Here is a 144,179-nt window from a genome sequence, read left to right as displayed (position 1 = left end):
TTTTCAAGAGGTCTCTCCACAACCGAGAGGAATTATGATGTGGGAGATCGCGAGCTCCTGGCCGTTAAACTGGCACTCGAGGAGTGGAGGCACTGGCTGGAGGGGGCTAAGCACCCATTCATTGTGTGGACGGATCATAAGAACCTTGAGTACCTACGATCTGCTAAGAGACTCAATCCCAGACAGGCTAGATGGTCCCTGTTCTTCAGCAGATTCAACTTCTCCCTATCCTACAGACCAGGAACTAAGAACACCAAGCCGGATTCTCTCTCAAGGCTTCATGAGGTTCCAGAGGAGGGACAGTCCGAGGGTCAGAATGACTACATCCTTCCCCATTCTGTCCGGCTGGGGGTCGTCAGACTCGGTTTGGAGAGAGAGATAAGGGAGGCCCAACAACAACACCAGATTCCTGAGAACTGTCCCCAGGGTCGCCTCTTTGTTCCAGTGCACCTTGTCCCAGAGGTACTGTCATGTTGTCACAGTTCTCGTTTATTTTGTCACCCAGGTGTGACCAAGACTCTGTCAGTAGTACAGTGTCGCTTCTGGTGGGAGACCTTGGTCCAGGACGTCAAGGAATTCATCGCTGCTTGCCGTGTCTGTTCCCAAGCTAAGTCTTCTCATCGACCGCCAGCTGGTTTTCTGCGTCCGCTCCCAATTCCACGTCGTCCTTGGTCTCATTTGTCAATGGATTTCATCACAGGTCTGCCCAACTCCAAGAATCATTCAGTACTACTTACCATAGTTGACCGTTTCTCCAAAATGACTCATTTGGTTCCTCTTGCCAAGTTGCCGTCCTCTAAGGAATTAGGGGAGATCCTTGCCAGGGAGGTATTTCGTTTACATGGACTTCCGGATGACATCGTCTCTGACAGAGGTCCCCAATTTGTTTCTCGATTTTGGAAAGAGTTTTGCAACCTTCTTGGGATCCAAGTGAGTCTCTCCTCTGGGTATCATCCACAGACAGATGGACAGACGGAGCGGGTCAACCAGGAGGTGGAGACTAAGCTACGTATGTTGTGTGAACGGGATCCCTCAATGTGGTCGCAGAACATTCCTTGGGTGGAATATTCCCTTAACTCGCTCCCCTCCAGCTCCACAGGGCTCTCTCCATTCTACACTGTGTATGGATACCAGCCGCCAGTCTTTGATCTACAGGAGATTGCCATCACAGTCCCCTCGGCTCACTCAGCAGCACTGAGATGTCAGTGTGTATGGCAGAGGGCTCGTTGTGCCCTGTTGGAGACGTCTGCAGTGTATTCTCGGGCTGCTAATCGTCGGCGGATTGCTGCACCGGAGTATCAAGTGGGGCAGGAGGTGTGGTTGTCAACCAAGGACCTTCCCCTTCGGGTTGAGAATCGCAAGTTGGCCCCTCGCTTCATTGGCCCTTTCCCTATAACCAGGGTGGTTAACCCCATGGCTGTACGTCTTCGACTGCCTAGGACCCTGCGGGTTTGCCCCACTTTCCATGTTTCCCGTATCAAACCTGTGTTCTCTTCCCGGTTTGCACCCCCCTCCAGGCCCCCTCCTCCTGCCCGGTTCATTGATGGGGGGCCTGCCTACACTGTTCGTCATCTACTCCGCTCCCGGCGGCGGGGCCGTGGGTTGCAGTACCTGGTTGACTGGGAGGGTTATGGGCGCTCCAACCTGGCAAGAGGAGCGCTCTTGGGTTCCTGCTCGTTTTGTTTTGGATGGGTCCCTTGTTCGGGATTTTCATCTCCGCCATCCTGACATGCCTGGTGGTCCGTCTGGTGCCGGACCTTGAGGGGGGGGGTACTGTCATGTTTTTGCCACCCTGATCTCCTGGCGCTCATCATTGATTACTCTATCCACCTGCTGGCTTCCTAATTGCCTCTGCTACCTCATTCAGTTCACCTGGTTTCCTTTTCTCTCACTGCCTACTTAAGCTCCCTCCAATCCCTCCTTTTCTGCCAGATAATAATCAGACCTATGTCTAGTTTTGTTCCAGCGTTCTACGGATTGTTCCTCAGTTGCCGACCCTCTGCTTCATGCCCCTGGATTACCCTCCTTGCCTTGCCCTCGACGGATACCGCTACCTTTCGGATCTTCTGGTTACCGACCCTGCCTGTCTTTGGATCTCTGAGCCTTGTCTTTGCCTGGATGAGTATTTTGCCATCCTGTTTACCTCCCAGCTGTTGCCTGGTTTCTTCTGCAGACCACTCCCCTGGACTGATCTTCGGTTCATACTCCTCCACCAATAAACTGGTCATTTGTCCAGAACTCCCTGTGTGTGGCTGAATTACGGATCCTCAGGGTAACTCATTACACCCTTTGCATGTCCCACAGGGAGGAGGCCTGTAGGAAAAACTTGTTTTGCCAGGTTGGAAGCGCAATCTTGGTCTTTCAGTCGCTAACTACATCTTAAGATCATATTTTCATTTTTCCACCAGCACCTACTAAGATCTGCCATGCTTAAGCCAACCTCCTAACTGGTTTCCATTGTTTCCAATAAAGTTGAGGTGCCCTCATTGTGCCTGGGGATGCAATAGCAAGGTGGCTCATAAGTATGGGGAAGTAATTTATTTGCAACACATGGGGCACAACAATGGAGGATGTGAAGACGATGCTTCACCTGCTGCTCTGTCCATGAACTGAAACAGAGAAGCCATTGTGCTGCTAATACAACCCAAAATTATCAGGAGTCACCCTCATGACATTCTGGGGCATTGAATTCGAACTAAAAACAGCCTGAAAACTGTACATATCACATTTTCAGCCTGACTCTGCACTGTAGGAACCCCAATGGAGGAGAGCTAGAAAGTGTCTACTTGGCTTGAAAGTTTCTGATGGAAATGCTAGCAAACCAGTTGGAGGGTCAGGCTGGCCTCAGTTGGTGCTGGAGGGAATGGGCCATCAGTGGGGTTGGGAACAATGAATTTAAGCTGCCATACTCTCTGAACCAGAAGTCCCTCAAAACAGATTTTTATGTGATTTTCTCAAGCGGCAACCTCCAGCGGTTAAGTGAAGCCTATGCAGAAGTGCCAAAACTTGCAGTTCCCACCTCATCCACTAGGGGCTTCAAAACAGACCAAATCCCCAAAGACTCCCATGTTAAAAAGACCAACTTCACAGCACAAATAAACATGTTTACAGCCTGGTACAGAAAAACATGTTTAAGTGCTTTAAAAGAACAATAAATGTATAAACTCTAATAGTGGATTTTTTTTTAATGCATTTCCTTGAAGATCAAGTGAAAAGAAATTGAAAAACCTGAATAAATGGATAGTATAGAATAGAATGAAAATATGTGTAGGAGCCATAAATGTAGTTTAGATGGGGAATTATCACTGGATGGATGTTTGGTGTTTTATGGTTGTCATGGTGATGTGGAGTTGGGTCACGTGGATGGAAATCAGTCTAAGTCTGACTAGTTAAAAAGGCATTGTCAGCCAGTCACTGGGGTATTGCTGGAGAGGAGGGCTGGGTAGCTGTAGTTTTTGTTGATCGCCCGAGTGCATGAATATCCTGATTCACATAAGGTTACATATTATACGATGTAAATTAAATCTCACCCGGAACGTCAGGTAGTGGATGTACCCCAGTTCATAAATAAATGAGCCTACCAAATATGTGGCCTATTTGCATCATTGGGAGAAGCCAACAGCACGTCAAGCAAATACACCGGACCCAACCGTTTTCCTCAGTAGCTACTGTGGAAGTCGCAACAATATGATTAACTTTTTTTTTTTTTTTTATGAGAAAACTTTTATTTTGGAGAACACAGGGTTAGACCTGGTTCATTTGTGTGAGTCTTCTTTTCCTGTCTGCACAATCACAAACAGATACAGCGTTGTTTGAGTGTACGTGTGAGTGAATGTACATCTTTCCCACTTAGGTGAAAAAGATGACGGGTCTCCATGACGGGTCAGGGGTCCACTGAACCCTTACTGATTGTTTTAGGGGTGGAGCAAGAGGTGTGTCCAATCCAGAAGAGTTAGTCATGTTACTTCTGCCAAAAGGGGGATTGGCAAAGGAGCACTTTGCCTTTCTTTTATCTTTATACACACACACACACACACAACTCCAACTAAAGATGATTTAACTTGCTTTGAGACAGTCCATGTTTTCTTCCAAATCCAGCACAATTTTGTGAGCCAGAAGAAACGGCACTTTGGATCCTAAAGAGACGTTTCTATGCTACACAGATGGCGAGTTGTAGGGTCTCACTAGCAGATAGATAGCTCACTCTGAAACTCATCTGCTTCCCACACGGGACATATTGGTTCACATCCACCCTTAGTCAATCTGAAAACTACCTTTAATGCTCTCCTGTCAGAGCTGTGGTTTTCACTTCTCTTTAGGTCCTAATGGGACGTTTCTACCCTACATAACCAGCTAGTTGTAGATAGATAGCTCACTCAGAAGCTCATCTGCTTCCCATATGGGACAAGTTGGTTCACACCCACCCTCAGTCAATATGAAAGCCATATTTAAAGCTCTCCCATTAGAGCAGTGGTTTTCCCTTGCCTCTTTGGGTCTTAAAGGGCTGTTTCTATGCTACATAGACGGCAAGTTGTAGAGCTTAACTAGCAGATAGATAGCTCACTCAGAAGCTCATCTGCTCCCCATATGAAACACATTGGTTCACATCCACCCTCAGCCAACATGAGAACTATCTTCAATGCTCTCCTGTCAGGGAGGCATTTTCACTTGTCTCTTTGTTCTCTAAAGGGATGTTTCTACAATACATAGAAAGTGAGTTGTAGAGCTTCCCTAGCAGATAGCTCACTTAGAAGCTCATCTGCTCCCCATATGGGACATGTTGGTTCACATCTACCCTCAGAGGGTAGATGTAAAATAGAGCAACTAGCAGGTCTACATAGAACAGTAGACCTAGATAGAAATAGGAGGCAGGTACAAGAAGCTTGACATAGAAGAGTGATCAGGGTACAGATAGAAATAAGAGGTAGGGTAGGTACAGATAGGTTTGTATAGAACAGGAAGCAGTGCACTGACAGAAATAGAAGGGCGGATAGAGAATGGAGCAGTAATAAGAGGATAGAAAGAAATAGGAAGGAGGTACAGATGGATAGAACTAGATGTAGAAGAGAGCTGCAATCAGGTAGAATAGAAATTGTAGACAGGGTAGGCTGTTCCTCTTTGTGTTCTCCACTTCTCCTGTCTGTCCCTTTCAGCTTCCCCCTTCACCTCTATTCCTGGCTCCATCCACTTCTCCTGGCTTGTCTCCCTCATCCTTCAGCTTCTATCACCCCCTTTATCCTGACTGCCTCAGTCTCCCATGTCCTGTCTCCCCCTCCACTGTTCCCTCCCTCTTCCCCAGTCTCCCTCAGCTTCTCCTCTCACCTTCTTGTCCAGCCCCACCTCAACTAACCCTGCCTTGTTTCCCTCTCTGTTTTCTATCCTGCCCTCCCTCTTACCCACATTCTCAGCTTCTCCTATCACCTTCTTGTCCTGCCACCCCCAGCTTACCCTCTTGTCTCCCACACTTTTTCTATTGTGCCCTCACTCTTCCCCACTCTCCCTCATCTTCCCCTGTAACCTTCTTTTCCTGGCCTCCTCAGCTTCCCCTGTCTTGTCTCCCCCTCTGCTATCTACTGCTCCCTCCACTTCTCCTATTTTGTTGTCCTGGCTTCCTATCTCCTCTCTGCTGTCTTCAAGCAAGCAGTTCTTCTCTACATCAAGCTGCTTTGCCTACTGTTGTACTCTATTGTAGAGCTAGCTGTACCCTAGTTAGAACCAAGTGTAGCTACTATGCTCTACAATGGAAGTGAACCCAGGTGAACCCATATGGGGGCAGACAAGCTTCTAAGTGAGCTATCTATCTACTGGGGGAACTCTACAATTCACTGGCTAAGTAGTGCAAAAAGACATCTCTCTGATGGTCCACCATAAAAGAAACTTATCAGGCCCTTGGACAGGAGTCAAACCACGAACCAGCAGGTACTTTCATTATAAGTTAAGTTATCTTAAAAACCTAAACAATTCTTTCTGACATGTAATACCTATACTGGCATAATATTGATTGGTTCCTTTCAGTTCGTTTCTCTGAAGAAGTAAGAAAATTAAATTATGGAACCAGGTAGAACCAGTAAGAACCAGGTAAAAAAACAGGTGGAATCAGGTGGAACTAGGTAGTACCAAATGGAACCAGGTGAAACTAGGTAGAATTCAGTGGAATCAGGGAGAACCAGGTTAAATTAGGTTTAATCAGGTGGAATCTGTTAGAACCATGTGTAACCAGGTAGAACCAGGTGGATTCAGGTAGAACCAGTTTAAATTAGGTTCAGTCACGTGGAATCTGTTAGAACCATGTGTAACCGGGTAGAACCAGGTAAAAACCAGGTGGAATCAAGTTGAACCAGATGGGACCATGTAGTACCAAGTAGATCCAGGTGGAATCTGGTAAAACCAGGTGGAACCAGGTGGAACCAAGTGAAATGAGGCAGAATTGAGTAAAATCAGGTATAACTAGGTTAAATTAGGTTGAATCAGGTGGAATCAGAACCACGTGTAACCAGGTATAACCAGATAAAAACCAGGTGGAATCAGGTAGAGCCAGGTTAAATTAGGTTCAATCTGGTAGAACCATGTGTAACCAGGTGGAATCAAGTGGAACCAGATAGTACCAAGTAGAACCAGGTAAACACATCAGTGTTCCTCTAACATGATACTGTTAAAGGTAAGCAGACTTTAAAGAATTCATTCATTATCTGTGCTGCTTTGTCCAGTTCAGGGTCTCGGGGAAACTGGAGTCATTCATTCATTATCCGAACTGCTTAGTCCAATGAAGGGTCGCGGGTAGCTGGAGTCAATCCCAACAATTGTCAGGTGAGAGGTAGGTACACTTGGACACCAGTAAATGGCAGGGCCAACAAACAACAAACTATTCATTCCTGGGGAGAATGCAACACAGGCTACTGTCCAAACTACCCTCTACCAAGGCTTGAACTAGCAACCTTTATGCTGTGAAGGGAGTGGGGCTAACAACTAAGCCCCTGTGCAACCTAACATGATGGCATGTTTGTATGAACTGGTAAATGGACTGTACTTATACAGCTCTTTTCTAGTCATAAGTTGACCACTTCTATATTTCATGTCACGCACACTCATACTATTGTTAATTTTAAAAAAAACAAAAAACATGTTTTACTCATCACATGTACTATACATGCTAGAGTATATGTCATAGTGTAGCATGTGGTTGAGGGACCAATGTGACTCCTGACTGAGTAGCTCAGTGGTTTGAAGACTAAGCATACACACCTGTAGTGTGTGTGGCTGTGAGATCAAATCTTCTAATGGTTATACTTTACAATGTTGGATGGCAAATGAAAGAGTAACAGATCCTTCATAGACTAACTGTGTTAGAGGATAGTTCAGGCTGATGAAGAGCTGGTTCAAGTTATACAAGCTGCAGGTTCAACTCCCTGTTAGGGTGTTGTCCATGTGCTTCTATCTTTATCACTTTGACCAGTGGACCTTAAAAGTGATGTGTTGAATTATAAGGTTTGAACCTAGACCATCCAAACCACAGAGCTTCCTCCTACTAGCCTGAGCTACTCCTCATGATACATCTAACCTTCACTATGAAGAGTTTCACTCTGTTTTTAATTTGCTTGTTTGAAAGATCAAGAAACTTAGAAATGCAAGGGTCGTTCACACAAGGAAGACACCCTTTCAGAGAGTTGAACCTGCAGCTTGTAGAACTTCAGCCAGTCCTTTATCACCCTGAGCTATCCTCTCACACAATGAAGGTGTCTTTTGAGCATCTCTTACTCTTTCATTTGCCATCTAAATTTCTAAAGTCTTACCTTTAGAAGAGTCGACCTTATGGGCACAAACACTGCAGGTGTACAGCCTCAGTCATTTAACTGCTGAGCTACTCAGTCAGACATAATGTCTGTCCATCTGGGATGTTTTCTTCTTTCAGGTTAGTCATGGTCTTATTTTTACTGGCAAGCAAACTCTTGCTATAAGTACCTACCCTACCAGATGGAGAAATGCTCAACCTCCATCACTGACTACTCATCACCTCTTCTCTTCCCTGCACTACCTGAAAAATGTTGATGGAGGTCCGCACAGACTCCTGCATCCTGAGTCCTTTTTGCCATAGCATCAATGGTATTCAGCTGAGTGTGAGGCTGCAGGATGACAATGGACATGAACCACAGAGTCCTACACAGGAAGCAGATGAGGTTCTGAGTGAGCTATCTATCTGCTGTTGCAGTGCTGCGAAACACTGGCAGTGTAGTGTAGAAATGTCCCTTTAGGACACACAAAGACAAGCGACGAACCACATAAAAGCAGCGTTTCTGGTCTGGAATTGAACCAGTGGGGATTCAGGTTTCAGCAACAGAAAGCATTTGAACTTGCCACTGCCCGAGTGATGACTGCTTTTCATGTTTTCTTTTTTGCCTGTTGACCGATAAACATAAACATGCAAGCTACTCATTAATGTATTATTGTTAAGTGTTATTAGGAGAAACATACAGACCATGCTAGTCTCACAGCTGCAATTCATAAAATAACATTTTACTGACAACAAAACCAAACTAGTCAAGTCAAATCAAACTTTATTTATAAAGCACTTTTCATACAATATATTGTAGCACAAAGTGCTTTACTGCGGTGGAAGACAGGTGTTAACGTGTTTCAAAAACAGGCTGCTTATAAGAAAACTGCAAGAAGAAAATGCTGCATTTTCACTATCACAAAAGAAATGCTCAGATGTTATCAAAGTTTCTACATGTTTGATTTCTTTATCAGATATATACTCTAGTGACTCTATATTTAAATCAGCAAGTTGTTTTTTAACATAAAAAGCCAAAAAATCTTTGTAAAAGACTACAGATGAAGCTCCTGTTTAGAACATGTAAGAAAATGAATAACGTTGCTCCATCGGCCACGAGGAAAAAGATTCCTGAAATCATAAAGGCTCCATTTCTGACATCAAATGTCACACATCCAAAAGCACAGAGCCTTCTTTGGTATTCTTAGTGGTCCACCATTGGTCCTATGGTCATGAACATGTTGCAGGTTGTATGACACATGACGATCCAACTTCTCCACTCAAGTCATGGTACAACAGGTGAAATTATCATGGAAAATGCTATTAACAACTCAAATTGACTGAGGACTGGTGCAAATTACTCTCCACCATAATGTGAACATCATAGTGTGTATAATCCCAAGAAAATGTTATCTCCAATAGTGGGTCAGTCATGTGCTTTCTCTGCTTTATGGCTTGTGTTTCTGTATGAAGGCCTGAATGCCATCTTGCCCATCTGTCAGAGCCAGGTTGTCCACTATCACCTTGGAGGTAGTAACATATGCTGCACCTCTACCTTGAGCCATTTGTCTTCAGAGGAAATGAAGCAAAGAAAAACACAGGAAGGAAAATTTACTGTTCATTCAAATTTCATGAACACTTTCACTAAAAGAACAATATCATTAGATTACCAATTTTCTAAATAATTTCTTAGAGCAGGGGTATTTGCCTATATCATAAAGGCGCATTAACATTCAAAAACAACTGAAACTACCATAAAATTAAAAACTTAGCACTTTTTAAACAGTGAGCTGTCCTCCACGATCCCACCTTAATGATTTCTTCCATAAATACAGAATACGAAATAACTTCTTTTGCTTTAATTTCCAACTTGGGTCCACCTTTTCCGCAACACTACCAACACAGGCAGTGAAGTCTTTGTTATGTTTTGCAGAATTGTGTTAATCTGTACATACGATTCAGATGTAAACCTTTATGTAAATTGATTAAATTTAGGGATGCTCACAATTATTTATTCATGGTGTTTAATACTGCGATTAGTTTTAAAGTCAAGTAATCATGACACCCCTAAACTAATCTGATGTGCCCTGGTTACGTTGACTGAAGCTGGAATGTTTTTCAGTAATATAAAAAAGTAGTGTACATTTTTGTTTCTAAAATCAATAATAATAAACTGTTGGAGAATAAATAAATTTCCTCTGAATTTTAACTGTCAAAAAAAATGGAACAAACAACAGTTTGAGAGTACAATTGCAAAAAGTTCTATTCAATTCCATTCCATTCTATTTTATTCATTTAGTCTCATTTTGTTTTTTCTACCCTCCCCACAATATTCCCTATGTTAAAATACAAAGAATGAATCCCACAATATTTGTTGCAAAGAACTGGGCCAAGTTCTCCAACTCATCTGAAAAATAGAGTTAAACTAAGTGTGAAATTGCTCCTCAAAGAACTGAGTCTTCAGTTTCCTCTAAAAAGTAGATAAGCACTCTGCAGATCGGACAAAGTTTGGCAGGTCGTTCCACCACCGTGGAATAACAGAGGAGAAGAGTCTTGCCAGTGATTTAATCCCATGTAGTGGTGGTAACGTGGTGTCTTTCACTGGTAGAGCGTAGCTGTTGAGAGGGTGTGTAACTGTGGAGCAAGGAGTGAAGGTAAACAGGAGCTGTCTGAGTTATTGTTTCATAAGCAAAGCTTTAAATTTGATGTGCTCTATGACCGGAAGCTGGTGAAGTGTGATTAGCAGCGGAGTAACGAGCTCTGCTTAGGGTTGGTCGAAGACCAGACGTTGCATTCTGAATCATCTGCAGAGGTTTAACTGAGCATTCAGGCAGACCTACCAGTAGGGCACTGCAGTAATTAAGGCATGAAATGACCAGAGCCTGAACCAAAAACTGTGTTCTATCAGATACAGTCTGATTCTCTTGATGTTGTAGAGAGCGAATTGGCAAGTACGGGCTACTGAGGCAACATGGTCCTTTATGGTCAACTGGTTGTCCACCATGACACCGAGATTCAGGGCAGCAGACATAGGCACAAGTGTGGTAGAATGGAGCTTCACATTTACAGTATTTGGGGAGAGGAAGAGTCGACTGAACAGACGATAAGCTCTGTTTTGGACAGATTTAGCTGAGGGTGGTGAGCTTTCATTCCTGCAGAGACATCAGCAAGACTTACTGATATTCTCACTGAGAATGTTGTGTTGTCTGGTGAGAAGGAGAGAAAAAGCTGAATGTCATTCATGCAACAGTAGTAGGAGAATCCATGAGACCCTATAACTGTGCCAAATAAGGGGGTGTACAGAGAAATGAGAAGAGAGCTAAGCACCGATCACTGAGACGCCTCTGTTTTCAACTCATGAGATCAGGACACTTCTTCTCAGGATACTCTAAAAGATCTTCCTGTGAGGTAGGATGCGAACCACTAGTAGGTAGATCCAGAAATGCCAAGCTCAGAGACTGTGGAGAGGAGAATCTGATGGTTGAATGTGCCAAAAGCTGCAGGCAGGTCTAGCAGTGTCAAGACTGAGGACTGACCAGTGGATCTGGCAAGTCGTACAAAATCAGTAAAAGTCAAGAGAGCAGTTTCAGTGGAATGGCCATTCCTGAAGTCAGACTGAAATGACTTTTGATATTGTCATATCAGACACAAATGCATTAATGGTCATCTCAAGCTCTTGTTTAGACGCCATGGATCTGAGTTTAGAAATATTACACAGCTGAAAAAAACATTTTTAACCCACCGCCTTGAATGAGATGAATCCTCTCATGACATGGCCTTTTCCCTAGATTTCTCAGCTTGGTTTTGGCTGAGATGCTCAGGTTGTTTAAGCATTGTTTAATGTTGGGAATTTCACTGTCTCAAGCAACAAGTAGCTTAGCCTTATCAGTATTATGTTGGCGATTGTTATCACTTAACCACTTTTACTTTTGATAAACAGTTGAGTAAGGAGCTCAATTTGTGAGTTTCAGATGTTTTAAATGAACCATACAACTGGAAATCATCAGCAAATAATTGATGCATACTTGACACTTTTTTTTAAATTAAAATATATTCTACTTATGTGAGTTATAGTTGTCTTTTTTGTTGTTAGTGTAGTTTTTTTTTTTTTTTTTTTTTTTTTTTTGCGTTTTTAGCTTCTTTTTTAAACTTTTGCCTGAATAAGTTCCATGGTAACTGGATTTCTGAATTTAAATGTATTGTTTAGTTGTCCTATGATGTAAATTAACCTTTAGGTGCACATTTTATATTGGTTGTAATCTCTTGTCCTGAATGGGCTTCCATAAAACTAGGGTGATGGAGGTAATTTCTTCAGGTGATTATCTTAATGAGCAGAATCTGGTTGAAGTGTTGAGTTAACCAGCAGTTCAACACCAGAATCATGAACTTTTACCGCCATTTTTCTACCATAACAATCCAACAGCAGCGAGCCTGTTATACCAACACAAACCCACCAGATGAGCTTCAGCAGGTGTTCAAACAGGTACATTTTTCAGGTGACTTTGTAGTCTGTGTCAATTTCTCCCAAATGGATCAGATTTAAGCTGCAAGATTCTGCATTGACCTTAATGGAAAATACTTATAAAATAAATTAAATAGTTTATTTTAAATGATTATTGGCCTCACCAGACATTCACTCTTATGAATGTTTGTACTAGTCTTATTTTGCCGTAAAAGCTTGTGGATTAAAAGACGGCATCATTCTTGCTTTTACGCCTGTTAATATTGACAATAAAGACACATCAAATCGATCTATCAGAAATCAGGCAAAGCACATATTCATTTGACAACACTGCTACCTTGTGTTTACAACATAGAACTGCCCTTTGAAATGGGTGCAGTCCTCAATTTTAATTGCAAATAATACACACTTCACAATCATTCATTCTTTCGCGGGGGGGGGGGGGGGGGGGGGGGGGGGGGGGGATTGGGTATCTTCTCACTCCCCTATTTCTGGGTCTTTGCCTGGGGAGTTCAGGCGGGGGAAAAGTACTATCCAATAGGCCTAGATCTGGCCTGGCTTGGCTGGGGGGAAGTGCTGCTGGCTTTGGGGGATGCTATGTTGGCTGCATCTGGGGGTGGCTGGATTTTGGGGCTCTCTGTTCCCACACCTGCTAGGTGCGTCTGCCCGGGGGACATAGGGAGAATGCACTGTGATGTCTGTTTTCGAGCATGAGTGGGAGTGAATGTGGGAGGTGTGGATGGAGAGCATGGGAGTGTGCGGGGGCTAGAGGGTGGGGATGTGCGTGGATGGAGTGGGTGGGGATATGCATGGTGGAGGTGGTGTGGGTATGAATGGGGGGTGTCCATGGGTGTTTTGTGGTTGACTAAGGCTCGCCGCAATGTGGCCTCCTTGGGCTGCTCTTTTGGGGGCGGGGGTGGGAAAAGGGGGGTTGGAGTGGGGGGTGGCTCAAGGTGGGTGTGGTGAGGGTGTGCTTTGGGAGGTGTGGGACGTTGGAGATTGGCGTGGGCTGAGGGGGGCCCGGGGGTAGGGCATTGTGGTCTCTGGTGTCCCTTCAATCTATCAAGTATAAAAGAAATCCAAAGAAAAACCTTTTTTGAAGTGATGAAAACTGTGCAGAGAGAAATAATTTCTTGAAGATTAAAAAGAAGACAGAGATGGTAAGTTGTATTGTGCGTATTAGGTAAAATGTCTGATGAGGGAGTGGAACCCCTGGCATTTAGAGCCAAAGTCCTGTCTCATCACCACTAGGTGGCCTGTCATGCACATACATGAGTGGAAAAACTAAAAGCTCTTCTATTGAGATGAGGATGCATTCCACAATGGTGCATGTGGGGATATAGTTGGAAAATAGTAAATGTCTGACTAAAACATTGTGAAGAGCTAAAGATGATAATAAAAAATGCTTTGCAGAAATAAATATTAAACTTAAACTAAAACACACCGCCACAGTATGATGAATGAACCACCCTATACATAAACATCTGTGGATACGAGTGTCCTTTTAACAAAGGAAACTGCAGCAGCATATTCAGCAGCTAGCATACGTGTAGCATTCTTTACAATCTCAGAAAGCATAAAGAAATATAACTTCAAACTTAAGTGCTGACTGCAGCACTCAACTGGAAGCAATGAGTGCAGTCATGCAACCTCACACAGTACTATTGGAAGAAACTTCGATAAAAAGTAAAGTAAGTTTCCTTCTTACAGTTGTTTTTGTTTATGCAGCGTTTCCCTTCTTACAGTTGTTTTTGTTTATGCAGCGTTTCCCTTCTTACAGTTGTTTTTGTTTATGCAGCGTTTCCCTTCTTACAGTTGTTTTTGTTTATGCAGCGTTTCCCTTCTTACAGTTGTTTTTGTTTATGCAGCGTTTCCTTCTTGCTCTTTTTATTTTTGCAACATTTTCTTCTTAAATTGGTTTCCTATATGTAGCGTGTTTTTATTTATGAAGCATGTTTGCACCTTTTTTGTTTAATTTCATCCAGTTTTATGTTGTTTGTGTGTAGCCATATGAGAAATAAGCTGTCAAACCTGCAAAAGTAAAACTGTAAGTCAACTTTTAACTTACTGTGAATGTAACAAGAAAACCATGGATGTAATAGAAAGCAAAAGTCAAAGCATCTCACTGAAACATATGGGGAACACTTGATATGTTTATTGTGACTCCACCTTTGCATGTGGATGAGGAAGTGAACTGAACAGATGGGAGACAAAAATATTTCCTGCTTAATACACCTTTAGGAAAATATTAGACATAAAACATGTGAAATTTACAATAAAGAAGAAAGACAGTTTGAACTTGGAGATCTACTGGGACAAAAGCTAACCAGGATGAACAAATATAGTTACTTTTTAGATGAAAATATCAATGAATGAATTAATAGGAAAAACATGTGTATGCTTCCTTTTAGCTTTTTATGACAATAATGTGGATCAATCAGATTAATTAACCCTTTAGGTGGCAAAGTTGTAAAATTGTACAACCACCTGGCCAAATCTTCAAAAGAGAGTTTAGTCCTATGACTTCTTTCCACCACTAAATTGCAGACACGATTTCTCATTGACCGTTAAATTTTTTTAAACGCTGGCACTTAAAGGGGTTAATTTAATTTAACATATATTGATAAAACTACAAAATTGTCAGTTGACAACACATTAAAGAGATTTGATCCTTAGTTGATTTGATTTAGTTTACACTTTCTGCATGCTTCTACTTGCTATTTTTATTCTGCTCTTGGAAGAAGTCGTTGCAGGCGACAGTCAGGGCAGCCACCAACACAACAAACTCGTTGAAATCCACCTCATTGTCCTTGTTTGAGTCAAGGTCGTTCATGATTTTCTCCACCAGCATCGGATCTTTCTGAGACTGTAAAACAACCAGTGAAGAGCAGGAATTAAAACACTGTAGATCAAGGTGGCTCACAACAGAAATGCAGAGCGGAGAGCTAGCTGCAGAATGACCCATGTAGAAGATAACGTACAACATTTTCTGCTTTCTGCTATTTGCTTCAAGACAGAACAAGACTGGCTTTCTTTTCCACCTTTTAAACCTCAGGGGCAGCATACTTGTTTGGCCAAAGATTAAAATTTAAATTCAAGGACTGTGGTCATTGTAGGAACAAATTGTGAAGCACTTCCAAAAAGAATTAGTGCTTCTAAGATGATTGGTGCTCAACAAGTTTTTTTTTCTACACAAACACTGTATTACTTTGTTTGCTGGAACGACACTTTTTAATTAAAAGCTGTCAAAGTGATTGAAACTCTTAATATTGGGCAAGGGTGGGGAATCAAATAAAAGAAAAAAAAATCAAATATCGGGATTCTTTGCTTCACAATTTTGAATTTTTTTTTTCAAATAAAAAATAATCCATTATAAAATTTTCATTCTTATTGTTTTTATTTGTTTTGTTTTTTTACTTGTCTTTTTGGACATTATAGCAGCAGAATGATGGTCTGGCTACTGTGTTGTTTTTTCCTAAGTGAAATCAAGATACATGACTATCAAACTAAGTTTTGTGCATTTCTTTTGCTTGTTTTTTTTTTTTACCTGCCTTGGGGCTGTACAGATATTGACACTTTGTATTACTGCATCATCTATCATCTATCCCGATTAAATAAATAAATCAATAAATAAATGAACAAGGTAAAATATCAAAGTTGGCAAAAAGTGATGGTTAATGTCATTCTGTAGCTGCATCTATTCTCAGATGTGACAATAGCTTGGGGGGATGTGATGACATCACAGGCATGTCTATATTTGGAAGTGATATGGGCCAGTGATGATGATGGTGTGTGAGCACCTGAGGCTTCCCATTAGCATGAGGAAGGTCAAGCAAAACAGAGAAAGACAACCGCATGGCATCGGAGGTTTAAGACCTCAGTTGCTTTGAGGATGTGTTGGTCTCAATCACTCCGGAGTCAGCCTTTCCACGCTGCTATCACACAGACTCAGAACCTGGACTTATCTCAAATGACCTTATTAATCTCCTCCTCCACATCCTTTATTTCTCAACATGCTATGATGTGAGAGCCATGAGCAGTTACTCTCTGACAGCAAGATAGCGATCAGTAAAAAAAATCTATTTCCTCTCACAAGGTCAGAATACTAAATCATCTGAAAACACCCTTTAATTTGACCTTTGAGTGAATAAAGCAAAAGCAAAGATGCAGAGAAACTTCTAACCAAATGTATCAGATTTAAGTGCATGACATGCATCCAGACATTGTAGCTGGAATATTAAAAATGTTTATGTTACCGTGAGGAAGTCAGTGAGCTCACTGTTCAAAAGCTGCTTCAGCTCGCCTTTGTTGAGCTTGTGTTTATCTCCATCGTTTCCAGAATAGTTGTAGAAAACTGTTATCAGTGCATCCATGGCACCTTCAAGCTGGCTTGGCATTCTGCGAGAGGGATGAAAACTGTTGCAGCTTTCTGAAAACCAAAGAAAAAAGAAACAAAAGTTTCTAAACTGTAAAACAGCACTTACACAAAGTAATTATCCTGAAATGAGACAAGTGTTCTCACCTGGTTGGAGTCCTGTACAAGTGTGATGGAAGATGCTGCAGCTCAGCTTGTTATTAGGAAATGAAAAGAAACTAAGTGGGCCATCCTCTATCTTTGTGGAGATAATTAATTCCACAGGTGAAAAGCCCATGGTAACGGTCTTCTTTTCCACATTTTAATCAGTGTTAAGTGAAAAACAAAACATGCTCTGATGCAGCCGTGGAGACCTCGAGGGTATTCATCAGGACCTGAGCCACAAACGGGCCTTCACAGGTGCGTCTGCCTCATTTACATCCCTGAAGTAACTGTAGGAGGATGGGTTAAGACCTGTCTTTGAGGAAGACAGTCGCTAAGGGTGGCACATTTTCTCATCTTCTATGTCTGGCTTTTAATCATTTTAAAAATTCAGTACAATGACTCATGTATATATATATATATATATATATATATATATATATATATATATACATATATATATATATATGTATATATATATATGCATTACATGGTTTTGATGCACAACACATACATTAAAACCGGACACATGCTGTCCTTGATGTACTTTTTTGCTAAAGCCAACAGATCTGAATCAGCTGATTAACATGTTGCTATGGCAACACCCTTAACAGAATAATATGACAGTGAATGTAACTTGCTGAGCTACGTGTGTATATATCTAAAGATAATTGCAAATTGTTGGCATTGGTATACATATATCTTATTTATTTTATGTTATTCGATCAAATAAGCAAAGAAAATCTACTTGTCTCACAGGATAAATGTTAATCACTTTTCTTGTTAACAAACAAGGGAAACATTTACACTCTCCCAGTTTAACTCAGACTGGACTCTGGGGAGAGGCTTTTTTTTTAACTCATGAGAAATAAAGCTGCTGATGACATATGGATGTCATCATGGTAATTTCTTATTTAAACTAGCTTGGGGCTGTGTATTTTTTTCTTGTACTTGTAATACACAGCAACTTTTGCTCTCATATCAAGCTAGTCTGAGCTCACTGTAAATATCAACATTTCTTGTATTAGAATATTTTAGTGGATGTAATTTGGTATTAATACTAAAAGTTACATGTAGTTTCAAGTGCAAAAGCTGTAAAAGTGAATGTAGTTAATTGGAATCAATGTAAGTAAGGAAAGTACCATAATCACCATAAGAAAAATGGTGATGGTGGTAGCGGGGGTGTTGCCCAGGGCTGTCGACCGCTATCTGTCCTCATTTTGACCCCAAATGAAATCTTTTGTTTTCATATAGATTTATTTACTAAATAATTTGTAAATGATGGAGTGTGTTCAGTACTGTGGTCTGTCTGAAAGATGTGACAAAGAACTGAAAGATACTCTAAAAAGGGATAAACTGGTAGTTATTTTCACCTCAGAGGTATGTGGTGTAACACTACTGGTACATTACCAGCTTTAACAATTATTGTTTGCTATGTATGTATTTATCTGTTTAGTAAAAGCAGCCAAGGCAACAACACACGTCTAAGACAAATGTCCCTTTGGGAACAATAAAGTGTATGGTATGGTCTGGCATGGTATCATACACCACACTGTATAATTTACTTCACACTGCTTTGTATCGATGCTACGTATCAAAAATGAAACATGTCTCAGAAGACAAATAAAACTGGTTGTGACTGGCTTTGCTGTTTTACTCCATGTCTTTGTTTCACCTTGTTTCACGCTCTCGTTGTTTGGTTTATTTTTAGCAGCTGCAGCTTTCGTCCTTTGTCATTTTGTGTCCGATGGTCCCTCTCAAACCCCCTCTTCTGTCACTGTGTCATAACTGACAGTGGAGAATAACACCATTTAGCCCGCAGCCCCCACAGACAACACCTGAGGGACCTTAGTTGTCAGGTGTACCTGCAACTTCTTTCCACTGCCATAAATAAAACAAATTTCCATTTGTTCAGGTGACGAAACTGTTTCCCCTCACAGCGGCAGATCCTCCATGTCGTTCAGGACATGGCCTGCGAAGCCTTAAATGCAAAATGGATATTAAATCCAAAGCAGTTGTTAGGTGCAGTTGTGTCATTTATCTTGACCAGTCACAACTTTCAGCTGCACTGAACATATCGCAGCAATTCTTTTTATTCTAAAGAATGACACAAACACAAAATACGAGGATTTTGATGCCCTTTAAATGGGACTGATGCACCCAGCCTATAAAAAGGTTTGTCTCTGCTCTATCTGACAGATTATTCATTTTACATTGACTTGTGTGTCCTCTGCAGTGTCCGCATACAAAGACAGAAAGATGTTTCCCTTCTGTTTGCACTCGAGACCACAATACAGAGATCTAGTGTGGATGTTAAAGAAGTTGGAGAAGATTAGAAAGAAATGGTTGCTTACATCCCTTTATGTCCTTTTTTATGATTGTCTCTTTTTTTTATAAAACAAAAGAACACAAAAAGCTGCACAAATCATATAAAAGTCTTACTTCTCTGCTGAGTTGAAAACGGTGGAGGTGTGTTTTAAGATTTATCAAAAATCTTGTGCAAAAATCAGCAACATAAATTAAGCTAAACGACATAAGAAGAGTGGAACACGTGCAACTGGGGTGAATTTAAAGCAAATCTTTTCATTATAATTGCAAGATGGAGCCTTGAGATGACTTCAAGCTCCCACTACTTCTCTCACATCTGATTTTTAATGTGCCAAAACAATGTTTAAAATCTATTTTATTTCACAAATCTTGTTTTATTGATTTTATAGATCATTATTTGACACAAAACTAATTCAGGGGATTGGTTTCTGATAGAGCATAAACTATAAGTTTGTTCATCATAAACCAGATTTGTTTCTTCCCGACACAAACCCATGTGCAGCAGAGCCTACTACAGTATCGCAGCCTGTCATTATGTTATCAGACACCTGCTGGTACGCCACAGTGGTCCAGTGTAACACCAAGTTCAGCTTTGTTTATTTTAACAACACCTCTGTCAAGTGGTAAAGCAGATCCAAAGATGTTTTCTTTTTCCCGATGACTTGAAAACTAATTATTGTGACAAGGTGCAAACAGCCATACTTTTGGTTTCAGGAGGGATGCTGCTTTTCGATGTGAGAGGTTAGTCAGTCAGATTCTCTTCTCTTTCTCTGACTGACTGAAAATGTTGAAAGAACAATGAAGTTATGCTACCAGTCGGCTGCTTTATAGTCCTGGAAACAGCTTATTATAGCAGCCCCCCCCCCCTCCCCCACACACACACATCCTTTTGTTAATATCTGCAGATATTTCTTCACTTCATGATTTGCTGTTTATTATGTGTGTGTGTGTGTGTGCTATAAAACACAAAGAGTAATATTTTCTGCTCATTTGAATGAATTCAGAAGATATTTAAATCTCTTTGGGTTTTCTGTGATGCTGTTTCTCCTCCTGTTTCTCCTGCACCACACACCTGAGCATGTGGGAGCTTGTAGAGTTGGTGTGACAGACAACAGCAATCCACTCGCCTTCACAACATGGATGTTCTAGTGTGGTGTGATTCCATGTGATTCCATGTGTTATGTTCCCTCCTACTGGGGTTATAAATGTTAGCTAATATGATCTGGAGCCTAATTGTAACTTTGAAGATGCAGTTACTTTTTAAACTAAATAAAATGCACAATGAACAAGTCAATGGCCTGAATCTGTTAGATTTTACTGCATAATTTTTTTTTTATCTTTCCTAAAGCTAAATATATGATAAGTATGACAGCAGAGATACTAATCACGATTATTTGAAGTTCCCTTTAGTTTCTCATTTATCACTGTCTGTCTGGATCTAGGTTGATATCTGCTGCCCTCTGCTGGCCAAAACAGAAAGTGCTGGCTGCGGTGGGCTGCAGAGTTTAATTATTCTCACATCTGATTAAATTTTACTTTAAAAAAAAAATAAATAAAAAAATAAAAAGATGGCATCAGCTGGAAAAAAAATATATAAATGCTCCACAAAAAGTGCAAAACAAAGAACAACTACAGAGTCAAGGTGGGAAAAAAAATAGTAAATAGATGCTGCTGCTGACTAACAGTTGTCTTTCATTAGTCAATGCTATTCTATTCTATTTTATTCTGTTGTTATTTAGCAGCAAACTTACAACGCAAGCACAAAATCAAGCAGTAGAAGACATCATAGGTGCTAGTACTGCTGGGAGTTGTTCATTTACAGTGCATGGTGGTGAATCTATAATGACCATATGACACTAACTGTCTTGGTTATTTCAGTAGAAAATAATGAAAGAAACAGAAACTTAAGTGAACAGAACATAACCAGAATGTACATTATGTCTGTTATTGTAGTAAAACTATTCTAACCTGAAAAATGTTTTTATTAATCTCATTCTGAATGCTCAAGATTTAACAGCAATGTCCACAGATGTCACAGCCGTTCTTCTTATTATATAATAAATTAAAAAATAAAATAAAATAAAATAAAAAACAAAACAAAAGAGAGGAAAAAGAAAAATGAAAGAAAACCGACAAACTAAACAACGAGCAGCTCAGGATTTAGGAAGTTCTGTAGAAATCTTTAAAACAGTAAATGTGTGAAATCGGATCTAAAAGATGATTCTAACTTATTCCAGGGATCCCATCCATCAAACGTGTCTCCATCCTGCCTCAAAGCGCGTGCCAGTTCTCCCATCATCCAGATGTCATGCAGAATGTTAATCCAGGCTTCATTTGTCACAAGTCCGATGTTTTTGGGTTGGTTTTTTTTTGTTTGTTTTTGTTTTTTTTTAATCAAGTGTTTTCTTACAAGTTATTACTGAATCAATAAAGAAATATCGATTGACAATCTATTTTACTGTTTGTAGCCTGACAGATGGGAATTGTTACCTTCAGTGTAACGATCAACACCCACAACACCCCATGCAACTGGTTGTCAATGGCTTGCTGAGTTTCATACCAGTAAGCCCACTTGTTCTTCCGACTCCTCTCTGTGTTGCCAGATCAAGTTTGTATTTATTCTCTCTGTTGTCCATATGTTTGTGTTTCAGAAAGCACAACAAAGTCTAGAAATGGTGTAAAAAAATTGGTCTGTTAAACGCACTTTCTGTCTCTCCCATTAAACAACACCTGTGGAGTTAAATCACGGCCGTTCAGCGTCACAAGACGTGATACCTCCCCCTAGTGGATGGGGGAGTTGTAAAAGAAAAGCTGCATTCAGGATGTTTCCTGCTATTGTCCAGATTTATGGAAATGTTTTAACTAAACAAATCTCTGATCAGATGCATTGCTTCACAACATCCACAGAGATAATGGTACGAGCACATGAAAGGTTTCTGAAATAACTGTCTCGCTCTGATTATCTCAACCTGGCAAGTAAACAAACATAAATAATCTCTTTTCTGATGTATAACTGAGTGCAGACTGTTCATCATTCAGATTTCCATGGCAGTGATGGGGTCATGTGGTTTATCAATGACACCTGGAGGGTGTTCACCGGTATCATCTTCTGTTCGCTAAGTGAGGTTCATGCAATCCCAGTGATATGTTGGTGTTCCTGCTCTGGATCTATGTTAGATAAAACACAACGCATCGTTCGCAGGGAAGCAAAGCCCCTTTCAGGCCAATATGATACAAAAAAATGTGAATAAAACCTGACAGGGCAGAACACGTGACTCTGCTGCATGTGTGACTTCATATGTGCCAATAAACTAGTTTTTCAAAAAATACAGACAACCCTAAAAGAAAAGATAAAAACACAGGTGATGCATAAACAAGAGCGCTTTGTGGCTTTTTAACTGTCCAAACCACAGACAGAACTTCCTTCTTTATGTGGAAGTTACAGCTGAAGGATCCAGTTTGCAGGTTAGTGTGACCATTTACCTGTCTGTGCACATTATAGGGGTGCCCAAAACTGGTCCTTGAGGGCCACCGTCCTGCAGGTTTACCACGTATCCCGGTTCCAACATACCTTGCTTGCATTAAATAGCTCCAAGAGCCAATAAAAGTTCTGCATAATGAGTGAATAGTTAGAGTCAGGTGTGTTGGAACAGGGATACATGGAAAACCTGCAGGATCGTGGCCCTCAAGCATACTTATTTATAGAAACTGTGTTTTTATTGACCATGCTCACCAGCTGGTGTATTTATCAGTAGATTTTTAAGGCAAGTCTTGTTTATAATGTATGCTGAACATTGTTAATAATAATCCCAAAAAGCTGCTTTTCTTGGTTCCATGGCTGAGTTATTTTTGTTTTTAAAGCATTTTTCATCTCCTGTTCTCTATACAACTTTTGCAAGGCTCATCGCTGTGTCTGCTACGCTTTGTATGTGAAAACAAAGGAAAAGTTTGTATCACTGCTCACAAACAACAAACCCAGTTGTCATTGTTTAATCAGGACATATTATCTGACTTCACTGGCCTAACTGGCCGAAAGCTGCGTCTTCCAGGATACATGTAGACTTTTCTGACAATTACAAAAACTAAATCTGAACAAACCCTGTACTTTAAAACTTTGAATTCAGATGGACAAGAATTGATGATTTGTGTGTGATTTGACTGAAAACAGATTTCTGTTATTCAGATTTCTTCATGTTCAAGTTTTTTTTTATAAAGAGAAAACTATTGAGACATTTTTGCTTATTTAGAGAAAGCAAATGATGACCATGCTAACATGAACACCTCCACCTGTCCACAACCAGATAACATTTAATCATTTTTTTATTGGACTGATTCGTCATATGCAAACTCGCTGTGTTCACCGCAACCCTTCGAGTAGTCAGATCATGTCGACTTCTCCTGCATGAGACTCTGTAGCGCACCGCAGACTCAAAGTGGACATCTCCAGGAATAGCAGTGATGCTGATTTATGTCTTATAACACAATAAAAAAAAGTATCAAATAGACATATTTATGAGGCTTGATTAGATTCAGAGAAGGATTTTTAAAAAAGACAGCAGCACACAAACTATTGGACAATTTTCCCATTAAATCTACTTGTAACATGTGTCTAAATCTTAATATATTGTGATGATTATTTCATTATTAGATTATAAGTGCAAGAAAAAAGAGAGGGGAAGGAGGAATGAAAGACAATGATATCTAAACAGTTTTTCTCAAATAGCTTTATCAGTCGTTTGTTCCATTAAAGGATATAAAATGTGTTTGTATCTTTTATACTTGGCAATTGCCAACCAATTGTCTAATATTAAACATATTTTCAGGGCTGTGAAGTAAAGCAAAGATAAAAGATGCTACAGCGACGGCACTAATGTAAAAGTATGTAAACTTATAAAAGAGTACTTGTGTATTCTGGATTTGTTTGTTCACCATCTGTGATGTGCATCAGCTGCACAAAACAAGCAGGAAAACAACCAAATCTATGACATGGTATGAAATGATATTTATTAAAATGTCCTCTCTCTGCAGAATTATTACATCAGAAACAAAAGCTGTGGTCAATCGTTGCTCTAATTCTGTCCAGTTCTTTTGAATGCATGTCTCATTTGACAACTTTTTATGATTAATGACTCTTTTGGGCTCATGTGGTGTGTGTGTGTGTGTGTGTGTGTGTGTGTGTGTGTGTGTGTGTGTGTGTGTGAATCTGTGCACTGTATGTGTCTGATGATCAGAGAGTTTGGGAGACAAAACATCACCAGGCGCTTTGTTGAAATGCTGGCCTGAAAAAATCACTTGTTGTGTTAAAGTTAATGTTTTCTGCTGTTCTTGTTCACAGCTGAGAGACAGCATCTTTAGATTTTTGTGACCAAGTCAAACTCACAAGAAAACGGAAGCTCTCTCTCCATGATTTGGGTCAAAAATGAGAGCTGTTGTGGCCCGGCTCCTGAGTCCTGGCTGCGGGCCTTGTGGCCATGAAAAAGGGCCTTTACAGAGCGACTTCTTTTAAAATGCAGAGGGTGGAGGGGTGGAGGTGGGGCTTGAACATACATAAGAGGCAAAGGCAGTCCACCAGGCCAATTTGGCACGACAACACCACATAATTTGCTGTTTTCTTAACCTATATGAAGCTGCTGATTGGGTCTCTCCAGTCATTTAGACCCTCTTTATCCTCTCTTGGGGCTTGTTAGAAAATAATCCGCTTGGATCAGCCCTCTTTGGGAGAGAAACGGCACATTAGGGATGAGCACAGGCGGGATACTCAGAACTGAGGCTTTGTCCTGGATGTCGGATATAGAAAACGTAACTGGGGGCCAGTCCCAGGAGTTGGTTCTGCAGCCTGTTTGGGACTATCTCCGCCAGAACCACCACGACCTTCTGAGGAGCCCTCTCTTCCCTGTGGTCCTGTCAGTCACTATGTACTTTATGCTGGTTGGTCTTTACACCGTGCTGGACCTGCTGGCTCCCACCTGGCCCTGCATCAACCGTCACCGGCTGCATCCCGACAGACCTGTCACCTGGCCTAGCATCTGGTCTACGCTGGGCGTCACCATCTACAATCACCTGTTTTTTGTTTTCCCTGCGGCTGTTGCGCAGTGGCTGTGGAGACCACCCACGCCTCTGCCGCGTGAAGCCCCCACTCTCTGGAGCTTCTACCTGGGCATTCTGGGCTGCATGGTTGTTTTTGATTTCCAGTATTACCTGTGGCACCTGCTGCACCATCGGGTGCCCTGGTTGTACCGCACTTTCCATGCCATACACCACCAGTACAACCAGCCTTTCAGCCTGGTGACCCAGTACCTGTCTGGCTGGGAGTTATTCAGCGTGGGATTTTGGGCAACGGTGGATCCTATCCTGCTGCAGTGCCACTGCCTCACCACTTGGGCTTTTATGGTCTTCAACGTCTACGTAGCCACTGAAGATCACTGTGGCTACGACTTCCCTTGGGCCACGCACAACCTGGTGCCCTTTGGCCTTTGGGGTGGTGCCCCCAAGCACGACGCTCACCACCAGCATCCTGGCACTAACTTCGCCCCATTCTTCTCGCACTGGGACTGGCTGGGGGGAACCCACACCGTGCCAGCTCCCTCGAGCCACACTGCCTCAGGAGAGCCAGACGAGATGAAAGGGAGAAAAGACTGAAGAGCCTGAATAAATCTCTTATTGACTCTGCCTCTCACTCACTCAAACTGCCTCTTTTGTACCTGCTCAAGTCCCAATGCACTCGTCTTGTTTTGCTTTTTTCTCCGCTCTCTTGCAGACCGATTTTTCTGTCTTCTGTGTCCCAGCATTTCACCTGACTTTGATATTATCATATTTACTCATTTGTTTGGCATTTTCCTCTGCTGATAATCAGCCTAACATTACTTGACTGCCTGGTAAGTCGATGAAAAAAACGAGTATCTTTTATATCTCTATGTGTGCATATTGACTATCCTGTACTGTTGTACATATAAATTTACCTCTTTATTAATAGAGATTTCTCATTTATGTTGACTTTGACGGTCTCAGGTCAGTTTCCGTGCATTTTTTTTTAGTTCATCTGAGAAATAAGAAAGAAAGAAAAAAATAATTTACTGGAAATATGCGTTGGTTAAACTTTACCAAGCAGAGTTTCTGCTGACGGTAGGTGGTGTGATCTGTCAGCTTGATCGCTCGCCCTCTCTCTCCCTCCTCAGGGCTGGCCGTCTCTCTTGCATGCATGAATGGCGTCTTTTAGCTCCATTCCAGAATGATGCGTGGGTGCAATACTAATCTATCATTCTGTCTTTGAGAGAAAATTCTCCTGCGGAAAGAGTTCTTAATTAAGCTCATTAAATGAGAACATGACATGTTAAACATACGACTGTGAAAACAGAGTTTAACTATTTACTACAAAAACTTTCCCATGTTTATAAGAGGGGAAGGACACCTAACTTGAGATGCTTCAGACTGTAATTTAAATGAAATAATTTACATAATTTTGCTTGGTTAGACTTGATGGGAAAGGAAAAAATTTCAGCTTTGAAAGCAAGTGAAAAATAAATGGTCAAACACTCCTGTTGATGTGTCTTTTACTGTTGTTTCTGTTATTTGTTGTTATTTTGGGGGACAAAAGATCATAAAAAAGAAGCAACTAAACAATAATTCTTCTGAATTCAAGATCTGCTTTTAATTGTTTTTTGGGGGAGAAAAAAGTGGAACAAACTGCCAGTGGAGATGAAACTTTCACCAAATCTTTAACACCTTTACATCTAGGTTAAAAACATTTCTTTTCTCGTGCATGAATCTGCACCAAGCTTATCTTGCTTTTAATAATTAATAATTTAATTCAGTTATTTTACATTTCTACTTAGTATTTTATGAGTTTTGCACAACCTTTTAATGATTTCATGTCATGATTTTGTTTCTCTTCATGTCCTTTTTGAGTTTTTTCAATGCTTCTTCTGCATCTAGCTGTAATTCTTTTAATGTTTTATGTGAAACATTTTGAAATGTTTTGTACATGAAATTTAATTTACAAATAAACAAGCTTTGCCTTTTTCTATTCTTTTAAATCAGACAATGCATTTTCAAATAAACTTAGTTATAGCTGATTAGATTTATCTAGTGCTCCACATTCCACCTATCAGTGATAGAAAGATGATAAAGTCACACCAGTGTGTGCCGATGACCTCCCAAACTACAACTAAACGTAAATAAACCAGAAAGGAGAGATGGTGGGGAAACAGCTTGGCCATCGACAGACTGACTGGGATGAAGTGGGAGTGGAACCATCAACCTCACAGTGATTGGGCAACTTGTTCTACTACTTTAACCGTTGTCATCCACAGATACAGCGTGAACTGCTGCTCCGGCGGTTCTGAGGAATCATATCGTTCAGATGGTTTTGCTTTAAGATCTTATCTTAAAGTGAGAAAGAAGCATCACTGAAAGAATAAACAGCTTGTTTTTTTTATTACCTAATAAAAAGACTTTGAATAAGTCCTTCACTATTTATTTAAAGACACACGTTTCTTACTTGACTAAAGCCTGCAGTTCTGTCAGATTGTTTCATTTGATTCTCGTCTGAATTTCTTCATGTTTTATTTTCCAAGTCATTTCTTAAAGTGTGTGGATTGGTGTCAGGTCTTAAAACAAGTTATTGCAGATAAATTTACTGTAAAAAAAAACAAAAAAACCCCAATGTGGTCTCAAATAGTGTCTCGGTAAATATTATTGAATGTAAAAAGTGTGTGAAATGATCCAATTGAGGATCTTGTCACTCTTGTCATGATTAACATTGTACACATTCTGCTCCTGTGGATTGTATCAATGTAAGATAATTAGACTTGATTAGAAGGATTATTTTTGCAATGATCACAATAAAAGTTAATATTTCAAATTCATTCTATCTGTTTCAGACTTTTTTTTCCTGTGTGCAACTCTTAGGTTGTCCTTGTGGCTATTTTAAATATCCCTTATACAGTGGAGTAGTATGCTATCTTTAAACAACAGGATGGATCAGTAGAAAGCAAGTCTCTTTAATTTTATTATGTTGTATGTATGAAACACATAAATATCTGGTTGTATTTTCTCCATAAAGAGGTTCCAGTCTTTACTGGAAAACTGTGTGGTTCAGTTCTAGTTTTACAGCAACCAGCAGATGTCATACTTCCTGCACACACAAGAGGATCAGCAAGACCTCATATAATGTGAAGATTAGACTCTATAACATAAAAATAATATAAATCTCATTTGCATCTTTTCATATCACGTAGGCTGACAGTGAATCATAAAGGTGTAGTGGAAATCGAAACCCCGCTGTTCCATGTGACTCCTCTCTGTTTACCTTTGTCATTTATCGTGCAACAGTCCTTTCAGTCAGAACCGGTTTGGCATGTTTCTGGTTTACATGGAAACTGTTACAACAAGTTTATTTTGGATACTAGATTCGGACATTTTGGACTTGTCTATGTGTCATTGTTAAAATCAGCCTTGCAAAATCCTCATATTGGGTGAGGACATAGATCTATTATTAACTATTTCCCCATTACGTACTGTGTTTTTCATCCTCTATTTAAATAATAGTTTTAAAAGCGGCAACAAACTGAGAAGTTTTGGGGCGTAATGAAAATTTTTCAGCAGAAGTCTATTTCTACGAAGAGAAGGACAAACTTGTAAAATAGTGCATCACAAAGTAGGACCTCTCTCATGAGAACAGACTCTGCAAACGCAGAATTGACCTTATCTGAACTTCACTACTGTCTAAAGGTTTTTAAATTTCATGTTACAAATATTTTAAATGTATTCTGAACATTTAGGGAACTATATGCAACTGTGTACTGATGGTGTGATAGGAGCTTTAAAATCAGGCATGTGTGTACTTTAGATGTGAGCTAACCGGTTAGCTTAGTTAGCTTAGCTTAGTGTCAAGACTTGAGACAGATAACAGAAGTATCTAAATGCAGAAGACTCTTACTTTCCCACCTTGAAATGGGGTTAATAAAAATGTCTGAACCAACAAATACCACTTTATTGCCTTAGGCATCCAGAGAGAAGCAGAAAACATCCATGTCACACTGCTTGGTTTGTAGTGATGTTGTTTTGGATATCCTTGTTTCTTCATTTTTGTCTCTTTGCTATCGTTTTGGTTTTAATAAAATCATTTTGGTCACTTTGTATCGTAGTTATGTTTGTTTGGTTTTAATTTATAGTCATTTTGCATCTTAAAATGACTGGCATCAAATCTGGAACATTTTGTGCCTGTATTTGGTCATTTAATTTCTCCTTATGGTTATTTCATGTCTGCATTAAATTGCTTTGCAGCTTTGTCTCATGTGTCTCTTTCTAACTTGTTTGAGTCTTTTTCTTGGTCAAATATTAACTCATGTACTGTTAATGCATACTTTTAGATTAGAGTTAAAGACAAAAGTACTATAAAGGTGTGTTGAGGAACACCCTCCACCTTTTCAGCTACACATGGTTGTTCCAGGAAAAGTGGTCAAATTAGAAATAAACATCTTAAGGATGCAGTTAGAAGGAAAACATGCAGAAAATGTATTTCATTTCTAGCAATAAATCAGAAAGCAGGTTCTACAAATTATAACCAGTTTAGTTTCTCATCATTCATTTTTATAAAAATTATCTGCTCAAAAACTAAAATATTCTCCCTGCTTTACAAACCTGCTAGTTTATTTCTCAGCTTTTATTTACTTTAACTTTATCTGCAGTGGAAAGTTGTTTAACAGCTGATTTAAAATACACACTCATAAATGATCAGTCATGAAATCCATTAATTTTCTGGGCATTTGCACAACATGTAACTATTAATGCTAGATGAAATGTGTTAGTGTAACTCGGTCAGGGTGTGGCTCTGCCCTTAGCAAACAGAAGGTATTCTACTCAGAGCAACAAAGGGTAAGGTGACACTAAAGAGCAATCATTTACCTCTTCAAACAGTCCACAACCCGTCATTACACAAGAAGTTATCAGCAATCATGGTACGTGTGTGTGTGTGGGGGGGGGGGGATGGTTGTGACCGGGTGGGGTCATTACCTGAAATAGCAGATCACAAACTCCTTGTCATGATTTAAAGACCACAATACCATAAACTTCTGGAAAGCTGGAGACAAATAAGCAGCATATTATATTTCAAAACATTTGGATTAAAGAGAAATTGAAGAAGCAGCAACAGGAAAAGCTGGGAAAGGAGACCAGCAGCCATGTACCCTTATGGAGATATGAATCTTCAATGTTTAGGTTACAGAAGGTGAAACACTGTCACACTGAAACCAGTGATGTCATCACATCATTAGATCATCAATCACACACGCGTGAACACGTTTGACTTTGACCCTCTCTCCCTCACTTCTTTCTTCAGAAATCTGAATGATTAACCGAAATGAGAAAATGTAGTCTCTCGTTTGTAAACACATCCGCGCACTTCACTGCACTGCATTTCAACACAACACATTCCAGGAATTCCAAACATTTCCACGAAACATAATGTACATCAGAGCCTGCCTGCATGACGACAATAAGGCTGCTGACTCATTCAGGACAATAAAACTTGAACAGTGCGAAAGGAGTTTCACAGAAACTTGATGCTGTTATTGCTTTTTATTTAAGAAAATATGTAACCATCTCACAATTTTCAAGCTCACTTTTAAAATACATAAAAACAAAGGTTTGGCATAAAAAGTCTTTAAACAATAAGACATTTGCTGGCAAATATGCAGCAGACATATAAGATATAAACATTTCATGTGGCAATGCTTTGTAAATTCTCCTCATTGTTGCGTGTCGGACGCTGCTTGCTTTCACACACCCTGAATGCAGAAATAGAGTCAGTCAATTCTTGGAAAGGACTTATTAATCAAACAATATATGCAGGCTTACCACACATTTATATTTAAATTGATACACAGCATTCACATTGTAACACATGGCAGCAGCTCAAAGTGAAGTCGCACGCGCCATGAACTGCAGTCATTTTCACATTTAAAGTTCATCCTAGGGTAATATGATGCTCTGAGTTCCCCTGGTTGAGGACTTTAGTTTTCAGCGTCACAAGCTGGAAGATTTTCCCTGTTTTTCCTCACTAGCAGGTGCTACTTTGTGTGTTCCCAGTGTCCGACACGAACGACTTGCTTTTCTTGGAGTATTTCATCGAACTGAAGGACACCCTCATCCTCTCCACCGTCCTGCTGCTCCTGCAGAGCAGAGTGTTCTTTACGTGATCTCTGAATTCATCAGACACGTAGTAGTAGATGAACGGGTCCAGGCAGCTGTTTAGGCTCGCCAGGCACAGCGTGGAGATGTAGAAGCTGTAACCGTTATTGATCACTGCATCTTTTAATAGTGAGTAATGCACCACCAGCATGATGTTGCTGGGGATGAAACACACGAGAAACGTCACCAGGACGATGACGATCAACACCACCGCTTTCCGACGGTTCTTGGCTGTTGTGCTTTCCTCCATGGCGTTCCCCAGAGCTCGCAGTAACAGGATGTATGCCACAATTATCACCACGCACGGCACAAGGAACACAACCAAAGCCATGAAGATGAAGTAGAAGTATGGCAGCTGGACAGAAGGGAATGGATTCATGGGGTCCTCTATGAGAGTTACATCATGGCAGGTGGTTATATTGGGGTCTTTGACCTTGACTGTGTGGTCATACAGGTATAGCGGAGTGGTGGTGAGCCAAATGAAAGCCCAGATGGCCACACAGACGCTCACAGCAACTTTGTTGTTCCTCCTTTGTGAAGACATGGGGTGGGCCACAACCCAGTACCTCTGCACGCTGAGACAGGCGATGAACAGGATGGAACAGTACATGTTCCCGTAGAAGAAGCTCACAAGGACTTTACATAACGGCTCCCCGTAGGTCCAGTTGTTTCCATTGAAGTGGTAAGCAATCTTGAGAGGCATCCAAATGACGAAAAGCAGGTCGGCCAGAGCCAAGTTGGCCATGTAGATGGATGATGGGTGCTTCTTCTTGGTCCGGAACAGGAAGACCCAGATGGCCATGCCATTTGCAGGAAGTCCCATCAGAAAAATGATGAGGTAGAGGATGGGAAAGAAGACAGTGGTGAGGCGGCTTTTTAGTGCATCTGATGCAGCTTGATCAATGATAACCTGTTTGCTGTCTGTTGGGTCCGTAACACCGAAAAAACCTCGGTTACCTGAAAGGAATAAACAAAATTAAAATCATTATCAGCTCAAAAAAAAAAAGAACTACTAAGCAACTGAACAGAATAGGTAATTACTAGACAATGGAAACTTTTTAGGCCTGGATTTCGAGTTGAGATCATAGCTAGACTTTTATTTCCTTGTTTTTGTTTTTCCAACCACTAACAGAGAATCACTGAAAGTCACAGATTTACACTTCATACTGGAAGTTATTCCTGCTGGCTTACATCACGTGCTTACATTTCCAGACCCCAAACTCTTTCCCTATAAATCAGCTTGTTTCTGAACTCATCGGTGTGTAAATACCCCCCGCGCGCGCACACACACACGCGCGCGCACTGCAGTGATTTTGCCAACTTACTTGGTGAGCAATCCAAAGCTGAGAAACCGCAGAAAACCACCAGGAGCGACAATATCCGAGTTAAATCCATGTTTGCGGAGTTGATCTTTTCTGCTCTGCTTCTCTGTCCGACGCTTCCTCCTAAATGCCAGGTAACGTCAGAAACCTGCAGAGACACTCCCCGAGACTACCTGCTCTCGTGCTGACGTCATTCCTGACCCGCCTACCTGGCTTGTTCCCATGACAACTTTCCACGGATCCTCGTCTGGGTTGACACACCCCACGTGACATTTTGTGGACAGTAAAATTAAACATTTGAATAAATCATTCCGATACAAGCAGTCAGAAATCCTGTCAGCACCTCTGCTTCATCAGGCAGATGCTTGACACCAAATGACCTCTGGACAGCATGAAAGAGCAAAACGGGGAAGGGCTTACACACCGTATCAGGTTACATGTTACACAATACTTTAAAACACATTGAACCATTAAAGCAATATTAAAGCAGAAAAAAATCACCAGATCAGAGTATTTCACACAGAAAAGCACCTGTGGACTCCCACATCTCTCATCAGCGTGTCTGAGACGATAAGTTTAAAGTCTGGGAGGAGTCAGAAGCAGAGGATATGAATACCTTTTAACAAAAAAAGTCACTCTAGGTAGAGAAACTCATCTGAGATTGCTGGTAGTGACAAAAGCAAAAAGGTATGAGGGAGCAGTCTACTAATGATGCTATTTATAACCAGTAATGGTGGCCAGTACCATTATGTATAACTGGGGGAACAGCATCAACTCCAGGAAATTCATCAGGATCAACAAATTGATCCATAATGTTGGCCAAATGAGTTGATACTGGAAACTATCAGACAGGAGGATCCCTGAACAAACTGGTTTCCATCATGGACAGCTCTTCATTTCCACTTCACCGTACGCTGAAGGGAGCTGAGCCCTTCTCCAAACAGACCGCTGCAGCTACAGTCTAAAGCAGGGGTGCCCAAACTTTTTGCCTCCAAGGGCCAAACTGAAAATGATCCAGCGAGCCACGGGCCAAATCCTGCAGCTTTAACAATGAAACAGAAGAAAATGCACAAAGTTATTTTAATTATTGTTCAACAGCAAATACAGTGTTTTGTTTTTTTTCCTATCTGGGCAAATAAAATGTTACATAAAACATCAATATAGCAATAGAACAATAAAGCCATAGTTAGAGGGGCAAGAAACAATAATTACAGCCACTAAACTTTAACCAAGTGCAACATGTCAACAACCAGAAACAGTGCATGTGGAACAAGGCAAGTTGTTGTTACTTAGTGGAAAACATGGAGTTGATCTTTGGACATTACCTGTCTCTCCATGTTGGGTCGCACCTGGCTCCCTGACGAGGTCACTGAGGTGGGAGTCAGTCAGGGTCCCCCTGAGTCTGGTCTTATTGGGGTTCATCAAGCTCTATAGGGCTTTCATATAAACCCTGGTCTAAAGAAAGGTTCAGGAAGTCATTCTTTCCTTTCACAATAACTCCTCCATGTGTGAGAGGCGATTTTCATCTCTGCATTGAAACCAGATGACTTTCCATAATCATAATCTATCTATCTATCCAGGAATGAAAGAGATGTTCAAAGTTCTGCCTTAATCACATTGTATCTGTCACTCTGTCTGCTGAACATCCTGTTTTAGGATGAGTAAAAAGAGAGAAAAATAAGATGATTACACAGAACCCATCATTTATATTTTGTTTGTAGCTTAAAAGGACGGAGTAAGAAGTTCAGCCAGCATCAGATTTGCTAACAGTTCAAACATTTGAAGAATCTTAGGACATACCTTCTTTTGTCTCACAATCACTCACAGAATATGCAGTTATACTTCATACTTATCATAGCAACATTTTATCTACCAAGTAATGTTTTTTTTTTAAATGGGAATTATTGAATTTTCTTCTGAATCTTTGGTGTGTTTTGCTTATACACCGTACTTCAGTGTAAAGCGGGGATGATGGAATAACTTGATTTTTTAAACAAACCTGAAGTTTAAAAGCTGTCTCTCTTTTCCAACATGATTGAAGTTAAAGGTTTGTCATGATTTTTTAATGTAGACAAAGATAAGGCACCTAAACACAGATGGATGTAGGGAAATAAGGGTTTTTAAGACAAACTAATGGCACTGCCATGTCAGAACAAACCCATTCAATCCAAACCACAAAACGCAGGACGAAGTACATGACTGACTAAGTAGTATGACAGCACTAGTGACACTAAAGAAACTAAAGAAAAGACGACCAAGCCAGCTTCTTTTTTTTTTTTCTTTTTTTTTTGTTGTTGCATCTTTATCCTTCCCCCTTTAGGTGAAGTTTTTTTCCCAACACCCACCCATCCTTACTCATGTCATCTTTCCTCATTTATAAGGCGACAACGGTAACACTGGCTGCAGGGCCGAAATGTCAGTTTGTTCTGTAAACTTGTCAAATGTAAATGTCTGCATGTCTAACCTTGAACAAGCTGGCTTGAACCTTGAATTTCTCCTCGGGGATAAATAAAGTATCTTTGATTTGATTTGTTTTGAAGAAACCAATGAGTAAAGGCCTTGTCCACAGTGGGCATCTCACAAAACAAAAATATTTTTCTCTAATTTGGCCGGTCATCCACACATAAATACAGATTTATGCAATCAAAAACGATTCTTTAAAAAATTTCCAACCAAAGCGAAGATTTGTTAATACCCCATTTGCATATCTACATGTGGACGTATATAACCCGATCTGCCGGTCACCGTCTGCGACAAAATATACCATGATGTCACATGTGCAACCTTTGTTTTCTACAACATGGAGGTCCTCAGAACTGTGTTGGCGTTATCCATTGTTCCAGTGCTTTGTGTTTGTTTGTGTTTACACAGCCATCAGTACCGCGCCACACAGACTAGATGAAGGACAGTTTTCCACCACTTATGCATATGACATTAGAGGCACGTTTTGTGTCTTGTGGAAGAGACGTCATGAGACCAATGGTTATTCTTATTGGGTAGGATTAGGGGCGCTAAAGCCACAAAAATTTGATATGGTTATGACTGTGCTTAACAACGTGGTTATGTGGATGGATTTGTTTTTGAAAGACGATGTTGTGTGAACTCATTTTTCTTTTACTGGCTGAAAGGGGGATGGTATTCTGTTTTACAGAAACCTGGCTACGTGTGGACATGGTTTCAGAGGGAGTTAAGTACAAGTAAACAACAGGTGTGGCAGCAGTGGAAAGCAGGCGTGACATAAACAGGAAGTAAAGGTAACTAAATGAACAAGGGAAGAAACTTCACAAAATACAGAAATAACCCAGGTAGCAAGATTATATAGAGAAGTCCAGCTCAGAAAGTCTAAAGAGAAAACTATAGAACAGAGCAACAGAAATAAAACCCAATAGACTGTAATAATGTAGAGTCCTGATTGGTGCTTTAGATTCTAGTTGTCTGTGCTGTTCCCTGTGAGGGAGAGAAAGTTTGCTTATATTTAAATAAGAAAAAAAAAAAAAAAAAAAAAAAAAAAAAAAATCTGGATTTTCAGCCAGACTAACCTTGACACATGCACACCAAGTCAACAAAACAGGTTTAAACTAAGAGTGGGTGGTTTAACAGAGTGTTGGGGACAGGGAAGCAACTGATTACAGAAAAAAAAGGACTTGTTGCATCGCTTATTTTGTTTAATTCAATTTAATGTTATTGATTGGATTTTGCCTTTATGTTTCAATGCAAACACTGAATTGATTTTGTGTTTGCTGTAAAAATAAGACTTCTTCCTGCTGACCTTGTGTATATATATGTGTATATACACACACACACACACACACACACACATATATGTGTATATACACACACACACACACACACACACACACACACATATATGTGTATATACACACACACACACACACACACACACATATATGTGTATATACACACACACACACACACACACATATGTGTATATACACACACACACACACACACATATATATATATATATGTGTATATACACACACACACATATATATATATATATATGTGTATATACACACACACACACACATATATATATGTGTATATACACACACACACACACATATATATATGTGTATATACACACACACACATATATATATATGTGTATATACACACACACACACACACATATATATGTGTATATACACACACACACACACACACATATATGTGTATATACACACACACACACACACACACATGTGTATATACACACACACACACACACACACACATGTGTATATACACACACACACACACACACACATGTGTATATACACACACACACACACACACACATGTGTATATACACACACACACACACACGTGTATATACACACACACACACACATGTGTATATACACACACACACACACACACATATGTGTATATACACACACACACACACATATGTGTATATACACACACACACACATATGTGTATATACACACACACACACACACATATGTGTATATACACACACACACACACATATGTGTATATACACACACACACACACATATGTGTATATACACACACACACATATATGTGTATATACACACACACACATATATGTGTATATACACACACACACACACACATGTGTATATACACACACACACACACATATATGTGTATATACACACACACACACACATATATGTGTATATACACACACACACACACACATATGTGTATATACACACACACACACACACATATGTGTATATACACACACACACACACACACACACATATATGTGTATATACACACACACACACACACACACACATATGTGTATATACACACACACACACACACACACACACATATGTGTATATACACACACACACACATATGTGTATATACACACACACACACACATATGTGTATATACACACACACACACACACACATATGTGTATATACACACACACACACACACATATATGTGTATATACACACACACACACACACATATGTGTATATACACACACACACACACACATATGTGTATATACACACACACACACACACATATGTGTATATACACACACACACACACATATATGTGTATACACACACACACACACACATATATATATGTGTATACACACACACACACACACATATATATATATGTGTATACACACACACACACACATATATATATATATATGTGTATATACACACACACACACACATATATATATATATATGTGTATATACACACACACACACATATATATATATATATGTGTATATACACACACACACACATATATATATATATGTGTATATACACACACACACACATATATATATATGTGTATATACACACACACACACATATATATATATGTGTATATACACACACACACACATATATATATATATATATATGTGTATATACACACACACACACATATATATATATATATATATGTGTATATACACACACACACACATATATATATATATATGTGTATATACACACACACACACATATATATATATATATGTGTATATACACACACACACACACATATATATATATATGTGTATATACACACACACACACACATATATATATATATGTGTATATACACACACACACACACATATATATATATATGTGTATATACACACACACACACATATATATATATATATATGTGTATATACACACACACACACATATATATATATATATATGTGTATATACACACACACACACATATATATATATATATATGTGTATATACACACACACACACATATATATATATATATATGTGTATATACACACACACACACATATATATATATATATGTGTATATACACACACACACACATATATATATATATATATGTGTATATACACACACACACACATATATATATATATATATGTGTATATACACACACACACACACATATATATATATATGTGTATATACACACACACACACATATATATATATATGTGTATATACACACACACACACACACACACACACACACATATATATATATATATGTGTGTATATACACACACACACACACACACATATATATATATATATATATATGTGTATATACACACACACACACATATATATATATATATATATATATATATATGTGTATATACACAGACAGACAGACAGATAGAGGCACCTCACTCAGATAATGGGGACAAGGTGAGACCCCTGGAGACAGGCCAGGAGCTGGAGGGTGTCACTGCTGAACCTGTTGTCTCTGTAATCCGACTTTGGATGTGCAGAAGAAGCTGGATAGATACATAAAGATTGACTGTATCTGTACAAGATGGTATTGAAATCATTGAGGTTAGAGCAAATTACACATAAATCTAAAGAAAAATTGTTTGAGTGTGAATCTTGTGAGAAAATAAGGTCTTACTGTTTAAAATGTTAAGGAAGGAGTTACCAGTTCTCATCCGAACACCATGTACTTGATATGCTTAGTTGAGGCCCAGCAGAGCAGACATGAATCTTGTGGTACTTTAACAAAAGTTAGTTTAACAATAGGAAGTGGATTTTGGTGGCCTACTAGGATAGTTTTACACAGGTAATGAAATCCTTGCTGGGTGCTGTCCTACTTTGAGAGCAAACCTTTGCTGCGTTTTGTTTTCAAAACAAGGAACATCCAGTTCGTCCTTTCCATTTCCAGCAGCATGCCACCCATTACACCCTGAGACACAATGGTCAGCTAGTCTAAACCCCTCTTAGTTCCACATGACGTGAATTTCTAAACCTGACTCGGTGTCAGTTCTGCTGAAGTCAAAGCGGAAGTCACACTAGCCTGATGGTTTTTCATATTGCATTTTAATGTAATGGTAAAAATGAGGTGCAGTGGCTTAAAAAAGCCACACCTCGACTCCTCAGATGTATGTGAGAATCCTGTTGGTGGACTTCAGCTCCACGTTTAACACGGTCATCCCTGAAATCCTACAGAGAAAGCTGCCCCCCCCCACCTGCTGGTGGATTCCTAGTTTTTTGACTTGACAGAATGCAGCAGGCGAGGCTGGGAAGCACCACATCTAGTTCTCTGACTATCAGTACCGCACCCTCAGGGCTGTGTCCTCTCCCCACTACTCTACTCCCTCGACACCAGTGACTGTGCCTCTGATGACCCTTCTGTAAAACTTAAATTATGTGGATGACAGGATGTGGAACAGTTGGTCCACTTGTGTAGTCAGAACTATCTGGAGCTGAACCCAGTCAAGACTGTGGAGACGATCGACTTTAGAAGAAATTCCCCCGACATCTGCCACCCTCACCATCCTCAACAGCACACAGCATCTACCGTCACATTCAGGTTTCTGTGAATCTCTCGGAGCAGACTCCTCACGTAGACTGTCAGGAAAAAGGTACTTTCTGCAACTCTGGAAGTTTAACCTGCCATGGGGGTTGCTGATCCCCTTGTCCACCACCATCGTCTAGTCTGTACTTTGCACTTTGCATGACTGTCTGGTTTGGATCAGTCACCAAAGTGGACATGCAGAGACTGCAAAGGACAATCAGGCTTGCAGAGGGGAGCTAATCTACGACCTATCCCTCATCCAGGACTTGTATATGTCCAGGGTTAGGAAATGGGCAGGTGACATCTCTGCAGACCCCTCAAACCCTGCATACAGACTTTTAAAAGTTCTCCCATCTGGCAGGTGCTACAGAGCGCTGCAGGGTAAAACAGACAGACACAAAGAGTTTCTTCCTCCAGACATTACTCTCCTGCACAATAACACAGTCATTCATGTTTGTACCTGCACCTCAACCTGTCAGATGCTTTGCAAATACTCTGCTAATGTTAGGTTTAGTTTTATAGTGCTTATACTTTTATATTTTTGTGTTTTTTTAAATAATTGTAATTATTCTTTTGTACTGAGAACCAGCACTGACCTGAGTTAATGAATATATATATATATATATATATATATATATATATATATATATATATATATATATGCTTTGATTTTAGATATGCTCTATATTTTTCTGAGCAACTTGATGATTTGATCTTAGGAACTGAAAGAAAACCCTGCAGTAATAAATGGAGTCCTTCAGCAACTTTCCTCAGTCTGCTTCGGTCACAGCAACATGGGAACCCATCTGTTGACTGCCTCCGCGGTCACAAACCAGATGGCTTCCAGACAGTTCCAAACTAAGCCTGCATACATTTTTTAAAAACTTTTCATTGTGTTAGCACAGACTTATAGGTGTGAACACCGTCACTTCCCAGCAAGAAGGTTGCTAGTTTGGATTAACAACTTTGTTGTGGAGTTTGGAAGTTTTTTCAAGATAGTGCTTTACATGAAACATTAAAAGCATTACAGAAAAAAGCATAAAAGAAAATACAAATAACAAAATCACAATAAAATCAATTATATTAAAATAATTAAAAGCAGAATTAATTAAAAGTTATTGTGCAGATATCATGCATAGGCAAATGAGAAAAGAAAGGTTTTTAACCTGGATTTAAAAGTTTCTACATTTGGTGAAAGTTTAATCTCCACTGGCAGATTGTTCCACTTGTTTGCAGCGTAACAGCTAAATGCCGCTTCTCCATGTTTAGTCTGGACTCTGGTCTGGACTCTGGTCTGGACTCGTTGACCCGAGTCTTTGGATCGAAGAGCTCTGCTTGGTTTATATTTTCTGAACATATCACAGATGTATTCTGGTCCTAAACCATTCTGGGATTTGTAAACAGCAGAGTTTTGAAATCTATCCTGTGATTGACTGGAAACCAGTGTAAAGATTTTAAAACTGGTGTGATGTGTTCAGACCTCTTAGTTCTAGTTAAAGTTCCAGCAGCAGCATCTGGATGAGCTGCAGATGTTTAATGCTTTTTTTTTTTTTAGGAAGTCCTGTTAAAAGACAGTTACAGTCTGCTGGATATGAATGCATGGAGGAGTTTCTCCTGATCTTTCTGGGAGACTGAACTATGCACGCTTGGTTCATTGGTGGCTCTGAAACTGACTCTTTGAGTTAGTATGTAAGGGGATTACTAACTGTCTCTGTGATGTTCTTAGAAATCCAAGACGGCAAATCAACCAGTTTTCAAATAAAACTCTGGAGAATGGTTGGTGTTTTCTAAGATTTGATGATAACTTCCAGACTTCTTCTGAACTATTTAGATGACTTTTTGTGACATCTGAGCTCATAATGACTGAACTATTTAGGCTAAAAGTGGCCTAAATTCAGTCAGTGATAAAGCTTATGAAGATGCAGCACTGAAACATGTCTAGTACTCACTGCGTAGTAAGGCTGAGGTTCAGACATGGAGGAGGCATCATAACTCCATCAGACCTATAGCCACTGATTTTTAGTCCAGTCATGCTGTTATCCGGCCACTTTCTCTGTATTTTCTTCAGAATGGTATCTTGGCAGCCAACGCGACTTGCCCATTTCTGGTGAGGCTTCAGCCAAAAGCAGATGGATTAAGTGGAGGTCCAGATGCATTTCTCAGGAGACGTGTGCTGGAATTGTTTTCAGATTATCTTCAGATAGTTAAAAACATGGATAAAATTGTTGCTAAATGACAGAAAAACTCACAATAGTCACAGAAAACACTTGAATCTGACAAAAGTAATTATAAGTAAAAATTCTATTACCGGTAAATGTAACCAATGAAAGCAGAATTATAAAAAATAAACTCATGAAACAGGCCTGGACAAATATGATGGTACTCCTAGAAAAGAGTGAAAATAATGTCACCAAAGGGACATGTTAGTCCAAGGTGTGTCCACTAATTAGCATCACAGATGTCTACAATCTTGTAATCAGTCAGTGGGCCTACATTTAGGGCTACAGTCACTGTGTTGTTTGGTGACATGGTGTGTAATTCATTCATCATGGACCAGAGGAAGCAAAGGAAAGAGTAGTCTCAGGAGATTAGACAGAAAACTGTAGACAAGCATGTTAAAGGTAAAGGCTATCAGACCATCTCCAAGCAGCTTGATGTTACTACAGTCGCTCATATCATTCAGAAATCTAAAATCCATGAGACTGTGGCCAACCTCCCTGGACGTGGCCACAGTTGGAAAATTGATGACAAATTAAAGAGAAGGATTATACGAATGGAAAGAATCCAGAAAGAGTCCAGAAAGAGATTAAAGGTGAACTTCAAGCTCAAGGAGCATCAGTGTCAGATCGCACCATCTTTTGTTGTTTGAGCCAAAGTGGACTTAATGGGAGACAACCAAGGAGGACACCAATGTTGAAAACAAATCAAAAAAGCCAGATTGGCATTTGCCAACTACACGTCGACAAGCCACAATGCATCTGGGAGAGTGTCCTATGGACAGATGAGACAGAAATGGAACTTTTTGCCACATTAGCTCTTTATTCACTGATGGGAAAAACGAAGCATATTAAGAAAAGAAGACAGTCCCTACTGTGAGACATGGAGGAGGATCTGTTATGTTCTGGGGCTGCTTTGCTGCATCTGGTACAGGGCGTCTTGAATCTATGCAGGTACAGTGAAATGTCAAGACTGTCAAGAGATTCTAGGGAGAAATGCGCTGGCCAGTGTTGGATCACTTGGTCTCAGTCGCAGGTCATTGGTTTTCAACAAGACAATGACCCAAAAACACACAGCTAAAAACACACAAGAACGGCTCAGAGGAAAACATTGGATGATTTTAAAGTGGCCTCGATGAGCCCTGACCGAAATCCTACTGGGCATCTTTGGAAGGAGCTGAAACATGCCGTCTGGAAAAGGCTCCCTTCAAACCTGAGACAACTGGAGCAGTTTGCTCATGAAGAGTGGGCCAAAATACCCGCTGAGAGGTGCCAAAGTCTGAGACAGTTACTGTAATCGTTAGATAGCAGTGATTGCCTCAAAGGGTTGTGCAACAAAATATTAAGTTATGGGTACCATCATTTTTGTCCAGGCCTGTTCCAAGAGGTATGTGTGTGTGTATGTATATATATATATATATATATATATATATATATATATATAATATAATTCTGTTGAAGCATGGTTTAAAAGCAATATCTGACTTTCAGTGGTTAAATTTAATAACATTTAATATTTTTGTCAGATTCAAATTATTTCTGTGATCATTTTGAGTATTTCTTTCATTGATTGACAGATACCAACAATTTTCTCCATGTCTATATATACCCTTCTTCCACCCTCCTCTCATCCAGTTTCCATAAAATCTTTAAGGGTCAACATTGCACATCACGCTGAGATGAGCCAAGTTTTCAGCCAACAGCTCTTTATGAATCACCTTATTTCTGCTAAAATCCAAATTTCTGTCTGTAAAACTTAATCTTTAGCATTTTTAGAGTCAACTAAGGACATGGGCAATAAAATCTAGAGAGCACTGACTCATTCCTTGAGTTACAAGGAATGAGTCTTTTTTAACTCTAAATTTCTGAAAGACCCTTAAAGCATGCAGAACTACTACTAAAGACCACTTTAAGAGTTTACAAGATTTCTTGGCTCTTTGGAAGCTAAATATTGTAAAAATTAGGGCTGGTTCAGCACATTGCACAACACTGCTGACAAAGACTTGAAAACAAAACTCAGTTTATAAACTAGGTTGGTATGTGAGCTTTAAAGCACAAAACTCTTGTCCTGAAGCAACCCTGGTCATGTTTTAAGTTTAATATTAATATTTAAATTTTAAACATCATAATATAAGTGTTTGGAATAATAGTTCAATAAATCTTGTACAGAAATCAAAATTTTTTAATTAAGGATCCATTTCACTGAACACACTGCTTTTAAGTAGTTTAAGGCCCAAAAGAGATAAATAAAGCAGTTGTACAAAAGCTTTCTGATAGTTATACCAGTTAAAAAAAACAAATCACTTTATTATGTCACATTTACATTTCAGTGGCCTTCTGACATTTAGCACAAGAAATCAAACTCCAAAATGATTACAACAAATTAAGCCAGATAGTTGTACTCATTCACATCCCAGTTAAACAATGGAGTACATCAAAAACATGAAATGGCATTTGTCCTAATATTATACTTTCAAAAACAACATTTTAAAATGTATTTACAAAAAAAACACCAGTAAATAACTCAAAAGTTTCCATGCGGTCAATGTTTACCTATTTCTCACATCAAACACACCTCATGCTAAACCTGAAAATCCACCTGAGTTCATTAATAAAAAATCAGCTCATGAAGCAGAGAGACGTTAGCAGCTGCTGTTCTGCGTGTTCGCCGTGTCGGACGTATACGTGCTGCTCTTTTTGGAGTATTTCAGAGCGCTGAAGGAGACCCTCATCCTCTCCACTGTCCTCTCACTCCTGCAGAGGAACGTGTTCTTCACATGCTCCCTAAAGTCTTCAGAGATGAAGTAATACACAAAAGGGTCCAAGCAGCTGTTAAGACTGGCCAAGCAGAGAGTGGTGATGTAAAACCCATACAGGTTGTTATCCGCCTCACCCAACAGGAGGGCGTAGTGCACCAGTAGCATGATGTTACTGGGAGTGAAGCAGACTAAGAACATAACCAGGACAGTGATGATCAGGACCACAGCCTTTCTGCGTTTCTTAGCAATGGTGGGATCGGCCATGCTGTTTCTGAGCGCTTTGAGCATGAGGATGTAAGATACAATGCACACGATGGTGGGGATGATGAATCCCACTGTTCCCATGGTGAGGAAGTAGCCTGCTGCCATCTTTTTCTGACTGAGCCGAGTGACATCATGGCAGGTCAGGATGTTGAGGTTTATTGCTTTGACTTCCTGGTCATACAGATAAAGGGGGGTGGTAATGAGCCACACCACCAGCCACACTGTGATAGAGATGGACACAGTTACACAGTTGTCCTTCCGCTGCGAGGACAGCGGGTGAACCACAGCCCAGTAACGCTGAACACTTATACAGGTGATGAAGGCAATGGAGCAGTACATGTTGCCATAGAAAAATCCCACCAGCACTTTGCACAATGCATCCCCATAGATCCAGTTGTTGCCGTTGAAGTGATACGCTATTTTCAAGGGGACCCAAATGACAAAGAGCAGATCGGCCAGAGCCAAGTTGGCCATGTAGATGGAAGACGGGTGCTTCTTCTTGGTCCTGAAGAGGAAAACCCAGATGGCCAAGGCGTTGGTGGGCAGCCCCACAACAAACACAATGATGTAGATGATTGGGAGGAAGACGGTTGTGAGACGGCTGGTCAGGATTTCTTTGGCTTGGCCAGTGACCAACACGCCATCTTTGGACTCTTGACCTGTAAAACCTCTGTCTGTGAAGCCAGGACATGAAAATATATTTAAATCACAAGAACAGAAAATGTGTGCGTCACCACCTGAAACTGAATGATCAAGCTCTCAATTGTGTGTTCCTTTTAGTCTTTTAAAACATCTTTTTTCTAGGTTTCCTTTTAACATTATCGATGTGAGAAATAGACCAACTAGACAAAATGAGCCTGACTTCCCGGTATAGTGTTAAATGAGAACTTTGTAGTTCCTAACTCATTCTGAACATTCATGTTAAGACAATGCAAACAAACAGTCTTTCCACAGCCTGGCGCATGTCCCATAACCCACATATGTTTTTTTTCTTTCAGAAAATCCATGGATAGTTCTTATATTTTAAATTCATTACTTGTTTATCTGTATTTGTTGGTCCAAGTGTCCTTACAAAGTGCTCTATAAATAAAGCCCATCATTACCAGCCTATTATAGTAGTCAGTGGCCATGCTAGATTGTTTTACGCCCTGGACAAACACCCCCCTTTGTGTGGACATTCCTCAAACCCTCATGAAAACGAGAGGCGATGGAGCTTTTACAGTTGTGGCTCCTACATTGTGGAACACGTTACCCCCGTCTGTACGGTCTGCAAATAGTATTTTAATTGTAAAACCCGGCTTAGGACCCAGTTGTTTATCCTGGCCTTTGGCTGAGCAGAGATCACTTTTTTGTGGTTTTTAATGTGCCATTTTATCATTATCTCATGGTTATTTTAGTATATCTCCTAGTTTTAGCTGATCATTTTTCTGTGTACATCCCCGTATAAAGCATTTTGTCTGGCCGTTGGTGTTTAAACGTGCTATATAAATAAAGCTGACATTGACGGTCAACAGTCAACCGTGGAAACACACCCGTGGATGATGAGGAAGAGGTAGATGGCTCTTCCTCCTGAGAGTCCAGGACTATTTCTGAAGAGTCCTGTGTGGCTGAGGAGGTAAAATGCTCCTCATTCTGACTAGTGGCAGAAGGTGCTCTGAAATATTTCACAGGTACCCCCTGAATTTATATCAAAATATCACAATGCAATATGTAGGTCTGATACCCTGAACATGCATGCATCAGCTACACAGTTAAAGTAAACACATTTTATTTACTTTCAGAATGCACAACACGATTTGCCTATAAAAACTACAAAACCCCCAAATTATTTAAAAACACTATGTTACAGTTTTAGTACTTTTATTTCATTGTTGCTTTAGCGGATTATGTAGAAAACTTTATTTCCATGATGGTTGTTTTGAAGGGCTTTGTAAATAAAGTTGAGTATAGCTTACAAAAATGTGAATGTACATTGGATATTAGCAAATACATCAAGATACTCTTTTATATCATTAAATGTTTTCATGTAAACAATAGTTCTTAGTGGAACTAATAAAACATTTTGGCCACATGCTGCCTTCATCAGGGCTTAATAATTAAGTTAATTTGAACAAAAAGTTGTGACAACAGAGCTAATATACTTTTAGCTATTATTAGCTGATAATCACATGAATTCACATCAGCTTGCAGCTGTTTCACTGCATGTGTTATACTCAGCATAGCAAACACCTTCATGTTTACTTCTCTTCCTGAACTGGGCTCATTGTGACTTCTTCTTCTTGTGTACTTTTTATTTTTCATCCTTTATTCAGTATTTCACTCAACCAACAACCTGGTGGCTCTGACGTAATACTCGAGCGTCTTCTTCTGCAATAATGATGCAGTCTATATTTTACATGTTGCAACATGAAATTAGAAAAGTAGAAGTAGCCCAATGATAGCTGTATAAAACCAAACTTAATGAAGATACTATTTATTAGGCAGCATTTTGTGTGTAGATATGAACTGCATTGTGGTCTGAGACCCCCACCCCCAAACACCACCACCCCTCCATCTCTCTTTTCCAGCTGCTGCTTACAGTGAAACAACTTTCTCAGCAGCTGGTAAAATATGTCCCACCACAGAAAAAGGGGCGCATATCCCCAGAATTTGACATAGAAATGGGCTGAAATTAAACATATTCTTTTTGCTCTCCTGAGCTTCACACCATGCCGCCCCTCGGCGATATCCGCCCTGCCCATTAAACCCACTACTGGTTATTCAGGAAAAGAAGGAAACATTACCTTGCGCCAGACACATCTGTGTAAAACACAAACCCAGGACCAGCTGAAGCCATCGCGACCTTAAAACCATGACTGCACGATGAGATAAAAGACAGAGGTTCTCTGTCAGCAGGGCGGTTCGGCTGCGCGCGCTCTGAACTCCCACCTACAAAGCGCTGCTTTTCTTACCTGCATGATGTCACGGGTTGCCAGGTCAGGTGACCTGACCGCAGCCGGGAAGAACACACCCAACACAGTGCTTCAGGTGAAGTAATGTGGCAAGGTGTTCTTTAGGAACAAACGTGTAAAAACATGTTGCTGCAGTCACTGAAGTGTTTGACAATAGGAATCAACTAAAATTTATTTATTTATAATTATGTTTCTATTCACAACAATCTAATGATGTCATTGCTTTTCTAATGCTTTATTTTAATAAAATATATTTATCCAATTTTACACGCAATGTAACTATTATTTAGTTTACTAAAATTACAAAGAATAAAGCACGTATGAACACAAGTGAGGAAACTGTTCTTACATCTATTTTACTGACATTTTTACTTTTATCTGTTGTTTAATGCGTTAAAGGCTTTCACTACGAGTCAAAGCCAGCTGTTTGGGTGTCATGAAACCAGATCTATTTTGGTCTTTTGGTACTTAGCAGGCTTGTCAGATGTTGCTCAATAAATAGGACACAGCGAGAGATTTTGTGTCCTATATTTATCTGAACATCGTTGGACTTTTGAGTGATTATTTCTATACATGTAGCAGAAATCAGATCAGAGAAAACTTTTGCCAACAACATCTTGTTTTGCAAGATTGTTCGGAATAAAATAATGCTTTTTGCAGGAAATAATCTGCGGAGAATGTTTCTCAACATTTCTAATGATGGTTTGTATACGATGAACGCTTCCGGTTACACTTTATTAACTGTGATTTAGCGCCACCTGCTGGTGAATCATAACAACAGGCGGATGCTGTTCTCTCATTTTTTTAGACGTTTGCACTTTTATTTGGATGTTTTCTTCAACAGATTTTCCATACATCTTAAATAATCAATAAAACATATTAGATGACATTAAAAATAAAAAATTATACTATGTACATAACATTATAATAAATTTATCTGGTGATTTTACATACAAATGCACATTTAGCCGTTTAGGATCATCTTCTCTAAACAGATTTTTTTTTAGGATTATGTTTTACAGTACTACTAATTAACAAATAAAAATATTTGCCATTATTTTCACTTTTTTTTTTTAAAAGTGATTGATATAAGAAAATTATAATGAAAGAAATTAACCTTTTTATTATATTAACTAGAGGTAAGAAGTGGTTTAAAAAGCTTTCCCAACTAGTTTCATTTATGTATTTATTTATTTTTACATTTGTCTACTTTTTCTTTTGTCATGAAGACATAATTCTCTGATCAGGTGGGTAAAATTCCTTCTGGACAACTTCTTGATGAGGGGCTCGCAGTGCATATCCCACTGGGAAAAAGATGGGCGTACGCGTGATTATGTTTCTCAGCTGGCCTGGAAACAACTTAGAATTCCTCCGGAACAGAACTTCTTCCCTGTGACCTGACCTTGAATAAGTGGTAGAAGATAGATGGATGTCTGAAAAGATGGATCTCTAAACATACATTTCATTATGTAATAATCTCCTGCCTCTCGCCCACTGACTGCTGGGATAGGCTCCAGCTGTGACCCTAAATTGTACTAAGCGGTTAAGAAAATAGATGGATGAATAATTTAGCTGTAGGAGGAACGTTTTGCTCTTTAAAAAAAAACAAAAAACCATTTTCTTAGGATCTTAACCAGTCAAAAGTAATCAACCTCAGTTGTCACACTGTAATTCTCATGTCCTACCAACAGGGGGCAGTATGACTCATAAGTAATCCATGAGGGAAAATGATTGTTGTCTCAAAGGGAAATTTGTTGTTTAGACTTAAAATAAAATAAAATATAAAAATAAAAAAAAATACGGCTGCACGGTGGCACTCCATTTTGTACTCCGTACTCCGGCTTCCTCCCACCATCCAAAGACATGCATGTTAGATTAATTGGTTACTCTAAATTGCCCATAGGAGTGAGTGTGAGCGTGAATGGTTGTTCGTCTCTCTGTGTGGCCCTGCGATGGACTAGTGAGCTGTCCAGGGTGTACCCTGCCTGTCGCCCAAAGCCAGCTGGGATAGGCTCCAGCTTCCCCGCGACCCTGAATTGGATTAAGCGGTTTAGAAAATGAAATGACTTAAAATAATTATGACAAGATTATTAAAAGTCTCACATCTTTATTTATATACAATATATATAAAAAATTAGAAGTGGTTTACATTAGAAAAAAGTAAGAAAAAACTTTAATGCAGGTGACACTGAAATTTCAGGGAACAAGTTTGCCTGCAAAAATGAACAAAAATACAACGATCCTTCCATTAAATGTAACAGCATCTCTACAGAATGAATGCAGAAGCTGTTACGTGGAAACATTACATGAACAGTGCAGTAACAGAAGTGTATCTTATCTTAACTTCCTTCCCTTCTTTGGCTTTACTTCACTCAAAAGTCACGTCTGTCATTTCACATTCTTCATTATGAAACCAAAAATTATATCTCTTTCTGTTGGTACCAACGGGTCAGCTTTCTTCCAATATTTCTAATCAGAGAAAAGAAATATTTTCAGAGGCTAAACTACAAGTGCTGTATATCATTCGGCAATGTTTGTGTACTGTTTCTGTACTTTACAGTCTCATGTGAGATTCAGTTAAAAACATCCTGATCAATACTGTTCAGTGTAACTTCTGAGTCAGACCAGTAGCTTCTTGTACTGGCTGTTGAGGTTTTCTTGGAAAGAGTCCATCTTGGTGTCAGAGTTCTCAATGTTTGAGCTCTCTGTTTGTCTGGGTTTCAAAATTTTTCTGGTGCTGGATCTGCATGAATCAGATGATGAATGAGTGATGCTGCCTGTACTGGTAATCTTCTGACACCTCAGCACACGGGACAGCTGCCTCTGGCACTGGGATGATCCAAAGTAGTAGACCAGGGGATCCAGGACGCAGTTCAGACTTCCCAAACACAAAAAGACAAGATAAAGTCCGTAGGATCCATCAGGGTTCTCCCGCCTCTCTATGTCTCTTTCATTGAACTGCAGGTAGTGAGCTAAAAGCAGGCAGTTGGTTGGCATGAAGCACAGCACAAAAATAACCAGCACTGTCAAAGCCATCATCACCGCTCTCGTTCGTCTGCGTGAGCTTCTTGGAACTGCATGTGACACTCTCCTCAGCGCCCAGATAATTTGAATATAAGACGCCACTGTGATGACCAGAGGAAGGAAGAAGACAACGCAGGAAAGGGTGATGAAGTAGTTCTTAATCCACATCACATCACTCGACTCCTGGACATCGTGGCAGGTGGTGATGTTCAGCTGATCAATGTGATGAGTCTGGTTGGCGATGACAAGAGGCAATGAGCCAGCACAGGAGAGTATCCACATGGTTACGCAGGCTATGACTGTGTTTCGCGGCGTTCTCCAAGCTAGCGATTTGATGGGGTAAACTACAGCAAGAAGCCGATCCATGCTGATGCAAGCAATGAGGAGAACAGAGCAATACATGTTCCAGTAGAAGGCGGCTGTGACGACACGGCACATGAGCGGGCCGAATTTCCAGTCGTTGCCTTCAAAATGGTAGGCGATCTTAAAGGGAAGCAACGCAGCGAAGAGCAGATCTGTGAAGGCCAAGTTCAGCATGTAGATGGCTGCTGGTTTCTTGGGCCGGATCCCACGAGCGAAGGCCAGTACTGCACCGATGTTGATTGGGATACTGATGCAGCACACCAGAGTGTAGAAGGAAGGTATGAGGATGGTGGAGACGGGGCCCGTTAGAAACAGTAAAGCCTCTTCTGTGGTCCTCTGTGGGGACGGTTTCATATTTTCTGTCTGATTTCTTGTCTGATTTCTTGTAGAAACGTTGAATTTGTCATTTTCATAATCTAAAATTGAATCCAGGTCTAATGGTTCATCTGTGGATGAAGGTTTATAAAGAACAAACGTCCGTCCCAAAAAGTCTGTAAAGAGAAAATGAATGTGTTAGAATGAGCCAAGATGAAGCAGAGATAGATATAACATTACCATACTGAATTGGTCCACCAAATAAACACAATCATCTGGCAGCTAATTTCAGATTCACACTTTTTTAAAATGACTTCTTTCTCTTCCAAGTCACTTCCATTAGATTTAACATGACCGATTACTTTTATGTTTCATTTGTCAAGCAAGAAGAATTCTCCTTTTCCAGCTTCTTTAATATGAGAATCTTTATCATTTAATATCATCATTTTATTTAAATGGGCTTTTAATGACAATTCAAAGACAAATAACAAATGAGGGGTTAAAAAGTGGTGGAAAACATCTCATCACGTCTTCATTACTAAGGCCTATAAATTATGTGATTTGTCCAAAAACCAAAGAGAAACCTCAAAACATTAAATAAACTGAATGTTTGAGGCTTGAATTTCCCCTCGGGGATAAATAAAGTATCTTTGATTGATTTATTGATTGATTGATTGATTGATTGAAACCTCACGGAACAATTGAATTAACACAATTTCTACGTAAAGAAGAGTCATAAAAGTTACATTCCTAACAAGAAACTGCATTACAGTTCGGTTTATAATTTGCAGGACTCATTGAGAGTTTTCTTACCGGATCTGTCAGGAGAAGACGCAACGCACTGGTACACCAGGACCAGCAGCGCGCACGTCGCGCACTTTGGAAACATTCTGTCGGTGGGAAATTGTTTCACCGCAACAAAAACTGCAATAATTATAAATAAGGATGTAATAAAAGTGATGAATCCAGATGCTCGCCGTTTCTTTTCCCGACGCTTCCTGATCTTCAGCCAGACTCTGAATGCGCGTGCTGCGGTTTCCGCCCCAAAGTCCTGCGGATCCAAACTGCCTCCTCCACCAATCACATGCAGGCTGCGCGAGGAGACAACATTCCTCTCCTCTGAGGTCACCATTCCCGTCACAGAGCAGCAGGATCTGATGAGAGCATCTCAAAAACATCAGATTAGTCTAAAAAAAAAAAAACCCAAAATCTGTGTTTTAATTCGTTCAGAGTGGAGTCATAAAACAAATAACGGCGTGTGAAACTTTAAAAAGCAAAAAAGTAGGTTTGTTTATTCCAGGGGCAAGTCTAGGAATTTCTTTGATGGGGGCCGGATAGGGGGCCCTGGCCAGGAGAGGGGTGGCAGTATAAATAAGACATTTAAACAAACAAACAGATTTTGGGAAATTATAAACTGATCATTAAGTTACAAATGGCCATGAAAACAGCTACCTAAACTGTTTACTTAGGATTATTAAATAAGTTTAATCACCTCAGTACAAACATTCAATAAAACTTGCCTTAAACTAAACTAAACTGTTTGCAACATTAGTACCTGTTTAACTTCACCCAGTCACCTTGTCTGGTGTTTTTCTAAACAAAATACATGAACAGTCCCAGGGATCACCAATCCTGGTCCTCGAGGACCGGTGTCCAGCCGGTTTTCCGAGTGTCCCAGCTGCAACACACCTGATTCAAACCAATATTTAGCAGACATGAGCAGAGTTTGTCTGAGTCTGAGACAGGAATTTTCCTGCAGGGTCACTTGGAAAACCTGCAGGACACCGATCCTCGAGGACCAGGACTGGTGATCCTGGTCCTCAAGGGCCAGAGGGGAGTTTTTGTGTTTACTTCCATGAAGACTTTATCAGGGAATATAAAAGTGTCTTTGTACATGTGTGTATGAGGGTTACACAGCTTTATTTATCTGATGCAGCTCATGGCATTACTTCAGTTCCTCTTCTGTTTGCTCAAGTCAGATAAAAACATCAAACACGATGGTTAGTGAGATTCTCCGTCAAGCTTTTCGTTTGATGAAAGTCACATTTTGTGGATCTTTCTGTACGAATCTCTCAGTTTCAGTAAAACTGACAGGCGATGTAAAATAAGCATGTGCTGCAGTTTGGTGGAATTTAGGTTTTTGATAATTACTCTGTTATTTTGACTTCATGCACTCGTCATATCTGCTTAAAGAATACAAACGACGACAACGTCTGGCTCCACGCTGTCTGGATCAGGTCCTTGAGATGGCTCAGCTTGCAGTGGTGATGATGCTTGAGGACGAAGGCCAGATAGAGCTGAGCTACATATCCGTCTTCTGCTGTGTTTATAATGTGTCATAAAAAACACAGCCTGCCGTTTTCACTTGAAGATTACTCCCTGTAGACCGCTGTGTTCTTTCTAATGACTGTTTCTCTCTGATCAGAGTTAAAGACAGAGTTAAAAACTTTTATTTCACCTCTCATTGGACTTTTATCAAAGAGAAAGTCCACATAGCTTCTCTGCTATGAACGCATGCTATAACACACTGAGTTCACAGCAGCAGCTGGAAGTCCAGACGGTTTTTTCCATTTCTGTACATGTTCTTAAATTGTTTGTTTACTGCTTGTATAAACAAACTTCCCAGATTGAAATCGCCTCTGTTTGCAGCTGATAACAACCCCTGCTGGCTTTGTTCAAAGTAGAACTTTTACTCCCAAGTGTCTGAATTGTTGGTTAGATGACATGAAGAATACAAAATGTAGGACGTAGAGAGTGAGAATAATAGGAATGTGCTCATTATTTTTTCTGTGTGAGAGGAAAAGACAATGTCTGACCTAATGGGGGCGGAAGGGGGTGGGAGCAGTCTGACTCATTCATACTGGGCCTCATATCCCCTCGGACTCGGTATCTGATCTCGCAGACAGCCAGCCTAAACCCATTTCCTCACAAAAACATTTGTCACAGAGATCTGTTTCTTATTGATTCTCCTCCTTTGCTTACTCTCACACAATTATACTCGAATAACCTCTAAAACCTGATAAAACAGCAGATATAAAGATGATTAATTCATTAGGAGAAAAACATCTTTGACTTTGCCAACTTTTCGGTCGGCCGTTTATTTGAGAGTGAAATTAAAGCCAGGGGGTTTTTGGTGGACTAGCCGTCGTAAATAAACAATGTAACCATGTTTATGGCATGTATCATGAAACTAACAAGACCACTGATGCTCATCAGGGTTTAAATAGATAAGAGAATTTCCCGGTGGAGTTTGGACTTCGTCAAACTGCAGTCAGACAGGTTGTGTACAAGTGAAATCTAAGACGACCACTGATGACTCCTCTGACATAAGATGAAGCTGATATATATAGATCCATCATCATTAGAGCACTTGTGTGTGGGTGAACGTCTGGAAAACTCTGTTTTCTGGACTTGTTTGATGACACATGTGAATTTCTGGAGCCGCTGTTGTCCAGCAGCATCCCGAGGCTGAAAAATCACACCTCCGGGTTGCCGCGTGACATTTCAGCAGAGTTTCACTTCACGCTAGAAAATACACTGGCTGTTTTAAACATGAAATGTTGCAGATTCAGCCAAAGAAAAAAGAAAAGAGAGAGAAAGGGACAAAACAGAATCATTGGAAGATCATCTTCCGCTGGCTGGAGAGAATCCACGATGGATGCTGAATTAGCTGTCAATATGATGATATATGATATGTGATTTATTATATAATAGCATGTTGGGGAAAATGGCAAAAGTTCAGTAGTGTGTCTTTCAAGCTGCAGAAGCAGTTTTGTGTGATAGGTGCGACAGCAACTTTTGGAATTAGTAATGCCATAAAAGTACATATAAGAAGACAGTACATAATTACCTACAGTGCAGTTATTGCCCTGCTCAACACCACTGGATGAAAACCTGTTTATGTCTGGAAGAATTTTGGCCACTGACAGCCACCGTCTATTCACAACCCTGTTTGGCATTTGGAATAATTTCTATGTGCATGTTTCCCACCAGATGTCAGTCATTCTTCCACACTATACCTGTTAGAAGTCTCTTTCTCCCTGCACCAACACATAAACAAACACCCACAGCTCATGTGTGTCCACTGTGATCTCAACAGGTTAGAATAAAGTCTTATTTCCGACAAGCAGAAAGCTGCCAGGCTTACCTCTGGTCATTTAAAGAAAATTAGGCCTCATAAAACCTCCTTATTGCTTCATCTGTCAGTGAGTGTCAGAACGGTTTGCATGTTTTGAGGACGATGCCTGAACGTGGCCCGTGTGATGGGATCTGAATGCATCTGCAATGCATTCTGAGCGTGAACACGTTAGTATTTAGAAACATCCCCTTGTCATTAAATCAGGATGTATACCAGCACTTAGTGTGAACAGGGATTATAAAGACCTAAAATCTATATGAAATTCATCTTAACCGATAAGAACCCAGCATGACATTTATGATACATACAGTTTCTGAGACATTTTGCATCACTTTATGGTACAAACTTTGCTCAGGATATTGTGGAACACAATCTGATTTTGTCCTCTGAAAGCAGAAGATTACATTGTTAAAATGTTTTACATATCACATGGTAATAAATGGTAAATATCCTCCCCAAAAAAATCTCTTCTTTTTTTTATTTTACATTTTGTATGAAGGAAAAATAAAACCTCATAACAAAACCAGTTGGACTTATTTGACCGTTTGTTCATGGTTTGGGTCTTTATGGGTTAAAATGATGTTACGTTTGACTGAATCTCTGGAAACAAGCCTTGAAAAAAGAAATATTCTCTCAGTATTAGTTTTTATTTCGTAGTTCCTGAATGCTTGTCTACTGGTTCCTTCCTTTGCCAGCCTGCTGTTTGGCATTTGTCAGGAAATATTTTCCTTGCTGAAAAAACACTGAACATTGACAGAATGTTTACAGAATATGTGGAGCACATAAAAGTCCAGGAAGTTGTTATTATGTGAAAGAACTGGAGGAGGGGACTGGATTGGGGAAATCATTTCCTGTAGATCAAAATATTAAAAAGTTTCCAATACGGGTGATGCTCCATTACAGATATAAAAATATACCTTGTAGTTCGTCTAAACCTGTGAGAAAAATGGCAGCTGGACATGAAATACACAGTCAAAGTGGAGGCAGTGTTGCTCCTGCAGCCTGCTGGGACTGGGAGTTCCTGAACCAACACCAGTTCATTCCTGCTTTGAGGAGGAGGCAGGATGCAGACTGTGGGAGATTAGGTCCAGAGTCACGCCACTGGCACGGCTCCAGGGCCAGTTTGTACTGCTGGTTTCATGCCTTCTGTAGAAGAAAATGTCCGTCTCACATTTCTGACCAACTGTAATTCTGGACAGATCTAAGGAAACATAAAGGAATTAGTTCATGTTTCCCAGAGTTCAGTGTGTTGTTATACTCTCACTGTTTTCCAATAATTCCTTTCTATTCTTCTAAAAGGTTAAATTAACCCTTTTATGCATAGTGGCCACATTAGTGGACACCTCGTTACAAGCTTTTTGCCTACATATTCATGAGGACGGTATGTTTGTAAATGAATCACTTCAGTGGATGTTGGTGAGTCATCCAATACATTACGACTCACTGAATAATAAATATAATGGCACATAAATATATTGTAAATACGCAAGTTTGTCAAGAAATTATATAGCTATATTTAATCAAATATGTAGATAATTATAATTATATATAATTTTATTAATATTGAATAGAAAACATTAAAATAAACCAATAAACCTAATAAATTTAAAATATCACTAATAAACATAAAAGTATAATTGCATTTGTCTGTAAAGTTAAAATACTGTATTTATGTTTTTCTTTCTTTTTTTTTTATTAATGCATGCATGAAATGGTTAAGAGAGTCAAACTCAAAGTATAGTTGAGAAGGGATATATTATACATACACACTGAATGTTATAAAATTCTTAGATACTATGACTAGAAATACTTCAGTAATTCTTTGTAGATGCAGAAGTTATGCAAATTTCCTTTTTAAATTTTGCAAACAGGAAAGCAGAGACAAGAACAGCCTGATTCCTGTTCTGCAGAATCATAGTCACATCTGTTTTATTTACGGATGTATTCAGCGAGAACCACTTCCAGTTAATTTATTATATCTATAAATATGTAAACGATGAACAGAGTAAAATGGTGCAGAAATGAAAACATTTGAAGGCTCTGTGATTCAGTGTCTCTCTCTGGTCTTTAAATTTTAACAATATTATTGACAACTGTTATCGTTCTGCTTCATTACTTGTTGATCAGTTTAACCTCATTGATTAATATTTTTTAGATAGATTAATGTTTGTTTTCTTTCTTTTTTTTTTTTTTTATTCCAGGGAGCATTTGTAAGATCTGGTCTAGGACAATGTATGAAAACCAACCCTTTGGCTAAATCTGGAATAATTAGTAAGTGCTCTTTAAAAAAACGTATTCTGTCCCTGACAAATAAACAAGGAAAACATTTTGAATAAGAAAATATGAATGCAGGAAGTAATTATTTATTGATTATCCTGTATGTTTTAGTGCTGATTTTCGCTCTTAAATGTGAATATTGTGTCATGGAGTATAGAGTTGGATATCTATTTGTGACTTTATGTTCTGTTTTTCTCTGTCAAAGCAATAAAGTGTATTTTAAAAGCTGTTTTCTCGATTTCTGCTGCTTCTTGCCTAATTTTGAAAGCAGTCCCTCCTGTTCTGAGTTCATTGCTTCTGTTCAGAGACCACTCTGCATGTGAGAGCTGAACAGTGCAAATATATTTAATTTTAACTTCCAAGCTGCCAGACTTATTGTAACCCTTTAAAATGAACTCTGAAAGTCTCTCAGAGATTTTCTTTGGACATTGGCTGCTTCACCATATTCCAGCTAAGTTTCTGTTCCTGACCAGCTCCAGTGCTTAAACCAGTAAACACAGACTCATGAACCATTCAAGCATAAAAGTAGCTTCTAACTTGAGAAGTTAAAGATTTATTTATGAAAACATTGTTTGCTTTTTAAGCCCTACGTAGTTCAGAAATTGGCCTTTTTCTTAAGCAGGGCAAACAGATATTTTAACATTTATTGCTGGTTTTACGAGTCATTTCACAACTTCTAAAAAGAAATGTGTCGTTAAGTTTTTCATTGTGTATTGTTTTCCCCAAGTTCCTGAGAAAAAGCTTGCAAAATGTTCCACTTTTGTTGCCAGCGGCTTTATAGCCACACATGTCCTAAATTAGTTTTAACATGTCAACGCAGAGTGAAAACATCTGCATCTAACATCTGGAAACACACGGGATAAAGTCAGCAAAAGCCAACCACATGAGTAAAGCTGCTAGGAAAACATTTACATTCGGAATGACACCTCGCTCATTGTTTAACTTTTATTTTCCACATTTTTCTCAAAATTTTCCTGTAAATTTGTGAGGAAAAAAAGTAACTTGTAGATTATTGCAACATCAGAGAAAACTTTCCCAGATTTATTACAGCGCGGACTGCTCATATAACCATAAGCGACAGCTGTGAAGAGGAAAAACACAGAAAACTATCCAAACCATGTGCAATGTGTAACAGCAATTACCAGTAATTGCCCTGAACAACTTGAAAGATTGTGCAATCTTCTTTACATGCCTTCCCAACTAGTCTAGCATTAAGAAGTATATCATAGTGAGCTCTGATTAACACGAGTATGTTAGATAAAATGATGGAAAAGATTAAATCACTAAACGTATAAAAATCATGTTTAAAGCTATAAATGAAGAATGTCTCCCTCTTGTGGGGAAATGTTCTCCTCAACGTGCAAATTTAACAAAAACCCTTCAGGTTAGAGCGACAGAAGTTCTCTTCCTGTAGCCAGGTGATGTATATTATATAAACATATCATTTAGTCATAGAAATCCAGAGTTTTTAGAGACGTTTAAATGTCACATTCATTGCGTTTTGAAATGTTTAGGCTTTATTTTCTGTTACGTTTTTTTTTTTTTATCACCTGAAATGTAAAAGTGCGCCAAGTATGCTGTAAATATTGGTCACCAGATAGTGTCACATGAGTTGATACCTTTTCTGTAAACACTTTTATGAAGCCTCCTCCTCCTCCTCCTCCTCCTTCCTGCTTGATGTCAGACCCGGCCGGAAATGCAGAGAAGCTGCTAATTAAGAAGCCATTTTCTGGTCAGTTCAGATTTATTCTCACAGAAAAAGCACTTATGTGCAGCTCTTGTTAAAACATGAAGTGATTTTATCCATTTAAGAAGTTTTCTGCTTGTATGTTAATGTGTTTTGTTCAGAAAGCCTGCATGTGTTCCGGATTGGAGACCTCCATATCCACTGATGAACTTTGCTGTAATGCTTATAATGTTTTATGGAAAGTACTTTGAGTTGTCTTCTAAATTACATCTTGTATAAATGAAGTTGATGGCACATAAATCAGGCTTGTTTAAAAACAATAACACTATGGATAAAATGATCAAATCACTGCACAATATGGCAATGTTATCTCTGCAAAGACCACTTCTGGTAGAGTAAAGCACAATTAGAGAGGTTTTAGTACATATAGTTATTCAAAAAATATGCAAAAGTTTAGTTGTGTGCAGGATTATTCACTAACAGCAGCTTGTTTTCTTTGTCTCCCATTAATATTTAACAAAAAAAGGAAGAAATAGAAGAAAGAAAAGGGAAAAAGAGAAAAAAGAAAGAAGAAAAGAAAAAAAGAAAAGAAAAATTATGCAAAAAAGTGGCCATTTTGGCAAAGTTTGACACTTGTCCTCAAATTTGGGGATCTCATGTTTATTGGAAACATTGCAAAAAGACAATAAAGCTGCATCCAGTGTGGGTTTTTCTCACGCAGGTCTACTTTGTTAGTTCTATAGAAAGATGGACAAGTAGAAACAAAGTTCAGGTCTGTGGCTGAAATGATGCAGAAAACAGATGTGTGATGCAATGTGTTACTGACTAAAAGGAAGGAGGTGTGCTGTTCCTGCATGCCAGAATTAGACGCCGGATTTCTCTGTTTCCTTGTTGATGAATGCAGCGTTTGTGTGTTTTTATCTGTCAGTCAGATATCGGTCTCATGTTACAGGAGACAAACTTCAGATGATTGTATGAAAACTAACAGAAAAAAATCACTTTGTTTTTTTTTATATATTTTCAGTGAATGTGAAACAGCGCCCTGCCATGGATTGGCAACCTGCCCAGGTGATCCTGCCTCTCACCCAGTGATTGCTGGGATAGGCTCCAGCTCCCAGCGACCCTTAATTGGACCGAGCGGTTAAGAAAATGGATGGATGGGTGAAAACAGCACGTCTTTGTTTGCTTTTGATGACTGAAGGAATCACTGCTGTGCGAAGCGGATGCATTTCTTTGTTCTTTGTTTCCGAAAGCTGTGTTGTTTCTCAGTTTGATGTCACATGCAGTGAAAGCTGAAGTACGTCATACGTGCCTAGTTGTGTTTTTAGTTCAAAGGTTCAACAGATGCTTGTACTGTTAACACACAAAAAAAGGCAGATCACATCTGTAATCAGCTGGACGTCAGCACTCAAATAATAAACTGTCCTCCGCTGAGACGTGTTGTACTTCATATCCCAACGTGGTCTTACTGTAAGCCAATATTTCTTCATAAATACATTTACATTTTTGTCTTACTGCGGTTACATGTGATATTTTCCTTAAAGATTCAAACAGCTGAGACATCAGTATGCCCACTGCTCAAATGCTCAAAAAGTGCTCACATTTAGAATATCTTATCATCGTCACGCAAGCATTTCCTTTGTCACCCAAAGGGTCCTTTTTCTGCTTTACTTCATATCCTGTTCCCCCTTCAAAAGTGTCACAGTTTCCATTTGCATTTCAGGAGGGGAAAATATGATAAAATGTAAAGCTGCACGATTCAGCCTACAGAAGTAACTTCTGTAGGCTGAATCATTAAGCAGAAACTTATTTATTCAATTTCTCTTCATTTAGCCTTTTATTTTATCTCTTATATAAAGTACCAGCATGCATAAAAAGTCATAACTGGTTGGTAAATGATGTCATACTAGATTTAGAAATGCTCAATCCATAATATACAGTGTGAAAATACTATCATTAAATATATTGTAGATTAATAAAGAGTACAACAGTAATAAATGTGTTAATGAAGTATCTACTAATGAGTATTAATGTCAGAAACCTTCTTTATAAATGAATAATTTTGGAATTTTGAACTCCTACCTAAAGATCTTATCAATGATGAGTAAAACATCTACAACTGTTCTTATAAACCATATACAGATGAGTTTTACTGTCAGAAATTTGCTTTGTAAATGATGAATTCACTATTTATCAATGATTAACCAATGCTTAACAAATGCTTAAGAATATGTACGTATTATAAAGTGTCACAGAATAGCTGCAGTTTGAAAAAGTCGAAGGACAAACATGAAACTTCTTTAAAACTACACAAACATAAAAGGGTGTTGTTCAGAAGAGGCACTGAATCATAAGAGGAGGTGACAAAGATGATGAGTGGGGAATTTCCTCCAGCATTCACATTGCATGTCGAGACAGAGCAAATGCAAAGCACATTTCTGCTCTGCAGTCTGTTGGTGTCATGCTTTCTGACTGGAATACACCCTCTGACGAGAAACTGAACACACACAGATGAAAACAGCCACAGAGAAAGACGCCTAAACAGAGTTCTCTTCAACAACAAGATGAGGAAACCGCTCGTCTTTCTTCTGCTTTTTGTCCTCTTTATAAGCAGCACAGCTCAGAAAAAAGGTAAGAGCTTATCGGAAATGTATGCTGCCCCATGCTTTCAGTTTCAGGCATTTAAAAGCTGACAAAAGGTGATTTTGTGGAGTAAAAACTGAGAGGTGGCAGCTCTCAGTGGGAAAAGGTCAATAGTTTTTGAGCTGATTTGTAACAGATTTACTTTTTTTTTTTTTTTTAAATTGACAACTTTTAGAGATTTACAGCCGTTGCAGAAACAGTTCACCACTAAATAAGTTAATACTGGCACTCATGATGATTCAGTTATAATTTTACAGGCATTTTTCAATCTAAAAATAAATACGAAGACATAGTTTTTACAAGATACAGAAAGAGAGAGCTTAACACCTACTTGGGGTACCAGTAATATACATTATGTTGTATAGATGAGCATGTTATTAAATTCATTTGGCATGTTGTGCATATTGGCATTATGTTTGTGTAATTATATTATAAATTATAATAAAATAAATTAATTATTGTGTCTATATACTAGACTATATACATATATACCATAAGAAATGGACATTGCCAGAGATTATATATGATATATATAATAGGTAGGTTCTATATTCACAATACAAATAATATGTATTGTAATAATTTTTCAAAATGTCAACATTTTAATTATTTATTATGGAAATATAAATAATTATGAATTTTTTATGATCTTTCTATCTTTTTTCCACTTTTGTTTTATTATCTGGTCCACATGGTCCAAATAAATAAATCAAACTACATATTATATACATATATATATATATATATATATATATATATATATATATATATATATATATATATATATATATATATATATACATAGATGTGTGTGTGTGTGTGTGTGTGTGTATTGACAGACAGATAGCTAGATAGATAGATAGATAGGTAGCTAGATAGATAGATAGATAGATAGATAGATAGATAGATAGATAGATAGATAGATAGATAGATAGATAGATAGATAGATAGATAGATAGATAGATAGATAGATAGGTAGCTAGATAGATAGATAGATAGATAGATAGATAGATAGATAGATAGATAGATAGATAGATAGATAGATAGATAGAGTAACTTTTTCATGTTGTAAATTTGCATGTTTTTTTTTCTTTTTGCAGGGAAAAGAAAAACAAAGACATCAGTCAACAGCACCAAGGTTGATGTCGCTGAGCCCAGAACATTTATTGGGGTCTCAGTCATTCAGACAAAGACTGTCCCAAATGGCACCCAAGCCCCCATTTCAGCTCACTCCCCTCCAGTTCTGCAGTTACTTAGCAACAGCACCCTGGAGTACCTCCGCGGGCCCCTGAGCACCCGGGTCATCCCCATTATTTACTTGTTGACGATTATTGTGGGGATCCCAGCCAACATCACCATCCTGGTCTTGCTCACAACTAAAATTAGAAAGGTGTCCTCTGCAATCCTCTACTTCAGCCTGGCTGTCTCCGACCTCTTCCTCCTCTTTTCCCTCTTCTTCAAGGCTCACTACCATCTCCATGGAAACCACTGGGTTCTCGGAGAGGCTACCTGTAGGGTGATCACGGCCTGTTTCTATGGCAACCTCTACTGTTCGGCTGTAACCCTGGCATGTATCAGTGTCAAGCGTTACCTAGCTGTGGTGCACCCGTTCACATACAAACGCCTTCCCAAGAGGATGGTTGCCGCCTGGGTCATCCTGGCTGTCTGGGTGGTGTTTTTTGTCGCCATCATCCCTGAGCTTCTGGTTCAGCAGACTTTTACGCTAACACAGCTGAACCACATCTCCTGCCATGATGTGCTGCCTCTTAAGGACGCCTCTCACACCTTCCTGCTGTACTACAACCTGGTCCTGACGGTGTTTGGTCTTCTGGTGCCGCTGGTGGTCACTGTCGTGTGCTATGTCAAAATCATCAGAGAGCTAAAGCAGTCACACTTCGACTGGACCATGTACATAGAGGCCAGTTCGCTGGTGTTTGCCCTCTTCTTGGTCTGCTTCCTCCCAGCAGGAGTCCTGCACTTCCTCCATTATGTGCAACTGTTTGTGACAGAGACACAAAGGTTGTACATACATTTTAACTTGGCAGTGTGTTTGTGCTGTCTCCATGCCTGTCTGGATCCCTTCCTCTTTTTAATAATGTCCAAGTCTGCAGGCTCAGGGCTTCATTTAATGACTTTCAAAGGCAAAACCTTGAGCATAATCTGAGAGAGCCCTGCATGGCGGCAGAAATGGACTCTGAGGCTTGTATCTGTTCTTGTTGATGAATGAAACCTTCTGTGGGGCTGGAATCCAAAGAGAAAGTAACTCAACTGCACACATTTCTAAACCAGTAATGGATTTGACCACTGTTACTAGAATATGATGTTAATATAGTATTTGCTTGTGACAAACGATTTGTAAATGCATACATAGATTTATTTTAATGTTTTTAAGAAATATTAATGGACTGTTTTATTTAATGATTATTAAATGATTCACTATATTCATGATTTAATATTTTCATTTGTGTAATGGACAACAGAAGTAAAATGTTAATTTTAATTCAACTGTTTATAATGCAAGAAAGAAATAACGTGCAACAGACTGACTTTAGGAAACTGAGCCTTATATACATGTCATCCCGTATCATGTCCATATGGATGTTTTATGTCTTTTACTGCAACCAAGGCCTTTTTGAAAGGCAACATCATGAAGTTTTCACAACACAAATGTACAGGTTAATAAATATTCTTCATCTGGGTCTGAAGTTTTTTTTTAATCAAGGCTTTTTAAAGAGATGGTTATGTACTATCTTAATAATAATCTTCTTGCTCTGCTTTTTCAAAGAAGTGGAATTTCCTGTTAAGACTACCATTAGGCAGGACGATGCGCCACAAATAGCCAATGACTCTTGACATAGCGACCTTGACGCAAGCAGATAAGTTTCTGCATCCGTCTAAACAAAATATCTCGTCTGAGGTGAAAAAAAAAAAATAAAAAATCAACATTGCAGAGAAGTTTGTTAATATGGACAATGAACAGTCGTCAGCATCCACCTTGATGTTCCCTTAAACCAGGAAAACACAAAAGAAAAATGTTTCTTTGCTTTTTTTGTATTAGATAATAATGATCAATGTTTTAAAAAATAGTTGAAATACAAACTCTTTCATGCATAAATTAAGAAACAACGCTGCGTTATTTTTTTTTTTACATACAATATTTTATTTCTACAGATACGCAATGATGCTTTTTATTTCTTTTCTTTTTTTGTCTTGTCCAGCATTTAGGCAAGCAGAATGATGGTCTGGATGCTGTGTTCTGCTGAGCAAATTTTCTTTGCCAAGGGAAGCTTTATAGATATAATGATCCCCTTGACTTTCTGAATTTTTATTTTATTTCTATGTTTATTTTGTATTGTTGTTTGAATTGTAGAGTTTGTACTGCTGGACCAGAGAGGACAGACAAAAGACAGAAAGAGAAAGGAGAAGAAACACCTCATAAGAAAAGGGAAAGAGATAAAGGGAGAGAAAAGGGAGAGAAAAAAACAACAACTAAAAAATAACCCAAAAACAAAAAGAAAGAAAATAACCTACAGATGTATACATACACACATACAGGCACACACATACATATACACACACATACACACGCATACATACACATACATATACACACACGTATACACACATAATATATATATATATACACATATATATACATATGTACACATACATACATATACACACACATACGCACGCATACATACACATACATATACACACACGTATACACACATAATATATATATATATATACACATATATATACATATGTACACATATACATATACACATACATACATATACACACACACCTCTATGCACACACATACACACACATACATACGTACAAACATATACGCACTTGCCAGTATTAACACATATACATACACATACAAGCCAACTTTAGATCATAGTAACTAAACTATGAATCTAAAAAGTTAAATATAAATGAGAAACAAACAGAAATGAGAAAACTAGCTGCTGTTAGTGAATAAAACTGCAGACGACTCAGTGACTGTGTCACATGCAGAACATGCAGAGTGGAACGTGTTCCGGAAAAGGTGATCATGCCAGTGTGACCCTTCCCACACAAAGGCAAGAGGCACGCCAGGAGTACCCCCGAGACCCGGGCCATCGGCAGCCATCCCCAGGCGCAGACCCCAACCGCCCCACCCCGGAGCCAGCCATGCACCGACCCAGGAGGAGGCAGAGGGGGGTCCCAGCCAGAGTCCCCCGCAGTCAGGGGGAACAGGCCCCAGCAGGCCCGGACCAGCGAGGACCGGCCCCGCCGGGCACCGGCCACCCAGGGCAGACAGAGCGCGGGCCCCACGGCCCCAAGAGCCCAGAAGCAACCCCCCACCCCGCAGGCAGAGGGTCCAGCCCACACCAACGGAGGGCCGGGATCCCCAGACCGCCACCGAGCGGCAGCCAGGCCGCACCCCAGTGCACCAGCAGCGCTCCCCGAGCACCAAGACCCTCTACCCACCCACGCACACAAACACACACACACACACATACGCACACACATGTGCACACACACACACACGCACACACATGTGCACACACACACACACACACACACACACACGCACACACGCACACATGCACCCACCCACACCCACACGCATCCACACTTCCTCCTTAAACACACCCTATACACCCATTCTCTTACACACGCTCAAACTCACACTCTCCTACCCCCGTTCTTTATACACACACACCCCCTCACACACACATCCCTGCTCCCTCTATAATCACCCATTCTTCCATACACGCATACCCCACTCTACACACACACACACCTCCCTACACCCCTCTATCCACATTCACAGTCCTCATTGTACACCCACCCCATCACTTCCCTGTACCACCAACATAACCCCACATACGCACCCCCACCCATCTGCATACACCCCCCCTTCCTCCTATCCCAGCGGCCATCCACTTTCCTAGATTCTTTCACCCTGATCCCCCCACCCCCCCTCTACCCTGACATTCATTCACCACTTCATCCATTGGCTCATGCACGCCCTCACCTTTCTTTCCCAACGTGTCCCCTGTGAGATACCCCCGGGGGAGCAGGGGATAGGAGGGCCCCGATCAGGGCCCCACAACTACCCCCCACCCCCGTCAACGCCCCCCCACCACCCCACACATGCAGCCGATCCAGCACCACCCAGGGCCAGCAGCAGTCCCACCCCCGCCAGGCCAGCCCAGACCCAGGCCCCCTGAACAGCACCACTCCCCCGCCCAAATTCCTCCGGCACAGCCCCAGAAATAGGGGCGTGGCAGGACCCCATTGTCACCCCCTCCCTCCCAGCTTATGAATGATTGTGAAGTGTGTGTTGTTTGCAATTAAAATTGGGAAGAAGTAACCACATCATGTTGGGAGCGGGACCACCAAAGCAGCCCCGCCCACCGCACACTGCATGGCCCGCCCCCCAAAGTATGTCCATGTGTTGTCAGTGTGTGTTTTTTGTGTTATGTTGACTAAGTGTAATTAAAACTGGGAGGTGAACCGATGCTGGGTGCAGCGATCGAGACCACCTTGATGGCCTCTCTCACCATCCAGATCAACGTGTCCACCTCCCAACGCCCTGCCTGTGTGTGGTGGAAGAAGGGAAGGAGGGGAGTCCGGGGATTTAGGTCCGGAGGGAAGCGCGCCTCCCTCAAGAAGATGAGCCACCTGCGGCACGAGGCACGTCCCCCATTCCCGGGGCCCCCGAAGGCCAGGACAGGCCAAGGGCAGCTGCCCCAACAACCAGGGTCCTCAGCAACCCCAATAAAGGAGCCGCCACCGGCCCCAGAAGGCCCCAACGAACCACATGCAAAAGTGGGGGGGGGGGGCAAAGAAGAGGAGGGGCGGGAGAAGGAGAGACAGACCAAGGGCCCACCGCCCCCACACCCCTAGGAGACGCCCCCACCCAGAGACACGTTGCATTCCCTTCTCCTTTACACACCAACACATTCACACCCCCTCACCATCAGTCTGGTATACACACACATCTACACACACATGCACACCTACAGACTCACACATACATCTATACACATACACACCCATTCTAACAGATACACGGCCAAAAGATTAGTCCACCTCCAAAACCCTACATCCCACTCACCCCCCCTGCCCATCACAAAACACCCCTTCTCATTCTACCTACCCTAGAACAAACCGCCACAACTCCCCACTTCTCTCACTGAAGTCCTACCCCCTTCATAATCATGACCCTTCACCCCCCTATACACCTACATACACATGCACCCCCCCACTCCCCCCTACACATGGGCCACTACCCCCCATACACATGCATCTCAATACTCCTCTATATACACACCCCTATCTCCCATGCATTTAACACCAGATTATCCACACACAAGCCCTTACCCCTTCCCACACACACACACACACACACACACACACACACCACCTACTCCCTCATTCACAACCCCAACCCCCCACACAATCATGTACTATCACACGCCCCAAAACCTCCACCCCCACACCTACATGCCCTAACACACTCCCCCTTACACACAACCCTACCCCCCACAAACTCATGCTCCACTACACTCCCCATAAACCCCCCACTTATAAACCACCACACACCTCCTACACCCCACACACTCATGTACTATCACAGTCCCCTAAACCTCCACCCCAACACCCCTCACACACTCCCGCATACACACACCCCTCACCCCCTATACCTTCATGTACCGCTACAATCCTCTATACACACACCGCATATACACCACCGCACTCCCTCATACGTACACCCCCACACATACATGCCTCAACACACTCCCACATACACGCACCCCTACCCCCCATACATTCATGTACCACTACAATCCTCCATACACACCCCATATATACACAGGCACCCCCCCATCCTCAACTATCTTGGGCCCGGGTCCCTCTGCCGGGCACCAGGGCACGGACCCGCTCCCGCTGCAGCGGCAGGTCCAGGTCAGCCCAACCCCCCCACGGCAGGGCCGACCCCCCATCCCCGAGAAGCAGGGGACAGCCCCGGGCACCGGAGCCCAGGACCCGCACCCCGCCCACCCCACAGCGGCACGGCCACCCGTCACGGAGCCAATACCCGCCGATCCAGCCCCCGCCAGCGACCTCGCCCCACCGCCAAAAGGCAACTCCAACCATTGATCAACCCAAGGCCTCCCGCCAGGTCTGGAAACCTAGCCCCCCCAGTAATGAAGCAGCCAAGATCCCCGTCCAGGGGTCCACCCCAGACCCATAGCCACCTGAGCCACCCAGCCACTCCCCAGCCCCGAGCGGGATGAGGTCACACTCTCCCCCCTACACTAAGTGATGGAGCTGATCACAGGAGACCAGAGAGAGTGAAATTCAACTGACTGATCCTTTGAGGAGGCAGACATCATTTCCATGCTGATGTAATCTAATAACAGATTTCTAAACTGCTGGATACACAGATTCTGTTTGCTTTTCCAGTTCACAAGGATAGTTTTCTTTGCAATGCACAGGCTGCTGAGGATTGGTTTTGCTAAATTAAACCCTATGTTATTTTCACCTAAGTGACTCAATAGGCACAATTTGGGGTTTGCAGGGATATTACATTTAAACCAGTCTGACAGATCTTTACATACCTGGAGCCAGAATCTCTGGACAGGTGGACAAGACCATAAGGCATGGTAGTAGCTGTCAATCATGTTGTCAGTACAGTGTGAACAGATATGTGAGTGTAACAGACCCATCTTGAACATCCTGTGTCCCGTATAATGAGTTCTGTGTAGAATTTTGAATTGTATTAATTGCATGCTTGAATTCTTAGTCAATTTGAATGTGTTTGAGCAGATTTGTGACCATTCATTTTGACTGAAGTTGCTGGATAAGTCTGCTTCCCATTTAGAAGTTGGGAGAGAGATGGAATCTTCTAGCTTCAATAGTAATCTGTATATTTTGGATAGTAGCTTCAGGGCCTTAAGATTTAGGAATTCTGCAACCCTTATAGGTAACTGTAAGTTTAGTTGATCAGTGGTGTATTTCTTACTTATAATAGATTTAAGTTGGTGGTATTCTAAGAATTTGGTGCTGCTGAATTCATACCGTGAAGAAATTGCATCAAATGGCAGAAAGTTTCCATTTTCTACTATATGTTCTAACTGCTTTACTCCTTTATTCTTCCACCGAGGGAAGTTTATCATCTTTTTGTTTTGCAGGAAGTCAGGATTGTTCCAGATGGGTGTGAGCTTACATGGAATAAGCGCAGACTTGGTTACTTTCAGGAATTCCCACCAAGCCGTTAAACTGGAGCTGATGTTAATGCTTTTAAAACACTTATATGACTTGACAGTTGAGCTGATGAATGGTAAATCAGAGATGACTAAATCCTCACACAATGCTTGCTCAACATCCAGCCATGGCTCATCCAAAGAACTTGGATTAAGCCACTTGGAGATGCATTGCAGCCTATTACATAAGAAATATTGATTAAAATTTGGCAGGTCCAACCCACCTCTGTCTTTGGTCTGTTGTAAAGTTTTTAGACTAATGCGGGATGGCTTGTTTTTCCAGAGAAATCTGGATATGTGGGAGTCTAGTGATTTAAACCAAGTGGAGGATGGTCTGATGGGAACCATTGAGAAAAGGTAATTAACTTTTGGTAAAACCATCATTTTAACAGTGGAAACCCTCCCCATAAGTGATATGGGCAAGCGGTTCCACCTTGAGAGGTCATCCTCCACTGTTTTTATTAGCTGATCATGATTTAACTTTATTAGTTCGGTTAGTCTGGGAGAGATTATTATACCTAAATAACTAATATTTCCTGACTGTATAGTGGTGTTAGATATGTTTTTAAAGTCACAGTTAATGGGCATTGCTGTAGTCTTTAACCAGTTAATAGAATAGTCTGATATTGATGAGAATGTATTAATTAGTGTGATTGTTTGAGAAAGTGTTGTTTGTGAGTTGTTAAGGAAAAGTAAAATGTCATCTGCGTAAAGACTAATTTTATGTTCAATATTTTTAGCTTGAATTCCTTTGATTTCTGGGTTTTGTCTTATGCTTTTTATTTCTTCATCATATTTTACTTGATTTTTTAAAATTTATTTTGATATATTATTCAAATACATTTATTTCATATTTATGTAATTTGAATATTCTAAAAAAATTTAGCTTCATCTTCTTCTTTTCCTGTTTGTCAATAAAAGCAAATCGGGGTATTACAATGTTTGTATGCACATATTTATTCTGTGGTCCACTGAAGCAATAAATTTACTAACATACCATCCCCACCTATAAATATACCAGAAAACAGCTGTTTATTGTATACACGAAAGGCTTAAAAATATAATATAGCAATAATAGTAAAAGGGTCAAAATTTTGAAACACTGACAGGATAAATCCTGCGACCCTGAATTGATTAAGCGGTTAGGAAAAAATAAATGAATGAATAACAGAATAAAAACTTACTTGGCATTAAATTTAGTTTAATATCTTGTGTAATTTAATACACAAGATTAAATTATCTTCTTTATCCCTCAGTGAATGTTTTAGTAAATTTTAAAGCAAAGTGTTTAGTTGTGTTTAAACACCAAAATACTTGGGTTTGACATTACATCTACTGATGACATTTGCTCTTCTTACGGACATTAAACAGGCTCTTTCTTAAAAAAAAAAAAAAAAAGCCAAAAAAATTACCAACAACTTAAAAAAAACAACAACAAAACAACCACAACAACAACAAAAAAAACCCTAATCTGAATTTATAAAAGATGATAACCTTTCTAGTGAAAGAAGAAGAAATGGCAACGTTTCTGATCACGTTGAAGAAATGGCGCCATCTGTTGGTGGTTAACTTCGGTGCAGCCATGTTAAAATCCCTCAGTATACACTTTACTCAGCATGACGAATTAAATTCACATATCAGTGTATTCACTTGATTCACGTGAGACTGGACTGGAACAGATGAAGAGTTTAAAGATAATAAAAAGAAAAAATAACACGTCTTAGCAGGTTGGTTCCTGACAATGAACCAAACAAAGCTTAATCTGCTACTGAACAGGCCTCAGGTCGGTTTGTTTTGTTTGCTACCACCAGTGAACGCTTGCCGTTTTCGTCTGTTGGTATCAGGATATACAAAGCTGCGATGACTCACATCTTATCTCACAGTAAAGTCACATTTCAGGTGTTACAGATGCAAATGAAGCGTTAGCTGTAATGCTAATATTACAGCTAACGCCTCCAACATCAATGCATCAACTCTCCATGCTTCTCCTCTGGCTTTAGGGGGGAAACATTCAGCAATATCTCCATGTGTAACACAAAGAAAACATCTTTAATCACTATTTAATGATCACAATGTATGTCTCTCACCTTACAGCGATTCTCTTTGTCCAGGTAGAGATGTTTGGAGGGAAAGGACTGTGTAGGCCTTAAAGGTAGTCATATAATCAACCTGGTGTGTCTACAAGATGACAGGAATTGATTAAGGTCATTTCGAGAATCTTCAGACAAACATACCTATAAATGTTTGTTAGTAGGCTGAAATAATCCACAAAGATCAGAAATGAAGCAGCAGCTTTTATTTCATGACATTCTTCAGGAACCAACAGTAAACATTCAGCAGCACTGCATGCAATGTTTGTGCATATCCTCAAACACATGAAACACACACTGCTCAAAGAAAAAATACACAGTTAATACACATTTCAAGGCAAACATGTGACATAAAAGCCAGTGCACACACAGAACAGGAAAACAAACAGAGCTGTCATCACTTTAACTTTAGGCACAAATGAAAATGATCTGTATAAAACTATATCATCATCATCAAGCTGGACAGCAAACATGTCACACTGATACAGTTTAACTTCATGGTTGTCCCATTACAATCATAACTGGCTTGAATTTATTCCAGACAAAAGCTCTGTTTCCACCAGTAGCTCCGGACTGGTACGGTTTGGTATATTAAGACCTCTGTTGCATTCCCACTGCCAGCTTCCTTTATTCAGCTACATGACGTGTGATGTCATGGCAGGGCAACGCCTTCTTTGATTTATATGAAGAACAGTGAAAATCCAGCAGTTTTTAATCTTGTTTTGTAGCATTAAAAATTCCACCATACATGTAAACATAGTGTTCCTTTTACAAAGTCGTACAGGAAGCGATTACTCTTTTGACAAACAGACTGCAGTTTTTTAATCTCCATCCATTTTGGTTGGATTGATAAGTTTGGGACCCCAACAGGGGGCATCCAAAGAAGTCAGTTTGTACTGGATAGTCTGGCATCGTTCCCAATTTTTTGTCTGTGGAAACAAAAATAAAATGCATTCCAACCAGTACCACACCGAACTGGATCCACTGGTGGAAACACAGCTAAAGAGATTCACCTCATGACAGGACATGAAAGTCTGTCAAAGTGACTCCACCATCTGATTATGTAAGACAAATGTTTTATTAAACGCATGCTGAAGAATGGCTGAACATACTGTACTGGGATTCAATGTTGGAAATATTGTTTGGTTCATCTCTTTTATAACTTTGCTTTCTTTCACAAACACAATAAACCAAAGCATTTAAAGAAGCAAAGTCAAGCCTTTTTCTTTTCCATACCATCCTTCAGTGTGTTTTTGAGTCTGTACAACACAAACCAATCAGAAGCAGCTACTATGATGTGTGCACAGCAGAATCCTCTGAAAGGCTTTGTGGGCAGAGCTAAAGCACAGCAGAGAGGGAGAGGGAAGCGTCTGCGGCATGTTTGCATTAAAATTTTTAAGCTGCACGTCAATTCACATTTCAATTTTACCCAGTTCAGATTTCAAATAGTGTTGCAGGGATTTTTTTTATACTGGAAAGAAAGAGAAACTCATTATTCACTCTCATTACTCCTTTAAAATAGTTCAGTAAAAGTCACAAATGAGGCACAATGGACAACTTAATCAGATTTTACTGAAACTTTTTTCTCTTTTTTGTTTTTGGTCATTGCATTATTATTTATACCTGAACTCCCACTGGTTTTGTAAGCAACCGTCAGTATTAATAACTCAAAACAAAGAATTTTTGAAACCCCAACCAAGGCGATTAATCTATGTAATAAAAACAGAAGACAGGATGAGAATATCTCACTAAAAGGCTGTTACTCAGTCTGTCTGGATTTGGTTTGTCTAACCCACAGACCAGTTTGACTTTTATATGTTATCTGCTAAATAAAGGTTTAATATCCACATCATCCCCCTCACAGACATTAAATCAACAGATCATCCCTCCTCTACATGTTGCAGACTGTTTCTTTCCATCCACGCTCGTAACAAATTTCTGTATATATTTCAGTCTTTTGCCTCCTTCTGTGTAAGCAGGGACGGTTTACTGTCAGGCTGCATGGAAGCACCAAGAGTGAAGACAGTTATGGCATCACAACACTGCACTATATGAACGCAGAGAGGCTTCACCAAAATGAGAAAATGTGGTGTGTGGTTGGCTAATGTTTCGCTTCTCGGGGGTAAAACTCGGCCAAGGTGCTCTGAGGGATCCTCTTCAGCATTTCTTTGGGGAAGATCCTCATTAGCTGCCATCCAATGTCCAAAGTCTCAAACACACTCCTGTTTTCATAGGCACCTGGACACACAGACAGTTCATTATGATTAAAACAAGAATATATTTTAAAAAATATTACAAGGTGCTTTAGGAGATGGAATCAGGTGAGTTACATCCAATGGATGTTTACAGAAATGCAAAAATAAAACGTGTGATTTCAGTCGGTCAAATGCTTTAATAAAGAGCAAAAAGCCTGAGTTCAGTACGAAAAGAGCTCCATAGGTGGTGCTTCAAATAACAAAAAACCTGAAAGCTAGCAGGCATTTATGGATATAAATGGTTGAGAAACACACAGGCCAACAAGTCTGGGATGCTACTGGGAGCGGGGTCATTTAAGGCTTAAATGTGGCCCAAGTTCACTGCAGGAGATCTGACATGGTCACTCATAACATGACTTCTGAAGCAACAGAAACAATGAGCAAAGCTTCTGGTGGTTTATTTACACGTACTGCTACAGTGCACTGCACCTTGGGAAATGAAGTTCTTCTCAAACTTGGTCAGGAACTCCAGATACAGCAGGTCATCTGCTGTCAGAGCCTCTTCGCCCACTACCGCTTTCATGGCCTGGACGTCCTTACCGATGGCATAACACGCATACTACAAAAACACACACACACACACACACACACACACACACACAGAGGCAGAGATGGGTGGTTAAGGCCCGGAAGTCAGTAAGTTAGCAAGTAAACCTTTATCTATATAGCACTTTCTAAGATATTGATCACAAAGTGCTGTACAGTAGACCGATGGATTAGTAAAAACAGATGTAAAAATATGTGTTTTATTTGCTGTTTTAAAATGCTCCATATAGTCTGCAAACATCAAACTAAAGGGGAAGGTGTACAAGAGTCTGAGAAGGCCCTGCTGCCTTTAGTTTTCAGCTTTGTATATAGTCTTGGTATGTAGGTTCCTTGATGTGTGCTGGTGTCCGACCATTCAGAGGCCTATAAATAAGGACCAAGTGTACCCCGGAGAGGATGCGGAGCCAATAAAGCCAGTCAAGTAGCAGTGATTAAAACTTAAAGAAGTAAAATCATAAATAACCATTTCCAGTTCTGTTTGGCAGGTATTTATTTAGTAAATTATAAAAACCTGGTGGTGATGAAGCGGCATTGTACTTACAAGCTGGTTGGAAACATCAGAGTGGTCTCTGCGGGTCATTCCCTCCCCAATAGCAGATTTCATCAGTCGAGACAGAGACGGCAGCACATTTATGGGGGGATAGATCTGACCAGGGATCATGGGTGTATGAATTAAAATGGCCACAGAGGAAAGCATGATACACGTGAAGCTGCTCTTCATTACCTGTCTGTTGTGAAGCTGTCTGTCCACGTAGATCTGCCCCTCAGTGATGTAACCAGTCAAGTCCGGGATAGGATGAGTGATGTCTGGAAGACATTTGAGCACACTGTAAAAACAGCACTGGAGTCATTAGCTTCATATGTTTGTGTGACAGCATGTGTACCATCATTGGGCATGGTGAGGATGGGGATCTGGGTGATGGAACCGTTGCGTCCCTCTACTCTGCCAGCTCTTTCATAGATGGTGGCCAAATCGGTGTACATGTAGCCGGGGAAACCTCGGCGGCCTGGCACTTCCTCTCTGGCTGCAGACACCTGGGTGGGGGATTAAATACGGTTACATCCTGCCTCCGTTTCCTATTTGTTGCATTAAGATCAGAATAAATGCTCTGAAAATGCGTCTGACCTCGCGGAGGGCCTCGGCGTAAGAGCTCATATCGGTCAGGATGACCAGGACGTGCTTCTCGCACTGATAGGCCAGGTACTCCGCTGATGTCAGAGCTAAACGGGGTGTGATGATTCGCTCGATGCTGAAATTATGAAGGAAATTTGAGTGTTTTAATACTACGGTACCTATGATTTGTAAACATTTAAACATACACTGACTTTTAAACCCGACTCTTCTGATTCCTGCACTTGTTGACTATTACATCAAATGTGAGCAATATGTGAAAGTAGAGAGTTATTTATAGTTTCTGTGCTTAAATCTATTCTACTAGATTTAAAAACGGCCAAAATCGCTGCCTGGAAACGAATCTTATAAGATAAAGCTATATATACATTTTTTAAAAAGCAGATGTTTAGTGAAAGCTTTTACGTTGGGTCATTGGCCAGATTGAGGAACAAGCAGACGTTGTCCATGGATCCGTTCTCCTCAAAGTCCGACTTAAAAAACCGTGCTGTCTCCATGTTGACCTGGCGACAGCGAGAAGACAAACTTCAATAACATTGTTATACATGTGATAGATGTTTTCAGTCAACTTGTCTTCATGGTCTTCGTACCTGTTTTCACTGTAGCTCTGAGACATGTTTCATGAAGACATGCATGTTTTACAGTCTCTATCCTCTACGATCATCACTTACTGCTATTTTTAGGTGAGAAAATGAAGCTCCTCCCACATGGACAGTTGAGGAACAATGCAACAGAGGTTGTTTTCTCGTAAGCTCAGTTTTTCATTTGATAGAACCACATGAGTGTAATAAATAAGTAAGTTAGGTTTAGGTGAAAAAATAACAAAATAAGAGACTATCAAATCACCATAATCAGAAAAACATAAATAAAACAAAAATACATGTAAAAAAAAATAAAATAAAAAAAATAAAATAATATACATATATATATATATATATATATATATATATATATATATTAATAATAATAATGTACATATACGCCATAGAAACTCCTGTAAGTCTCAATGTGTCAATTAAGAGCAAGTTAGCTAAATATATTTATAAATAACTGTGTCAATAACCATCACATACTAACTACATTTTTAATAAAGAATACACAACAGACCTGGCAAAGCTGTCAGCTTTTTAGAAATTATGCTGCGTCAGTCAACAAATATGTTGAATGATGATTTTTTTTGGGGGCTAAAATAAATCATGAATTAGTCTTGAACTCTTGTCAAAACGAGATATAATTTTATGAAGACAATATCTTGACAATTTTAAGCTTGTTTATTAATTTGTTTGTTTTCTATACGGCTTAGTCCATTTAAGGGTTACTGGGAAGCAGGAGTCCATCCCAGCAATCATCGCCCTGGACGTGACACCAGTCCACCAGAGCCAAGCTGGTTTAGTGTTTTGGTTTGTATTGGCTCTGACTGAACCTGTTGTGCTCGCTACATTGTAAAATGCTTCACATCAATCAGAGCTTTTAAACAAGATCCTGCATTTTCAACCCGCTCACAATTTCAGTATGAAGCTAAAAGTTGTGGAAAACTAAAGTCTGTGGCAAGATGCTGAAATGAAGGTTAAACTGACTAAAGGTGAAACACATTTTTAAGCTTTTATTTATAAAAACTGAAGGAAATCTTCATCCTGATTATTATTTATTGGGAATTTAAAGCTTTTATCAGGAAATCTTTCCCTTTCTATCATGTTTAAAGTTACAGAAGAGTTTTCTAGTTCCAGAAAACAGGAGTTATATTATCGCTTTGGTTTCATTCATCTGGAGAAGTGCCTGATGATGATACCATTTATGAAGACATTTAAAACGCAAGCAAATCAGAACTTTCTTGTTTTAAAAGATGAGATGTGTTGAAGCTGACGTCTGGCATTTACTGCATCGTAACAAACATCAGGTTCTCACCCCCATGGCTGCAAATACGATAGCAAAGTTGTCCTCGCTGTAGTCCAGCACGTCCTTCGACTTCTTCACCAAACCGGCTTGGCGACAGATCTGAGCTGCAATCTGACAGGAAGACAAAAAAATCTCAAAAGTATTAAAAATGACTCAGGTGCGTTGCAGAAAACCAGGAGATTTACAGCAGTCAGTTCAGGTTGAAGATGGCCAGGTTCAGAATTAAAAACACAACAAATCCTTCCATCACTTTAATTTAGTGATTTTCTGAGAAATGGCTAAAATGTTGAAACTCTGAGTCTAACAGGACTCAGAGTTTCAGCTGCAGTTAAACCCCAAACCAGCAATACTGCAACTGCATGAAACAGACCATTCGTCCAGAAAGAGAATCAACACCTGGTTCCACCTTATATCAGTGTTTTTCAACCACTGTGCCGTGGCACCAGGGCTGTAGCACCAAATTTTGGGCCCTGTAAACTCTCAAGGTCAGTGGGCCCCTTCCATGCCAGTGCACAAGGCATGTGAGCATATAAAAAAGAAGGGTATTTATTTAAAATAAAAAAGCATATTCAGTTACAATCATATCAAATTATATTGATGAGTGGTTCTTTCATTCACCTGAATTGATGTACTTGGCCTACTTATGCTCAAATACCTAAAACATTAAGCTACATCTGGTTTGTGTACTAACATTTGGATCCATGACACTCATGCAAATTTTGTTTTGCAGAATTTTGAACTCCACAGGTGACTCCATCTGAGCTCACTGACGTTACACTTGCCTCCGGTTGCTGTCGGGCGGATTAAACCATTTTGCGTCTCCAAGAGGGGCCCACCCCCCAGAAAGTTCAATATGTTGGGAGGACTGTGTGCCATAAAGTTCATTCTCTCAGTTCCTATTATCAACATATTTTAAATAAATTATGACACCAATTATTTGGAAGGCCCAATTTACTCGAAATGAAAACTTAAAAATTTAAAAAAAAAAAAAAAAAAAAAAGGATTTTAATGGGCCCCTCTCCCTACTCGGGCCCTGGGTAGTCAGGTCCACTTTTCCCCCCACTACCACACCCATGCGTGGCACACTAGTGTGCCGTGAGAGATTGTCAGGTGTGCCCTGAAAAATGACCCAATTTAACCTAATTGTTCTAAAAAGCTGCTCTGTCTTAATCCAGACAGGTCCCAGTCAAAGACAATGAAATTCCTTCTTGTATTTATCTGATTTCTATTCAAGAGGCCATCAATGAGATGGACTGTATACTAATTATATGGCCTTTAAAAAAACATTTTGGTTGGTGGTGTGCCTTGTGATTTTTCAGTGAAAAAAAGTGTGCCTTGGCTCAAAAGAGGTTAAAAAACACTGCCTTATATCACCAGATGACAAAACACATGGAGCTTCAGTCTTAACACGATGGAGTCTGGAGGAAACGCTCACTCTGCTGAGCTCATAGGGCTCGTAGCCACTCATACAGAACACATTAACATGTTTTCACTGCTGATGAAGAACTTTTTCAGCTAACCTGCAGAAGAGCTTAATAAATTTACTTATCAAGTTTATATTCAACATTTCTCTCAATTGCTGCATGTCTTCATCTCTGACTGCTTCCATCCACACTGTTGCATTTTTAATATCAAAATGTCACATTTTCTTTTCAACACTGCTGTCTTCACGGTTGACCCAGAATAGGTGAAATAAAAAAAAAACTTGGACTAATGTTTCATCTATCATGGTTCAGAGGCTTGTTTGTCCGTTCAGACTTAGCTTGAGTCGAGTTAGATTTTGCCTTCAGTTTGTTTAAAGCTCTGAAGTTATAATGTAGATTAAGATTTAGACGAAGTAAGCAGAACATCTTTTACCTCTATCATCATTAGAAACATGAGACTAATGTCCTCTTTCTCAAGAGGACACATCCGGAAAATCAGGCATGAAAATGATATTTCCTCCACTGTTCTCCTGATGGAGTCATCCTCATCCTCTTCCTCTCAACTGCCTGCATTTTGCCAAACAAACAGAGTTGCTTTATGGTTCAAAACTAGAAGATGAGTGCGAAAATGCTCTCAAACAAAACACCACATACAAACAAAACACCACATACAGAAGACTTATCAAGCAATCTGTTTGCTTTGGTATGTGCTCCTTTTCTTCGCTGCTGGGGAACAAACTGAGGAAGTGAAACAATCTCTGCTTCATCAGCAGCGAGGCATCTCGATTGCCGGGCAGAGAGTCGGCTAGGCCAAGGCAGCTCTGGCAGCTGGTAACTTGGAAAAAAAATGTCAATAAAATGGGAGTGCTGAATCGTATTTGAAAAGGTTACTCTCTGTGAGTTCGAGTTAGCAGTTCTGGTCGCTGTTCTTATTTTTGTTTGTTGTCTACAGCCACGGCACGGCGACGTTGCTAGGCTACATTAGCATTTTCATACACAGACACACTTTTCAGAACATAAATCCATTTTAGCGAATTAGTTACTTCTAGCTCCATAGAAACACTTTACATTACAGAAATGCATGGTCAACCTCAGTAAGGTGTGTGTGTGTGTGTGTATGTGTCCTGTTTACATACATGCATGGGATGGGAAAACGATGGCCCACAATACATTTGTAAGGATTTGACAAGTTCAAAAGCTTTTTTTAGGATTGCATCTTGGCTTTAATAGTCAAGTTTGAGATCAGGCGTTTGATTAATGTAAGCTGCTAAGGAACACACACCGAAGACTGGTGTGCAAGGTGTGTGTTTACCTCATTGTGAGGCAGACCAGCAGCAGAGAAGATGGGTATTTTCTGCCCCCTGGCGATGCTGTTCATGCCATCAATGGCAGAGATGCCGGTCTGGATCATCTCCTCAGGATAGATACGACACTGAGGGTTTATCGGCTGGCCTGTGGAAATATACACACACACACACATAAATGTAGTCAGAAATGTATGAGAGCTCTCTGGTTCCATTTTACTGATTGCCTCAGAAGCAGAGATATACCCATGATGTCTAAGAAATCTTCAGCCAGCACAGCTGGTCCTCTGTCAATAGGTTTACCAGATCCGTTAAACACACGACCTAAAATAACACACACACTTTTTACAAGGCTGTATGGGAAAATTTGAGTTGTATGAGACAAAAACAAACAAAAAAATCACAGCAGAGAAAAGATATAGTTAAACCAGCAGTATCAAAGTGGAAAATTACCCAGCATGTCCTCAGAGACGGGTGTCCGCAAGATGTCCCCTGTAAACTCACAACTGGTCTTCTTGGCATCGATGCCTGAAGTCCCCTCAAAGACCTGCAGAGGGCGGAGTAGAGCAGCAACACAGTTGCCTCAAAGGCTTTTGGTTTGAGAAGCAGTTTTCTTCAGCTGCACAAAGACAACATTTCAAATATCTGGAGCTCATGCAGTGATTTCCACAACAAAATCTGTATTTTTTTTTATTTAAATGTTTTCTGATAGCAACAAGTCAGCAGTAAAACCATCATCAAAAGTTAAATGAAAACTTCAGGCGATGCTGATAAAAGAGTACCTGCACAACGGCCTTGGAGCCGGTGACCTCCAGCACCTGCCCGCTACGCTTGGTACCATCAGGCAGGGTGAGATGGACGATTTCAGCGTACCGCGGAAACTATTGAAATGCAGCATGAAAAACAGCAGGAATAACACTCAGCACTGGTTAACACCTGCCAACTCGAACTCCTAAGATCACCAACCACCTCTGTCAGCTGCGAGACTCAGATCTGACTTTCAGCAGCCACATCAAAGCTTCATTAAGAAGAAGAAGAATCTAAAGTTCAGTCTGTTTGGTCATGTGAGTGCAGTCCACACCGTCCCGAACAGGATTAACACACAGCCTTTTTATGCATCGTGAACTCTGAAGCGGCATCTCTGAATGTCACTCAGTTATTGATGGATGAAGGAGGTCGGTGATGATGAATGAAAACTTGATATATCTCTGGTTTTTATCATTTTTAAATAAAATAGTGACTATATAAATGTAAATATGATAAAATAAATAAATAAATAAATCACTGAATGTTTTTTGTTTTGTTGTTTGTTTTGTTTTTGCAAATGAACCTTTACATAAAATCTCAACTTAACCTTTAGGTCATATTAAAGATGCATTACGTAACTTCCAGACCTTTAAACTCCGCTTTCCGGACCTGGTCGATGACGCGGTGACATCTATCATGTATTTCTGAGCCGGTGCTGCCAAGCATCATTCTGAGGCTGAGAAACTGCAATATATAACTTTTACATCCGAGATGTTGCAGCAGAGTTTACCTTCATAGAAGAAAACACACTGAACACACCGCCGCTGATTCAGCAAAAAAACACAGTAAGATTTAAAGACAGAAAGAGACTAGTCATAGTAAGATCATCTTTTACTGGCTGGAGAGAGTTAACCGGTCAGGTAAAATACAAGACGGATGCCGGACTGGCCGTCAATAGGGGGCCTATCACTGGGAAAAAGTTCTGTAGTGTGTCTTTAAATGGTTATGTAATGAAATAAAGAAAGTCTAATGATATGAAGAATAACAGAAACAGACACTCTTCAGGTTTTGTTTCTTAGACGGTAATCAGAAATAAATGGATTTTAGCGGTCTAGTTTGAGAGGATTAGCAGGAGCTTTCGCAGGTATGAAGACAAGAAACATTCCTGGCAGTTTCACGTCAGGAGGTTCTGGTTAGGATTGTACTTCATCAAGTCATTTGTACAAGTCTTCTACTAATTTTGTTTAGGTCTTTTGAATCAGTTAAGAAAGAAACTTTCTGTCCCGGTGACTGTGGAAGAGAAGCATAGAGTCGTTCTCACCTTCACCTGATCCAGGATCACCAGAGGACCGTTGACTCCAGACACTGTTTTATAGGCTGAGGATGCAGGACAGATCAGATACACATACTGTAGAAATGCAGCCGTAACACATCGTCAGTGAAATTCAAGCAGTTCAAATCCTCGTACTCAGCATCAAACAAATAACTAAAAAATAAATCTATGAAACAAGCCATTTTATGAACCGAAACATCTTCTAAACTGTTGACTCATTAAAATAATCACCTCTGTCAGACATCAGCTGATCATGTTTCTACAATAGGAAGAAATAAGGGTGTTCTGATGCTGTTGCGGCTTTAGGTTTCCCTGGCTTCTAACAGCCTTTTCATGGTAAGGGAGACTGTTCTCACTGCTAGCTACTACTTTCTGCAATGCTATTCTAAACTAGAGCCAGCTATTATTGAAATAATAGCAAATGTGAATGCCCATTTATTGAACTATGCTGAATGATTGGAATGAAATTTCATAATTATGTGTACCTGTGTACCGGTGCACAAAATGGACCAATCGCTGAGCTGAATTCCATTTCCTCCAATCACAGGAACGGATTTCAATATATTTGACAAAAACTTGAATAACTTAAAAAGTTTAAATGTTGCAAAGAGCAAAAGTCATAGAACATATCTCCCGAATGGGAGATATTCAAAGATTTTGCAAGAAAAGACAATGGAGATCGGGACCGAGACGAACCAGACACTGCAAACTGGTGCAGAGCTCCGAACCCTCGTTGAAGCTGTTTTCAGCTCATTATGCAAAAACCGACCAATCGCTGTGCTGAATTTCAAGCCCCATTTGGTTGGAAAGACTTCCATCCAATCACAAGGCTGAATTAGTTTTTTTTACAAAATGCTAAATATCTCAAAAACTACAAAGATTTGAAACGACAAAAGTCGTAGCACACATCTCCCAGAGGAGCTGCAGGGTTTGAGATGTGAACAATTAAAGTGACCTGAACGATGCAGGAGGAGTAGCGCGGCAAAGTTTGGCGGAATAATATTAAAATGGCCGAACAGGATCTCAATAATGTTAATGCCCCCATGGGCATTCACATTAATAATGTATTAAAATAAAGAGAATATGGTGCGACAGTGTGTTCTAATGCTGTCTTTACGCATAAAGAGCAGGAAGTTGTTAACTCATTTCTTGCTTTCTTCAAAAATAATAATCATCCATCGGCTTCCCATTGCCTTTTGAGCAAATTTAAAGGTTTATTGATTGTTTTTAAGTGTTTAAACTCCATGGGACCACCCTATCTTAAGGATCTACTGCAGCCTTATATTCCTCCCAGAGTCCTGAGGTCAACCGATCAGCTCTTGTTGGCTGTTCCGAAAGTTAAGCTAAAGACCAAGGGGGACAGAGCCTTCGCTGGACCTAGACTTTGGAACAGTCTTCCTCTGTCTGTCAGGTCTGCTCAGTCCGTAGGCCAATTCAAGTCAAGTATTGCACCTGAATTGTCTGAATTTACAGAAAAAATAAACAAACACTGAGATTAACTTAAAAAAGTAAACTTTTTTACTCATCTAAACACACATGGGAGAAAAACTAAACGAGACATGGTAGTTTTATGCTGTCACATGACGAGTCTTCTTTCAGTAACAGAATATATTCCCTGAATTTATCACCTCAATCCCTTCATTTACAATGTTTAGTGATTTTTACTGTCAGAGATCTAAGCTTTAAGTAAAAGCAAGTTGTCATTTCATATCTGGACTTAGACTAGAGGGACGTCCCATGATTCACTGAGCACTTCCTCTTCCTCTCTCTGCTCCTTATCTTCCATGTAGAAGCAAAAATGACAGTTTTGGCATCATTAACATATTTCTCCTCTTTTTCAGGTCTTCCTGGTTAAAAGCTGCAGTGCATGTTGTTCTGTCTTTCCTGTCCTCTCCACCCCAACCAGTCCAGGCAGATGGCTGTTCTCCCTGAGCCGCGTTCTGCTGGAGTTTTTTCCTTCCCACTGTCGCCTCATGCAGCTCGGGATGCAGGATTGTATCCAAGTCAAGGTTTGATGCAATCTGTTGCTTTTCCTTATCTAGGCTATTTATTATGAATCGGCTTGAAATTATCTGTCTGTTAAGTGGCGCAATACAAATAAAGTTGAATTAAATTGGTCTTTTTTTCCTCATCTTGTACATTTTGTTTGGTTCAGTCAGAAATACATCATTTCCAGACTGAGATAAACAAGTGGTCTGTATGATGGAAAACTGCTGTGCAGTTCAAAGCCTAAAACAAAAAATTCAACTAAAATGTCAATAAATCAAACTTTACGTATCTTTTAATCAATCTGAAACTTGACCATTTCATCATATTTACTTGGGTAAAATGATGGAGGACTGGTCTAACAGGCACATCAGTACTGCTGTAAAGTAAAGATACTTTTTTCAGACCTGAAACGTTCCAATTTTTTTGTCAGAAATCAATCATCTGTCTGACAGATGGATAAATAAACCTGATCGGTTGTTTCAGAGCTTTTTAGGCCTCCTCACAGTTTTGTTTGCCTTCCTCACATTTCCACTCATCTTCCTAAACAAACAGTTTATGTGAACTGATGCTGTGGACGGACTCACTCAGGCGAGGCTGCGAGATGTAATCCCGGCTCGCGGCCATCACGTGCTCCCTAGCGGCGGCGGACTTGGCGCTCGGAGCGGCGGCCATCGGTCTGTTCCCGCTGACCGCAGAGGAGAGCTCGTTCATGGCTCCGTTCATCATCCCTCTGAGCGCCTTCATCGCCATGTTTTCACCTGCAGCAGCTGCAGCAACATGCGAGTCGTGACGGCCGCCGCGCATGCGCCGTTCGCACCTGCTGCATCAGAAACTGGCAGCAGGATAATTATTTTATTAATAATTAATCTACTTTTGTTTTAAGGAAGCAAATCCTAAATCATCGGCTGGAGATAGAAAATATCGTCTTTGTAATATTTAACTTTGGCTAAACTTTTTTTCTAAAACAAAATAAATCAAGGTTTTATTCAGATTTTTCAGATTCATAATCTCATAGTTTCAGCATAAATCCGAATTATGACTTTGACTCTGCATTTTAACTGTATTACTTGTTTTTATTAGGGTGGAAGTTCTCATGTGTAACCAGTTCATTTCACATGCATTTATTCTAAAACCATTTAGCCGTAGTTTATCTTTTAATGTCACAATTTGGTTCTAAACTAATCTTCAGAAAAAAAAACCAAACATTTAATCTGTATTATTTTACTAAATTAACTTAGCAATGCACTCCACATAACATAAAAATTTATGGCAAGGTAGTTTTCCACATTTCCAATTATACTGTATGTTAATAACTGAACCTAAAAATGTCAGAGTAGTTTTCTTGGTTGTTTTTGCTATTTCAGAGTTTGCCAGTATAAAATGCTTACTCATGCCTTGTATAAATAGTCAAGGAGCTGGTGGTGTAATAATGTGGAGGATATTTCCTTGGCACACCGAGCATGCCAACCAGGCACCATACCAGACCATCTCCATCCCTTTATGGATGATGCACCATGTCACAAAGCTCAAATCTTCTCCAACTACTTTCTGAAACCCAACAATGGGTCACTACACTCCAATGTCCTCCTCAGCCACCTGATTTCAGTCCAGCAGAGTAGCTTTGGGACGTGGCAGAAGGGTAGAGTCTCATTATGGATGTGCAGCAACTGTGTAATGCCATCATGTCAATATGAAGAAAAATATCTCTATGAACCTATGAAAAGCACACAACATTGATGCTATGTAAAAATAAAAATCCAGAATAGATGTTGCGTTGCTGACTGTTAGACAGCTCTGACAACCTGGATTAATCTGAAAGAAAACCACATTAAGAAAGATTCAAACCTCATTTCTCCCACAGAGGGTACATCTACTGGACAATATTAACACCTGGTTGTATCCAAGAATGACAGAAAACCAGCAGCAGTTATGTAGAGAAATTTTTATTTATCTCATTTTTGCGCCACACTTCTCATTGGTCAGTAGAAGAACCTCAACCATATAAATACTTCTCATCAAAGGCAAAAGCTTGTTTAAAACTAAACAAATGAAAAGAAATTATAGTCATTCTGGTTAAAAATGAGCTAAACTTCCAGAAAGCCAATTGAAGCCTGAGCATGTGTTTTTCATTTGAATAAGAAAGCAGAAATACACAGTTCTTATGCAAAGAACTGAACGGAGCTCGTAAACTGAGCGTCCGAACAGCATGCACACAAACGTTGCTGCAGCTCTGATGGAGGCAAATAAAATCCTGTAAAGGAGATGTTCAGTGGAGGAGTTTGATTTAAAACATCTTTTCTAAAATTTACAACTCTGTTACTCTGTTAAAGTACACAATAAATAATTTACACTGTTAAATACAGCAAAAGCTTAAAACCGTCAGACTTTTTTTCAGTCTTTGCTCAAAATAAAAAGACATGTGATCATCTGGAGCCGAATTCTAAACAAAGACGTTGATCTGAGTGATTCCACAGCAGATTTTGGTCCTTTGTGTTGTGAATGGAGGGATGAAGTTAGACATTCAGATCTAGCAGACTGACAGTCATGTTTTCTTTTCTTATATAAAACAGAGAATTGTTTTTGGGGAGAGCAGCAACATGATGGAGGGATGCATGAATAGAATCACTCATTTCTGTCCATACTGTTGCAATAAAGCAGGACTCGGGGAATTTCTAAAACCTAACACGGATCGTCCATCAGATCTGCAGCATAAAATGAAACTAAAATGTTTAAAGAGGCTTAATCTGTCCTGAGATCAGCTGCAGCAGCTTTATCAGTAAGTGTCCTTTCCATTCGTTCTGCGTCTATCTGGGTGTCTGGGGGGGTTTCTCCAGTCCTCCTCGACTCCGTTGCTGTTGGACATGGAGGTCCAGCGTGGGGAGTAGCGGGGAAGAGCAGGAGGAGCAGTCCTCCTTTCATCTGGGGGGGGCCAAGCTAGCTCTTGTGGTTGGTGACGTGAGAACCTGCTGTCTTGTGAATGGGGGGGGTCTCCTCCACTAGCTGTCCTGGTGATTCGCGTCCATCGATATGGGTGGAAAAAGGCTGAGGGAGGCGTAGGGAGTAATGGAGGACGAGCGGGGAGACGCTGTTGAGAACGGTGGTTTGGACCTTGTGGAGGGAAAGACCTGCAGGAGCAGCGACAGAAAAGTCAAAACATTCATTTCCACCAGGCTGAAGACACAGTTGCTACGCTTTCTCTTGTCAATGATTTTGACAATTTTAAAAGGTGTTTTTAAAGCATTTATATTCCCCATCATGCTTCATTCGCCGTGTTTGCAACACTGAAACGGTAAAACGGAGACCTGACAGGTCGCAGCTGTTCAGCTGCAGAGTAAACACACAGATACAGTAAAGATGACTCAGCAGGTTTCTCTGCCTACCTGTGGTGTCCGCGGTCATAAAAACTTTGTGTGTCTTCTCTGCCGTCCACATCAGATGAAGAGAAACTCGGCCATTGGGTAGCTTGGCCTCTCTGTGCCTCCTGCTCAGACTGCTCGATACCCTCGTTGCTGCCGGACAAGAACATGATCATCATAAATTTGAGCAGGATTTTTGGAGTTTTAGCGTTTTTAATGCATAACATTTTTTTTTTTAATTATTTCACTGATTTAGGTCAGAATATTTATAAGGAGAGAAAGTCATTCATTAAAAAATGTGGGTATTTTTAGGTCTGCATTAAAGGAACAATGTATTTCAGTGAAAGGAGTCAGTTTTGGGAAAAATTTGAACCAAGAAGTGAAAGAATTAACATCATAATTTTAGTATTAAAGGAGTATAAAAGAAATGTTATCAAACAGATATTGTGAATAATGTGAAATTTACACAATGTCCAATGTTGTAAGAAATGCTTAAAAATTAGTGGTAAACTGGGAGACAGGAAAATTATGCGTTTAGTCTGTGGGGTGCTTTTAATGGACGCACTGACGTTGCGGTAACGTATTGTGTCATTTCCTGTTTCCCTAGCGTGTATCACTGCGGATTGCTACGAGCCGTTGGCTCCTTTAACTTCTTTCTAACTTCTATCCATTGTTAACAAACCACTCACTTCAGCGCACAATATCTTCCCAAACCACTGTTCTATATATTGCATTTATTTTTGGGATCTTTGGCTTTCTGTTTACTGACTTAAACAGCTCAAGCAAAATTGTCTCATAGACATAAAGACTTGGATGTCTAGAAATTTTCTCCTCTTAAACTCATAAGACTGAAGTAATTCTCGTTGGATCTGAAAAACTCAGAGCTAAATTTTCCGGTTTTGTAATGAACCTGGATGGCATTACTTTAGCTTCCAGTGCTACAGTGAGAAACCTTGGAGTAATATTTGACCCTGACCTGTCCTTTGGCCCACATATTAAGCAGGTTACTAAAACAGCCTTCTTTCATTTACGTAATATAGCCAAAATTAGGGACATTCTGTCTCAGAGTGATGCAGAAAAACTGGTTCACGCTTTTGTTACTTCGAGACTAGATTACTGTAACTCTCTATTATTGGGCTGTCCTAAATATGCCCTGAAAAGCCTTCAGCTGATCCAGAATTCTGCAGCCAGAGTCCTGACCAGAACCAGCAGGAGAGATCATATTTCTCCAGTTTTAGCCTCTCTTCATTGGCTGCCTGCTGAATCTAGAATAGAATTTAAAATCCTTCTCCTTACATATAAAGCCCTCCACAACCAGGCACCACTATATATCAAAGACCTCATTGTTCCTTATATACCAACCAGAGTACTTCGTTCGCAGACTGCAGGCTTACTTGTGGTTCCTAGAGTCTCAAAGAGCCGAGCAGGAGGCAGATCCTTTGGTTATCAGGCCCCTCTCTTATGGAATAAGCTCCCAGTTAGTGTTAGGGAAGCAGACACCCTCCCCACCTTTAAGACTAGGCTGAAGACTTATCTTTTTGATAAGTCCTATAGCTAGGGATGGTTAGCATCCCTTAGTTATGCTGCTATAGGTTTAGACTGCTGAGGGACATTTCCTGATACACTGAGCTTCTTTCTTTTTCTCTTATTTCCCCCTCTTTATCTCTCTCTTTCCCCTCTGTCTGTAAAGCGTCTTGAGATGGCATTGCCGTGATTTGACGCTATATAAATAAAGTTGAATTGAATTGAATGTAAATTCTGAAGATTATTTTTCATTTGTATAAATTTTTGGATTGTTTGATTATATTCTGTACTGATGGTTGGAAAGGGAGCACATAATATCAGAAACGACATCTGAAGCTCCTTATTTCATTCTAATTTAACTTGATATGTTCAAATGATAAAATATGTTTTCATTTATTGAATGAAATGAATAAATTAAAAGTTAAATAAACTTAAATAAAATGTTAAAAGTCATTTCTTAATTCTTGAACAGTTTTTTTTTTCATTATTATATTTATTAATGCCAGCTTGGAAATCCCTTCTCTGCATTAAACACATCCCAGTTACACTGGATACTGGGGGCAGTGGGTTGCCACGCCAGATTGCGGCAAATGAGTCACATTGAAGGTGTTCGGGTTGAAGGGAGCTGTTTGTGCAGCAGCCTCTGTATGACGAGACTGTTAATCTTAATTAATCCAATAATTCATTCTTGAAGAGTTCCTTGCTGTTAATGAATTGAATAAGCAAATATTGATTGTTAAGGCAGCAGAAGAGGAACAACACCATCAATCCACTGTCTATACTTGCTTACGACACTACAGGGTCATGGAGGAGGGGGGTGGACTCTATCACAGCTGCTTCTAGGCGCGAGGCAGGGTCCTCCCCCAGCCTATCCATCACAGGACTGACACACAGAAAACTACCACTCACACTTGTTCCTAACCAACGGTCCAGTCTCATTTCTCCTTTTTACCCTTCTGTGCTTATAACAGTTCTACAAGGTGCTGGGAGTCCAGCTGTACCAAGTGGGACACCCTTCGACAACTGCATCCGTCATCAGTAGTCACTGCTCAATTTAGCTTAAAGGGGTGCTATTATTGTATTTGGAGTTTTCTGAGCTTTCTACAGTGTTACAGTGTTGAATCCTCATCAGACATGTGAACGACACTGTTTTTTATCACCTAAACGCATGTTTGAGTTTAAGTCTGAGTTCCAGCACGCTCTCCGTTCGGTTTCCATGGCGACGAAAAACGCGTCGTTTTAGAGATTTTTTCTACTTGGAAATCCTTGTGACATCCCGAGGGATAAGGTTCGGTGATTGGTTACCTTCTACTGGTTAACAAGGGCATGTACAAATACATCAGGCGGGTGGAAAATGTCGGATAAAGTTATTTCCAACGATGGCTGGTGAGTTTACCAAAGAGAGACATCCTGCTGCATTCCTTGCTGTGGGTTGCTGTTTTCCACTTCGTTTTCAGGCTCTGATTCAGGTTCCAACATGTAGGGCTGCATGCTATGTGTTGACATTGTATTTTGTTATTTTATTGAGTTCATATGAGCCTAATCCTTCTGTTTATGAGATGTTACAATGACGGCGAAAGCAGGTGCGGTGCGCGCTCCCGATGTAGTGCAGTGGCGGGAGGCGGGGCTTAATGCAGAAGAGTCTCAATCCACTCGTTTTGCCAACAGGCTGATCTGACAGCCTACGGAGAGGGTCGGTCTGAAGTAAATAAAGCAATTTGTGACAATAACTCCATCAATCCCAGCCCTTCTGGGCTCAGAAATAAAAATAAATTAGCCTGAAATGCACATAATAGTTCCACTTTAAGCAGATGTGATGAGCGGTTACTGGAAATGTCGACAAACCATGTCGTCTACAGCTGTGCTGGTTTGTCTGGAGTGGGCTGTTGACATCCTGTCATCCAGGGGTCACCAACTCTGATCCTCCAGAGCTAGACTGAAGATGTTGGTTAAACGACTTAAAATTACACTTTTATTTTAGGTCTGTTCAGTTTCGGCTGGAGATATTTGAGTTTTTTCTACCGTTTTGAACAAAAATGAAATAAAATGTATTTTTCCAGACATTAAGATAGCCTGAGTTTACAATATTAATGTCTGTGTTTATTATTTTATTCAGTCATCCACTAAAATTTATTTAAATTGAAAAAAAAAAAAAAAGGTGTTTTTTTTTCCAGGGCAAAAATTGTTACACAATTAAAATGCGATTAATTGATTCATTTTCTGAGCCGCTTAATCCAATTCAGGGTCGCGAGGAAGCTGGAGCCTATCCCAGCTGGCTTTGGGTGACAGGCAGGGTACACCCTGGACAGCTCGCCAGTCCATCGCAGGGCCACACAGAGACGAACAACCACTCATGCTCACTCCTATGGGCAATTTAGAGTGACCAATTAACCCAACATGCATGTCTTTGGACATGCATGGTGGGAGGAAGCCGGAGTACGCATCCCACGCATACACAGGGAGAACATGCAAACTCCACACAGAAAGGCCACTGACCAAAGCTTGCTGTGAGGCCACAGTGTTAACCACTGTGCCACCGTGCAGCCCGCGATTAACTGAAATCAATTAATGACAAAGCCTGTAATTAATAGGCGCCAGGGAGGCGTCCAGGAGGCATCCTATCCAGATGCCCTAGCCACCTCAACTGGCTCCTCTCGATGTGGAGGAGCAGTGGCTCTACTCTGAGCCCCTCCTTGATGGCCGAGCTCCTCCCCTCATCTCTAAGGGAGAGCCCGGCCACCCTGCACGCACGCACGCACACACACACACAAACTCCATATGTGCTGCATTAAAATGTTTTGAGCATCACCTCCTCTTTGGTCCATGCTGCAGATCTTCCAGGTAGTTTTTTCTCTCTATAGCATGACCCCGTGACGAGTTGAACACTACGGACAGGACAACATTTCAGACTTCACTTCTTCTCAAAGATCATGATGCTAAAACAAGACACTCACATTCAACTGCCTCTTCGGGATCCATCCCATCCACGTCGATCAGATACCTGCAGGTCACACGATTCTGTTAGACCCCGCCCACTCCCCCAGCTGCCCAGGTGTGTCGCGTTGTACCAACCTGCAAATCAGGTAGCCGGTGCGGTTCAGTCCGTGGGTGCAGTGGACTCCGATAAGCATGTCTGGAAGAAGAATCACCATCACCATCATTCAAACATGGAGTTTTACGTTTAACTTCATTTAAACGGCTTAAAGGCTATAAAACGGAGGACAAAATGATAAAATCTGATGCGGAATTAAGCTCATTCATACATTCACACAGGGTTTGATCAGTTCAGTGACGTCACAGTAATGAACTTTTATCAATCAACATTTACAATCACCTGATTAGATCAGCTTTAAGTCTAAATGGATTAAATTAGGATTTTTTTACATAATCTGTTTCAATGTGAATAAACTTAAAGGAAAAAATATGATTTAAAAAACATCAATTAGGAAGCCAAACAGTTTGAATTGTAATGTTTCTATCTGCTTCAGAGCTGAGAAATAGGAGCTTTAGAGAACAAACAACATGTCTGAGCTTTCCAGGAACCACTGAGGTCTTCATTGGACTCCAATGTCTCCAACATGGTTCTGGTTCACATTCAGAGCACATTGTCTGCCTGACTGTATTCCTGCTGCTTCTAATATTTTCTTTTCTAAAACTCCTGCAAATACTTTCCACACTTGACCGTCAATAAAATCAAATAATCACTTTATTTATTCAGCACGTTTCACAACAAAACGTTTCCAAAGTACTGCACATAAAATCAGAATACCACAACTGGTTTTGTAAAAGCATGTCCGAAATAAATCCAATAAATAAAATAATAGAAACTAAACTAAAACCACAGAGCGGCTTAAGACGAGACTTACAACACTCCACACTGAGGGCTGTGTTGACATGGGGTGGCAGGGTGGTCCAGAGTCTGGTTCTAAGTCTCGTCCAACAGTAAAAGTTGGCTCTCAGACCTCAGCGCCCGCACCGGAGAATAAATTTGGATATGGTCAGAGACGAATAGTGGGGCGAGTCCATGTGTAAAACATTGAAAACAAATAATAAAAACTTAAAATCAATCCTGAAATAAGCAGGGAGCCAGTGAGAGGACACAGGGATTGGGATAGCGTGATCATGTTTTCGCGGCAGCATTCTGGACGAACTGCGGCCGGGACTTTTTGACTGATTTTTTTTTCTTTACTGACTTGACAGATGTGGCGATGCAGTTGTCGAAACGACTTGAAATCAAGCATAACTCGCTCTAAAAGATCAGAGGATAGAAAAAGTTTCACGTTTGGTAAAAAAAAAAAACAGACGATAAAAACAGGATTTTAAAACGTCCAGTTTAGGATCCTGTTGGAAACAGTCAGCTTTAAAAGGAAATCATCATGTTTGCTTATCAGCTGCTGAGCTTCTGACTATCCAGGTTAAAATTCTGGTCGATGTCTGGCTTCACTGTGTCATCACAAATCTTATATCTACGACTGCTGAAACATGAAACCTTCCAGTCCGGTGGAATCCAGGAGTTCAGACTTAATGAGAAAATCCCAGACAGCCTGCGAGTTGAAGCTCCTTTTACACAGGACACCTGAATAATGTCTTCATTCAGCATTTAGTTTTGTAAACATACTCCAAAAGAGACATGACAGCTATATTTTGCACATAAATGAAATTACTTTGTTAAATGCATTGTATTATTTGCAATAAAAACAAACAACGTGGTCACATGGTCATGAAACATAAGCAACCTAAATAAACTGACTGTTGTGTGAACTTAAGCTAAAATCAACACAAAGCTATCAAGGCTGCACTTCTGACTGACAGACACTGATCAGAGGGAAGGATACGCATCTCATGGTGTGTGTATATAAAGTTTAGCACATAATGACATTTAAGAAGAAGAATCCTCCACACACAACCAACCACATCTGTTTGGCTCTGTTGTCTCACCATTATTCCTGTTTTCTCTGAGGAACCTGTAGACGGCACGCTTGAAGCTCAGGATGATGGCATCACTGGGAACATCGTGACCACCTGTGAGAATCTTCATACGCAGCAGATAATCTGGGATGTCCTACACACACACAGAAACATGAAAATATGATTAAAATGAGGTTTACAGAAACTCTCAGACAACATGAGAAAAAATAAAGAATTTGTGTTCCGTTATCAGACAGATCTGACTAAAATCACACAAACACAGTTGTGATCATATTTATTCATACTATTTAATTAAAGAAGGAAAAAAAAACAGCTGCGTGTAAAATAAGATGAAATTGACTAAAGTAATAATAAATTTAAAAAAATATTTTTGAAAATCTTTACATTATTTTCTAATTCTGTTTAGATTTTTTTTTTTAAAAAAAAGCAAACAAATAAGATAATTTATTACATATTACATCACTCATAAAGTAATATTTTGTTGAACAATCCTTTAATGTTTCCGCTCCAGTCAGGTGTTTTCTGTTCCTCTCAGTCAGACTTCTGCAGGTATTTTGTCCCACTGTTCAACAGAAAAGTGCTCTAATTTGTCCAGGACCAATTTGTTTGTTTGTTTTTTTTTCTTTCTTTAACTCAATTAAAAAAAAAACAAAAAAACAGTGCCTTTTATTACTAAATTATATTTTTGCAAATCTTTAGTTATTGTTCCTTCTTTAAGTCTCCAGTTATTTGAGTGACTGTTGTAAATTCAGCCTTTTCTTAAATGAAAGGAGACGAATACATATGAGCACAACTGTAAGTCAGATAAGTCCTGCAGCTTCTTGCACGCCTCAAAGTTTCATCTTTTTGGAAAAATATTAAAGCGCAACTTCACAAAAATGCAGCTGAATTCCCAGTAAAGAGGCCCTGATGCTTTGGGTCACATGGTTTTCTGGATCTTTCATCAGATGGCTGTCAGACACTGATAAAACTGCCATTACAACTATGTCAAGTGTGTGTGTGTGTGTGTGTGTTGACCTGCAGGCTGTAGTAGCGCGAGGTGTTAGTCAGGTCAATGATCAGACCCAGTTCTTGGTTCTGTTTCCTCACAGCGTCCAGCAGCTCCCAGGGGCCGAACACATGCGAGCGTGGAAGCTTCTCGATGAAAGACTGAGAGAAACACACAGACTGTGTTCAGCGACAACGATCCCACCGCTCACACACCGCTCACACACCGCTCACACACCGCTCAGTCTGACTGCTGCTGACCTGTTTTAGAGGCACTTTGAAAGCGATGAATCGAGTCCCGTCGAGTCTTCTTCCGACGGGCGAGTATTCCAGCCACCTGTTGCACAGAAAGTCACCTTCGCTCATCACTGTTGTTTTATCTGGACAATCAGAATTTAGATCTATTCATGATTTTAGAAAAATTTGTCTCTGTTTGGTGGTTTTTAGCATCTTGAGTGGAAGAAGAGTCTGAAACTTAAAGGAGTAAAAAGAGTCTAAAACTTTGTACATTTTTAAAAAAGGTTAAAACATTATCTACTATTAAACCGTGTTGTCAATTTCTTTTGTAACCCAAAATATTGAGGATTAAATTATGTAACTCACTTTTAGCGTAACGATTAGGGGTGGGAAAATCTAATCGGAAAATATGGATTATTTTCTTCACAATTTTAAAATAGATTTTTTTTCAAATAAAATGAATGCACTATAAAAAATTTTTTGTCATTTTTATTGTTTTTTTATCGATCTTTTTACTTGTCTTCTTAGGCATTATAGCAGCATAATGATGGTCTGGCTACTGTGTTGTTTTTTCTTTATTGAAATTAAGAAAATTAATGAGCAAAAAAAAAAGTTTTATACATTTTTTTTGTTTTTAATCTACAAAAATCAGCAATATCAAGGAATTGTGAGAGTCACAATTTCAATCGAAGCAGCACCCAAAAAAATCGGAATCGAATCGGGACAAAAGCGTATCGTCACAGCCCTAGTAACGATTGTATATTATATATATGTATAAATGTATTCTTTGAGCCAATACCTGTGTTGAGGTCTTGTATCTGAGGACCCGAGGAAATCTGGGGATTTAAGTTTTAGGGGGTTGTGGGGATAAATTTGGGGATTGTTTTTCTTATTATATGTCTACAGTAAACTGTTAGATCTGGGCTCCTGTTTATAAGCTAAAAGTAGCTTCTAGGGAGTCCAATTTTTACAAGTATACAATACATTTATTGGTGTGTCTCTGTATTTTAATGTGATTTGTAAAAATGAAATAAATGAAACGTGCCCTGCGATGGACTGGCGAGCTGTTCAGGGTGTATCCTGCCTCTCACCCAAAGACTGCTGGGATAGGCTCCAGCTTCCTCGCGACCCTTAATCGGACTAAGCGGTACGGATAATGAATGAACGAAAGTGGTAGAAGATGAAACCACATCCTTTATGTCCATGAACAGCACAGAGAAGTGATGATGAAAGCATCCGCAAAATGACTTCCCTCTCAGGCTGATAACAAACACACTGATAACTGTAAGTGCAATAAAACCACTGAATAAAAAGCCCATCCTGACTCAGACGGGGTGAAGCAAATTACAACCTCTTATTACTACACACATCAGAGAGATTTACATTCTTATCCAGTCTGAGAATCTGGATTTTTTCTCGTGTGTTGTGGACTTTGGAGCTGAGATACAACACCAAGAAGATATTTTATTAGCATGTGAAGCAGGAAGTATCACTCTGACATGTCACCATAATTATGACCTCACCACAGAAAACTGTTGGAAAAGCCTGTCATGTGCAATGAACGACTGACTATTTGCAAATAAATGCATTTCTTAAAAAATAACAAATACTGACAGCAAAGTAAAGTAGTCACGAGGTTCCCACAGTCCCAACCCTGTGATCAGAATTAAAAAAATGTCAATATGAACAAATAATTTAATCTAAATTATGATCATTGTTTTGATAGAATCAGTTGTAAAAGCTGAAATGACGGCATTTCACATCTGTAAAGTTCTGTTTTTATTCTTCTCTGTGGGATCAGACAGATGAGATCCAACACTGGATCTGGTTCTATCAAACACAGTGACCATGAAGGCTTTACTGCTCTGCATCGCCCTGCTGAGAGGGGGCCGAAAGCTAAATCAGCAAACATTTAACACCGGTCTGGCAGTAAACTGACAGCCTTTTTTTTTTAAGACAAAAAGAAAAGTCAGAGTAATTTATAACACTGCCCGTTTCTACACGAGGAAAGGCAAAATATTTGGCTCGGCAGCTTCATCTTGCTGAACGTTCACATAAAAAGAACAAATCTTGATCCCCCATCCACCAGACTTCCTGCATTTTTCTGTAAGTGATCTTTTGGAGATCTTTTCCATTTTATTTATATATCCATTTTTTATTTATCTACTCTGGAACAGTCTCCCTCTTTCGGTGAGGTCTGCTGGGACTTCAAGTGGTTTTAAATCTCTTTTGAAAACTCATCTTTTTATGTTGGCTTTTAACTCCGGAGAGCAGGACCACTCGGTCTTTTCTGCCTTATTTTGTCTTTTTAACTATCATGTTGTCTTTAATTTAGTGCTTTTAATGTTGATTTATTTTATTTTACCTGTACAGCACTTTGGTTACTTTGAGGTATGTGAAAATGCTCTACAAATAAAGTTTGATTGATTGCACTCATTTTCAGTCTAGTTATTTTATGAAGAACCTAAATTAAAAGGCATCCCACTCAAGGGAAGGACTGATGTTATGTCTACACATAACCACCAGAGCAAAGCAACTATTCTAAATACCATTTTTAGGCAATGTTTTGGGCCTAAGTAACAGGAACCTGGAAAGGCTGATGCCACATGACTAAAGAACTGGACTGAACTGGATTTTTTCAGGTCTGATTGGTGGGATGAAGAAATTGATGTTACATATCTCATGATAAGTAGATGGTGTCTGGTAAAAGATACTCAGCAAATTATTCAATTCTACTGAATTCAGCAGATGCTTTTATTCAAAGCATGAGACCCTGTACACCAGGCAGGTACAGCCTCTAATAATGTGAGCTGTGACTCCCACCCTTTATTTGTGGAGTTTCACCTTCCTCCATCAGGACGGAGGTTCCAGCCGAGCTGCAGGACAAAACGTTATAGGAACAGTTTGGTTCCATCTGCAGCAGTCCTTAACAAATTTTAGGATTTTAAATCATTTTTATCCATTAATGTAACTATTTATTGATTTTTGACTTTGTGAGCCATTGGGAATGTCAGAATGTCTGTTTATGTGTCTCTTTTATTTACTGTCTTCTGTGACACTAAACCTGAAAACACTGTACAACAAATCTACCTACGGGTACAAATAAAGTCACCTGAACCTGAAAGAGACTTACATGTCAGAGAGAGAACACACACACTCAGACGCACATATCAGAGTAATGGGGGCACATCGAGGGGGGCAACTTGGGGTTCAGTGTTTTGCCCTAGGACACCCCAGTCCAAATACTCAGGGAAAGCCTGGATCTCCCAACTTTTAAGTTGAAAGACAACAGCTCTTCCTCCTGAGACCGATTATAATAGTTTATTATAATAGTTATCAATTATAATAGTTTATAATTTCAAAAGTATACGTCTTGTGTTTAATAGAAACGATTAATGGATCAAGAATAAATGGTTATTTAATGAGGCAAAATTAAATAACGAGGCTGAAGTTTTGCTTCTGATTCCGAATTTGTATAAAGGGCAATTCCACTGAATTTTTGGGAAACTAAACAACATTAGAGCAGGTCCTAAAAAAAAAAACTACAACACTTAGACTCTTCAAACCTGCTACTGAAATATTCAACATACCTAATAGTCTAATCTGCATTTTCACAAATATAATAAAGGTTTCACAAATCAGAAACCATGTTTAAATGACTCTGCATAGTATGTAGAATATTTAGATCCAGGTTTGATGAGTTTAAGTGTTGTAGTTTTTTGTCAGAACCTGGTCTAATGTGGTCCATATGCCAAAAAATGTCCCAAAATGAGCTTAATTTGCATTTTCACAAATAGTATAAAGGTTTCAAAACTTAAAAACAGCATTTTCTTGAATCTGCATAGTATGTAGAATATTTCAGTCCAGGTTTTGATAAATCTAAGTGTGGTAGTTTTTGTTAGGACTTGCTCTAATGTAGTCTACTTTTCCAAAAATTCAGTGGAATTGCCCTTTACACATATTACAAATCGGAAGCTAACTTCAGCCTCGTCAAAATGAAACAGTTTTGTTTCCTGCAGCAGGAAAATAAGACTGATAAAGGTGCAAACTTGGGATCAATCTGGTCTCTTTAGCAACAGTGTCAACATGTGGGGGCTCGTGCCACTCACCTGTCTGGGATGTCGTTCTTGTTTTTCCACCTGGACATCTCCTCACCTGTTTGTTCCTCGCTTTGTTGAAACAAACTATTAAAATATTTAAAAGCCGGGCTGTAAACACGTGGACAAACACACGGTGTTGATCTTTATACGCAGCCCCGCATGCTGTTCTGCATTTACCGGTGGACACACACACAGTTTGTAAAACTTTAAAAGCTCAAAACGTAAAATATCTCTGTAAAATACATGTTTCCTACAACTACTCTTGATACAGTTTCTCTCTTTCCCAGTCCGAAGTGAAACCTATGAAAACAACTGAGCCGCAAAACACCGCCTGCATGCGCATGGTGATGACGTCAGAGCTGTAAACGGACTCTTTACTGCCACCCTGTGGCGGATTTGGTGTATTACAGCAACAGCAAGAGGCGAATTTACTGTACAGCAGTGCTTTCAGTGGGCCGGTGTGTACTGAAGAGTATTAGGGCCACTGAATTTAAAAAAAAAAAAAAAAAAAAAAAAAATTCTGTGAAAAAAGTCAGAATTCTGACTTTTTTTTTCTCAGAAGTTTAATTACAAGTTAAGACAACTAGTTTAACGCCTGGGTTTTCATTAGCTGTGTTCCCATGTCATTGTTTTGCAAAATGAAAGCAACATTTGTTAATTTGACAAATAAAACAATTGCAATTTGTAGGTGTTTCAATTGAGCTGTGTATAGTGTGTAAGCCTCAGTTCAGAATTGTCAGAATTGCTGCTTATGCAAGGTACCCACGCAGTGCTATTTTGTGCTGCATGGCTACTCAGAATTCTGAGATTAAAGTCAGAATTCACAGAATTATTATTATTATTTTATTATTATTATTATTCAGAGACCCTAATACTCTTCCGTTGGTATGCACCGGTACGCAGTACCGACACTTTTTAAATTCTATCCCTTTAGATACCGGGACTATTTTTTTTATTTTCCAGTGTATTTGCATACCAAGACTTTTACCGGCTTTACTCAGCAATCAGTATACCCTCCCACGACTTCATCACATATTACACCTTATATTTGCTGATTAAAAAAAAAAAAAAGTCGCCTCAAAAGAAATGTATTAAGACTGGTTTAGACCCACAATCCTTGCTGTAGCCCACAACGTCACGCCACATGTCATGATGTTCACTCGCTTGTGTGTACATTGAAGTGGACAGCAAGTCATTCAGGGTGTACCACCACTTATTTTGTTCTACTTAAAGCTTTAAGGAAAAAAATTACAATTTCCTTTTTTAATATAATTTGTGTTTTTACTTGGGGTGATTACGAACAGACAACATACATAATTTTTTTAAAATAAGGATATTTTTAGATGCATAGTAAAATTATATTTAACTACTTTTATAATTGTAAGAAATAAGTAAATGACCATATATTCACCATGTAATAAGTGACAAATGAAAATCATTTCTGCTATTTGAATCAGTTTGTGTTTTTACCTGTATATTAATTTTCATGGTGACTCAGATCAGTCAAAGGTTTTGGCACATTACTCATTCATAATGAATGAGCTGTCTGATTCTGTGTTTACCCAGTATGATGTAATTTGGTGAACAGGTAAGAGCCTCCAACTGGAAAAATACTGCATGATCAACATGATCCAGCTTGAAACAGGTTATTTCAGCTGACATAACGAGCAGCTTCTCATTCTTTTAAAACAACCACAGTGAAAACTATGTGACTGCTTTAGATTATTGGTCTACAGAAAAACAAACAAAAAAAAATTATGGCTGTTGAAATCATTAAAACCTGGTTTGGAGCAGTTTAATTTGTTGTTAAAAACTAGAAGAGCCATAGTGAATCTAAATTGTGGGCAGAAAATCTTGACGGTTTGTCTCCTGTTTGCGTCTTGGTTCATCAACATTTTGTCCCAAACATCTGCTGATTCATTTGCCCCAGACTGGGAAATAATGGTTCAGGGAGTCCAAAACACCAGTTCCGACCTTAAACCTCCCAATAATCTTTGCTGAGTTAGTGGTCTGACTCTCCCACCATCTCTCATCTTAAGATTTTGGAGAGATTTATGTAATTCTGGATGGAAACGAATGTTGTGACATGGCAGTAAGCTTAAAGGAATGATTAACATAAAACACAAATTACCTGCTGAGAACACACAAAATAACAGAAATTTCCTCACATGTAAATGAGAAGTACCTCGCTCCATTTCTCTAATATATTAATGTATAAATATATGCCAATATAGCCGTCTCTAACTTATTTCTCCTTTTTTCTGCAGGTCTTCCTGAATAAGTGCAGTTGTACATGTTGTTCTGTCTTTCCTGTCGTCTCCACCCCAACCAGTCGAGGCAGATGGCTGCCCTCCCTGAGCCGGGTTCTGCTGGAGGTTTTCTTCCTGTTAAAGGGGAGTTTTTTCCTTCCCACTGTCGCCTCGTGCAGCTCAGGATGGGGGATTGGATCGAAGTCTTGATTCGATGCAATCAGTTGGTTTCTATTATAGGAAATGTATGAATTGGCTTGAAATGACATGCATGTAAAGTGCCCTGTGACAACACTGTTGTGAAGTGGCGCTGTACAAATAAAGCTGAATTGAATTAAATCAAATCATAGCGATCAAGAATGTTAAAATTGGCCTACTTGAGCAATACTTAATTCTTAACATTTTTGACAAAACTGATAGATTTTCTAATTTTTATGTACTTAATGCGTCCCCAAACACAGAAGAGCTTCTTCTGTTTTATTATGCGTCAACACTAATGAATTAAAACAAAACCGAGACATCTGAATGATTTACTGTAATCAGATCTATTGGATTTACTTTCACTTTCTTTAAAACGGAAACAGCCCTGAGCGCAGATGTTGTAAATGCAGACATACTGACCGTGTTGTAAGAAGCAAGATCAACTTTAACAGAAAAATGTTCAAACATTTTTTCCATAAGAAAAAAAAAAAGACTGCAAACACCCCCTAAGATATGCCGTGACTGAATTAGTTTTACAGTAGAGAAAAGCAGACAGTATAATGTAAATCTTACAAAGCAGAAATTAGACCTGATAGAAACACTGCATCAAAGAGACATTCTACCTTGTTTCCCAATCAAAAGGTGTGGAAACGGTGTGACTTCACAGCATGTGATATAACTCTATTGTCGGTCTGTTTAGGAAGGGAGTGGCCACGTCTTGATAAGACATTTAAAATCAGTGATGCTGCAGAGACAGGCTCAAAGTCCAACAGACACATACAGCAACTCCTTCACAGATTGACTACCTGAACGACGATGCCGCAGTTGAGAGGACTGATGAATGGGAAGGGGGACTGCAACAGGGCAGTGGTGGTGTCTGTGGCCCAGTTTGACTACGGCGTGAACCTGGGGGGGAGGCCTGGAGCTGGGAGGGATGCTAAGAAGATCCACCGAACCCTCAGCAAACTGGGCTTCAAGGTGGACCTGCACAGCGACCTGAGCGGTGATGAAATCTACAAGCTGTTTCACGCAGGTCAGACATCGTCACACATGACTCTGTTACTGCTCCTATTCTCAATTTTTCTCCTCAGTATTTTGACATTTTTCCTCTAAATTAGCCGTCGCTCTTCTTAAAGCAGAAAAAAAAAATGCTTGTTAGTCTGGGCAGCAAATATTCAAGGTGTGAGGAGTTGCTGTGAGGACCCAGAAGTTCAGACACACACAAAGGAGCTGTGAACAAAAACCAGTTTATTTGAGGATGAGGAAAGAAGGATGAAGCTGAGGATCAATCCAGGGACATGAGCAGCTGTTAGAGTTCAGGCTTTAGAGACAAGGTCAGGAGGGAGGCAAGAGGTCAAGACTATACAGCAGATGAAGTACTTAACCAGGACGAGAGGCGAGGCTCGGGGGTCCAGATACAAGGCAAGGATCTGTGTCCAGAAAATCCAAGAGATGTCCATAGAGGACAAGGCAAGGAGAGGAATCCAGAGATATGAAGAGGTGGGTCGGCACCAGGAGCCAATCTGTAGACCGCTGGGCGACAAAACATTGGTCTGATGATTATCTGACAGAAGGGAAGAGACTAGAGAGTGTTTAGGTCGGCTGTGTGTCATGACAAAGTGAGCAGAAGACCAGATGACATTAATCTATTTAATTATTCTATAATATATGATCCTTATGTTTACAGAACAGAAACATAACAGAACTGGACTGAAATTACATCATTTAGTTTTTGTTTTCTGTTAGCCTTTGTCTCTAGCATTGTTGCTGTTTTATTTTTTAATTTCCTAAAAGTAGTAGTCCATTTAGATGTTTATGTCAAAAGATACAGATAAATACTCCATAACTGGGAAACATGTTTTGTTAATGTACACATGCTTTCCTTGTGGTGATAAAAAGGGAAAATAGAAACATTTTCTGTACCTTTAAGGCACATTGCATGAAAGAAGTGTTAAAGAAATTTTCCAGTAGAAACTTGTAAAAAGCCTCAACACCCCAAAGGACAACTGGAACTCTCACAAACGCTTTTCCATTAAACCGCATGCAGCCGCAAACCTTCACAAACACCTTCAGAGAATTCCAAGACAAAATATCTTAAACTGCATGCAGAGTCGACAACTCTCCCTGATGATTCCCAACACATCAAATCTCTCACTCAGTGCTCTCTACGTCTGCCTCAACAAACAAAGCGTGTCAAGTTATCGCTAAACTCTAAATATCTGCAGAATTTCCTCCGTCAGATCAGACTGTCAATGTTTCCTCAGAACTTCCTCAAGGAAGTCCACAAAAGCTGAGCTGGGAATTTCTCCAGACTCGTCACTGGCATCCACATCTAATCTGAGGATCTGCTCAGTGATGACAATGTGCCTATAAGATCTGTAGAAGCATGTCGGTGATAATATCCTGCTAAAACTCTATCAACATTACACCTCAATACACCTCACTAATAACTTTAGTTTCCTTAATGTTTCTGCTGCGATCTGAAACAGCAGGGATCTGTGAATTAAACATAACAGATACATTTTCTTTTGTTTTTATCTGCTGAACATGTAGCACAAACTGTATAACTGCACCTGTATTTGTATAACGAGGTTATAGGTCAAGCACACTGTGTGCTCTGACGTTTTACAGCTGATTATCAGTGTTACAGCCAGGCACGTGACGCTCAAAGAAATCACAAGTTCATGATTAAAAGTTTCTGGCAACACCCTTGGATGTAAATACACAGTGTTCTATGTAAAGAGGTGTGCGTGCAGTGAGTGTATGCATACCTGAGGTATCTAAGCATGTACTAATAGGAACCTGTTGATTCCGGTCCAGCCCCGGTGGAGCTGCTCCACTGTGATTAACTGTGACTGAGTGAAGCGTGGATTTTAAAATGACGTGTCTGTGGTTGTGTTTCTGCTGCAGAGAGCAGACGTCCCGTGAAGGATTGTTTCCTGGTCGTCTTGTCGTCTCACGGGGAGGAGGGTTGCGTGTTTGGAGCAGATGGGAAACCTGTCCTACTGTCTCGGATCTTCTCATACTTTGACAATGAATGCATGGAGAACAAGGTCAAACTGTTCCTGATACAGGTGAGCAGCAGGAGAGGAGTCTCACTAGTCAGAAACACACCAGCAGTGAATGTGAACTTGTGTGCAAACAAACTTTCTTCAGTTTGACACACACTGTAGTGAGTAACGGGTGTTTTTGCTGGTCTTTCTGCAGGCGTGTCGAGGTAGTGCTCTGGACCCCGGAGTGGAAGTGGATTCAGCTGCTGACACCATGGAGAACAGCATCTCGCAGTACCTTTCTGTCCCAGTGGACACGGCTGTAATGTACGCCACAGCACCAGGTAAACCAGTCCTCCACCAGTTAGAACCAACTAATAATTTCTCAGCAACTTCCAGAACAACCACACATCCTTATCATGTGTTCTTCTTAAGAAAACAGATAAATAGAAGAAAAAAACAGGAATAATCTCTTTTATGACCACTAATTGAGACCCAAGTTGCAAACAAAATATCCTCACTGAAGATAAAAATCTTTTAAATTACATCTTGGACTCCTTTGAATCTCCCAACAAACCCACAGGATCTCCTAAATTACCACCAAGATCACCCAAAGCACATCCAGAACCTTTACAATGAGCCACGATTAACCACTGAAACACATACTGGAACCGCTGAGAGGAACCAAAGGGTTTTCTTACCCCCCCTTTAAACACTGGAAATATCCTAAAAAAACTACTAGAGAATCAAATAACCAGTAGAACCTGATAGAATCCTCAAGGACCATCTAGAAATGTCCTAATAGCTCTTTTATGGTCCATAAAACCTCTTTAAGGACTAACAGAACCTCTCCAGTGTCCACTAGCCTCCTTAAAACCAGCAGAATAATGTTTTGTTTTCCTCATGAAGCCCAGAAATGTTCTGATATTAATAATTCAAACACAAACTAACATCTCTTTTTGAACCTTCTCCAACAGGTTACGGAGCCTTCATGAACTTTTCCGGGTCAGTCTTCCTGCAAAGTTTCTGCACCTTGCTAGAGGACAAAGACCATCAGAACCTGGAGCTGACCCGCCTGTTGACCCGGCTCTCCCACAGGGTGGCATATTCCTTCCAGGCTAAAGGTCGTGACTTGGATGGGAAGAAAGAGATGCCGTGCTTCCTCACACGACTGACCAGAGAAGTGTTTCCGTTCATGAGGATAGAGAAAGACAGCAAGGCTGCAGGACTCTCGGCCACCACACTAGTTGGCACGGAAAACGTCCGAACCCGGACTCCTTCCATCAGTTAGACTGCAGGATATCTGCACATCTGTCTGAATGTGTGAAGCACTTTTCCCCAGGATGCTGATGAGGAGAAAAATCTGTCTGACTTCCTGATCAGGGAAATTCTGAGTTTGTTTGTTCTGTGTATAATTGTCTTATATTTAAATGTGGAAAAGTTTTTTTTATTATTTATGCTACTTTGTGTTTTAAGTTCTTTTTTTTTAAGAGGAAGAAAAATAAAATGACAAGCTAAGTGTGAATGACAGCGCTGTTTTCCTGTTTTAAACAATAAAAACAACTGACTTAATTAACTTATAAATAAATTTCATGAAGGAGTTTTCACTGCAAAGGTTCAAATTAACCAAATGTCATTTATTAGAAAAAGGTTCAGGAGGGAAGCAGGAACAGGAGTACAATGACAGACTAGTGACTGCTGAGAGAACTGGCTTTAAAGGAGAGGGTGGTGATTGTTAAAGTTTAATTATACAGCACATTTTTACTACAGCAGCTGCCCAAAGTGCTGAATAATAAAGCAACAAACAACAACACGCCACAATTTAAAATAAAACTGCACAGTAAAAATAAATAAAATCTAGAAAATTAAAAAAGAAAAACTAGAATATAAGTAAAAATTAAAGGACAAGCTCAGGTTTGATCAAATGCCAGCAAAATAGTGGGTTTTAAGAAGAGACTTAAAATCAGAGAAAGATTGGGGAACTCTGATGTGATGGGGAAAGCTGTTCCACATCTTACGAGCAGCAACATAAAGCGCTGTCGCCTCTAGATTTACATCTGGCAAATGGGATCTTCAGTAAGAGCTGTGAAGAGGACCTCAGAGTCCTGGCTGGAGCATGCTGGTGTAACAACTCTGACAATTACGAGGGAGGAAAACCATCTAATGTTTAAAAACGATTAATAAAATCTTGTTTCGGGTCTTAAAACTAACTGGAAGCCAATGCAGAGAAGCAAGCACAGGGCTGATATGATCACATCGTCGTGTTCCTGGAAGCAACCGAGCCGTAGCATTTTAGATGCAGATTGTGTGCTGGTGTGTGTTCATCAGGTTGACTAGGTGCAGGTGAGGTTGGAGAGGGAGGATAAACTGAGTGAGGGCAAGGCAGGGCATGACATAAACAAGGAAAAACTGATCATAACACATTCATCTGAACCCATCTCAGTTCCTTTTAGTTGCATGAAGACATATTTGATGTTTCTGCAAGGACAAAATGAAAGGAAAAATCTGCTGAGTAACTTCAGCAAAGTGAAAGTAGATTACAAACTGACTTCTACAAACTCTGTGACCTGTTTATTGATTTATTAGGACAACGCCTGTGAAGCCGGGACAGCAATAAATGCTCGTTCTTGTCCAACAATAGAGGAAGAAATAGAACAGCAATAGTAGGTAAGAGAAAAAAAAAAAAAAAAAAGTAAATAATAATAATAAAATAGAATAGGTACTATCCATAAAGCAATCTGGAATATGTACACTTTTACAAAGATAAAAGATAAATAAAACTATCTAAAGTAAAATTGGCAATATAGAATATGGAAATTTAGAAATTTACAATATATACAACATGTGACTAAACATGTCTCTGGTTCTGATGCTACTACCCCAGCAGATGCTGCAAAGCTGACTGCACTCTCCACAACAGACTTATAGAAGATATGCAACATCTTGGTGCAGACGTTAAACCATCTCAGTTTCCTTAAGAAGTACAGTCTGCTCTGACCTTTCTTGTAGATGTAGTCAATGTTGCATTTCCAGTTTGTTGTCCAGCTGAACTCCAAGGTACTTGTATTCCTCCACCACCTCCACCTCCTCTCCCAGGATGGAAACAGTGCTTTGTTTATTCTTGTTCCTCCTGAAGTCAACAATCATCTCTTTTGTTTTGGTGCTATTTAATATGAGATGATTGTTACTGCACCATTTCACAAACTGACTGACCAGTTCTCTGTACTCTGCTTCTTGTCCATCCCTGATACACCCCACAACTGCAGAGTCATCAGAGTATTTCTGCAGATGACAGGACTCAGAGTTGTACTGGAAGTCTGAGATGTCAGAGGTGAGAGTACAGTTCCTTGTGGTGCACCAGTGCTGCTGACCTCCATCTCAGACACACAACCTTTCAGTCTCACAAACTGGGGTCTGTTTGTGAGGTAGTCATAGATCCAGGTGGTTGTGGAGGTATCCACCTGGAATTTATGGAGCTTCTCACATTCAAGAAGAGCTGAATGGTATTAAAAGCACTTGAGAAATGAAAGAACATGATCCTCAGAATGCTGCCTGAATGGTCCAGATGAGAGTGTGCTCTCTGGGGCAGGTATATGATGGCATCTTCAACCCCAAGTCCATTACGATATGCAAACTGTAATGGGTCCTTAAAGGTGCTTACTTGCTTGTTGAGGTGAGCCAGTAAGAGTCTCTCCAGGACTTTCATGATGTGAGATGTCAGGGCAACTGGTCTGTAGTCACTTGGTTCAGCTGGTTGTGTTTTTTTAGGCACTGGAACAAGGCAGGAGGTTTTCCAGAGCACTGGGACTCTAGTTTATCTCAGACTGGTGTTGAAAAGGTGCTGGAGAATCAGACATAGTTGCTCTGAGCAGGTCTTGAGAACTCTGGGACTGACACCATCTGGACCTGCAGCCTTGTTCTGGTTCAGTTTCTCAAGTTTCTTCTTAACCTGATTGCAGGAAACAAACAAGGTGGAGGTCTCAGGATGTCCTGATGTGGAGGGAGATGAAGCTGTGTTCTGGTCCATGACTGAGCTGCAGGGTGACAGATTGGAGGCGTGACAGGAAAGCAGTGGGCTTATGGAGGGTGTGTGGTCTGTTGGGCTGGAGGTAGGGGGTGAACTGAACCTGTTGAAGAATATGTTCAGCTCATTAGCTCTGCCCAGACCTCCATCAGGCTGGTCCCACTTTAACTTGAAGCCGCTGATCTTCTTCATTCCAGACCAGACATCCCTCACGTTATTCTGCTGGAGCTGACTTTCTAGACCTCGTGTTGCCCTCAATAACTCCCTGTCTCCATCCCTGAAGGCTTTCTTTTTGATGTTCAGCAGCTTTTTCAGGTCACTGGTGATCCAGGGTTTGTTATTGGGGAAGCACCTCACTGTTCTTGTTGGGACAATGCTGTCTATACAGAAGTTTATGTAATCTGTCACACACTCAGTCATGGCGCTGATGTCGTCTCCATGAGGTTCACAGAGGACGTTCCAGTCTGTAGCCTCAAAGCCTCCTCAAAGAGCATCTTCAGCTTCAGCAGACCAGATTTTGATAGTCTTTGTGATGACTGGTTGCTGCTGAGCGATGGGCTTGTAGGTGGAGGTGAGAAGAACCAGATTATGGTCAGATCTTCCTAAAGGAGGCAGGGCAGAACAACTGTATCCATTATTCATATTTGCATAAAATAAGTTCAACATCTTATTTTCTCTGGTGGAGTTGCAGATGAACTGTTGGAATATTGATAAAGTTGCAGAGAGGGAGACGTTATTGTCTCCGGAGATCGCCATGAATGAGTTTGGATGCTGTGTTTGTAGCCAAGCAACGACGGAGCTGATGACGCCACAGGCTGTGTCTGGTGCGGTACCAGGTATTATATAAACCGCTACCAGAATAACACAGGTAAACTCTCTGGGTAAATAATATGGACGGAAGCTCACAGCTAACAGTTCGATGTACCTTGTGCATTTCTTCTCCTTGACAGTAACATGTTCAGGATGACACCAACGCTGGTTAACCAGCACTGCAATTCCACCACCCTTTAGCTTTCTGCTGTGTTGTCTACTGCGGTCTGCACGGACCATTTTAAAGCCCGGTACAGACACATTACAGTTGGGGATGTGTTCATGCAGCCATGTCTCGGTGAAGCACAAAATACTGCACTCTCTGTATTCTTTCTGAGAACTTGTTAGCATCTCGAGCTTGTCCGTTTTGTTAGCTAGCAATCTCACACTACCCATCACAACAGTTGGAAGAAATGGTTTAAATCTCCATCGCTTTCTCCTCTGTCTCATTCCCGCTCTGCATCCTCTTCTCTTTCTTTTCAACTCCTTTGGGATTTGATGTTGTTCCGCTGATAATCCTGATTTGGGAGAATTTAATTAGTTGATCTCGATGGTAAACGAGTCTTTCGTTGCCATGGAGACTCATCATAAAAAGTCTTGAGAGATCCAAAAATATGCAGAAAATCTCCCTTGAAGCACACCCTCTGAACCGGCATGAAATCCTCAGAAAAAAAAGACCTAATTTGAGCTAATGGTTTGTACTTTAAAAAAAAAAAATCAAGATAGCAAGTCAGAGCTACTACAATTTGTTGCTGTCAGACGGCGCAATCTGGAATGGAATGAAATACAGCATGGGTCAGATTAGGTCATGATGAATTTTACCTTCAGCAACCTGAAGCTGGTGGAACAATTCAGCCTCCTGATTTGTTTCTTTTATTTTAGATGAGGATTTTTTTAAAAGTAAACGAGCAAGGTGTTATTTTTTCAGCTACAAAACCAACCAGCCATGTGTCGGGGTCACATGTTGGGCCATGTGATCCAGGTGCTGGCTGCTTCAGTTCTTCAAAACTCAAACAGAGCAGATCTGAAGGAGAAGATCCACACATCTATTTCTGAAAGTCTTTCAGGATTTTTTAAGGACTTCGTAATCAGAGATGTGGATGTACAACTATGATGCACATATGGGGTACATGCTTCTAGTCCAAATTTTTGTTTATTGTGTTATACTTTAAGTATACTTTTATTAATTTAAAATGACAAAAATGCACGTTTTTACACCACTTTACTCGTTTATTTATATTTTACTAATTATACCTGTTTTATTACTTTGGTTTACTTTTATTTACTCATATACTTAAAGTATTTTTAAAGTGAACTCATACTGTATGTACACTAGACTGAATGTACGTATAAAGTATGTATGTATGTATGTATTTACAAAACCATAAAGTAGAATGTTGAAAACAAGTTTGATATAATATAAAACATTTTTAAACATACAGTAAAATGTTTTTACAAATACCTGCTTTAAAGATGGAAATGCACATTAAAGATGTGCGTTTAAAGAAAAAATGAAAGGAGAAAACACATATTTGAGTCTGAGGGCGGCTGTAGCTCAGGAGGAAGAGCAGTTGGTTTTCAACTGGAAAGTTGGGAGATTGATTCCAGGCTTCCCCTGACTATGTGCTGAAGTGTCCTTGGGCAAGACACAGAACCCAAAGTTGCCCCCAGATGTGTATGTCAGGCTATAAGTGTGTACATAAGTCACTTTGGATAATAGCATCTGCTAAATGACTATAGAATAGAATAAAAAATGTAAGCAAAGTAGTCTTTCCAAGATCAAGTCTTTCTTTGCTAAAAACAGTGAAGGGAAAAAGTGCATGTTTGTCAAAATAGAAACAATAGTGTCTAAAAGTGAAGTCATTTAAAAAAAAAAAAAGAAATGAGCTTAACTTTGGAACCAGTATAAGCCAAGTATACTTTTACAATACTACCCTGAAGTATATAAACTATCTTAAATAGAACTACACTTGAAGTATACTGTCTCAGTTTTGGTATAAAAGGAGTGGTTTAGCTGTCACTTTAGAGTACAGGGAAACATCCCAGGATGCATTGAGCACTTCTTTTCATTTTCTGAGTCTGAATCCCCCTTCCTGAGCCTGGATCTCCTGGACGTTTGTCCTTCCTCTTAAACACATTCATTCCTTTCCACTGTTGCACATTCAGGAAGTGGAACTGATGCAATCTGTTGGTCATCCCTAGCAAGGCAATGATAAATTAGACCAATATGGATTTGTTTTAATTGGATCACTGTATTTGGCTTCTGTATGTGTAAATTTTCTTGAGAATAAATAAAACTGAAGTTTGATGGCAGATAATTTCCGGTTTCTGCACTACTGCCCAGCTCCAAGTGTGTTAAAGGTGAAGTCACACCTGACTCACCTGTTGCCTTATATGGAACTCCTTCCTATGATTCTGAAGTCTAAGAATGCACATGCTGGTGTAGGCAAACAGCTGCATGACTTGTCAGCGTGTGAGTGCTCGTCAGAAGCTGCCCACGTGCATCTTTTCATCATAAACCAATTTCCCATTCCGCTTTGGCTCAAGCAGGAAAGAAACCAGTCCGATAAATCAGCTGATTGTTCAGAGAGATGTGTTCAGTACAGATGAAGGCTGTGAAAAAACTACATGAAAAGACAAAATATACTTATTTAGATCATTTTGTTAAATTTGGCTTTAAATTTTTATTTGGCTTTTAAATGTTTATGGTCAAATCATTTTCCAGCCTTAATTCTTCATTTTAATGTTCTTAATGGATTTAGGATGCTTAAAAATTATTTTTTTCTGCTATATTAATATGTTTAGTATTGTTGTTTCTTTACTGGTATACAACCTTTACAGGTTGGTTGTTTAGCTTTTTGTTTGCAGGCCATTCCTTCATCCCCCCCCTCACTAGATCCTTTTTAGTCATGTTTTCTCTTCTTTCTTCTGTCCTCCCTGTCAGGTCCAGCATTAACTTGGAAGTTCTGAAATAAACTAATTTAAAAATAAAGAAAAGTACTTAAGTAAAGAAGTAAGCTTTTTCTCCATGAAGCTCCTCTTGGTAGAGCAAATTTGTTCTTCCAACAGAGAAGCCAGACCATGATTCTGCTTCCTATGCTGCAGGATAGGACAAAGTTGCCAAAAAATAAAATAAAAGTTTAAAATCTATTTTAACAGTTTTGATTTTCTGCAGAGAAAAGGTTTTATTAGGTCCAAGTTTCCTCTCTGGGATGGCTCAAGCTACCTGTCCAACTCTACGGTTGATATTTTGATCCTGATTTAAAAGGGAATTTTTACTAAATCAAATGCTAATGACAGAAAAACAATCAAACTCAGCTACACTAACTTGTTTAGCCATTTATATCTAAATGGTATTTTTACCCATCTTTGCCACTAGATGTCAGTAATCTCAAACACTGTACTTTTAATTAATAGAAGTTAAAAAAATAGAAGTTGTTGTTGTCTAGAAGTATTTCATACAACAACAGGTGTTTATTTCCAAACTATGGCACCACTGAGGTCAGAAGATCAATTTATTTGTATTAATGTACATTTCAGCGACAGTTTTACTCCCCCAAGTTAGAACATACACACTTTAAAATTCTTGTTTCTCATGCCATCAGTTTGTATAAGGCCTCATTTAGAGGGAGCGGGAGGAGGAGGGGTGGTAGCAGAGGAACCAGTGACGATGGGGAGGAACAGTAAACATTAACTCTATAAAGCCAAAAGTAGATTTCATACAGTTTCCGAGATATTTGGCATCACTTTATGGTAGAAACTCAGACCCCTGTTGAACACAATCCCATACTGGTCTTCTATCCCCTCATCAATACCAGAAAGCAGATTACACTATAATAATTTTGGCATATCACATGGTAATGATTGGGAAATCACACAGACAACAAATGTACATTTTTTGTTACACTTTGTTAAAGTGCCAAATAAAGACCTCATTTAAAAAAATATTTTTACAATTATTCCATTGGTTGAACTTTGAAGGATAAAACATGCCATTCTAGGGTCAAGTCAGGGATACTGGGCACGGTGGAGCCATCTTTAGCTACTAGGGTGGAATACAACAGTGCAATCTTTTGTACTCCAGTGTACTTTAGCCGGCTTTTTTTTTTTTTTTAAATTTACATTTATAGTTCTGTCCTGATTTCTCTAATCCACTGATTTATAGACAGTCTTCAGTCAACGATTTCCCTCTTGGCTCTGCGCAGTAAACAGATTGTTTACCAAAACTTACCAATTCCAACAATAGCTCCAGGAGGAGCTGCCAGCTCCCAGTTGGAAGGTCGGTGGTTTGATCCTGGCTACCCAAAGACACAAAACCCAATCTTGTCTCTGAAGCAGCCATTCGTGTGCAAACGTGTGTGCATACTTTAGTTAACTCTTAAGAAGCCAACGGGGTGAATGTGCTTTGTAATGTGAAAGCACCAAGCTCAGAAAAGAGCTGTATAACCTGTATAAACATATTTCACCTACAGCAGTAAACATGTGTCTGACTGAACTAGGGGTAAATCTTCAAACTGGGATTCAACATCACACAGTCACCACATCAGAACTCGGTGAATATTTATTAACGAAGAAGAACCACAAAATAGATTTAAACACAACTAGCCAGTGAAAAAGCATCTTTAAACAAAACCCTGTGCCACACCTCGCTTTCAGTTACAACAAGTTGATCGCTCTTCAGAAGAAACGAGAAAATGTGACCGTTTGAGAAAAATTCTGTTTCATGACGTTAGAGATGCAGTCCAGTCAAATATTGACCAAGTATGTCCTTCTCATACTAGTATAAAACATGAAATGTCTTTTTTTTCTTTTTTTTTTTTTTTTATTATAAAGAAGCTTTAAAAAGAAGGCTTATTTACAGCATAAAGACAGGTACAAATCATGCTTTGTTAGGCGTTTTAATCGTGTTTTAGCACAGAGGAGAAACTGCTCCTCGCAGCTGATTGGCTCCTCGCTGAGAGGACTAAGTTAAGGCACCATGTGAGCTTGAAGCTGATTGGTGAATGGAGGTAGGAGGCGGGGCAAGGAACGGCTGAGAGAACAGCGGAGATGGGTGGGGGGAACTCCTGGTGGAGGTGGTGAGAGGTGAGGAGATGGGGGTATCTGAGGAGGAGGAGGGCGTGGAGGGTCCTGGAGTGTGGCGGCTCAGAGGATGGGTGGTCCGGTGGGGTTTGGTGGTGAGGGACAGCGGCTGCAGCTGCTCCGCGTACGGTGAGGTGTGACCAGTATTGCTGTGGGAGGAGTGTGTGTGCTCAGTGTGTGTCGCCGCCGGAGCGGCAGGCGAGGCCAGTGCTGTGGTGGGGGTTGCCGGGGAGTCCAGAGAGGAGGCGGGGCTTGCCTGAGACAGGTGGGTGTGTGTCAGGTGGGAGACGGTATGTGGCTGTGTGAGATGAGGGCGTGCATGTGAACTCTGTGTGTGTGAAGTTTGTGTGTGTGGTGTATCCTCGCGAGCTTTCTTCAGCTGCGGAGGGAAGTCGTCTCCAGCAGCTGCGGCAGAAACTGAGGAAGAACAACGGAAAAAACTTTCAGTTTCCTGTTTTAAGCCGACGGGAGTGACATCCGGTGTTCTACGCACCTCGGCTGCCACCAGTAGTTACTGCCCATCATCGGCGTAGAGAAAAAGCCGATGAAAATACACATTTACAACAAACACAACGCCATCTCACCTTCAAACGGAGATTCGCTCTTCATCCTCTTCCTTTTCTTCTTTTTGCCCTGCAGAGAGCAGACAGATAAGCCTCCACACCATCAGCCGACGGGGCAAACACTGTGTCCTGAGCGTACTCACATAGTTGTCTCTGGCTGACCAGTTGGGGTACAGCTTTGAATGGAGGAGTCTCTCTTTGCGAGCCAGTTCGTAATATTTGGCCTGCTCCTCTTTGGACAGTGAATGCCACTGTGGACGGATGAGAGCGGATGTCAGGCGACACCAGAAACACAACAACGCGGTAACAGATTCAGAGGTGTGTGTACATGTCAGTTGTTACATTTAAATATAAGAAAAATAATTCACTTTTGAGCCCTTGGGATAAAATCATTCTCACACACACACACACACACACTCACCCTCTGTCCCAGTATCTGGTTGATTGTTGCGCTCTCTTTCACTTTGCACTGAGCCACCACTCTGGGCCTCTCCTCCCTCATGTACAGCATGAAAGCATTGAGCGGCTTCTTGATGTGCGGCCTCTTCTCATCTTCTTTCTCACGCTGCGTGTCAGACATGGACTTTCTGCAGAAACGCAGGATGTTACAGTAAATACAGGCACATTAATGATCAATATGGCTAAAATTCAGCCCTTCTTTTCAGTCATTCCTCTTAACTAGATTTCAGGTGAGCATCTTTGTACATGAAGGACAGACTACAGACTGAGCAGCAGCTGCTGGAAATGCAACATGAGGTAAATGGTGTTTGGGTTGTTTGTTGTTACCCGGGCTGGTGGTGATTGCTGCTGCTTTCTCCAGACTCCACCTTGACTGCTGTGGGGACAATGGCAGGGTGGGGAATTGACGACTGTGGGGTGTGTACCAAGCGTGGAGAGAAGCTACCTGACACCAGACTGCAACAGAACAAACACACATTTCATTAAACATCATGAATCATGACAAACATGCACATCTGCTAATGCAGTGCAGAACTAACAGTTGTGATCAATAAAACCTCTTTTCTGCAGTTATAAAACGCTTCACAAGGAAACAAAATGCAGCAGAAACACAAACGTTGAATAATCCTGTCACATGCTTCCAAAAACAAAAGTTTCTCTGAGAACCAATCAATTAAAGGAAAAACAGATTTGTCCTGAGTGGAACATCTGTATCGGTGTATCTCATCTTCTCTGTCATCAGTCTTTTTCGCCACGCTGCCTGAGGCCAGACTGTTGAACCTTCAGAGTTTAAAGGGATTCAGATTTGAACTTTCTCACCTCAGACAGCAGCCATCTTTACATGACCGTAAGTATTTTATTTAAAAGCTTAACTGGAATAAGTATTTCCTGTAAACATACCAGTCAGAACATTCTGATCCAATCATGTCTATTTGGATTAACATTGAGAGGATTGGGTTCCGATCAGTATGCATGAAAACACATATTCTAAATATTGAGTAGAATTGATTTTTACTATGAACCTGTTGTGTCTGCAGTTCAGCCGTACGTTCACTTTTTGCTTTACTCAGTAAAGTTCCTAACTAAATTAAAAAAAAAAAGAGTGGAAGTCATAATGAACCCAAACAGAACTAATCGGTATCTGATACATGTAAACTGCTTGGGATTTAAAAAGAATATAAGATTATTAGGGGTGGGACTCAAAAAATTAAAAAAATATTCTAATTAATGACAGGCTCAAAGACCCTGGTGATGACGACGACCATGGGCGGAAATGTTCCCTTGCCTGGACCCGGGTCACCCCCTCTGGAGCCAGGCCTGGAGCCAAGCATAAAAGTAGCTTCTAACTTGAGGAGTGAAACATTTATTTGTAAAACATTGTTTGCCCCCCCTGAGCCGTCACCTTATCGTGGTGGAGGGGTTTGTGTGTCCCGAAGATCCTAACAGCTATGTTGTCGGGGACTTTATGCCCCAGGTAGGGTCACCCATGGCAAACAGGTGTCTAGGGGAGGGACCAGACCAAGCACGGCTCATCGACCTCTCTGATGACAACAAATATTGGCGGAAATGTTCCCTTGCCCGGACGCGGGTTACCGGGACCCCCCTCTGGAGCCAGGCCTGGGGGTGGCGTACGAGAGCGAGCGTCTGGTGGCCGGGCCTTTACCCATGGGGCCCGGTCGGGCTCAGCACCTCCCGTGGGCTCACCATCTGCGGGAGGAGCCGTAGGGGTCGGGTGCAATGTGAGCTGGGCGGCAGCAAGAGGCGAGGGACCCTGGCGGTCCGATCCCCGGCTGCAGAAGCTGGCTCTAGGGACGTGGAACGTCACCTCTCTGGTGGGGAAGGATCCTGAGCTTGTGCGCGAGGTTGAGCGGTTCCGACTAGATATAGTTGGACTCACCTCGACGCATGGCTTGGGCTCTGGAACCAGTACCCTCGAGAGGGGCTGGACCTTCTTCCACTCTGGAGTTGCTCATGGTGAGAGGTGCCGAGCAGGTGTGGGCATTCTCATCGGCCCCCAGCTTGGTGCCTGCATGTTGGGGTTTACCACAGTGGATGAAAGGGTAGTTTCCCTCTGCCTCTGAGTGGGGGGACGGGTCCTGACTGTTGTCTGTGCTTATGCACCAAACAGCAGTTCAGAGTACCCACCCTTTCTGGAGTCCTTGGAGGGAGTGCTGGAGGGCGCTCCTTCTGGGGACTCCATTGTTCTGCTGGAGGCTCGGGCATCTGGTCAGGATGCCTCCTGGACCTCCCTGGTGAGGTGTTCCAGGCACGTCCCTCTGGGAGGAGAGCCCGGGGAAGACCCAGGACACGCTGGAGGGATTATATCTCTCGGCTGGCCTGGGAACGCCTCAGGATCCCCCCGCAGAGTTGGCAAATGAGGAGAAGGAAGTCTGGGCTTCCCTGCTTAGGGGAAGTGGTAGAAGATGAATGGATGGATGGAGGGATGACAGGCTTTGTAATTAATTAATCCCAATAATCACATTTTAATCACAAAAAAAATTTGTAACAACAAGCAACTTTTTTTTCCCCATTTAAATGGATTTTAAGGGATTATTATATTGGATTGATATTGTAAACTCTATTAATGTTTGAGAAAATGTTTTTAACTTTTAAAACAGTAAAAAAGAAAGAAAATATCCCTGACCAAAACTGAACAGACTCTAAATTAAAGTGTCATTATAAATATTTTAACTAACAACTCTATAACATTTTACAGTAATTTTAACTTTTTAATGAGGACCGAGTTACTTATGTGTTTGGGGTGGGGGGAAGAAGGAGAGGGAGGTGTTGCTAACGGAGAAAACTACACATTCTTTTCATGTTACTCACCGAAAGTCCTTCTTACCACCAGAAAAAGATGTCAGACTTGTTGATGCTTAGTTTGCCTTTAAATAGACTCACTGAAGAGATTGAACATCCCTAAATATAGCACCAATGTCGCTACAGAGGTACCTTGTGCATCAATGTAATCGGCATACCAGGAAATTGCTTTGACAAAACTTTCCGCAATTAAGGTTTTTGTGATTAATTAATTGTAATTATTGTGGTAAAGTCCCACCCCTAAAAATGATTGAGGAGGAGGGGATTGAAATAGTTAGACTGTAATAGATGTGCACAGACAGCGGTGTTTGTTTACAATGTGTAAGATTGTGGACATATAAACATGGCTAGTCATGAGTTGAGCACCACTTCTCCCACACAGACATCATCTTTGTCTGTTATGATAACAGAAAGTGTTACTAGAAGGATCCTGAAGCAAATCAACAACAAATCTGCATTAGAAACCAACCAGTCTGGTCTCCAGTCTCATTTGAGATCAGAGTTGTAAAGAACACACTTACCCCGACATGGAGGCATTCACAGCTATAGCTGCAGGCGAGAAGCCCCCTGTGATGGGATACATGGGCTGTCCTGGCCTGCAGGTGCAATGAAACAGTGTCAGAAAGGAAGTCCTACATTTCTTCTATCAGTCTCACACAAGGAATGCATGTGAACTCGTCTCCATCAATGGGACTGCAGGTAAACGTGACGGTTTTCAGCAACACTCAGCTGAGGAATATCACCTGGTAGGACAAGTAGTATTCCTGCTACTCGATGTGTCAGCAAATTTAGTGCTGATCTGTGTCAAACAGGAAGTTTTCACACATTTGTGTCATGTCTCGAGGAAACTATGTGACTGAAAACTGTTCCAGGACCAGTTTTAAAGTCTTAGACTTCAGCTCTGCACACTTTTTCAGATTTTATTTTTGCTTCATATCTGCAGAGACCGCCTGGGATCTTGTGATGGATGTGGGTTAAGAATGACTGTTCCATTTTCAGGGTTGATAACCAGCTCTCCAACCTGCCTGAACTCATTTCTGTGTTTTCAGTTTAAATAATATGAAAACAAAGGAGTCATTCTTTAACCATAAAGGGAGATGAAGGTATTCTTCATGCTAACTTAAGACTAAATCCGTAGAAATAAATGGAAGTTGAGTTTTTAGAGATTTAATCAACGCACTGAAAATTTTGCACCAGGATGTGAATATTTTCTTTATTCACATTTGACATTTTGAGTCATCATTTAGCAGAAAACAACTGTACAAGACTGATTAAATGAATTATGCATCCTCTTTATTGCTAAATTAGTTAAAAGACAATCTGGCTGCTTTTAAGCAAAACAAACTAATTACTGTTAAATGATTTAGCAAAGTTCACTACAAAGTTGTTAGGTTCATGTGTAGATGTGATAAAAACAGCCCGTCTTTCACTCAGCTATTCTGCTTGCAGAGATTTTCTGTGGTGAATTTTCTGTATGTGTGTGTTCATTAACTTTGGAGTTTCAGTCAATGGCCGGCAGAGTAAGCAGAGTATAGCGAGAGAGAGCATTTCAGCTCCTGTAACACAAGAAGTCATTCTCCTAAACATAATCAAGACAATAATACTGCCATGAAGAAACACAAAGTGAGCATGTCTGCTGCATTTTTACTCACAACCATCCAAGAGGATGCGGGATCTGAGCCATGCTTCCAGGAGAGACTGGGTAGCAGGAAGCAGAGGTTCTGGACATCCCTGCTTCAGAGACAACAGCAAAAGTCAGCATCACACAGGAAGAAATAAAGCTTGTGTGTGAGTGTGTGTCAGTGTGTGTGTGTGTGTCTGACAGGTGAGAGCAGGAGATTACCTGCATCAGGAGAGAAGCCAGGTGATGCTCTCTGAGGGGAGAAGGCCTCAGGGTTGTAGGACAGCAGAGGATGGAGGTGGGTCATGTGGGGATGCTGCACCACAGGAACACTGTTAGACTAGAAAACATACATAAACAATCAATACAAAATACTCAATTACAGAATAATAATATTTTAAAATGTTTGTTTAATGAAGTGTTAATTTACAGGACTGTGATGGAGTTCAGAGTTAACATGAAGCTGAATTACAACACACACAAACTACACGTGAAGAGCATCATCGCCCTCTGCAGGCAGAAAACTGCAGCCAGAGTCCTGACCAGAACCAGCAGGAGAGATCATATTTCTCCAGTTTTAGCCTCTCTTCATTGGCTGCCTGTTGAATCTAGAATAGAATTTAAAATCCTTCTCCTTACATATAAAGCCCTCCACAACCAGGCACCACTATATATCAAAGACCTCATTGTTCCTTATATACCAAGTAGAGTACTTCGTTCGCAGACTGCAGGCTTACTTGTGGTTCCTAGAGTCTCAAAGAGCCGAGCAGGAGGCAGAGCCTTTGGTTATCAGGCCCCTCTCTTATGGAATAAGCTCCCAGTTAGTGTTAGGGAAGCAGACACCCTCCCCACCTTTAAGACTAGGCTGAAGACTTATCTTTTTGATAAGTCCTATAGCTAGGGATGGTTAGCATCCCTTAGTTATGCTGCTATAGGTTTAGACTGCTGAGGGACATTTCCTGATACACTGAGCTTCTTTCTTTTTCTCTTTTTCTCTTTCTTGGCCTTCATTATGTTTTCCCCTCTGTCTGTAAAGCGTCTTGAGATGGCATTGCCGTGATTTGACGCTATATAAATAAAGTTGAATTGAATTGAAAACAAGATGTACAGCCGCTGTGTGATGATTTAACAACTAAAGGAATTTTATTAGTAGTATTTTAACCAGTTTTATATGTTTGTAGTGACATAAGAAAGGTTATTTTAGGTCAAATGGACCACTGGACATCCCCTGTGGTTACACAAACTCCTGGTCTGAGTGTGTTAGATAACACTGTTTGGTGTTAAACCCACTAAAACCACACAACGTTGGGTCACTGCTGAAGATATTTCTCTAAACAAAGAATCAATCCAAGGAACTGAAAAGTGTCTGTTTCACAGGAAGTCATAACATTTACTGATAACACTGCACGCTGCTCATGTGAGGAGTAAAGAGGCATTTATCTCACAGCAACATGTGGTTTTTATAGTTTTTTTTTTTTTTTTAAACCTGTCGTCGGTGTTACAACGTTGAACAAAGCTCACTTATTTTCTCTTTGTCAACAAACAAAGCAACTACCACGTATTCTCTAAACTGTCGCTTTGTGTGTGTTAAGCTGCAACAAAACATGTAACAGCGACACAACTACCTGGATTCTTGTTTTCCTGGCATAGAAGAAAGCTGCTATTGTTTTATCAAATTACATGAACAATGAAGGTCAGGTTTCAGAATCATTCATAGTTATTCTTAATATTTTTTGGGTCTGAACACTGAATAGCAACAACTCACCTGGGTGTGGGTGTGTGTGTGTGTGTATGTGTGTGTGTGTGTGTGTGAGAAAGACAGCAAAAGCAGGTCTTACCAGGTGTGTGGGAGTAGCAGAATCTCTGATAGCTGCTCTTCCTGGTACATCAAGCAGAGACCACTGAAATGGCAGGTACTGCGGAAACAGGTAGATGGTTAATCAGCTGTAATGCACACACACACACACACACGCACACAGAGAAATATACACTTCAGAAAGCAGTAGTCTTTTATGTTTATAAGAATTGTTTTACTTGTTTACCATCTATCATTTTTGCATCTACTAGCAGCATATGGTAAAGAGAAGCCACACACACACACACACACACACACACACACACACACACACACACACACACACACACACACAAGTAACTGCCATGGTGACTTTTTACACAGGTTGCTTCTCCATCAGTTTACTTTCTGAGCTGCAGGACATGGCTGCGTTCCAACATGGTAAATGGTCCATTCTAACATAGTCAGGGGTACAACATGGAGCATGCTCTGCAACGACACAGCAGACACACATCTACTGCACAATGCAGCTCCCACTCAAACACTCACAAACACTTTTCAGTTGTGAGTTGTTTTAGATAAAGAAACGAGCCAAGACGGAATCTAAATCCTCTCATTGCTTCTTGCTGCTGAGCTTTTAGCTTTAGTTTGTCCAGGAAACGGTGTGAGGCTCTGCTATGCTGCTGTTTATCCGTCAGCAGCACAGAAAAGCAATTTCACTCAAATGACAAGACTACAGACTTATGTGGACATCTGAAATGCTTTTATCCTGGGTTTCAACAGGCAACTGGGTCAGTGCTGGTAGATGTCAAACACTGAAGTATTTCAGATTTTATATCAATTCCCATATTCTCCACTAGTGAGGACTGAAAAGCATCTTGGAACATAATCCTCCTTTAAAAGCGTTTCAAAGTTTATGTATGAATTTAAACATGTCAAAATGATTTAAAAAAGAAAAAAAAAGCACAGAAAACTGTCATGTTAGGACTTGAACAGGTTTTACTTGCTGTAAGTACTCAATATGTGAAGAGGGACAAAACCTGCTGTCTTTATCTGGAGCTATCGTTGCAACCAAAGTTATGTTGCTGTTTATGGTCTTGGTTTGAAATGCTCGTACTGTAGAGGCCTGAGATGAGATAACACTTCAGTGCACTTCTTCCCCACATGTTTACATTCCCCCAGATGGGGAAAAAAAATTCAGCTCACACACAGCACACATGGACAGGCACACACACACACACACACACACACACCCTCATAGACAAGCAACTTGCACAGCAGGAAAGAGTTTATAGATAAGAACTGCATTTAAGTTCCTGGAGGAACATGAGAGTGTTTGCCGTCTCAGAAAGCAGGACCTCAGGGTGGAGCCGAACAAAGAACTTCCAACCATCTACTACAGACAAGTAGCCTCCAAACCACCGAGTCCCACTGCTGAGAGCAGGGAAGCCCCCTCCTCTCAGTTCGCCTCTCTCCGACACAGAACCCCACCGCTGAAAAGCTCTCTGCAGCTCATTCAGCTGTGTGTGACTGAACAGCCATGCTAGACAGAAAGACAGCAGCTATGACGTCACCCAACTGATCCCATCAACTTACCTTTTATTAACAATTATCCTCTCAGAACCCGTCTTTTGGATATTTTAGATTTGACATTGTTTAAAAAGCTTTGTACAGACTGGACACGTTTGTGGTTTCAACAGGATGTTTTTATCTTCAAGTCAACTCTCACAAGAAGAGAAAAAGTTACAGAGGAGCGAGAAGCTGTTTCTGAGTTACTGTCTGTGTTAGACATGAATTAAATAGTCTCAAAAGCCAAAAACCAGAAAATGCCTGAAGTAAATCAAGTAAATGCTGGATTTTTGTCTCTCAGAAGCTAAAACTAATTAGTTCTGTTTCATTTATGCTGGTACAAACTTAGTCAGAAGAAAATGAATATTCAACATGTTTCTTTAAAGATATGTCCGGCTGCACAGAAACGCAGCTCACTTTCTCCGATAACTGAACGTCTTCACTGTGTCCTGAGGTGCAGATTTAGATTTGGTGTAGGCTGCTCAACATTTCAACCTCATATACTCACAGAGAGGACTGGCTACATCCACGCTGTTTAAAGCAGGACTTTCCTTAAAATAACACATGCAAACAAGCACATCCTCATTTTCACTGTTTCACTGTCAATAAACAATCACTGTGTTGATGACTGATACAACTGACTCAGTATATACACAGCAGAAAAGAGACACAAACTTCCTTACAACACAGATTTATTGGCGAGGTGGAGGCCCATACTCCCACTTTTCTAATAATGATAAGTCTTATCTGTGCTGCAACTTGTGTCACATCTGGCAAACTCGCATGTGCACACCACACCTCCACCACCAGCAGCATAAAACACCAGGATGTCTGCACAGAAACACAGTCAGGAAAACAAGAAATTCGCACACGCAGCCTGTCCACAATACAACCTCGACCCGTCCCCCATTCAGAGGCCTGAGGAAGCTCTGGCAGAGCACTAACTGGATCCAGCTGTTGGAAATACCAGAACAACACACACACACACACACACACGCACACACAGACACACAATGAGAGTCTATTAGTGAGGGAAGCATAACATCACTGTGTGAGCACAGGGGAAAGTTATTAGGTTTACTGCAGTTTATGAAACACTATGCAGCACACAGCCCATTTTCTACACATAAAGACGAAGAAACTGAACAACAGCATCACATTAATGTCAAGTTCAGGGTGTGCAAATGTTCCAATACACAAAAATCCATTTAAAGAAGCCGTCGTCTAACTTATGAAATGCTTTTGTCAATGTCTGTCACATTTAAATGGTCACAGATCTGAGTTATGTACAATTTTTATGTATGTACATATTCATATATATTTAAAAAACAGGTGTAGTCATCAGATCTGCTACGTAAAGCCAATGAGGTGGTGTCGTACAATTGTGCAGCACCACAGTTATTAGGAGATGGGCCTAAAACATAAGGATTTTATTTTAAGTGACAAAAACATCATTCTTTCAAAAAAAATACTAAATCCCTGTTTCTTCTACAAGTTATCAGTATTTAAAGATGCATATCTTTAATAAAAAATGGTAACTTCTTCAGTAATCTATGAATAGACTAAAAAGAATACAATGGGGAGATTAAACAGTTGTGTGTCCAGACCAGAAAAGCACTCGGTGAACACAGACCACTTCCAGGTAGCTCATTTCCAGCCTCTGTTCTGGTCCTACTTTCATTTTATATGACTACTCTATTAGACTCCTGGGTGCAATGATAATGAATCCAGTGTCTTGATAATATTGTGGTGTTGAATGTTCATATCTTAATGTGTTCCCTTGTTTCCTGTTTTGAATTGTAGCGTCCAGAATTTTGTAAGGATCCAGATCTATCTTTAACATATTGTAAAACCTGTTGGGAACTTCTCCTGTATTTTTTGGTCAAACACCCTGACCCTTTATGGTGGAGTTATATGCATTTATATACTGAAAATGACCCCATCTCACAATGATGGGAATCTTTTAAAACATTTCTGGATCCAGATAGTGATCCGGATCACTCCCAAAATACAAAGGAATCTAAGATAGACCAAACCAGTTATTAAAAAAAAAAAAAAAAAAAAAAAAATCCAGCCGTTTTTGTGCAAACTTATCACCTCCTTGGCAGAGATAATAATGGACTTCCCTCAGATAATGTCAACATACAGTGGATCAACAACAAAAGAACCAGCTCTTGAATTTGGTGCACCGATGTCAGCAACAACAGTGAAGTTACCAATATAGGGCAGGATATACATGCTGTGTGTACAGTCACGTACATTACAACGTTCTGCTACATCCGTGTTTATACTTGCTGCAAACAACGCAAGCATGCTGCGTCCAAACCTATCAATACTGGAGGTTCGCCGCTAGGGGGCAGTAAACAGCACTAGGACTTTGAACTGGTGAAAAGGTCAATCTGCCGGCAACATTGTACTTCTGAGGAATTCCAGCAAAACAAAAGTTTACCTATCTATTACTAACTAGGCAGGACTGCTTGTCACTGTGCAGCGAGGCGCAACAATTATAAAAATGCTGGTACTCTTCATAACTATCTGCTACTCTGTTTACCTCATGTTCATGCTCGTTTGCATGAGCAAATCAAGCGTTCAAGTCACGGGACATGTTACCTCGCCACACCACGTACGTGGCCTACGTGCATAAGGTATGCTGGGAACAGTGGGTGCTTGATATGTACGCAGTACTTATATATACCATGCCTTAGTCATTGCAGTGACATCACCATCTCCCACTTAATCGAACTTCACTTTTTTGTTTAAGACTGATAAATATTTGATAACAGTCTTAGCTTCACAACTGTACAGTCAGCTCACAGCAAATAAATACATTTCAAAATATGTAAACTAGGTTTATTTAACTAGAACTGTAAAAGTATCAAGCTCTCAAAACCGGATAATGTAGTGACTGTAGAAAAACTTGAAAAAGTATTCACTCAACTAGACTCAAAAAGGCCATGTGGCGTTGCACAGGCTCCAAAGCTCCATGTTCTTGCATATTTCTGTAAAACCGGCAAAGTGTTTATGCATATTAATACAACTGAATCCCCAATTAAGCTGCTTTCATTCAAACTTTTCTGTTGTCAGACGGCTAAACACATCAGAAATAGTGACTGAAAAGCAGCCCATTCAGACCACGTCTCAGCTTGCATTTATGTAAAGCATTTCCACACTGTCCATAAATTCCTGGCCATCATCTCTTCAATTACCTCAACAACACTAGGGTATAAGCTACACTTACATTAATGACAAACTCCCACAGAAAGAGCAGCAGCTGAATTATTCTAATGTTCTCTCACACAGTCCACTGTGTTGGACATACTTGCATAACTTGATTACCCTCTTGTGCATGTATGCTGACAAAAACAGTGGTCCAGTTGAATGGCAAGTAGAACTATAACCTTATAGCACAATTCTTCTGTAATGATATGGACAGAGCTTAGTCAACTTATTTGGGAAATCATTCATATGATTTGTCAATGGACAGAGCTATCAGTGAACTGACCTGGAGACTGAGCCCAAATCCATCAGAGGTTGTTCCCACAAGGAATAAACAACTACATAGTGTCTGTATTATTAAATGGCAACTTGCTAACATGCTGCAGCTAGCACTTTGCTCCTTTCCCCATGAGGCAAGAACAAAAGGAGACAGGCCAGAAATACAATCAACATTAATGACTATAAGTTTAGTCTTAAACTATTCCTGGCTACTTATATTTATTATATCCTGCTTCCACATAAACATATGGCAGCATATATTTGCAGTATGTGCTGTGTGTTTCCACAGCTCTGTTTATATATATGTATGACCTTGTTGTTTTAAACGCCCCATCCTGCTATGTTAAGATTGTGAGAACAATGTGGGAGAAAACAAAGGAATTCTGGGATGCGCTAGCTGCCTGAAAAGTACCAGCTTAAACTAAATAAGCACTGCCACATGTACACAGACGTACCATCACAAAAACTTAAGTTAAGAGGCTTTGTTGACGTAACACTTGAAAGGTATTGAATGAGACTTAAAAATAAGTTGACTGAATGGCACTACTACTAAACACAAAGTCAACAAAATGGATAAACGACAGCATCATACTCATATCTGAATCTACGAATAAATTCATTGATGATTTGTTTTATTTGGGAATTTTTCTTTGATCAGATTCCTTTGTTTCCTCTTTAAAATTCCAGCCGCTGAAAGTATTATTTAGTCTCAGAGTTCGGCATGAACACGGATGCTTCCCTCTGACAGTAGCAGTGTGTGCTGGACTGTGAGGGTGAGGCAGGAGAAGTGGGGGAGGTTATGGGAGGAAGGCTGAGTGAGCAGACAGGTTGTCTCTACATGCCGCCTCCTGCTTCCTGCCTGCAACCATCAGCACAGTAAACAGCCTGTATTTTGGTTCAGGTACTGTTCCACAAGTGATAGCTTGTTTACAATGATTACTCGTCAGACAGACAGGCTTATCTCCTCCTCCTCCCTCATAAACAGACCTGACACTGAAAGGCCTGCGATGCACACAATCTCCACCATGTACAGAAGAAGAGCAGAATTAACTCCTGTTTCAAGGCTGAATGGAGTCATCAGTGGAGACTCCTTTCTTTCTGCAAACATTAAAACTTCATCAGAGGCAGAATCTGGCTCTGACTCAGGTTGTCCTTATGTAGCATCTGTCAAACTGACACTCAAAATGTGCGATCGGTCTTCACAGCTCTGCTGATGCACTGGTCTGGTCTACAAACATGCTGGATCTTACTGCTGTTGTGGATAAGGATGTGGATAAGGTCAATGAGAGCAATTTTGTTTTTAAAAACTAATGTAGTCAGAGTTTTTGTTTTGTTTGCTTTTTCTGAAGGTTTGAGGAACATTAGGATGGAAATGACCGTCAATCTTATGTAACCTGTCAAAGATTAAAATGATGTGACTCATCATCTGATCCTGATGAGACCCATCAAACAACTTCACATGAGCAGCCTGCATCATTTCACCAACTCCCCATAATACAACTAATTCCAGAGGTAGAGCCCTCTCCATTTTCCTCCACAACAGTATTTTATGTTTCAGGTTTGCTCTCTTTTTACAACTACTACTTCTACTTAATTACACCATTTAACAGCCCAAACCACCAAACTCTGGTGACACTGCATACCTTATTTTATGAACCACAGCTTTTTTACAAGATGGCTTTCATTATTATTTATTTTACGAAGCAGACAATACAGTTACATGATGTTTTTTAATTGGGAATTAATCATTCGGAATGAAATAATTTGGAATTATTGTATTCTCCTGTGAGTTTACATGAAAATAATAATTCCCAATGAAGGTTTACATGAAACACGTCCTCACTTAATTCCTCTTTAGAGCGGTGGGTTGGGAAGGGTTCTGATTGGACAGAGGGTGCACGTGACGCATGACGTATACCGGAAATAAACGAAGTTGGCTCCATGCTTCTCGTCTTCTCAGTCACAACTTGTAAAAACTACATAATAAGTACCAGTTTCGCTGCTAGTTTTATTATAAATGTGAAATAGCAGCTCAACACGAGCATACTACTTCACTTTCTGCAGCAACTGAGAAGAAGAAAGATAGACCACCGAACACGGGAGGCAAAACAATGCGCGTCATCGGGACAGGACAAGGTAATGAGCATGCTCAGAATGACCAGAAGTAACTTAGAGCGGAATGAAGGTTTACATGACAGAGGAATTAAATATTTCAGAATTAAAATGTGAATAAACCAGACACTTCAATCGGAATTAAGTTTAATTCCGAATAGAAATTTGCATTAGGAGTTAAGTGCTTACATGGTTAAAAATGGCACATCAGTCCCAGCTTGAAAAGGCCTATCTAAAAATGCTTTTGCACCTAATTTTCACCGCTGCTGTATTTTCAGGATTGTCCAATAAGACTCACGATGCATTGTTTAATACAGGAACCAGCACTGCCTGTGAATGAGGGAATTTATTATTTGTTTTTAAATAAACCACAGTTTCAGTCTGAAAAGAGACAAGCCAGAGTTGACACATTTATCTTCAATGTGAGTTGTGCATTAGGACCACTCTGACTCTGCTAATGACAACAATGAGCCAAAGAGGGAAGGGGAGGGAGCTACAAAGCTGAGGAATGCAGGTGTTTGTGTCAGTGGGCTTGGCTGTTGGCTTAGCATTCATGTGTGTCTGGCCTGAATCCACAGAGGAAAGACATTCAAAATAAACCAGGGAAGGGAAATAGAAATCTCAAATATGGGCCAACTTAAACTGAAATGTAGCTCAAAAATCCCTGAATGAAATTTGCTGATAGTAACAAAAGTAAAAAAACAGTTTAAAGTCAGAAACCTGTAACTTCCAGCTTGTTCTGCTACTTGCAACATCATACAGACAGTGTCCCTGGGCTCTCTTCATTCACACTAAAGAGGTATTAAGATTGAGGTAGATCTTTAGCTGATTACATTCAAACACTCATGTGACAGATACCCAAGCATCAATCTCCCTACTGTTAAGGCCAGGAAATAATGCTCACTATCAGTTAATTATCGCGGCAAAGAGCAGACGATCAGCAGATCGCCACCAGTAATCAATCTGGATGGTCTTAACCGATGAACTGAGAGATAACTGCAGCTCTAAATAAAAAGTACCACACCTAGCTAATGCAAGCACTACTGTTCAGTGCCAGAAAATTATCAGCATTTACACTATGTTTAGTTTTCATCTTTTTATTTAGTCACATCTCAAAAATATCACTTTTCCATCATTTTAAACGCTTGTGTCAAAATCTTTTCTGCAATGACGGGAACATGATTCTGAGATAGAAAGACCCCAACTTTTCCCACTGACTTTAGTATTAAACAAGAAGCAAACAAAAAACAAGTTTCCACCTGCAGCATTAGCTCTGCTGTAGTTTATCTGTTGTTTAAACGAGACAAAAATCAAGCTGAACAACTTCAGCACAGACTTGTGCCTTAGGTCATCAACTTCAACTTTCTCGTGTTCTAGTCCTTGGCTTTAAATTCCTTCCTCTGTCAGAGAGGCAACTTTTAGATTAATGGCCATGAGCGTCAGTGTATTAAACCATCAGCCTGGATCCTTCTAATCCCAGCTGAGCCCCCACAAAGCTGCAGGGACGGGAAATTGGGCAACACACCGTCAATCCTGCTATGCAACTCCCAGCTAAGGCAGCTAATCTGCAGCCGGGCAGATCAGAGCTCAGACTGTGTCCAGGCCTGTCTAACCCTCAACCATCACAAACTACCTCATCTAAACAGCCTGCTGGCAGCTAACACACACAACAAATCACATGCAAGTGTGCAGCAGACAGCCTGCAGGCAGAGGCATCCAGGTCTCAGTTTGGAAAACAATATCTCCTCACTGTGAAGCAGGTTCAACATGTTGCGGCATCAATAGCAAGTCGACTAAATCTGTATGACGTCAGATTCTCAAAGTTCTGCTACAACAGCTGAACTGTGGACATTAAAACTCAACTCTTGGCGATAATCTGCTGGAAATTTGTTTCAGGAAATGTCAAAAGTTTGAGAAATGCTTCTTCGATCACCACAAATAACTGATTAAAATCTATGTCGACTTAATATGTCGACATTTAATGGAGACAAGAATCAATAACATTAATATAAGCTCAATTTATGATTAAAGGCATTCCTTACTTAGTACCGACTGTCCATTTTCTCATTTAATTAATAATCTCTTCTTCATCGTAAGAGTCAGAGGTCTGCTTGTTCTATCTGCTCAATACTTGACAACACAAATACAGATAGTGTTTACAAAGCCGGGTTAAGGAGGACCTGAAAAAAGGGTCATGAGATTATTTTAATCACATTGATCCAAAAAAAGCAAACATAATTCTGTACACCACTGAATGTGGGTCAAGGAATAGTCCTGCCCTGGACCTTTCAGAAACAAGACAAGGAAACTTTTTATAGGAAATAAATCATTGCACTTCCATGTTTCAGATTCTCAAACAAAGTACATCCTCTTACCTAACGGAGAGAAATGAACAGCATTCTGCAAGACAACATAACCAGAAAGGACCAGAAAATCAAGGCCCCAGTTTCTGCCATTTCTTTAGTCATCAGTTGACATTAAAGTGGGGGTGTTAACAGCAACAGGGGCGGAAGACGGTGAAAAGGCACAAAAAAAAAAACAGATTCATGTTAACTTCATGATATGGGAATAGTTTGATATTAACACATAATGAGTTGCTTTTATTAAAAAAAAATTAAGATTGGCCTTTAGTTATTGTAAAGAAAACATTTCATAAATTTTAAATTAAAGTAAAAGAAAAAAACAAGATCTAAATAATGTAAGAGGAAATGTGGTAATGAAATAGAAAACTATGAATACCCTATTCATACAAACACAATTATCCATGTACTCTGCAATGTAGGGCAGTGATTACCATATAATCACAAAATACATTTCTGTTACACTACAAAATGTATAATAAACACAAACAATTATTTTGTATAAAAATAAGTCAGTGGGAATCAGCTGATCATGTGTGCAGAGCTAAGCCCCCCTCTGTTCACCTACAGAAACACAAGTTAGTGTTACATCATGCCTGAAACAATCTTTGTCAGAGTTCTGCGAAACCCACAGACTGAAGCCTCACAGTAACATTAATCAGCTGCAGTTCAGATGTCTAGGTCGGCGCAAGCTGTAATGAGGAACTAATTACATTTCCTGTGCGTTTTCTATATTTGTGTGCAAATAAGAAACAAGAGAAAGCCAATTCCAAACTCGTCATGTTGTGTCGGATTGTCCAGCCAGTTTTATGGTTCAGATTTGAACATAAAGCAGCAGACGGCCTGATACTCTGCAAATGTGTGTCATCTTACCGTGCGGGTGCTCGACGCGAGGGGTCCATTGGCGAGGTAGGGGTTGCAGAGGTTCCCAAGGTCAGGGATCATGAAGAAGGGATACCCAACGTATGGAGATGGCTGGAAAAGACCTGCATCCTGCTGCTTCCTGAGCACTGCAACCAGTTCAACATCACAGGTCAATTATTGAACTCCAAGTTAGTGAAACTGTTAACATGTCTGACATAAGTTCCATATGAATGTTTCAACATAACCGGATAACATAACAACAAGTGTGAATGAAGGATGGAGAGGCAGCGCAGGAAGAGCACACTGCAACTTTCAGTGTAACTTTGTCTCTAAATGAAGCTGATGGACAAATACAGCCTGACAAACACATGTTCTGTGTGTGAAGGGAGTTTAAATGGAGCACTGCAACCGATTTGACAGAAAGGGCAGCTATTGTGTAGCTTGTAAAAACTGCTGTTTAATGTGCTTTATGCTGTGACTCAGCCAGAGACTTCAGCCTGAGAAAATAACTCTCATAACATCGGCTCAGATTCTGGGAAAGTTATGGGAGTCGCTATTAAACTTAAAACCATTTCAGTGCCTTACACAGAGGTTTAATTAAATACATACAGCTAATGTAAGTTTAGAATGTTGTCTAGGCTTACAGGAAAATAAAATAATTAAAAAAAGAGAAAGAAAGGGGGAAAAAAAGTCTCGTAAATTTCGCATCATGTATTGTGATGGAGCCAAACAATAAAGTAAAAGTTAACTAAACAAAATACCATGTGTACATCTAACCTACCAAGTATGAACTGTTGTAAACACACATGTAAACAACTTCATAAAATACTAGTAGTAATAATGTTCTGAAGTCATGTATGTATGTATAGTATAGTTAAATAATAAAACATACATGTAATAATCAGTCTACTATCCCAGGTTAACTAAAAATATCTAATATATAAAAAATATGTAAATAAAAGATAAAAAAAAGTTGTTAAAATGATAAAATTTCAGGATACGCATAAATTAATACAATGACCTAAAGATTTATTTAAAACAGATCGCAGTTTTTTAAATGTTGCATAAATGTCCCCAAAAATGTACTAAAATGACAATGTTTGCTCATTGGGACAGAAGTGTTATCTCACAAGGTATGTTTGTTGTTACCTTTTTTTCTACTGAGGTTTGCTTTTAGTTTATTTGGTTAAAAAAGTTCAAATGGTCAGATCTGACAGGCAAGTGAAGAAATAGAGGAAGGAGAGGAGAAAGAACAGGTACCTTAGTAAAAGAAACATACTCATACTGCCACGGAGCACGCTCTCCTCCATAAACTCCAAACCGTATATATCTCACAGCCAGCAGATATGCTAATGAACAAGGCTGTGTTGTGCTGAAAACTGATCCCCTGCAGAACCGAGTCGACCCTGATTTCTTAATTTTTAGCTTCGGAACAACCAGACTTTCTTGTAATCTTTTCACATAATCTTGAGCTATAGTTTTCTACGCCTATGAAAGTTTTTCTGTAGACATCGGCTGTCTTTTCACCGATTTTCAGTCCATTCCATTTCATAAGTGTGTGTGTGTTTCCTTTTTAAGCCACTTATGAGTCACTTGAACATAAAAAAGTGCTCTCAAAAGGGATGAATCAGTATTGTGTCACATAACCAACAACTTCTAAAAAAACATAATTTTAGACTGGATTTTCAGGCACAGTCTGTCACAAAGCACAGTAATATAGTTGCATACATGCAAAGTGCCAAAGATAACAGCTCTACATTCATTAGATATGTTTTTTGCAGAAACAGGGTGATTTTCAAAGATCTGTTGGCTGAAAAGTTTGCAGATCTCAGCATGGTGTATCATGTGTCCTTTAAAAAAAAAAAAGAACTTAGGCTTAGGAACTAAATGGCCTAAATTAATTAAACAAAAAGAATTTATTTATCCCAAAAGGAAACTACAAAAAATGTCACCAAAGGATCACTGGCCCCCATTTTACCAAGCGTTCTTACAAACAAATTTGTACTAAAATCCTACTTAAGTAAATTTTTTGAAAATTGTGGTATTCATCAAAATCTTCGCATTGACAAACATTCAGGAATACTCTTATGAACATGTTAGCACTGACGTTCGGAGAAAATTAGCATTTGTATTGTTTTCAGCCGTTCTAGTCACTAAATGCAATTATAAAACTATAATAAAGTTACTGTCAGATTACTTAATGATTTGTGGTAAAGTATGGCACTTTGTTATTCAAGATAAAAAGTAAGACATTCCTTTAAAATTGTCATAATTTTCCTTTTAGGGAAAATTAAACTATTTTTTATCCGTTTCATTCATTAAAAAACAAGTTGCAGCCGATCGAGATTTAATTCTGTTGCTGGTTGCTGGACACTGGTGTGCAGGCACGCCAGATCCGTTCCCTCAACCTCAAAAATATCACTTCATAAATGCCCAAGTCACTTGTGACTCCCACATCGACCTGCTGCATCTGGTCTTTAATAATTAAAATATAACACTTTATTTAAAAAAAAGAAGATTATTTTAATAACAAATCCAGCAAAGACATGACATTGGATCCAATGCTTCAGCCAGTCCATCTACTGCTTAACCAAAGCCTCATTAGAACTGGTTTCCATGGAAGGTGACTATGAAGATGCCATTCTTCAGGAAGGGGAACAGGTAAAATCTGCAGAAGTATGCTAAATTACACAAGAACTGGACTGAAAATAAGTGGCAGCAGGTATTGTGAAGTGATGAATACTTCGCTGGAGCTCAGACCTCAACATTAATGAAGCAGCATGGGATCATCTTTACAGAGAAATGAACAAAAGGCAGCCAGCATCCAATGAAAAGAGGAAGCCCTTAAGAAAGCTGGAGAGCTATTCTGAAGGTTACTTAAAGAAATTACAAGAAAGCTTGTCTAAGATGGCTGAGGCTATCCTTAGAAAAAAAAGGCATTCAGACCAAACAGCCTTTCAAACTTGTTAGAATTTATGTTGGCACACTTCAGCTAATTGCTGTTCCTATTTCCTGTTTACCTGATTGTATATAAAGAAGCGAGCACCACATCCAGACTTCTGCACAGTACTGCGTCGTTTTGACCTTGTAAAACCAATGCTTTCTTTATTTGTTTAAAAACTTGCATACATGTCTAACAGACATGTTCAGCAGACATAGACGGCAACAGGATTTTACAGCTTATGCTTTGGTATGTGCATTAAAATGCAATAATCCCCCTGCATAAAAGAAGACTAAACGTCATAACATGGACCATAAACCAAAGAAATTACCCTAAAAAAATACACAAATTCAACAATGAGTCACAACTGTTACTTGTGACTGAGTTGATCAGGAATGCAAGTATTTACATGATCTATGACCAAGGCCGGACTGTCTAATGGGCATTATGGGCACGGGCCCAGGGGCCCACACCCATTGGGGGCCCACACCCATTGGGGGCCCACACCCATTGGGGGCCCATGTGGGGCCCACATAGGCTATACATCAGCAGTTTGGACATAAAACAAAATGTACATAAAAGCTAAACAGTTACACCACAGTGTTTAGTGAACTGCTAACTGGTACCACTGGCTGAGAGAAAAGTCATTTCACAGTGTATCATTCACAATTTTTACAATGTTATGTTGTGAAACGAGGCCCCTGGAACACTCTGGGCCCAGGGGCCCTGTGCACGGTTAATCCGGCCCTGTCTATAACTCCACAAATCAATTCATAAAATCTAATCATTAAAACCACACCTTTCAATCTTTTTGGTTGCTCTATAAATAAAGAAATGGCAAGAAGACATCATGTAAAAAATAGTAGTTTTTATTTTAGAATCTGTAAATATTATTACATGTCATTTATAATTAAAAATACTGCTTAGAGTCCTGAGAGAAGCTCAAAAATATATAACTCACAAGAAGAAAATGCTTCATCCATACCTTCCTCAAACAACTGGCTGTGTCTGGCCCTGGTCTCCACATCTGGATGCGGCTTTGGGCGTCTGTCTGCCTGCACACAGACCCAAACACAGGGGCGTAAAGTCAACCAGCACCACCAACAACAACACAGTCTCCCTCTGCAAACTGGTCCCGCTTTACTCACCTCAGACTCAGAGCTGCTGTTGGTCTCAGACTCATTGACCAGGGAAGACTTGACATCGTCCAGGTCCCGCTCAGCAGACACATTTCGCTTCTCCTCCTGTTCCCCTTCGTCTTTAAACGCGATCAGCTCGTCGTTTGCGCCCAGATCGTCTCCGTCTCCGCTCAGCTGCGGCATGTTTGGACGTTAGCTGCAAAGGGCTAATCGGAGTTACACCGACTTTATACTTTCTGCAAACAACTACCAACACAACAAAACAACCCAACAGAAAGTATTTAGCTCACGTTAGTTGAGTGCTAAACACCTTAAAGTCCGTGTTACTGCGAGGTTGTGTGTTTTTTTGTGTGTTACTGAGATGAATACACAGCAACAAAAAAAAGCGTCCTTAAAAACTAGCTAGCGAGCTAGCAGGCTAGCTACCTGCGGCGTTCAGACGCGTTAAATTCCTGAGGTGTGGAAGTTCCGTCTGTCCAAAACACCGCAGAGCACCGACACGAAATGTCCAAAACAGTTCAAACTAGTCAGAAAAAACACTCATGACTGACTCAGTACTGCTGACATTATAAGTCCGAACGGAGTCTGAAAAGTTAATGTCCACTTGTGTACAGTTAGTCCAGTGGAAAAAGTCTAAGGCCGTTTCTGATTTAATCCCCGCATCTTTAGCTCCGTTTGGACAATGCATAGTTCCAACAAACGGCTCAAAACGGTTGTTTCCGCATGTCGCAGTTTGCTGATTCAAGGCGTTTGCTGGTGGCCTGAAGGCTTGAGAAACAGCCGGACGGGCTGGTGTCTCTGAAGTGGAGTGGAAGGAAAAGGCTGTGGGGCTGCTGTCGGAATACAGCGAGGAGGAGGAGGAGGAGGAGGAGGAGGAGGAGGAGGGGGAGGAGAGGAGAGGAGAGGAGGAGGAGGAGGTCACAGACCTGGGATCAGTTCAGATGCGCAGCAGAGCGGAGAGCACTTACATGAACTGATCCCAGATCAGACACAACAGGTTGGTCTTATTTGCACAAAGGAGGCAAAGAAGGGAGGAGTTTAGATGGGAAAAAAGATTTTATATTTATATTACATTTTAAAAATATATAAAAGCTGGAGCCTATCCCAGCTGGCTTTGGGCGACAGGCAGGGTACACCCTGGACAGCTCGCCAGTCCATCGCAGGACTATATATATATATATATATATATATACATATATATATATATATATATATATATATATATATATATATATATATAGTCCTGCGATGGACTGGCGAGCTCTCCAGGGTGTATATATATATATATATATATATATATATATATATATATATATATATATATATATATGTTTTTGATGTATATGTATATATGTATATATATATATGTTTTTTTGGGTGCTGATTCGATTTAAATTGCGATTCTCACAATTCTTCAATATTGCTAATTTTTGTAGATTAAGAACAAAAAAATGTATGAAACTTTTTGTTTCTTTTTTTTTTTTTTTTTTTTACTTGCCACAGTAGCCAGATCTTCATTCTGCTGCTATAATGCCAAAGAAGACAAGTTAAAAGATCAATAAAAATTACAATAATTTTGTAATGGATTATTTTTATTTATTTGAAAAAAAAATTGATTGTTTAACAAAAAAAAAATCGATTTTAATTTTGTGAAGCAAAAAAAAAAAATCCAGATTTTCATTTCAATTTTATATATATATATATATATATATATATATATATATATATATATATATATATATATAGTTGTGCTCATATTTATTCATACTCTTTCATTAAAGAAGGAAAAAAACAGCTACCTGTAAAATGAGATAAAATTGACTAAAGTAATAAGAAATAAAAATTTTAGGAAAATCATTACATTATTTTCTAATTCTGGTTCAATAGAAATATTTTTTCAAAAGCATACAAAAAGATAATTTATTACATATTACATTAGTCATAAAGTAATATTTAGTTGAACAATCCTTTAATGTTTCCGCTACGGTCAGGTATTTTCTGTTCCTCTCAGTCAGACTTCTGCACCTGTTGACAGGTATTTTGTCCCACTGTTCAACAGAAACGTGCTCTAATTTGTCCAGGACCAATTTGTTTTTTTCTTTCTTCAACTCAATTAAATGAAAAAACAGTCTCTTATATTACTAAATTATATTTTTGCAAATTTTTAGTTTAGTTCCTTTTTTAAGTCTCCAGTTATTTGAGTCAGCATTTATTTAATTTTCTGACCTAATAGTTCAAAGATTAATTAGATACTGTGAGTATTGAGTAATTTATCTGTAGTGCCAAATAATCCAAACCTACAGGTGCATCATTTTCAGGTCTAAGTTGTTTCCAATCAATAGAACTGGAGCATGAATGTGAATAAGTGTTTGTTTATTTGAGTCACGACCAGCTCAGACATTTTTAGGGATCATTTGAGCACAGTGCAAGTTGTGAAGTTAAAGTTCATGATAAAAAAAGGGTAATAGTTTGGTAGATCATTGGGGACCCATGACATACATGTCCGCAGGAGACATGTAACAGCTTAATCCAGCTGTGCAGGTTTTAATAATTTTGAATAATCTGTGACTATCTGTCAAAAAAACTGAACAATACATATTTTTGCCCACATCTTGAATAGAAGGAAAGTAAAGTACAAGTTCAAAACATAAGATAAAGCCTCTTTCAAATTTTCAAAGTGTTTTAATTTGAACTGTCTCAAATCCTCCATAATGTGTAAAAGTTGCACATCACAGCAACATGTATGACAACCTGCCATGCAGAGGAGGCACGGTTAGTTACGAGAGGCATGAACTTCCCTGCCAGAGCACAAAGAAAACTTCAACATACTCATTACTGTTCCCACTTGCAACTCAATTGTGGGCCCCCCATGGTGAACAGCCTGGCGGCAATTAGGATGCATTACCTCCTACCCCTCCCTCTGTGTCTTTGTTTGCTTTCTCCTCCTTCTCAACGTTCTCCTGCTCTCTCATTCTTCAGCTAGGCCTCCCGCTGCTTACATTTATTAATGGGATTACAGTTTGCTGCCAGATATGGTTTATTGTCTTTTGTCAACTTTATGTGGAAACATGGAAACGGGATTGGTTCTCAAGCTACTCTTAAAATGTGGATTTGCTCAACATTAAGTGAATAATTAATCCAAGTTTGCTTGTTTGTTTTAAGGAGATTTAAACTGAGATAAGCGTCCTTAAAACACCACTATTATTAAGTTAAATCTGTTTTTTGGGAAGCATAAATTCAGGTTTTGAGGTATGTAAAGCATGCAGATGTGCTCTCATTCATGTCTCTCAGTTACTCTGATTAATTTTGAATTTAGGGGAACAACCAGGGCTCATTTTAAACTTGTATTAGAGAAAAACAGCAGGTTTCTGTCATAAAAAAGTTTCCCCAAAGAACAAAAAGGAAGAGTTCCTGGAGAGTTTACACATTTAAACAATGCCTGCTCAGATGTTTAGTGTCTTTAAAAACTCATAAGCTGAATAAACTCTCAGCTATTAAAGACAATTAAGAGCATTTTAAACAATTCTAGCAGGACCTAAAAATATAAAATGGATATTTTTGGGTCAAAATAAACTTGAAATGAAACCATTTAGTTGTTCCTCATTTGTAAGTCACCTAAGGGAAATTGTGCTCATTTTGCGTCTATTTATACCCAAATTTTAAGAGGCCTTTGTTGCAAAGAATAACAGATAATCCATGCAATGATCCAGGCTGAAACAGAGATGTCTTTCTGGTTATTCTCAGTTATGAATATTGCCTGATAAGGCCACCAGTATCAGATGCATCACCTTTTTTTTTTCTAGAAGTCAGCTCCACTTTCATTCATTCATGACATTAAGATATAAGAAGCTGAGTCTCAGTGTGTGTACGATTTTGTTATCTGACACGAAGAGCATCTTATCAGACAGAAGCATCCTTACTGAAACAAGGCTCAGCTTACTGGAATTGGACTTTTAAACAGGTTTTGCTTGCTGGGGTTTGAGTTCTCAGCCCTTATGTATTAGAGTGGCTCAATAAAGGTGGCAAAAACACTTTGGTTAAAGGACATGTTCACGCTTTTCAAGTTTAACTTTAGGTGATAGCTCAGTCCACATAAAAATATCCCAACATTACGATGGCATAAACTGGGTGGTTTTAATGGGGAATATTTAAACACTCAAAATGGAGTATTTCATAATTCCTTTTAATGTAAGCTTTTGGCTTTTTCAGTTATGTATTTACCTCTGCCAAGGAGGTTGTGTTTTTACTGGCATTTATCTGTTTCTTGGTTTGTCTGTTTGTAGATATCTATATATTTAAGATAACTCAAAAAGTTATGAATGGATTTTCATGAAATTTTCAGAAGTTGTTGGAAATGTGAAAAGGAAGAACTGTTTCAATTTTAGTGGCGATCAAAGGGGCCATTTTCAACATTTATGCACTTAACTCCAATGAAAATGGTCAGAGCACTTAGGTAGAAATACATGACAAGCTTCCAACAGGTTGTAAAATATATCAAAGACTGATCCAAGTAAAGGAATCACTCTGGATACTATGATCCAGAACATGAAAAAAAGGGAGTTTTGGAGTTTTCATCATAGGAAGAGAACAAATAATTACAATGTGGGGAGAAACGTGACCCTTGCCAGAGGTTTGTGCTCTCCAAGTGCTTTTCTAGTTGCATTTGTGAATCCTAAAGACCAAAATGATGTTAGCAGTGTTAGATCCTGAACTTTATCCAGTCCAGTATAACGAGGACTGAAGGCTTTTCCGAAGATCATTTTGAAACCAACAAAAAGAAATGTACACCAGACACTTTTTTTAAGAAAGTAAAACGACCAGAGTGTGTAGTGTCACGTCGGTGGCAGTATGGGTTGTTTTGCTAGTGGTTGTAATCAAGTAGGAGAAGTAGCTCTAGTTTATTTAGCAAGGTTTTTTCACAACTTTTCCAACTTAAATATGATCTCCAGATTTCTCCTCAATTCCGTTCATCCCATCTCCTGCTTTCTCACCAGGTGTCGCTCCAAACCACCCAGATATAGCTAATTTCTCCTTGTTCATGTTGGTGAACATCATGAATCATGACCTGAAACCGCTTACATGCAGTGTCCGATGACCACTGACAAATAATAAATCCATTTTGAGGTTTTTGTCAGTGGCCTCCAAATTCCGAGAATCATGTAGGAATTTGGTTTTAGACTACCAAAGGCTGGAAAAACTGTTCAGTATTAATGCTGTTTTGTCTCCTATCATCTACATCACTGATAAAAGGGAATAGTATAGTCATTATATTATAATATTTGTGAATGAACAAGTTAAACTTCTAGAATTCTTGTTCAGAAATTGAAACCGTCCTTAAATCAAAGTGCACTGACTGACCGTAACAACAACCTGGGCTCAAGACTTGTTCTTCTGTTTCTTCCACCAGCAACAACCCATGTGAGGTAGCAGCACAACATATATGCAGATCATTTCTCAGACACTGTCTTTACTTTTCCTTTCTGTCTGCCTCTTTGCTGCTGTCAGATTGATGGGGCCTCATATTCATCCTTCCGGTCACACTGTCTTCGACTTTTGTCCATTAAACACTCGAACTCGCCTTCCTTGGAAACAAAGGAGGGATTTCCTCCCCCCATCTACTCACACCCAAGAACACACACAGACCAGACGTGTGTGTTTTTGTCTAAGCCGTGAGCTGTGCGCTTGAGGTCACTACAGGTCTTTTGGTAGGAGGTAGATATGGTGGTTATGGCTGAATGGAGGTATGCAGCAGCCACCCCCTCCACAGCTTCTCTCTCCCCCCTGGGTAGAGGATCTTCACAGTTTGGAGCTGAGCCAAAGACTGAAGCCTTTCTGTAATCTCCTCCTGCTGATACACACAGCTGCTTGTGTGTGCAGCGCCAGAGTACAATGGTTGTTTCAGTGTCTCGCCAAAGTTTATAGCTTTGTCTTTTTTTTTTTTCCCCTCCATATTTCCCTTCTTGCAGACTGGTCACATCTCAGTCTGTCAGAAGAGGCTGCAGAAGCCCGTCAGACATGTCATGGACTTTTTGAGCTGCACAGGCCGAATTTTTCAAATCAGCCTTGAACACACTCACAGGTTTCAGGTCCATAGCCCTCTTTTCCTGCTCCTAATGGGGGGAATGAAACTGGAGACTTAGGGCGTAGTCATGAATCCAGATGTGCTAATTCTCTGCTGTGCTCGCTAGAAAGAACACAAAGAAAAGTGCTGAAGCTGCTGCAGTCCGTCAAATCAAATGAAATCAAATTAGTTTACTGTCTGCAGTTAAACTACAAATGAAATCAGATGGTTTTAATAAACTCAGATTTCCTTTGCGATTCAAACAGTGTGACTGTGAGAGCGCTTTTAGTGTTTCAGCAGATTTGATGTCAACTAGAAGAACACGG

At 40.0% G+C, this 144,179-nt stretch overlaps 10 protein-coding genes across 11 annotated transcripts; 3 read left to right on the top strand and 7 right to left on the bottom strand.

Moving 5' to 3' along the window:
* Positions 1–14,940: 14,940 nt before the first annotated feature.
* Positions 14,941–16,627, bottom strand: s100z (S100 calcium binding protein Z; the record flags this gene model as incomplete). The annotated part of the gene is made up of 2 exons (XM_079256958.1): positions 14,941–15,096; positions 16,487–16,627. The coding sequence occupies 2 exons, from the start codon at positions 16,625–16,627 to the stop codon at positions 14,941–14,943; spliced, it is 297 nt and encodes a 98-aa protein (XP_079113084.1).
* Positions 16,628–24,813: 8,186 nt separating this feature from the next.
* ch25hl2 (cholesterol 25-hydroxylase like 2) lies at positions 24,814–25,713 on the top strand (the record flags this gene model as incomplete). Its single annotated transcript, XM_079256523.1, has 1 exon — positions 24,814–25,713. The coding sequence occupies one exon, from the start codon at positions 24,814–24,816 to the stop codon at positions 25,711–25,713; it is 900 nt and encodes a 299-aa protein (XP_079112649.1).
* Positions 25,714–31,132: 5,419 nt separating this feature from the next.
* Positions 31,133–34,007, bottom strand: LOC306768596 (proteinase-activated receptor 2-like; the record flags this gene model as incomplete). The annotated part of the gene is made up of 2 exons (XM_079257004.1): positions 31,133–32,220; positions 33,935–34,007. 2 exons carry the CDS (start codon positions 34,005–34,007, stop codon positions 31,133–31,135), a joined length of 1,161 nt encoding a protein of 386 aa, XP_079113130.1.
* Positions 34,008–44,797: 10,790 nt separating this feature from the next.
* Positions 44,798–48,014, bottom strand: LOC306768595 (proteinase-activated receptor 2-like; the record flags this gene model as incomplete). The annotated part of the gene is made up of 3 exons (XM_079257003.1): positions 44,798–45,852; positions 46,711–46,832; positions 47,962–48,014. The coding sequence occupies 3 exons, from the start codon at positions 48,012–48,014 to the stop codon at positions 44,798–44,800; spliced, it is 1,230 nt and encodes a 409-aa protein (XP_079113129.1).
* Positions 48,015–50,273: 2,259 nt separating this feature from the next.
* LOC306768071 (proteinase-activated receptor 1-like) lies at positions 50,274–52,840 on the bottom strand. Its single transcript, XM_079256284.1, has 2 exons — positions 52,645–52,840; positions 50,274–52,007 (listed from the first exon to the last, which is right to left on the bottom strand). The coding sequence occupies exons 1-2, from the start codon at positions 52,718–52,720 to the stop codon at positions 50,749–50,751; spliced, it is 1,335 nt and encodes a 444-aa protein (XP_079112410.1). The 5' UTR covers positions 52,721–52,840; the 3' UTR covers positions 50,274–50,748.
* Positions 52,841–62,443: 9,603 nt separating this feature from the next.
* LOC306768006 (proteinase-activated receptor 3-like) lies at positions 62,444–65,187 on the top strand. The gene is made up of 2 exons (XM_079256203.1): positions 62,444–62,564; positions 63,677–65,187. The coding sequence occupies exons 1-2, from the start codon at positions 62,498–62,500 to the stop codon at positions 64,738–64,740; spliced, it is 1,131 nt and encodes a 376-aa protein (XP_079112329.1). The 5' UTR covers positions 62,444–62,497; the 3' UTR covers positions 64,741–65,187.
* Positions 65,188–75,040: 9,853 nt separating this feature from the next.
* LOC306767926 (V-type proton ATPase subunit B, brain isoform-like) lies at positions 75,041–86,333 on the bottom strand (the record flags this gene model as incomplete). The annotated part of the gene is made up of 14 exons (XM_079256098.1): positions 86,150–86,333; positions 83,565–83,620; positions 82,279–82,377; positions 81,950–82,043; positions 81,743–81,820; positions 81,505–81,644; positions 78,778–78,879; positions 77,278–77,375; positions 76,867–76,990; positions 76,625–76,775; positions 76,465–76,547; positions 76,282–76,386; positions 75,624–75,753; positions 75,041–75,177 (listed from the first exon to the last, which is right to left on the bottom strand). Exons 1-14 carry the CDS (start codon positions 86,313–86,315, stop codon positions 75,041–75,043), a joined length of 1,563 nt encoding a protein of 520 aa, XP_079112224.1. The 5' UTR covers positions 86,316–86,333.
* A 1,356-nt stretch (positions 86,334–87,689) lies between these two features.
* On the bottom strand, positions 87,690–100,979 carry LOC306768674 (RNA/RNP complex-1-interacting phosphatase-like). Its single transcript, XM_079257089.1, has 9 exons — positions 100,708–100,979; positions 96,623–96,698; positions 96,392–96,523; positions 95,384–95,507; positions 93,518–93,578; positions 93,400–93,446; positions 93,255–93,330; positions 88,946–89,074; positions 87,690–88,690 (listed from the first exon to the last, which is right to left on the bottom strand). Exons 1-9 carry the CDS (start codon positions 100,743–100,745, stop codon positions 88,339–88,341), a joined length of 1,035 nt encoding a protein of 344 aa, XP_079113215.1. The 5' UTR covers positions 100,746–100,979; the 3' UTR covers positions 87,690–88,338.
* A 2,985-nt stretch (positions 100,980–103,964) lies between these two features.
* casp17 (caspase 17, apoptosis-related cysteine peptidase) lies at positions 103,965–107,429 on the top strand (the record flags this gene model as incomplete). The annotated part of the gene is made up of 4 exons (XM_079257002.1): positions 103,965–104,181; positions 106,059–106,222; positions 106,356–106,482; positions 107,116–107,429. The coding sequence occupies 4 exons, from the start codon at positions 103,965–103,967 to the stop codon at positions 107,427–107,429; spliced, it is 822 nt and encodes a 273-aa protein (XP_079113128.1).
* Positions 107,430–114,610: 7,181 nt separating this feature from the next.
* On the bottom strand, positions 114,611–138,568 carry LOC306768798 (transcription factor 7-like 1-A). 2 transcript variants are annotated; one of them, XM_079257243.1, is made up of 12 exons: positions 137,802–138,568; positions 137,639–137,708; positions 133,722–133,858; positions 123,356–123,433; positions 121,740–121,857; positions 121,549–121,630; positions 120,418–120,492; positions 117,404–117,532; positions 117,039–117,204; positions 116,761–116,868; positions 116,639–116,687; positions 114,611–116,471 (listed from the first exon to the last, which is right to left on the bottom strand). In XM_079257243.1, the coding sequence occupies exons 1-12, from the start codon at positions 137,973–137,975 to the stop codon at positions 115,936–115,938; spliced, it is 1,722 nt and encodes a 573-aa protein (XP_079113369.1). In that variant the 5' UTR covers positions 137,976–138,568; the 3' UTR covers positions 114,611–115,935. The 2 variants fall into 2 exon arrangements, with proteins under 2 accessions (XP_079113369.1, XP_079113370.1); XM_079257244.1 differs by having other exon boundaries at positions 121,549–121,627.
* Positions 138,569–144,179: the final 5,611 nt, after the last annotated feature.

Source organism: Telmatherina bonti, assembly GCF_933228915.1.
Source record: "Telmatherina bonti genome assembly, chromosome: 17".
In the NCBI taxonomy this organism is placed as follows: Eukaryota; Metazoa; Chordata; class Actinopteri; order Atheriniformes; family Telmatherinidae; genus Telmatherina; species Telmatherina bonti.
This window is presented reverse-complemented; position numbering and strand designations above follow the sequence as displayed.

What these genes read in the sequence shown, in the direction of transcription:
- LOC306768071 (XM_079256284.1), bottom strand. Translation starts at nt 52,720, where the DNA reads ATGTTTCCAAAGTGCGCGACGTGCGCGCTGCTGGTCCTGGTGTACCAG. An exon ending in GTCTTCTCCTGACAGATCCG is followed by an intron (nt 52,008 to 52,644) that starts GTAAGAAAACTC and finishes TTCTCTTTACAG; the next exon opens with ACTTTTTGGGACGGACGTTT.
- LOC306768006 (XM_079256203.1), top strand. Translation starts at nt 62,498, where the DNA reads ATGAGGAAACCGCTCGTCTTTCTTCTGCTTTTTGTCCTCTTTATAAGC. An exon ending in CAGCACAGCTCAGAAAAAAG is followed by an intron (nt 62,565 to 63,676) that starts GTAAGAGCTTAT and finishes TTCTTTTTGCAG; the next exon opens with GGAAAAGAAAAACAAAGACA.
- LOC306768674 (XM_079257089.1), bottom strand. Translation starts at nt 100,745, where the DNA reads ATGTCCAGGTGGAAAAACAAGAACGACATCCCAGACAG. An exon ending in TCAAAGTGCCTCTAAAACAG is followed by an intron (nt 96,524 to 96,622) that starts GTCAGCAGCAGT and finishes TGTTTCTCTCAG; the next exon opens with TCTTTCATCGAGAAGCTTCC. An exon ending in ACCGGCTACCTGATTTGCAG is followed by an intron (nt 93,447 to 93,517) that starts GTTGGTACAACG and finishes TGTGACCTGCAG; the next exon opens with GTATCTGATCGACGTGGATG.
- LOC306768798 (XM_079257243.1), bottom strand. Translation starts at nt 137,975, where the DNA reads ATGCCGCAGCTGAGCGGAGACGGAGACGATCTGGGCGCAAACGACGAG. An exon ending in CCGCATCCTCTTGGATGGTT is followed by an intron (nt 120,493 to 121,548) that starts GTGAGTAAAAAT and finishes TTGCACCTGCAG; the next exon opens with GCCAGGACAGCCCATGTATC. An exon ending in ACCAGATACTGGGACAGAGG is followed by an intron (nt 116,869 to 117,038) that starts GTGAGTGTGTGT and finishes ATCCGTCCACAG; the next exon opens with TGGCATTCACTGTCCAAAGA.